The 123117-nt window shown below is 43.8% G+C and overlaps 4 protein-coding genes and 1 long non-coding RNA gene across 6 annotated transcripts in view; all 5 read right to left on the bottom strand.

Moving 5' to 3' along the window:
- Nucleotides 1-2009: 2009 nt before the first annotated feature.
- On the bottom strand, nucleotides 2010-60521 carry LOC311143836 (interphotoreceptor matrix proteoglycan 2-like; the record flags this gene model as incomplete). The annotated part of the gene is made up of 19 exons (XM_084179718.1): nucleotides 2010-2046; nucleotides 2655-2734; nucleotides 4788-4989; nucleotides 5634-5822; nucleotides 8286-8496; nucleotides 9583-9802; nucleotides 9974-10204; nucleotides 10439-11188; nucleotides 11333-11620; nucleotides 11765-12460; nucleotides 13622-13680; nucleotides 16479-16714; nucleotides 35996-36054; nucleotides 39776-39987; nucleotides 41415-41452; nucleotides 46471-46496; nucleotides 46750-46916; nucleotides 58845-59012; nucleotides 60518-60521. 19 exons carry the CDS (start codon nucleotides 60519-60521, stop codon nucleotides 2010-2012), a joined length of 3873 nt encoding a protein of 1290 aa, XP_084035844.1.
- Nucleotides 60522-67442: 6921 nt separating this feature from the next.
- On the bottom strand, nucleotides 67443-82856 carry LOC311143835 (sentrin-specific protease 7-like). Its single transcript, XM_084179717.1, has 23 exons — nucleotides 82574-82856; nucleotides 80858-81019; nucleotides 80664-80735; nucleotides 80311-80426; nucleotides 78032-78277; nucleotides 77724-77809; nucleotides 77264-77412; nucleotides 76725-77115; nucleotides 76060-76190; nucleotides 74323-74451; nucleotides 73914-73947; nucleotides 73510-73734; nucleotides 72265-72680; nucleotides 71980-72110; nucleotides 71233-71349; nucleotides 71013-71132; nucleotides 70357-70449; nucleotides 70062-70279; nucleotides 69482-69540; nucleotides 69276-69368; nucleotides 69152-69228; nucleotides 68834-68984; nucleotides 67443-68574 (listed from the first exon to the last, which is right to left on the bottom strand). Exons 2-23 carry the CDS (start codon nucleotides 80918-80920, stop codon nucleotides 68410-68412), a joined length of 3282 nt encoding a protein of 1093 aa, XP_084035843.1. The 5' UTR covers nucleotides 80921-81019; nucleotides 82574-82856; the 3' UTR covers nucleotides 67443-68409.
- Nucleotides 82857-95187: 12331 nt separating this feature from the next.
- On the bottom strand, nucleotides 95188-103319 carry LOC311143334. Its single transcript, XR_014614407.1, has 3 exons — nucleotides 103157-103319; nucleotides 102821-102910; nucleotides 95188-95995 (listed from the first exon to the last, which is right to left on the bottom strand). It is a non-coding gene; the product is annotated as an uncharacterized lncRNA (long non-coding RNA).
- A 380-nt stretch (nucleotides 103320-103699) lies between these two features.
- On the bottom strand, nucleotides 103700-108385 carry LOC311143704 (renin receptor-like). Its single transcript, XM_084179572.1, has 9 exons — nucleotides 108229-108385; nucleotides 107035-107165; nucleotides 106460-106588; nucleotides 106240-106335; nucleotides 105974-106111; nucleotides 105819-105872; nucleotides 105578-105727; nucleotides 105073-105192; nucleotides 103700-104717 (listed from the first exon to the last, which is right to left on the bottom strand). The coding sequence occupies exons 1-9, from the start codon at nucleotides 108305-108307 to the stop codon at nucleotides 104523-104525; spliced, it is 1092 nt and encodes a 363-aa protein (XP_084035698.1). The 5' UTR covers nucleotides 108308-108385; the 3' UTR covers nucleotides 103700-104522.
- Nucleotides 108386-114734: 6349 nt separating this feature from the next.
- The window catches only part of LOC311143670 (BCL-6 corepressor-like), a 50635-nt gene continuing 42252 nt past the window's right edge, over nucleotides 114735-123117 (bottom strand). For both annotated transcript variants that reach the window (XM_084179541.1, XM_084179542.1), the window contains 3 exons: nucleotides 121729-121806; nucleotides 116166-116316; nucleotides 114735-115951 (listed from right to left, as the gene is read on the bottom strand). In XM_084179541.1, the coding sequence (XP_084035667.1) occupies nucleotides 115534-115951; nucleotides 116166-116316; nucleotides 121729-121806 (647 nt within the window). In that variant the 3' untranslated portion in view covers nucleotides 114735-115533. The remainder of the gene's footprint in view (nucleotides 115952-116165; nucleotides 116317-121728; nucleotides 121807-123117) is intronic.

The raw sequence follows: 123117 nt of genomic DNA, 5'->3' as shown, positions 1-123117 counted from the left end.
CATTGTCCACTTTTCCTGAAAGATAGTGCACTACTTCTCACCAGAGCCATATACAGTGAGGGAAAAAAGTATTTGATCCCCTGCTGATTTTGTACATTTGCCCACTGACAAAGAAATGATCAGTATATAATTTTAATGGTAGGTTTATTTGAACAGTGAGAGACAGAATAACAACAAAAAAATTGAGAAAAATGCATGTCAAAAATGTTATAAATTGATTTGCATTTTAATGAGGGAAATAAGTATTTGACCCCCTCTCAATCAGAAAGATATCTGGCTCCCAGGTGTCTTTTATACAGGTAACGAGCTGAGATTAGGAGCACACTCTTAAAGAGAGTGCTCCTAATCTCAGCTTGTTACCTGTATAAAAGACACCTGTCCACAGAAGCAATCAATCAATCAGATTCCAAACTCTCCACCATGGTCAAGACCAAAGAGCTCTCCAAGGATATCAGGGACAAGATTGTAGACCTACACAAGGCTGGAATGGGCTACAAGACCATCGCCAAGCAGCTTGGTGAGAAGGTGACAACAGTTGGTGCGATTATTTGCAAATGGAAGAAACACAAAATAACTGTCAATCTCCCTCGGCCTGGGGCTCCATGCAAGATCTCACCTCGTGGAGTTGCAATGATCATGAGAACGGTGAGGAATCAGCCCAGAACTACACGGGAGGATCTTGTCAATGATCTCAAGGCAACTGGGACCATAGTCACCAAGAAAACAATTGGTAACACACTACGCCGTGAAGGACTGAAATCCTGCAGCGCCCGCAAGGTCCCCCCTGCTCAAGAAAGCACATATACAGGGCCCAATAACACCATCCCCACCATCAAACATGGAGGTGGAAACATTATGCTTTGGGGGTGTTTTTCTGCTAAGGGGACAGGACAACTTCACCGCATCAAAGGGACAATGGACGGGGCCATGTACCGTCAAATCTTGGGTGAGAACCTCCTTCCCTCAGCCAGGGCATTGAAAATGGATCGTGGATGGGTATTCCAGCATGACAATGACCCAAAACACACGGCCAAGGCAACAAAGGAGTGGCTCAAGAAGAAGCACATTAAGGTCCTGGAGTTGCCTAGCCAGTCTCCAGACCTTAATCCCATAGAAAATCTGTGGAGGGAGCTGAAGGTTCGAGTTGCCAAACGTCAGCCTCGAAACCTTAATGACTTGGAGAAGATCTGCAAAGAGGAGTGGAACAAAATCCCTCCTGAGATGTGTGCAAACCTGGTGGCCAACTACAAGAAACGTCTGACCTCTGTGATTGCCAACAAGCGTTTTGCCACCAAGTACTAAGTCATGTTTTTACTGAGCATGTCTTTGTCAGTGGGCAAACGTACAAAATCAGCAGGGGATCAAATACTTTTTTCCCTCACTGTAGGGCTGAGATGTGAGATTTGCCAAAAGAGCCTGAGTTACCTGAAGGCCTGAGTTACCTGAAGGCCTGAGTTGCCTGAGGGTCTGAGTTACCTGAGGGCCTGAGTTGTGCACCCCTGGTATAAACCATCCCTTTGAGAACTGGCTCTAGTTCATACATAATATGTACTTTAACCATAACAGTCCATACAACATTAGCAGATGCAGTGACAATCACTGCATTACAATGGATCAATATTTACATGTTCAGAGTGTTATGTTCTTCCCTCAACAACCACGGGCTGAGATATGACGTTAAATGCAAAGGTAATACTCTATTATGTCTTATGTGCTACCTAAAGAACAGGTATCCTGGAGAGCATTGCATTTTGTATGTCATCATTTCAGGTAACAAATATGATTCTAAATGGAGGGAGGCGGGTCTTCTCCGAAAGGAAGACATCCAATGAGCAGAGGATCTGCCCACAGCCACCACACTCATTCCAGCAGAGCTCACCCAATCGAGAGAAGGCACTGACAAAGGAGGAAGAGCAGGGCAGGACAAGAGCAAAGACCCTCCGGTGCTTACAAGTTAAGGATAGGGTACCTTGTTTTTCGCAGCATACAGCTGAGAGTCTCATACAGGTCTATGTGGACACGCTCTCTCTGCGTGTATCAAGGGTGCTCTCTCTGCATGTATCAAGGGCGATCTCTCTGCATGTATCAAGGGCGATCTCTCTGCATGTATCAAGGGCGATCTCTCTGCATGTATCAAGGGCGATCTCTCTGCATGTATCAAGGGCGATCTCTCTGCATGTATCATGGGCGATCTCTCTGCATGTATCAAGGGCGCTCTCGCTGCGTGTATCCAGGGCACTGTGGAAGACACACACATTCACATACACACACACACACACACTGATTAGACTGGGCAGTGTGGGTACTGGGCAGCAGACACTCTAACTGTGAGTGCCATGCTTTCCAAGCAACTAAATACAGTACCTCACACACAGACTAGACACACAGTCGCCCATGATCACACTAACACTAATATGACTGCAAAATCACCACGCAATGCCAACTCATGCAAGCCAACACCTCACACACTTATTTTCTCTCACACAGACATACGCTGCCAGTCAAAGTGACACCAAACAGAGTGACTGTCTGTCTCCACTAATGTGGCCTGTCTCTCTGGGACAGACATACTGTAGCTCGTTAGATGTTTCTGGGAGTAAAATATCTCCAAGATCTCAAGTTAAAGCAGACAGAATGAATTGAGCCACACTCACGTTTGATGCTGACGCACAAAGTCTGCAAACTGCCGGTCCTTCGCGTAGAGCTCTATGATGCGTATCCTGTCCTGGATTTCCTGTGGAAGAAGAGTGGGTGGGGTTAACAGGGTGAGAAATGTTACATGACAGACAGACGTTGTGTCCAATCGGTTGGTCTATATCCAGATTGTACAGATTAGATTAAGGAAGGCAATGATATACAGTGGGGGAAAAAAGTATTTAGTCAGCCACCAATTGTGCAAGTTCTCCCACATAAAAAGATGAGAGAGGCCTGTAATTTTCATCATAGGTACACGTCAACTATGACAGACAAAATGAGGAAAAAATATCCAGAAAATCACATTGTAGGATTATTAATGAATTTATTTGCAAATTATGGTGGAAAATAAGTATTTGGTCAATAACAAAAGTTTCTCAATACTTTGTTATATACCCTTTGTTGGCAATGACACAGGTCAAACGTTTTCTGTAAGTCTTCACAAGGTTTTCACACACTGTTGCTGGTATTTTGGCCCATTCCTCCATGCAGATCTCCTCTAGAGCAGTGATGTTTTGGGGCTGTCGCTGGGCAACACAGACTTTCAACTCCCTCCAAAGATTTTCTATGGGGTTGAGATCTGGAGACTGGCTAGGCCACTCCAGGACCTTGAAATGCTTCTTACGAAGCCACTCCTTCTTTGCCCGGGCGGTGTGTTTGGGATCATTGTCATGCTGAAAGACCCAGCCACGTTTCATCTTCAATGCCCTTGCTGATGGAAGGAGGTTTTCACTCAGAATCTCACGATACATAGCCCCATTCATTCTTTCCTTTACACGGATCAGTCGTCCTGGTCCCTTTGCAGAAAAACAGCCCCAAAGCATGATGTTTCCACCCCCATGCTTCACAGTAGGTATGGTGTTCTTTGGATGCAACTCAGCATTCTTTGTCCTCCAAACACGACGAGTTGAGTTTTTACCAAAAATATATATTTTGGTTTCATCTGACCATATGACATTCTCCCAATCCTCTTCTGGATCATCCAAATGCACTCTAGCAAACTTCAGACGGGCCTGGACATGTACTGGCTTAAGCAGGGGGACATGTACTGGCTTAAGCAGGGGGACACTGCAGGATTTGAGTCCCTGGCGGCGTAGTGTGTTACTGATGGTAGGCTTTGTTACTTTGGTCCCAGCTCTCTGCAGGTCATTCACTAGGTCCCCCCGTGTGGTTCTGGGATTTTTGCTCACCGTTCTTGTGATCATTTTGACCCCACGGGGTGAGATCTTGCGTGGAGCCCCAGATCGAGGGAGATTATCAGTGGTCTTGTATGTCTTCCATTTCCTAATAATTGCTCCCACAGTTGATTTCTTCAAACCAAGCTGCTTACCTATTGCAGATTCAGTCTTCCCAGCCTGGTGCAGGTCTACAATTTTGTTTCTGGTGTCCTTTGACAGCTCTTTGGTCTTGGCCATAGTGGAGTTTGGAGTGTGACTGTTTGAGGTTGTGGACAGGTGTCTTTTAGACTGATAACAAGTTCAAACAGGTGCCATTAATACAGGTAACGAGTGGAGGACAGAGGAGCCTCTTAAAGAAGAAGTTACAGGTCTGTGAGAGCCAGAAATCTTGCTTGTTTGTAGGTGACCAAATACTTATTTTCTACCATAATTTGCAAATAAATTCATAAAAAATCCTACAATGTGATTTTCAGATTTTTTTTTCTCAATTTGTCTGTCATAGTTGACGTGTACCTATGATGAAAATTACAGGCCTCTCTCATCTTTTTAAGTGGGAGAACTTGCACAATTGGTGGCTGACTAAATACTTTTTTTCCCCACTGTACATGAGATAAGTATGGGACGGGATCCCAAACTTTGGCTTTCACCTTCCCTCCACCCCACCAGCCTACACACACACAGACACACACAGAAACACAGACACACACACACAGACACACACACACACAGACACACACACAGACACACACACAGACACAGACACACACAGACACACAGACACACAGACACACACAGACACACACAGACACAGACACACACACACACACACACACACACAGACACACAAACAGACACTCACACAGACACACACACAGACACACACACAGACACACACACAGACAGACATAGACACACCTCCTTGGTCAGTTCGCTGTTCTCGTAGATGTGGCGTATCTCCTCGCTGCTGAAGTCTGTGGAGGCCTCTGCACTGGTGCTGCTGTAGACCGGGGCCTCTGGGTAGCGGCGGTAGTAGTGGCTGTAGCCCATCGTAGCCTCACTCTCATACATGGGGTTGTACTTAGTGGCCCTCTCTAGAGACGGGATACTCTCCCCTCGCCTGGGGGGCCAGACAGCCACAGAGAGAGAGACAGAGAGAGAGACAGAGAGAGCGACAGAGAGAGCGACAGAGAGAGAGAGACAGAGAGAGAGCTAAGCTTAGTCTACTAAAAGGAGCAGGAGACAGACAAGTCTTCTGATATAATCATGTCTGACCCAGGCTTGAATATTGGATATCCTCTTACAGTAAATATTCAGACAGGTTCAATCTGTAGTGGTATTTACTACTAACATAACTCCTCTAAAGCCGCTATATTGTACTGTAGTGTAATGTAGAGGCTATGGCTGTTCCTGACAGGATTAGAGACACCTACACTTTGTTCAGCTACTAACACACATTGTTTTTCTTTTTTTGTCATTATCCAGAGTGACTTACAACAGTGACTGCATACAATTTCGTAATTTTTTTGTACTGGTCCCCCATGGGAATCGAACCCACAACCCAGGCATTGGAAGCGCCATGCTTTACCAACTGAGCCACACAGGACCTCCACACACACGTACTCTGTACACACATGTACTGTACACAAACACACCTCTTAGTACTAGTATGACTGGATTGCAGTCCCTATCCAACAGGTGAGAAAATGTACCATCCCATTGCGAGGCTATGTCAAAGCAGGAGTGGTGTGTGTTGACTCTCACCGTATGGGGTCCTCTGTCTCATCCTTATCATACTGATCCCGTAGTGTCCTTGCCAGGAAAAAGATCACACCGGAAGCCACCAATAGGAAACCTGCTACGGAGGCAATCGCTATTCCGACCACCAGCGGTTCTGACACGTACTCCTCACAGTGTTCTCCACGGTACCACCAGTTCTCCCCTACACGACATCTAGAACCACAAAGAAGAACAGTCAGTGCCACTTACACACACACACCTAGAACACTCCCAATACTCAACTAAACACACACACACACACACACACACACACCTAGAACACTCCCAATAATCAACTAAACACACACACACACACACCTAGAACACTCCAATACTCAACTAAACACACACACACACACACCTAGAACACTCCCAATACTCAACTAAACACACACACACAACACTCCCAATACTCAAGTAAACACACACACACACACACACACACACACACACACACACACACCTAGAACACTCCCAATACTCAACTAAACACACACACACACCTAGAACACTCCCAATACTCAACTAAACACACACACACACACCTAGAACACTCCCAATACTCAACTAAACACACAAACACACCTAGAACACTCCCAATACTCAACTAAACACACACACACCTAGAACACTCCCAATACTCAACTAAACACACACACACCTAGAACACTCCCAATACTCAACTAAACACACACACACACACCTAGAACACTCCCAATACTCAACTAAACACACACACACACACACACACACCTAGAACACTCCCAGTACTCAACTAAACACACACACACACACACCTAGAACACTCCCAAAACCCAACTAAATGACAGCTAGAATAGTAAGAATGATCTGTTAGAGCAACACAATAACACATACAGTGAGGGAAAAAAGTATTTGATCCCCTGCTGATTTTGTATGTTTGCCCACTGACAAAGAAATGATCAGTCTATAATTTTAATGGTAGGTTTATTTGAACAGTGAGAGACAGAATAACAACAAAGAAATCCAGAAAAACACGTCTAAAATGTTATAAATTGATTTATATTTTAATGAGGGAAATAAGTATTTGAACCCTCTCAATCAGAAAGATTTCTGGCTCCCAGGTGTCTTTTATACAGGTAACGAGTTGAGATTAGGAGCACACACTTAAAGGGAGTGCTCCTAATCTCAGCTTGTTACCTGTATAAAGACACCTGTCCACAGAAGCAATCAATCAATCAGATTCCAAACTCTCCATCATGGCCAAGACCAAAGAGCTCTCCAAGGATGTCAGGGACAAGATTATAGACCTACACAAGGCTGGAATGGTCTACAAGACCATCGCCAAGCAGCTTGGTGAGAAGGTGACAACAGTTGGTGCGATTATTCGCAAATGGAGGAAACACAAAATAACTGTAAATCTCCCTCGGCCTGGGGCTCCATGCAAGATCTCACCTCGTGGAGTTGCAATGATCATGAGAACGGTGAGGAATCAGCCCAGAACTACACGGGAGGATCTTGTCAATGATCTCAAGGCAGCTGGGACCATAGTCACCAATAAAACAATTGGTAACACAGTACGCCGTGAAGGACTGAAATCCTGCAGCGCCCGCAAGGTCCCCCTGCTCAAGAAAGCACATATACAGGCCCGTCTGAAGTTTGCCAACGAACATCTGAATGATTCAGAGGAGAACTGGGTGAAAGTGTTGTGGTCAGATGAGACCAAAATTGAGCTCTTTGGCATCAACTCAACTCGCCGTGTTTAGAGGAGGAGGAATGCTGCCTATGACCCCAAGAACACCATCCCCACCGTCAAACATGGAGGTGGAAACATTATGCTTTGGGGGTGTTTTTCTGCTAAGGGGACAGGACAACTTCACCGCATCAAAGGGACGATGGACGGGGCCATGTACCGTCAAATCTTGGGTGAGAACCTCCTTCCCACAGCCAGGGCATTGAAAATGGGTCGTGGATGGGTATTCCAGCATGACAATGACCCAAAACACACGGCCAAGGCAACATAGGAGTGGCTCAAGAAGAGGCATATTAAGGTCTTGGAGTGGCCTAGCCAGTATCCAGACCTTAATCCCATCGAAAATATGTGGAGGGAGCTGAAGGTTTGAGTTGCCAAGCGTCAGCCTCGAAACCTTAATGACTTGGAGAAGATCTGCAAAGAGGAGTGGGACAAAATCCCTCCTGAGATGTGTGCAAACCTGGTGACCAACAACAAGAAACGTCTGACCTCTGTGATTGCCAACAAGGGTTTTGCCACCAAGTACTAAGTCATGTTTTGCAGAGGGGTCAAATACTTATTTCCCTCATTAAAATGCAAATTGATTTATAACATTTTTGACATGCGTTTTCCTGGATTTTTGTGTTGTTATTCTGTCTCTCACTGTTAAAATAAACCTACCATTAAAATTATAGACTGATCATGTCTTTGTCAGTGGGCAAACGTACAAAATCAGCAGGGGATCAAATACTTTTTTCCCTCACTGTATATATACACACACACACACACTCACTCTGGAGGCGATCAATACTCCCCCCCCCCCCCCCCCCCCCCCCCCCACACACACACACACACACACACACTCACTCTGGAGGCGATCAATACTCCCCCCCCCCCCCCACACACACACACACACACACACCGACCTGCAGATGGCCCCTTGTCCAGGTATGATGTCACACTTCCCGTCGTTCAAACAGAAGTCTGTCTGCAGGTCACAGATGCTCTGACAGGGCAGTCCGTCCACGCTGAAGTATCCAGCATTACACACACATTCCGCCTCGCCAGACCAGCGGTTCACAGAACACTGGGCAAACTCGTTACATGCCTGGAACTTACACTGGTTCGCCTGGTCACCTGGCAACAACACACAGGAAGTGTTAGGGCAGATACAGTCAACTCCTGATAAGTGCACATTGTCCAGTTCACCAGTTCCAATTCAAATACATTGTTTTGAATTGCTCTGGATATTTATGGTAAGTTTAGTCCTGAGTCATAGCGTACAGTATATCCTGCATAGTTTCTCCTTGCATTAGAAGAGGGGGATATTACAATTAGTAGATGTAAAAGGTTATTAATAAGAATAGAATAGAATCCTAGAAATGTAATGTTGGGATATAATCATAATAAGGCTTAGCTATTTTTGTTGTGATTGGCTCAGACAGATTATGACGGCTCATCTGTCATGATGAGACATGAACAGAGGGGCGAGTGAGTCATCAGTCTGATATTATCTAAGGCCTCATATGATCCCCATACTGTCACACACACAAACAAACACTGTCACATACAGTCACGCTAGTCTCTGAGCCTCTAGGAGAGAGGAAGAGATTACACACATACAAACATATTGCAGGACTGTATATTGATGCATGTGTCATATGTTCAATACCTTAATAAACTTAACTTAATAATGTAATATACTGTGTAACTTAATATAACTTCACTTCATAAAGCCAATAACAAGTATCACCAAAGAAAATACAAATGTCCCATGGGAGGGAAAAGGAAGTGGATGTTTTCTCACGGTTTGCTACTCCAAAGTGTGATATGGATTATCTTGCTGTAGTTACACAATCAGTGTGACCAAGACATTGAGTAATGGAAGGAACGCATGACAACGCCCTGAGACATTTAACACCTTGCCTACACACACACACACACAGACAGACACACACACACACAGATACCCTCAGTCTCTGCCTTTGAAAAGTGACTCTGTCTCTTTGTCTTCTGTCTAGAACAGAACCTCCCTGGAGAGCGCTTTCATGACAAAATGGATCCGTTGTGCCATGCTTTAAACTGACAATTCATGTGGCTATGTACATTTTAATGCATTTGAACTCCCCAAAACCTAAAGGAGGAGTGCCTAGGAATCATTTGGGATAATTAGGAGCCCTCCCTTGTGTCTCCGGTGAAATATGTGGTAGTTGTCAAACTTACCTGACTCTACGTCCAGTGAGTACTTGTCGATGGCCAAGTTCATGGTCTGGTAGGCTGTGTTAGCGAAGTCTTCCAGGATCAGGTAGACTGCAGTGTTGACGCCGCGAGGCACCGGCTTCCCGAACTTCATTCGGCTGTTGACCACGATACTCCCTTTCCGGAAGTTCAGGATCTCCAGGTTCTGGAAGTTACTAAGGTTGGACTGGAGGTAGGGGACCAGCTAGAGGGGGGCAGAGTGTGAGGGAGAGAGAAAGAGAGAGAGAGAGAGAGAGTGATATACAGAGAGTGAGCACCCTCTACATACAGCACAACACTTCAAGTGAAACATGTATTTTCAAATTAAGTCTACAGGGGGAAAGGGGGGAATAAATGCTAAAACGTAACAGCTCACCAGCTCTATGAACCTTTGTTCCAGGGCCTTGTATTCCGGGGAGCTCTTATTGAAGAGGTCATCTGAGAACTTCATGTTGGTGACCCTCAGACTGAAGAACACCATCAGCGCCCGCCCAGGGTTGATTGGCATGGCAACGCTGTGGTCCATACCATGTACCCCTCCAGAGGGGTGCCCGCTGCTCCCCTCCTCTGTTTGGTCATAGTCTGTCACAGGGTCTATCGTCTGCAGCTGGTTTAACAGATATTAAACAATTCATGGTGCAATTGGTCAGTGTGGAACAACATTTGGTAACATTCATGATACAACAAGGAAATATCTGTGCAAACAGATGAATAGACTGAGTAAAGTACTATAACATGGGGAGTTTATCCTAGTCAGGTCACATGGTCACTCAGACAGGAAAAACTCAGGGCCCTGACTAACATACATTACAACCATCATCTCTCCGTCATCTTTTATTACCTCCAGAGTGATGGAAATGTCTGGGCCAGGGTAGTACTTTGCGGGTCTGAGAGCTGGGGTGACCCCCTGGTTCCCTGATTTTGCCTCTGGTTCTGGGGCTGTGTCCAGGGCCGTGGCCTCTGTAGCCTCCTCCACTACTATGGCATCAGAGACTCGGGTGAAGGGCGACTCCTTCTCTGCAGAGAGAGGGGTGGGATGAGCGGCCTCTGGAACAGCCTCGTCAACCAATAACATCTCATCTTCTACCAGATCCTCCTCCGAGATCTCAGTAATGTCCGGAGGTTCCATCACCACTTCTTCTTCTGCCACCTCCAAGGCATCCTCTCCAGTTACTGGCTGCTCGATGATTGGTCCCTCCTCTACGCTCTTAACTTCCTCTCCATATTCTGGTATTTCTGGATAAGCAAACACCTCGTTAGCTTCTTCTTCAGGCTCATCTGGGGGTACAGTCTCGATGGCAGGGGGATTCTCGGGGACATTAAGGTTCTCCACTGGCTCGGGAGCTTCCGTTGTTTCCACAGGGACGAAGGCAGGGGCCTCTTCCTCCAACTCTTCTATGGTCTCTGTCTCTATGATGGAGTACTCAAGGTTTTCTGAGGGTTCAGCTTCTTCTTCTAGAACCTCTGCTGTATCAGGGACCTCCACTGCTTCCTCCTCTACCTCCTCTTCCTCAGGGACCTCCACTGCTTCCTCCTCTACCTTCTCTTTCTCAGGGACCTCCGCTTCTGCTTCCTCCTCTACCTCCTCTTCCTCAGGGACCTCCACTGCTTCCTCTTCCTCAGGGACCTCCGCTGCTTCCTCTTCCTCAGGGACCTCCACTGCTTCCTCCTCTACCTTCTCTTTCTCAGGGACCTCCGCTTCTGCTTCCTCCTCTACCTCCTCTTCCTCAGGGACCTCCACTGCTTCCTCTTCCTCAGGGACCTCCGCTGCTTCCTCTTCCTCAGGGACCTCCACTGCTTCCTCCTCTACCTTCTCTTTCTCAGGGACCTCCGCTTCTGCTTCCTCCTCTACCTCCTCTTCCTCAGGGACCACCACTGCTTCCTCTTCCTCAGGGACCTCCGCTGCTTCCTCTTCCTCAGGGATCTCCTCTACCTCCTCATCCTCAGGGACCTCCACTGCTTCCTCCTCTACCTTCTCTTTCTCAGGGACCTCCGCTTCTGCTTCTTCCTCTACCTCCTCTTCCTCAGGGACCTCCACTGCTTCCTCTTCCTCCGGGACCTCCGCTGCTTCCTCTTCCTCAGGGACCTCCACTGCTTCCTCCTCTACCTTCTCTTTCTCAGGGACCTCCGCTTCTGCTTCCTCCTCTACCTCCTCTTCCTCAGGGACCTCCACTGCTTCCTCTTCCTCCGGGACCTCCGCTGCTTCCTCTTCCTCAGGGACCTCCACTGCTTCCTCCTCTACCTTCTCTTTCTCAGGGACCTCCGCTTCTGCTTCCTCCTCTACCTCCTCTTCCTCAGGGACCACCACTGCTTCCTCTTCCTCAGGGACCTCCGCTGCTTCCTCTTCCTCAGGGATCTCCACTGCTTCCTCTTCCTCAGGGACCTCCACTGCTTCCTCTTCCTCAGGGACCTCCGCTTCTGCTTCCTCTGTTAGGATCTCTTCCTCTATAATCACCTCTTCCAGAATTACCTCTTCATCTACGGTAAGTTCCTCATCTGCAGCTGGAGCTGGCTCTTCTTCTACAGCCTCCTCTTCCTCGGGCTGGAAGGACAGGACCTCGAGTCCGTCAACACCTGACCCAGAGGCCTCTATCTCCAGAGGTGGCTCGGGGAGCGTAGTGCCCTCTGGCTGCTCGGGGGAGGTAGGGTCTGCAGGGAGGTGCTCCAGGGGAGGGCTCTCTGTAGCCACAGTGTTCCCCAACAGCAGACCCTCCTCCTCCATGCCCGTGTCATCGATGGTCACCTCAGGCTCAGGGGGGAGGGTCACACTCTCCTCCAGAATGATAACATCATTCTCTCCCGTCGCCACATCCTCAGCTTTAACCTCAGGGGCATCTAGGGGCATCTCAGCAGCCAATATTTCCTGCTGGACAACAGAAACATTAGAGGAGAAACACATTGGAACCTAAACTGTTACACAATCAGGTTGGGGTTCCATTCCATTTCAGTCATTTCAGGACATGGAATTGACCCCAACCCTGAACTCCATACTATTATAATCAGTAGTCTTCAAAATTGCAAGGCCAGGGAATTATAGGTTTCCATGCCTTAATGACTGACAAAAATGATTTACTGACATACACATGCTCTGCGTATTGTCATTAAGTTTAGTCTACCTACATGGTGTGACAGCTACTCCAAGGCATAATACTGCCTGATAAAACTTTAATGGCTTCTGTCTGGCAGAATCAAGAAAGATCATAGGGTCCTGCATTCACAAACTGTTTGAGTCTCTCTCTCTCTCTCTCTCTCGCTCTCTCTCTCGCTCTCTCTCATCCCAGAATGGTAGTGGATTATTATATCAAGAGCCAAGCTAATCTTCAAAGCCTTCCCCCTCATCCTTTACTTCCACCGAGCAGCAGTCTCAGCGCTGGACAGGAGAGTCCTGGTTAACACCACATTTACATTTAAGTCATTTAGCAGACGCTCTTATCCAGAGCGACTTACAGTTAGTGAATACATTTTTTTTTTTTATATATATACTGGCCCCCCGTGGGAATCGAACCCACAACCCTGGCGTTGCAAACGCCATGCTCTATCAACTGAGCTACATCCCTGCCGGCCATTCCCTCCCCTACCCTGGACGACGCTGGGCCAATTGTGCGCCGCCCATGAGTCTCCCGGTCGCGGCCGGCTGCGACAGAGCCTGGTCCCACCACATAGCAGCAGTCTCAGCACTGAACAGGAGAATCCTGGTTAACACCACATAGCAGCAGTCTCAGCACTGGACAGGAGAGTCCTGGTTAACACCACATAGTAGCAGTCTCAGCACTGAACAGGAGAGTCCTGGTTAACACCACTTAGCAGCAGTCTCAGCAAGACACTACCTCAAACACAACATTCTAATATACTCCATGCTGACAAGCACTCCTATGTGGATTTGTTTTGATATTTCTAAAGCTGAATGCTCAGCATACATCATCACAGCCATATAGGACTGTGCCTCTCACTGTTTCCCAGAAATAACATCTGGACCAACAGGAGAGGTCTAGGGTTGTTGTCATGGAGATGACCTCTGACTTACCACGCTGTCATCCTTGGTAATTCCAGCCGTGGGCTCGAAGGACTCAGGAACAATGGACACTGTGGAACCAAAGAGGACACAGAGTCAATACTGTGAGTCATAGGGAGGCCTAAAACAACAATCAACAACAACATGTTCTTCCCCATAGGGGTGGCAGGTAGCCTAGTGGAGCGTTGGGCCAGTAACCGATGACGTCCACTGATTTAGCGGGGTTGGGTTAAATGCGGAAGACACATTTCAGTTGAATGCATTCAGTTGTGTAACTGAGTACATATCCCCTTTCCTTTCCCACACTTGATTCAATGCACCCAACAAAGTTTGCAGTTGGAAGCCAAACTTAATTGCATAATAAGTCAAACTTTCTCTCATAATGTACAGGAGGAACAACGTTTATTCACTCTCCATCTTTTCTATAGAATCCATTCTCCCTCTCCCCAGTCCTGAGAGCGATGGTGCCGACTGTGTGTTTACATAAGGGGAGCCCTACTAATCACGCTACAGATCTGGACCCTATACCTGCCACTATGGGCCAAGATCATTACTGCATTACCATCAGGCCTGGAGCCTGTGGCTGGAGCCTGGAACCAAGCAGTGCCTGTAAGTCACCACACACCGTGGCAGGCAGGCATCTGACAGTATTTACCCCTCATATCAGATGTCTCGGCACATAATGAATCAGGCCGTCAGATGGCATCCATCTACAGGGAAACACAGTAAACTAATGACACCAACTCTTTTACAACACTGTCAGGGAGAATTCCCATAGACCAGGGAGATGGTATAATCATCATTACCATAGAACGTGTTCCATTCGCTGGAAGAAAAAACCCTGCCAGGAGTTAGAGCTAACCTACTTACTGACTATGTGTGTGTGTGTGTGTGTGTGTGTGTGTGTGTGTGTGTGTGTGTGTGTGTGTGTGTGTGTGTGTGTGTGTGTGTGTGTGTGTGTGTGTGTGTGTGTGTGTGTGTGCAAAGGTCATAGATGAAGTAGAGAGAGAGAGAGAGGTAAGGGCTACACAGTCCCTATAAATGATTAGTCTGTTATTTGTTCATCAAAAATTACCCACAGAAATCTCTTCACCACAAAACACTGCGTAAGACAAAGTGCTGCTGAGTAGAATGAAGGAAATGAGGCCTCAGAGAGCCAGTGTCAGGATAGGTGGAGGTGGGACAACTAGGGTAGGTTAGGGCTGGCTCTGGTGGAACTAGGTGTCTTACAATCAGATACAGTGATCCAATTGGTGTCGTTGGCTTCATTGTATTGTGTTTGGTCCCATGGAATTGTGTTGTATATTTAAGCAATAAGCCAGAGGTGCCTTATTGCTATTATAAACTGGTTACCAACGTAATAACCAGTAAATAGTACGTTTTTTGTCATACCCATGGTATACGGTCTGTTATACAATGGGTGGGTCTAATCCTGGATACCTGATTGGTTAAAACCGCATTTCAGCCGGTGTCTATTCCACAAATTACCACAGGCTAAATCTATGAGGTTAAAATGCCTATTTACTCTGTTCCATCTGACTGCGCAATCCACTGTCTCGTCAGCCCAGTCAGGCAATTTATAAACTAGATCTACACTGTAAAAAGAATCTATACATTATCTTCCATTTCATTTAGACTAGCATTTGGATTTCAACAAAGGAGATTTGTAATAACCTTGCTATCTGTCTCTCCGACATTTGCAACATTGTTTCAAAATTCGATCTCCAGCTGTCCTATGTAATGAACGTGTCAGGAGTCAGGACGAGACAGACAGGCTGGCAGCTTTTCTCAGCCAGTCGAAATCATGAATCAGCATCATTTTTATGGATACATACAAAAATAAATAAATAGAAAAACACGAAATGCAGCTAGTTTGCTGTCATTACAGCTTCAGTTTGAAGTGATTGTGTAGTTCTGTCCTTGAGCTGTTCTTGTCTATTAATGTTCTGTATTATGTCATGTTTCATGTTTTGTGTGGACCCCAGGAAGAGTAGCTGCTGCTTTCGCAAAAGCTAATTATAGTGGTTTTGCTGTGTATGGTAGTGTACATAGACAGTGTATTGTACAGTAGTGTTGGGTAGTGCTGTATGTCTTACCACTCCTAATAAAATACAAAAATACAAAAATGGTGTTAGCTGAACAGTGGCCTGGCGAGAGAGCAAATGTTCTATGCCAGGCGAAATCGCACGTTGTTATGGATGTATCCCAAAAAATCACCAGAAAACAGCTTAAACAACGCAAATGCAGCTACTTTGCTGTTACTCTGGCTGCACTGTTTGACATAACTGTGTTAGCCGAAGTTGGCTAGCTAGCAAGCAAGGGATAAGAATGTTGCCAGCCATCATGGCAACGGAACATTTAGAACGAATGACAGGGTCGCGTCCATAGATTTAAAACAAAAAGACTTAACGACTGTGTCACATCTCTGGCAACCGAACCGATAGAACGAACGACCAGCCGGCTTGGGTAGTAACCCTAGATTTGTGTCGGGACTATATCTCATGGAAGGATGAAATATATGAATAAATTCATAAAAATATTATTTTTTATAAAAATGTTTCAATCATTATTTGAATATGTTGGTAACCCTTTAAAAGTGATAATGCCCTCGACTTTGTCTCAGGCCTAACAACACCCGTGCCAATATATCCTCCAAACACCGGCTTCTCTGGCATTATCACTTAAATATATCAAGGCTTTCAGCGAATCAGCATTCAGGGCTCGAACCACCCGGTTTATAATGTATATTTTACCACTCATAGTTAGTCTGGCTACAGTGCCAGAGTACTGTGTATAGCGGTTTTGCTGTGTATGTTAGTGTATAGACAGTGTATTGTAAGGTAGTGTTGGGTAGTGCTGTATGTCTTACCACTCTCTACTTGGGCCAGGGTTGTGTCACTGATGATGTTGTCATTTTGCAGGGCCTCAGTGATGTAGTTCCTGAAGTCAGTGATAGTGTAGACCACTGTGGGCCTCTCCTCCACCTCTCTGTAGGAGTTCTCCACCAGGTTGGACTGCAGGGTCAGGTAGTCCAATTGCTCACTGCTCACCCACTCCCCTTCCACCTCCACCGTCACTGCATAGACCACCACCACACCATCCAACCTGCACAGGCAATACATGTATAGATAAATCAGTCAGTTAATATTTCAGTTGATCTGGCTATCAATCAATCTATCTATCTATCAATATATCAATCTAGCAATCTATTAAATATAAGTTTGGACACACCTACTCATTCAAGGGTTTTTCTTTATTTTTACTATTTTACATTGCAGAATAATAGTGAAGACATCTAAACTATTAAATAACACATATGGAATCATGTAGTAACCAAAAGAGTGTTAAACAAATTAAAATATATTTTATATTTGACATTCTTCAAATAGCCACCCTTTGCCTTGATGACAGCTTTGCACACGCTTGGCATTCTCTCAACCAGCTTCATGAGGTAGTCACCTGGAATGCATTTCAATTAACAGGTGTGCCTTTTTAAAAGTTAATTTGTGGAATGTATTTCCTTCTTAATGCGTTTGAGCCAATCAGTTGTGTTGTGACAAGGTAGGGGGGGTATCCAGAATATAGCCCTATTTGGTAAAAGACCAATTCCATATTATGGCAAGAACAGCTCAAATAAGCAAAGAGAAACAACAGTCCATCATTACTTTAAGACATGAAGGTCAGTCAATACTGAACATTTTAAAGTTTATTCAAGTGTAGTGGCAAAAACCATCAAGCGCTATGATGAAACTGGCTCTCATGAGGACCGCCACAGGAATGGAAGATGCAGAGTTACAGTTGAAGCCAGAAGTTTACATACACTTAGGTTGGAGTCATTAAAACTCATTTTTTAACCACTCCAAACATTTCTTGTTAACAAACTATAGTTTTGGCACGTCAGTTAGGACATCTACTTTGTGCATGACACAAGTAATTTTTCCAACAATTGCTTACAGACAGATTATTTCACTTATAATTCACTGTATCACAATTCCAGTGGGTCAGAAGTTCACATATACTAAGTTGACTGTGCCTTTAAACACCTTGGAAAATTCCAGGAAATGATGTCATGGCTTTAGAAGCTTCTGATAGGCTAACTGACATCATTTGAGTCAATTGGAGGTGTACCTGTGGATGTATTTTAAGGCCTACCTTCAAACTCAGTGCCTCTTTGCTTGACATCATGGGAAAATCAAAAGAAATCAGAAAAAATAATGGTAGACCTCCACGTCTGGTTCATCCTTGGGAGCAATTTCCAAATGCCTGAAGGTACCGCATTCATCTGTACAAACAATAGTACGCAAGTATAAACACCATGGGACCACGCAGCCATCATACTGCTCAGGAAGGAGACACGTTCTGTCTCCTAGAGATGAACGTATTTGGTGTGAAAAGTGCAAATCAATCCCAGAACAACAGCAAAGGACCCTGTGAAGATGCTGGAGGAAAAAGATACAAAAGTCTCTATATCCACAGTAAAACGAGTCCTATATCAACATAACCTGAAATGCCGCTCAGCAAGGAAGAAGCCACTGCTCCAAAACCGCCATAAAAAAGCCAGACTACGGTTTGCAACTGCACATGGGGACAAAGATCGTACTTTTTGGAGAAATGTCCTCTGGTCTGATGAAACAAAAATATAACTGTTTGGCCATAATGACCATTGTTATGTTTGGAGGAAAAAGGGGATAGCTTGCAAGCCGAAGACAACCATCCCAACCGTGAAGCACGGGGGTGGCAGCATCATGCTGTGGGGGTGCTTTGCTGCAGGAGGGACTGGTGCACTTCACAAAATAGATGGCATCATGAGGAATAAAAATTATGTGGATATATTGAAGCAACATCTCAAGACATCAGTCAGGAAGTTAAAGCTTGGACGCAAATGGATCTTCCAAATGGACAATGACCCCAAGCATACTTCCAAAGTTGTGGCAAAATGGCTTAAGGACAACAAAGTCAAGGTATTGGAGTGGCCATCACAAAGCCATGACCTCAATCCTATAGAACATTTGGGGGCAGAACTGAAAAAGCGTGTGCGAGCAAGGAGGCCTACAAACCTGACTCAGTTACACCAGCTCTGTCAGGAGGAATGGGCCAAAATTCACCCAACTTATTGTGGGAAGCTTGTGGAAGGCTACCCGAAACGTTTGACCCAAGTTAAACAATTTAAAGGCAATGCTACCAAATACTAATTGAGTGTATGTAAACTTCTGACCCACTAGGAATGTGATGAAATAAATAAAAGCTGAAATAAATCTCTCTCTACTATTCTGACATTTCACATTCTTTTTAAATAAAGTGGTGATCCTAACTGACCTAAGATAGTGCATTTTTACTAGGATTAAATGTCAGGAATTGTGAAAAACTGAGTTTAAATGTATTTTGCTAAGGTGTATGTAAACTTCCGACTTCAACTGTACCTCTGCTGCAGAGGATAAAGTCATTAGAGTTACTATCCAAATAAATGCTTCACAGAGTTCAAGTAACAGACACATCTCAACATCAACTGCAGAGGGGACTGTGTGAATCAGGCCTTCATGATCGAATTGCTGCAAAGAAACCACTACTAAAGGACACCAATAACAAAAAGAGAAATGCTTGGGCCAAGAAACACGAGCAATGGATATTAGGCCGGTGGAAATGTGTCCTTTGGTATGGAGTCCAAATTGGAGATTTTGGGTTCAAACCGCCGTGTCTTTGTGAGACGAGGTGTGGGTGAACGGATGATCTCCACATGTGTATTTCCCACCGTAAAGCATGGAGGAGGAGGTATTATGGTTTGGGAGTGCTTTGCTGGTGACACTGTCTGTGATTTATTAAAAATTCAAGGCACACTTAACCAGCATGGCTACCACAGTATTCTGCAGCGATACGCCATCCCATCTGGTTTGGGCTTAGTGGGAGTATCATTTGTTTTTCAACAGGACAATGACCCAACACACCTCCAGGCTGTGTAAGGGCTATTTTACCAAGAAGGAGAGTGATGGAGTGCTGCATCAGATGACCTGGCTTCCACAATTCCCAGACCTCAACCCAATTGAGATGGTTTGGGATGAGTCGATGGCAGAGTGAAGGAAAAGCAGCCAAAAAGTGCTCAGCATATGTGGGAACTCCTTCAAGACTGTTGGAAAAGCATTCCAGGTGAAGCTGGTTGAGAGAAAGAGTGTGCAAAGCTGTCATTAAGGCAAAGGGTGGCTATTTGAAGAATCTCAAATATAAAATATATTTTCATTTGTTTAACACTTTTTTGGTTACTACATGATTCCATATGTGTTATTTCATAGTTTTGATGTCTTCACTATTATTCTACAATGTAAAAAATAGGAAAAATAAAGAAAAACCCTTGAATGAGTAGGTGTGTCCAAACTTTTGACTGGTACTGTATATCCATCCATCCCTCCACCATCAACATCTATCCACCCATACACCCAAGGAAAAATCAGCAAATTTCACTTTCAATTGATAAATCATTTTATTGATCAGTTTATTAATCTACTGTATATAATGTGATTAGCTAGAAACATAGTCTCTAAGAAGAAAGCAGTTTCTCTGGAAAGAGTAGAGTTCCAAACACAGTACTTTGATTTACTATTCTCACATGAGAGATGGTAGTGTGATAGATTTACGCCAGATTTACACCCGCATGGAGCATCGTCTATAACTTCCATGACTTCCATCCAACCAGCCCAGCCACCCAAGTGATCAATATGGTCATAAACATGACAAAACACCCAGAAAAGACTCTTGATGTGGAACCTGACAGTGTGGAAAAAGCCATCTATCAGACTTCATATGGCTCCAGGGAGCCCTTCTATTCTCCCTGTGACCTAGATCTCTCAGCAGGCTTGTCTTGGCCCAGTATGAGGCACGTGCCTGTAATCGCCCCACTGCACCACCACATCCCAGATCCCAGTTGTCCTGCTGTCAGCTCAAACTGGGAAAAGGATATGACAACATTCAGAATCCAAGTGTTTAATGAGTTGATGTTCTTTTATACTCTTCTGCTGCACCTGCAGATACCAGGTGTGCAGATGGCCCTACTTCTCAGCTCGTGTCAGTTCCATACTGTAGCACTGCTGACCTGGGAATCTGGGATCACAACTCAGAAGAGGGCAAGGCTTTTCTTAGTAAAGTCCCACGTAATTGCATGAGCAGAGGACTGCTGCATGACTCGAGCATGTGTGCGTGCATGTGTGTGTGTGTGTGTGTCTGTGTGTGTGTGTGCTAGCATCTCTCCATATCTGTCTCTCCCAATGGTTGACAGTGACAGGCCAGGGAGTTGATTGCAGTGGGCATAAAGCCTCAGAGATAAGCTCCTCTCCTGGGTTGGGTTTAGGTAGCAGGCATAAAGCCCCAAAGATGAGCTCCTCTTCTGGGCTGAGGTTAGGTAGCAGCCATAAAGCCCCAGAGATGAGCTCCTCTGCTGGGTTGGGGTTACGAAGCAGCTGGTTAATTGTCAAGCCCTGCCCTTATCCTTCTTACCAGGTGACCGACCGCCCTAACACCATTAAAGGGATACTTCAGGATTTTGGCAATGAGGCCCTTTATCTACTACTTACCATTTTTATGTCTCTGTGTCCAGTATGAAGGAAGTTAGAGGTAGTTTTGCAAGCCAATGACTGGAAGTCTATGGGTATCACCACAGCTTCACATAACTTCACACGAACCTACCCACACTTACAGATAAAGCCAGCATGGATCCCGCATGACCCTCAGACACACACACACACACAAACACATATACACACACACAAACACACACATTTAAATAGGTGCTCCAGCACAAAATGCGTATCAGCCAATTAAAATCATTGATTTACTTGCACGTGACAAAAGGATAAATTGTAGCTGGTCCCATCAGTTAACATGGCACACGTTAGCCCTATGCTAACCTCACCAAGTAGCACTGATTATATACAGTGAGGGAAAAAAGTATTTGATCCCCTGCTGATTGTGTACGTTTGCCCACTGACAAAGAAATGATCAGTCTATAATTTTAATGGTAGGTTTATTTGAACAGTGAGAGACAGAATAACAACAAAAAAATCCAGAAAAACGCATGTCAAAAATGTTATAAATTGATTTGCATTTTAATGAGGGAAATAGGTATTTGACCCCTCTGCAAAACATGATTTAGTACTTGGTGGCAAAACCCTTCTTGGCAATCACAGAGGTCAGACGTTTCTTGTAGTTGGCCACAAGGTTTGCACACATCTCAGGAGGGATTTTGTCCCACTCCTCTTTGCAGATCTTCTCCAAGTCATTAAGGTTTCGAGGCTGACGTTTGGCAACTCGAACCTTCAGCTCCCTCCACAGATATTCTATGGGATTAAGGTCTGGAGACTGGCTAGGCCACTCCAGGACCTTAATGTGCTTCTTCTTGAGCCACTCCTTTGTTGCCTTGGCCGTGTGTTTTGGGTCATTGTCATGCTGGAATACCCATCCACGATCCATTTTCAATGCCCTGGCTGAGGGAAGGAGGTTCTCACCCAAGACTTGACGGTACATGGCCCTGTCCATCGTCCCTTTGATGCGGTGAAGTTGTCCTGTCCCCTTAGCAGAAAAACACCCCCAAAGCATAATGTTTCCACCTCCATGTTTGACGGTGGGGATGGTGTTATTGGGGTCATAGGCAGCATTCCTCCTCCTCCAAACAGCGCAAGTTGAGTTGATGCCAAAGAGCTCCATTTGGTCTCATCTGACCACAACACTTTCATCCAGTTCTCCTCTGAATCATTGAGACGTTCATTGGCAAACTTCAGAAAGCATGTATATGTGCTTTCTTGAGCAGGGGGACCTTGCGGACGCTGCAGGATTTCAGTCCTTCACGGCGTAGTGTGTTACCAATTGTTTTCTTGGTGACTATGGTCCCAGCTGCCTTGAGATCATTGACAAGATCCTCCCGTGCAGTTCTGGGCTGATTCCTCACCGTTCTCTTGATCATTGCAACTCCACGAGGTGAGATTTTTTATTTATTTATTTTATTTCACCTTTATTTAACCAGGTAAGCCAGTTGAGAACAGGTTCTCATTTACAACTGCGACCTGGCCAAGATAAAGCAAAGTAGTGCAATAAAAAACAACACAGAGTTACATATGGGGTAAAAAAAACATAAAGTCAGAAATACAACAGAAAATATATATACAGTGTGTGCAAATGTAGCAAGTTATGGAGGTAAGGCAATAAATAGGCTATAGTGCAGAATAATTACAATAGTATTAACACTGGAATGCTAGATGTGCAAGAGATGATGTGCAAATAGAGATACTGGGGTGCAAAAGAGCAAAATAAATAACAATATAGGAATGAGGTAGTTGGGTGGGCTAATTTCAGATGGGCTGTGTACAGGTGCAGTGATCGGTAAGGTGCTCTGACAACTGATGCTTAAAGTTATTGAGGGAGATAAGAGTCTCCAGCTTCAGAGATTTTTGCAATTCGTTCCAGTCATTGGCAGCAGAGAACTGGAAGGAATGGCGGCCAAAGGAGGTGTTGGCTTTGAGGAATGACCAGTGAGATATACCTGCTGGAGCGCAGACTACGGGTGGGTGCTGCTATGGTGACCAATGAGCTAAGATAAGGCGGGGATTTGCCTAGCAGTGATTTATAGATGGCCTGGAGCCAGTGGGTTTGACGACGAACATGTAGTGAGGACCAGCCAACAAGAGCGTACAGGTCACAGTGGTGGGTAGTGTATGGGGCTTTGGAGACAAAACGGATGGCACTGTGATAGACTACATCCAATTTGCTGAGTAGAGTGTTGGAGGCTATTTTGTAAATGACATCGCCGAAGTCAAGGATCGGTAGGATAGTCAGTTTTACGAGGGCATGTTTGGCAGCATGAGTGAAGGAGGCTTTGTTGCGAAATAGGAAGCCGATTCTAGATTTAACTTTGGATTAGAGATTCTTTATGTGAGTCTGGAAGTTGAGTTTACAGTCTAACCAGACACCTAGATATTTGTAGTTGTCCACATACTCTAGGTCAGACCCGTCGAGAGTGGTGATTCTAGTCGGGTGGGCGGGTGCTAGCAGCGTTCGATTGAAAAGCATGCATTTAGTTTTACTAGTGTTTAAGAGCAGTTGAAGGCTACTGAAGGATTGTTGTATGGCATTGAAGCTCGTTTGGAGGTTTGTTAACACAGTGTCCAATGAAGGGCCAGATGTATACAAAATGGTGTCGTCTGCGTAGAGGTGGATCTGAGAGTCACCAGCAGCAAGAGCGACATCATTGATATACACGGAGAAAAGTGTCGGCCCAAGAATTGAACCCTGTGGCACCCCCATAGAGACTGCCATAGGTCCAGACAACAGGCCCTCCGATTTGACACACTGAACTCTATCTGAGAAGTAGTTGGTGAACCAGGCGAGGCAGTCATTTGAGAAACTAAGGCTATTTAGTCTGCCAATAAGAATGCGGTGGTTGACAGAGTCGAAAGCCTTGGCCAGGTCGATGAAGACGGCTGCACAGTACTGTCTATTATCAATCGCGGTTATAATATCGTTTAGGACCTTGAGCGTGGCTGAAGTGCACCCGTGACCAGCTCGGAAACCGGATTGCATAGCGGAGAAGGTACGGTGGTATTCGAAATGGTCGATGATCTGTTTGTTAACTTGGCTTTCGAATACTTTCGAAAGGCAGGGCAGGATGGATATAGGTCTGTGGCAGTTTGGATCTAGAGTGTCACCCCCTTTGAAGAGGGGGATGACCGCGGCAGCTTTCCAATCTCTGGGGATCTCAGACGTTATGAAAGAGAGGTTGAACAGACTAGTAATAGGGGTTGCGACAATTTCGGCGGCTAGTTTTAGAAAGAAAGGGTCCAGATTGTCTAGCCCAGCTGATTTGTAGGGGTCCAGATTTTGCAGCGCTTTCAAAACATCAGCTGTCTGAATTTGTGTGAAGGAGAAGCGGGGGGGGCATGGGCAAGTTGCAGCAGAGGGTGCAGAGTTGGTGGCCGGGTTAGTGGTAGCCAGATGGAAAGCATGGCCAGCTGTAGCAAAATGCTTGTTGAAATTCTCGATTATTGTAGATTTATCGGTGGTGATAGTGTTTCCTAGCCTCAGTGCAGTGGGCAGCTGGGAGGAAGTGCTCTTATTCTCCATGGACTTTACAGTGTCCCAAAACTTTTTGGAGTTAGTGCTACAGGATGCAAATTTCTGTTTGAAAAAGTTAGCCTTTGCTTTCCTGACTGCTTGTGTATATTGGTTCCTAACTTCCCTGAAAAGTTGCATATCGCGGGGGCTATTTGATGCTAATGCTGTACGCCACAGGATGTTTTTGTGCTGGTCAAGGGCAGTCAAGTCTGAGGAGAACCAGGGGCTATATCGGTTCTTAGTTCTGTATTTTTTGAATGGGGCATGTTTATTTAAGATTGAGAGGAAATTACTTTTAAGGAACAACCAGGCATCCTCTACTGACGGAATGAGATCTATATCCATCCAGGATACCTGGGCCAGGTCAATTAGGAAGGCCTCCTCGCTAAAGTGTTTTAGGGAGCGTTTGACAGTGATGAGGGGTGGTCGTTTGACCGCAGACCCGTTACGGACGCAGGCAATAAGGCAGTGATCGCTGAGATCCTGGTTGAAGACAGCTGAGGTGTATTTAGAGGGTATGTTAGTCAGGATGATATCTATGAGGGTACCCATGTTTAAGGATTTAGGGTTGTACCTGGTAGGTTCGTTGATAATTTGCGTGAGGTTGAGGGCATCTAGCTTGGATTGTAGGATGGCTGGGGTATTAAGCATATCCCAATTTAGGTCACCAAGCAGTAAAAACTCAGAGGATAAATGGGGGGCAATCAATTCACATATGGTGTCCAGGGCACAGCTGGGGGCTGAGGGGGGTCTGTAGCAAGCGGCAACAGTGAGAGACTTATTTCTGGAAAGGTGGATTTTTAGAAGTAGAAGCTCAAACTGTTTGGGCACAGACCTGGATAGTATGATAGAGCTCTGCAGGCTATCTCTACAGTAGATTGCAACTCCACCCCCTTTGGCAGTTCTATCTAGACGGAAAATGTTATAGTTGGGGATGGAAATTTCAGAATTTTTGGTGGCCTTCCTGTGCCAGGATTCAGACACTGCTAGAACATCAGGGTTGGCAGAGTGTGCTAACGCAGTGAATAACTCAAACTTAGGAAGTAGACTTCTGATATTTATGTGCAAGAAACCAAGACTTTTGCGATTACAGAAGTCATCAAATGATAGCTCCTGGGGAGTAGGAGTGATACTGGGGGCTACAGGGCCTGGGTTAGCCTCTACATCACCAGAGGAACAGAGGAGGACTAGAATAAGGATACGGCTAAAGGCTTTAAGAACTGGTCTTCTAGTGCGTTGGGTACATAGAATAAAGGAGGCAGATTTCCGGGTGTTATAGAAAAGATTCAGGGCATTATGTACAGACAAGGATATGGAAGGATATGAGTAAAGTGGAGGTAAACCTAAGCGTTGGGTAACAATGAAAGAGATAGTATCTCTAGAGGCATCAATTGAGTCGGTCTCTGAGTGTATGGGCGGAGGGACAAAGGAGCTAACTAAGGCAGGTTTAGCTAGGCTGGGGGGTCTACAGTGATATAGTACAATTAGAAATAACCGAAACAACAATAAACTAACCATGTTTGAGCTGAGGCTAAACATAAACAGGATGTAGTACCGTAAAAAGGAACAGTCCAGCAGATATCAGCTGTATAGCTGAGTTATCATAAGGTCCGGTGGTGAAGCGCTAGTGAGTAAGAGGCCACGGCTAGCGTGTGCTACGTCCGTTTTGTTGTAGCCAGCTGGTAGCGATGAATCCGGAGTTAAAGGTCCAGTGATTCAGTGATTCCGGCGGAAAAACTGATATGTTCTGGGTCGATAACGCGCTGTGCAGACTGGCCGAATATCCGGTGATCAATGTCCAGTGATTAAAAATTAATCCCGCTGAAAAAAATCCAATATTCTGGGTGCAACACCGCTAGCTGTGGCTAATAGCAAGTAGCTAGTTCAGTAGCTAGTTCAGTTTAGTGAGTAAGAGGCCACGGATAACGTGTGCTAACGGGCCAGGGCTAGCAGATGGATGGAATCTTCGTGGTTAACGTCGTAACCACATCAGACGATTTCGTCGGCAGACCAGTCGTGTAGGATCGGCGGGGCTCCGTGTCAACACTAGGTGGTCCATCCGGTTGATAGAGAGGTAGATAGCCGGGAGATGGGCCTAGCTCGGGATGATTAGCCAGACCACAGCGTCCGTTTTGTTGTTGTTGTAGCCAGCTGGTAGCGATGAATCCGGAGTTAAAGGTCCAGTGAATCAGTGATTCCGGCAGAAAAACTGATATGTTCTGGGTCGATAACGCGCTCGATCAATGTCCAGTGATTAAAATTAATCCCGCGGAAAAAATCCAATGATCTGGGTGAAACACCGCTAGCTGTGGCTAATAGCAAGTAGCTAGTTAGCTGGCTAGCTAGTTTCAACTGGAGATTCTAGATTCTAGATAAAAGGTAAGTCAATAATAGAATCCGTTCCACATTGAGTGAGGCGGGTTGCAGGAAAGTATATTTTGTAGAAGGATGAAAAGTCTGATAGGGAAATATGTACGAAAAATACAAAAAAACAGGGTATTTACAGGCTATTTACAGACACACGACAGAAACAGGACTGCACTACTTCGCCATCTTGCATGGAGCCCCAGGCTGAGGGAGATTGACAGTTATTTTGTGTTTCTTCCATTTGCGAATAATCGCACCAACTGTTGTCACCTTATCACCAAGCTGCTTGGCGATGGTCTTGTAGCCCATTCCAGCCTTGTGTAGGTCTACAATCTTGTCCATGACATCCTTGGAGAGCTCTTTGGTCTTGGCCATGGTGGAGAGTTTGGAATCTGATTGATTGATTGCTTCTCTGGACAGGTGTCTTTTATACAGGTAACAAACTGAGATTAGGAGCACTCCCTTTAAGAGTGTGCTCCTAATCTCAGCTCGTTACCTTTATAAAAGACACCTGGGAGCCAGAAATCTTTCTGATTGAGAGGGGGTCAAATACTTATTTCCCTCATTAAAATGCAAATCAATTTATAACATTTTTGACATTAGTTTTTCTAGATTGTTTTGTTGTTATTCTGTCTCTCACTGTTCAAATAAACCTACCATTAAAATTATAGACTAATCATTTCTTTGTCAGTGGGCAAACGTACAAAATCAGCAGGGGATCAAATACATTTTTCCCTCACTGTACTCATATAATATATAATCGTTGACGTGGTTGGACATGGAAGTGTCCTTAACATACCTCAGTCAAACAGCACATTCTGATCATCAAAGCAACTATCAGGTGTATTTGACTGACTGAAGTGCCTAGTCCATGTAATTGTCGCAGATTGTGACAAGGGTTCGAATCTCACATTAGTTTCCCCCCCCCTTTGAAATGTAGATTTACATGTATCGTGTTAGTGTGTTGAAAAGGGATGCCTATACAGTCAACAGCTTGAAGATGAAGATAATGAATTGATTTAATAAGGAGCTATCTCTTTCTTCAGCTTTGCACACAACACATTGCTAATGTGTTTCTCGTGGTCAGTGATTTTAATGCAGGTAAACTGACATTTTTTTACCTCGTTTTTACGAGCATGTCACCTGTGCAACTAGAGGTGACAAAACTCTAGATCACCCTTATTCCACACATAGAAAAGCATACAAGGCCCTCCGTCACCCTCCTTTTGGCAAATCAATCCATAACTCTATCTTCCTGCTTCCAAGAAAAAACTCAAACAGCACGTACCAGTGATGTGCTCAATACGGAAGTGGTCCAATGAAGTGGATGCTAAGCGACAGGATTATTTCACTGGCACAGATTGGAATATGTTCCGGGATTCATTCGATAACATTGAGGAGTTTACCACATCAGTCACAGACTTCATTAATAGGTGCATTGATGACGTCGTCCCCACAGTGACCGTACGTACATACCCCATCCAAAAGCCATGGATTACAGGCAACATCTAAAGGCTAGAGCTGCCGCTTTCAAGGAGAGGGACACTAATCCGGATCCTTATAAGAAATCACGGTACGACCTCTGACGAGCCATCAAACAGGCAAAGTGTCAATACAGGACTAAGATCGAATCCTACTACGCCGGTTCTGACACTCGACGGATGTGGCAGGGCTTACAAACTATCACAGATTACAAAGGGAAGCCCAGCCGCAAGCTGCCCAGTGACGCAAGCCTACCAGATGAGCTAAATGCCTTCTATGCTCGCTTCGAGGCAAGCAACACTGAACTATGCATGAGAGCACCAGCTGTTCCGGATGACTGTGTGATATCGCTTTCCGTAACTGATGTGAGTAAGACCTTTCAACAGGTTAACATTTGCAAGGCCACGGGGCCAGACGGAATACCAGGACGCGTACTCAGAGCATGAGCTGACCAGCTGGCAAGTGTCTTCACTTACATTCTCTACCTATCCCTGACCCTGTCTGTAATGTCAACTTTTTTCAAGCAGACCACCACAGTCAGGAAGTGAAAAGATTTGGCATGGGCCCTCAGGTCCTCAAAAAGTTCTACAGCTGCACCATTGAGAGCATCTTGTTGGTTAAGGGCTGTAAGTAAGCATTTCACTGTAATGTCTGCACCTGTTGTATTCGGTGCATGTGGCCAATAAAATGTGATTTGATTTGATTTGACTGGCTGCATCACTGCTTGGTACGGCAACAGCAAGGCACCCGACCGCAAGGCCCTACAGAGGGTGGTGAGTACCTCCCTGCTCCCTGCCAGCCAGGACCTCTATACATGGCGGTGTCAGAGGAAGGCCCAAAAACAATGTAAAAGACTCTAGCCACCCAAGCCATAGACTGTTCCCTCTACTACCGCACGGCAAGCGTTACCAGTGCACCAAGTCTGGAACCAACAGGACCCTGAGCAGCTTCTATCCCCAAGCCATAAGACTGCTAAGCAAGGCTGCTAAATAGCTAATTAAATGGCTACCTGGACTGCCTGCATTTACCTTTGTTTTTTACTAACTCTCTTGCACTGACTCTATGCACACACCCTTTGTTTTGTTTTTACATTTACGTCATTTAGCAGACGCTCTTATCCAGAGCGACTTACAGTTAGTGCATACATTATTTTAATTTTATTTTCATACTGGTCCCCCGTGGGAATCGAACCCACAACCCTGGCAAACAAAGGTAAATGCAGGCAGTCCAGGTTGCAAACGCCATGCTCTACCAACTGAGCTACCTCCCTGCCGGCCATTCCTTCCCCTACCCTGGGCCAATTGTGCGCCGCCACATTGGTCTCCCGGTTGCGGCCGGCTATAGCAGAACCTGGATTCGAACCAGGATCTCTAGTGGCACAGCTAGCACTGCGATGCAGTGCCTTCGACCACTGCGCCACTCGGGAGGTTACACACACTGAACACTACCCACACTCACAAATTGTAATGCTCATCCTCCTCGAGTCAAAAGACGCATATGTGACAAAGCAGATTATAAATGTTTTTCATATAAAACGTTGTAGGCCTACATTTAGGTGTACACTTCCATGTAATATTGCTTATGCTACAGCTCAGTCTATTATCTATCCTGTTTCCTATTCACTTTACCCCTACCTACAGTGGGGAGAGCAAGTATTTGATACACTGCCGATTTTGCAGGTTTTCCTACTTACAAAGCATGTAGAGGTCTGTAATTTCCAGAAAATCACATTGTATGATTTTTAAGTAATTAATTTGCATTTTATTGCATGACATAAGTATTTGATACATCAGAAAAGCAAAACTTTATATTTGGTACAGAAACCTTTGTTTGCAATTACAGAGATCATAAGTTTCCTGTAGGTCTTGACCAGGTTTGCACACACTGCAGCAGGGATTTTGGCCCACTCCTCCATACAGACCTTCTCCAGATCCTTTAGGTTTCAGGGGCTGTCGCTGGGCAATACGGACTTTCAGCTCCCTCCATAGATTTTCTATTGGGTTCAGGTCTGGAGACTGGCTAGGCCACTCCAAGACCTTGAGATGCTTCTTACGGAGCCACTCCTTAGTTGCCCTGGCTGTGTGTTTCAGGTCGTTGTCATGCTGGAAGACCCAGCCACGACCCATCTTCAATGCTCTTACTGAGAGAAGGAGGTTGTTGGCCAAGATCTCGCGATACATGGCCCAATCCATCCTCCCCTCAATACGGTGCAGTCGTCCTGTCCCCTTTGCAGAAAAGCATCCCCAAAGAATAATGTTTCCACCTCCATGCTTCACGGTTGGGATGGTGTTCTTGGGGTTGTACTCATCCTTCTTCTTCCTCCAAACTCCCGAGTGGAGTTTAGACCAAAAAGCTCTATTTTTGTCTCATCAGACCACATGACCTTCTCCCATTCCTCCTCTGGATCATCCAGATGGTCATTGGCACACTTCAGACGGGCCTGGACATGCGCTGGCTTGAGCAGGGGGACCTTGCGTGCGCTGCAGGATTTTAATCCATGACGGCGTAGTGTGTTACTAATGGTTTTCTTTGAGACTGTGGTCCCAGCTCTCTTCAGGTCATTGACCAGGACCTGCCGTGTAGTTCTGGGCTGATCCCTCACCTTCCTCATGATCATTGATGCCCCACGAGGTGAGATCTTGCATGGAGCCCCAGACCGAGGGTGATTGACCGTCATTTTGAACTTCTTCCATTTTCTAATAATTGCGCCAACAGTTGTTGCCTTCTCACCAAGCTGCTTGCCTATTGTCCTGTAGTCCATCCCAGCCTTGTGCAGGTCTACAATTTTATCCCTGATGTCCTTACACAGCTCTCTGGTCTTGGCCATTGTGGAGAGTTTGGATTCTGTTTGATTGAGTGTGTGGACAGGTGTCTTTTATACAGGTAACAAGTTCAAACAGGTGCAGTTAATACAGGTAATGAGTGGAGAACAGGAGGGCTTCTTAAAGAAAAACTAACAGGTCTGTGAGAGCCGGAATTCTTACTGGTTGGTAGGTGATCAAATACTTATGTCATGCAATAAAATGCTAATTAATTACTTAAAAATCATACAATGTGATTTTCTGGATTTTTGTTTTAGATTCCATCTCTCACAGTTGAAGTGTATCTATGATCAAAATTACAGACCTTTACATGCTTTGTAAGTAGGAAAACCTGCAAAATCGGCAGTGTATCAAATACTTGTTCTCCCCACTGTATATGTACATAGCTACCTCAATTAGTACCCCTGCACATTGATTCAGTACTGGTGCTCCCTGTGTATAGCCATGTTATTTTTACTCATAATTGTTGTTCGTTATTTATTGTGTATCTATTCCTTGTGTCACTATTTCTATTTGATCTTTAACTCTGCATTGTTGGAAAACCTGTAAGTAAGCATTTCACTGTTAGTTGTTTACGAAGCATGTGACAAATAACATTTGATAAGCTAATAATATTGCATAAGCAATATTACATGGACGTGTACACCTAAATGTAGGCCTACAACGTTTTATATGAAAAACATTTATAATCTGCTTTGTCACATATGCGTCTTTTGACTCGAGGAGGATGAGCATTACAATGTGTACAGTAAGATTGTAGTTTACACTCTTGTTACCATCCTACAGATGGCAGTATTGTGCCCATAGAAAAGGTTGAAAGAGTTGGGAACCCCTCGCCATAGATGACTGCTATTTGACAAATCCACAAGGCTCTTTGTTTTTTTTATAATGAACGATAAATGTACATGTTGTAAGGACCTCATTTATCTTTTTTTCCATAAAAGCACATGAATGTGTGTGAAACAGATAAACAAAAACGTAGTATTTTGTCATATATGCAAAAATGTGAAAGTGTTGTCTACCGTTAGTAGTAGCTAGTAGCCTAGTCAAGGATGCATCAATGCAATATTGGCACACAACATTTTGTCACAGACCAACGGAACAAAAGTAAACCTTGAATTTGTAGGTTTAAAATATCCCTCTAGTGGCTAGGATTGACCTATTTTAAGAAATGCCATCGGTTGGTGGATACAAAGTCTAAGATCTTTGATATGCTGATGAAGAATTTGTGCCAGGATATAATCAGTGTGTCACGGATCCCCCCAGTACTGCTGCTCATTCCGTTCACCAGCTCCGGAGGTCTACGTCACCGGCCTTCTAGGCGTCACTGACCTGGTTCATTACCACATTGTTTTACATTTTAGTCATTTTAGCAGACACTCTTATTCAGAGCGACTTACAGTTAGTGAGTGCATACATTTTTCATACTGCCCCCCCGTGGGAATCGAACCCACAACCCTGGCGTTGCAAACGCCACGCTCTACCAACTGAGCTACACGGGGCCCACCAACCCCAGACTGTCTTGTCTCATTACACACACCTGGTTCCCATTCCCCCTGATTAGTATGTGTATATATGTGCCCTCTGTTCCCCATTGTCCTCGTCGATTATTGTCCTATGTCCGTTGGTCTCGTGAGTACATTGTATTACAGTTTACATGCCGAGTAATTGGTTTACACCTCGCTCTTTTGTTTGGGTTACAGCCCTGTGATATATATATATATATATATATATATATATATATACACGTTCTGGGCTTCATCCACGTCGTTTTCCATGACATACCTTATGTTGGGTTGAATAATAAAAAAAACTATTACGTATTCCTGCGCCTGTCTTCTATCAGTATACAACGTGACACAGTGACATCTTTAGCATATGGCTGACGTGTGCCATGTTATCTGATGGGACCAGCTACAATTTAGCTTTCTGTTGCCTGCAAGTTAATCAACGATTTGAATTGGCTGATACAGTGAGGGAAAAAAGTATTTGATCCCCTGCTGATTTTGTACGTTTGCCCACTGACAAAGAAATTATCAGTCTATCATTTTAATGGTAGGTTTATTTGAACCGTTCTCATGATCATTGCAACTCCACGAGGTGAGATCTTGCATAGAGCCCCAGGCCGAGGGAGATTGACAGGTCTTTTGTGTTTCTTCCATTTGCGAATAATCTCACCAACTGTTGTCACCTTCTCACCAAGCTGCTTGGCGATGGTCTTGTAGCCCATTCCAGCCTTGTGTAGGTTTACAATCTTGTCCCTGACATCCTTGGAGAGCTCTTTGGTCTTGGCCATGGTGGAGAGTTTGGAATCTGATTGATTGATTGCTTCTGTGGACAGGTGTCTTTTATACAGGTAACAAGCTGAGATTAGGAGCACTCCCTTTAAGAGTGTGCTCCTAATCTCAGCTCGTTACCTGTATAAAAGACACCTGGGAGCCAGAAATCTTTCTGATTGAGAGGGGGTCAAATACTTATTTCCCTCATTAAAATGCAAATCAATTTATAACATTTTTGACATGCATTTTTCTCGATTTTGTTGTTGTTATTCTGTCTCTCACTGTTCAAATAAACCTACCATTAAAATTATAGACTGATCTTGTCTTTGTGAGTGGGCAAACGTACAAAATCAGCAGGGGTTCAAATACTTTTTTACCTCACTGTATGCATTTTGTACCATAGTACTGTCTCTGTTTAAATGTAAATTGTTGCTTATGTACACAAGTACGGACACACACAAACAGACATACACACTCTCAGGACTAGGTTATCCTTAACCACAGACCTAGGGTTAGATTACTAGCCTACTGACTATACACATACAGGACTGCTGTTAAGGGTCTATACTCACCCTTGGGCATCCTTCTGAAGTCTGCATGAAAACAAATAAAAACTAGATCACAGGCCTCCCGAGTGGCACAGCGGTCTAAGGCACTGCATCGCAGTGCTAGAGGTGTCACTACAGACCCGGGTTAAATCCCGGGCTGTATCACAACCGGCCGTGATCGGCAGTCCCATAGGGCGGCGCACAATTGGCCCAGCGTCGTCTGGGTTAGGGGAGGGTTTTGCCGGGGGGGCTTTACTTGGCTCATCGTGCTCTAGCGACTCTTTGTGGCGGGCCAGGCGCCTGCAGGCTGACGTCGGTCGTCAGGTGAACGGTGTTTCCTCCGACACATTGGTGCAGCTGGCTTCCGGGTTAAGAAGCGCGGTTTGGCGGATCATGTTTCGGAGGACGCATGACTCAACCTTTACCTCCTGAGCCCGTTGGGGAGTTGCAGCAATGAGACAAAATCGAAATCGGGGAGAAAAAGGGCGTAAAATACACACAAAAAATACAATAAATAAATAGATCACAGACTCTAAATATGACCTCCCTGTTTGACCTCTAGGTTTTATGGGTATTATGACTCATACTGCGGTACTTTATCAGTGGAGGCTACTGAGGGGAGGACGGCTCATAATAAAGGATGGAACGGAGCTAATGGAATGGGATCAAACACATGGAAACCATGTGTTTGATGTATTTAATACCATTCCACTCTTTAAACTCCAACCATTACTATGAGCCCGTCCTCCCCAATTAAGATGCCACCAACCTCCTGTGTACTCTATAGGCTTGACGTTTATGCATTCCAATGGCCGTCGGGCTTCCTTCCATTACTTATTTTTATTGTAATGCCAGACACTCAAGATTGTAAAACGCTGGCAATTGCGCAAAAATTTGAGTTGAGAAATAAACCATACAGCACTGAAAAGCTGGGATCCTGCTCTTTTTAATAATTGCAATCGAAACTGTTGTATTTTCTCGAGATTATGTTTAGGAATGTTGTGCAGTGACTGGGCTTATTAGAACACATTTCTTTCTGTGCACCAATCAGCTGTGTGCGGAGTTGCGCGCACTTACTACCAGACAGTTGATATTAAGCTGATAAATAAACGACATAGCTCATGAACAGCTTCGGGAATAAATCTGGTTTCTAAACAATTATATAGGCCAAGACTACATAATAGTATTATTAGGCCCTTTGTATTTTACCAACAAATGATTTGTGTAAATAATGTTAATGTCTTGACAAGCAAGCAGCTCAATAGTGTAGGCCTGTGTAAATCTTGAATGTCGAGCCCTGCAGTCTCTTTAGCTAATCCACTCCCTGTAGCCTACTCCACGTCATGTGTCAAAGAAATATCGCCACCTGCTGGAGAAGACAGATGTTGGGCCCAGTTATTACTCTCGCTTTGTAAATGCTGGATCTCTCTGACAAGACGCATGAAAACTGTAGTCAAAATCAGGCCAGTGATGTATGAGATATCGCGTGTGAATAACGAATGGACAGACGGACGGAGACCAATCCACAGTCCCCTCCCCGATTTCATGGAGGGGGACTACTAAACATACTTTATTTAAATAAATTATGTTTGACAAAGATCAGGTGTGAAGGTCAGGTCAATGTATCAAATCAATGGCCTACACCACACAGCTGTGTGTGTTTTAGCCAACTCTTCAGATTATTGCGGTCATGCCATACATATGTACAGTATTGCATTCCAATGATAGTTAATGGAGTTGGCTAAACTAAATCACATCCAAATGTGACCAGGCTAATACACCACTACAGTAGAGACTGACCTGAACTCCAGCACAGCCACACTCTTCAAGCCTGGCAGTCCCTCCAGAGCATCTTCTATCTGCAAACACAAAGAGGTCAACGTGAGTTCAACAGTTAACATCAGCATTCACCTCACTCTGGGCAAGACCACTGGTCACCTCTGTTGGGTGGAGTGTCCAGCAAGGCCCTTAAGAGTGGTCATTGTTGTGACCTTACCCCTAAACCTAACCCTAAATTTAAAAAAACAACCCATCTTTTTACGCTGCTGCTACTCTGTTAATTATTTATGCATTTATTTATTTTTTGCATTGTCACTTTAACTCTACCCACATGTACATATTACTTCAACTACCTCAACTAGCCGGTGCCCCCGCACATTGACTCTGCACCAGTACCCCCCTGTATATATAGCCTCCCTACTGTTATTTTATTTTACTTCTGCTCTTTTTTTGGATATTGCTAGTTTATGTCCGCTTTAATTCCATTTTTTTCCTTTTAGATTCTTGTGTATTGTTGTGTATTGTTGTGTATTGTTGTGTATTGTTGTGTATTGTTGTATATTGTTAGATACTACTGCACTGTTGGAGTTGTTAGTGAGCGTTTTGTGAAGAGAACCATTGTTTTGCTGACTCATTGACCCAGCATTGTGGAATACCTCCTCAGTGAAAAAGTTCAATTACGTTTAATAGTGTCAACAAGCCTGCCATTACACCCTCTTCTACCTTTCCCAATCAATGCGGCAAATACCCTGCTTTCGCAATCACTATTATTCTGACACACTTGGTGACACAGCCTACTTCTTCAGTTGTCAGATTGTGTTTTTCCAAACATGTCCGTCCCTCTTTTATCTCTCTCCTTCTTTCCTTGTCAATCTCTCTCCTTCTTTCTATACACGGAGGGATACAGTTTAAGACAGAGTCATAGAGTCACCCCCTGAAAAATCATAATAATAATAAATAATATTTCAAAAAAGTTATATCTTTTTTTACACAAAACTAGTGCACTGGGCTTTTAATAGTCCGTTATTAAAAGCTCAGTCCATAGCCCCCCCCAATCATTCTCAGCACCCTCATCTGCAAACGACTTCCAGCGGCTATGGACAGAGTAATAATGAGTACATTAATGGCTTCCAGGGGAGAGTCAAAAACATCTTATTTTCCCAGCAGCAGTAAAATGTCTGACCCAATTGTTCTCAGTCAAAAAGCCTCGATGGTGGAGGAAAGTTATCTGTGTGTGTGTGTGTGTGTGTGTGTGTGTGTGTGTGTGTGTCCTGCCTCTCTTGTGGCCTCAAACCACATTATAAACTGTAACTTTCAGCATCTTTTCACACAAAGTATGCCTAGTTTGAAATCCTGCCCAACTGTGTGGGTTCTTTATAGTGCCCTGACTGTGTGTGTTAAAATTAACAATAAATAACTATAGCCTCAAAGCCTACAAACAAAGTGAAGGGTTATGAGAAGCCTGAAGAGGAAAAAGAGGAGGGAGAGAAGGGGTGAGGGAGGATGAGGGGAGATCGGGAATGACAGGAGGAACGAGATGAAAGGATTGTGAGAAAGGAGGAGGATAGAGTGGAGGAAATAAGAGGTGTACTGTAAAGGAGTGAAGTGGAGAAATGCGAGAGGGAACAATGAAAGAGAAAGGAAGAGCCCATTAGCAGCCTTAAAACGTCATTCTGGCACGTTTTTTGCACAAAGAAATGCAGCTAACGTTTTTCTCAATACATTGCTGTTAATGGGAAAAGACGAGTGTCACAGGGTTTACATTTTTCTCAGTACATTGCAGTCAGTGGGAAAGTATGATTTTCACAGGGTTGATGTTTATGTCAATTAATTGCAGTCAATGGGAAAAGACGAGTGTCACAGGTTTGATGCATAGAGAAAGGCTTCACAGACATGACACCCTCCTCTCTCGCTCTCTTCTATCTCTTTCTCCTCTCGCTCTCTCTTTCCCCCCTCCCTCCTTCACCCTCTCTCTCTCGGTCTCCCCTCTATCTCTCTCTCTCCCTCCTCCCCCTCTCCATTTTATCTCCCTCCTTCTTTCCCCCCTCATCTATACTATTTCTCTCCCACCTCTCTCTCCCACCTCTCTCTCCCACCTCTCTCTCCCTCCTCTCTCTCCCTCCTCTCTCTCCCACCTCTCTCTCCCACCTCTCTCTCCCTCCTCTCTCTCCCTCCTCTCTCTCCCACCTCTCTCTCCCACCTCTCTCTCCCACCTCTCTCTCCCTCCTCTCTCTCCCACCTCTCTCTCCGACCTCTCTCTCCCTCCTCTCTCTCCCACCTCTCTCTCCCACCTCTCTCTCCTACCTCCAACTTTCTCTCCACTTTCACACCTTCACAGACAGGATATTGACGCATAGATATGCATCAAGGGTATTGGCGCATAAGTCAATACATTGCATTCAAGGCAAAAAAGTTGGCAATAGAGCTGCAATGGGTAAATTGGTGAAAGACTCAGACAGACAGACATTCAGACAGACAGACAGATTCACAGACAGACAGAGAGAGAGAGAGAGAGAGAGAGAGAGAAAGAGAGAGAGAGAGAGAGAGAGAGAGAGAGAGAGAGAGAGAGAGAGAGAGAGAGAGAGAGAGAGAGAGAGAGGCAGGCAGGCAGGCAGGAAGACAGACAAACTCTAAACCTAACCCTAACCCAGCTGTCCACATCCTGGCTGAACCCCAAACTGAACCCCAGCCATAACCCTAACACGTAGCCCTCCACATCTTGGCTCAGCTTTTGGAGTTAGGGTTGAGCCGGGATGTGGACAAGAAGTTCATGTTAGGGTTATGGCTAGGATTAGGGTTGAGCCAAGATGTGGAGATGAAACAAGGGTTAGGGTCAGGGTTAGAATTAGGGTTGATGATCAATTCATTAATTTGCCCCTTTCCCCACTACATGGCAGAAAGGTAGGCCTCACTTGAAGACTGACCTAGAGTTAATGTGCTTTTGAGTGACATCGGCAGAACAGTTGAGGCTAGAAGCAAAATTCACATATGGTATGTTCAACAGATGCTCCCGATGAACGCAAGCCTACCATGTGAAAACAGTGAAAACTTGGTCCCACCGTGAACAAGGCCTTTCTTCCATAGAAAAGTATTACCTCCAGCCCTCACATAACTATAATACCCCCGTTGACTGCGATTGAGCTAGCTAACCATCCTTGCACACATCCAATCGTGACCTTATAGGGATGCCCAGTGTTGAGGTTCAGCTTCCTGTGGCAACAGGAAGTGTCTTAATTAATCCTCAACATTGTCCTTCATTCTCTCCCTGCAGTTACACAAAAACACTGTCTTCCATCCTCTGTAGAACGGTAAATGCTTAATGTAAAGACTTGAAACGCAGGGCATCGTTAAAAAGTGTCCCATTGAATTTCAGCTTCCTGCGATTACAGGAAATTACTTAATTGTGGATCATAGGGGTGGTTTCGATGGGTTAAAAAGGTTTAATCTTCCCAAATTGTACATACTCATGACCAGTGGACCGTAATGACCCGGCACATGAAATTTGAAGTCACTCGACCCAAAATAAATGTTGACCTTCATTGGACACAATGGTCTTGCAGTTCAAGAAACTAAGAGCCTTGTTATGAATTATTGAATATTGACTTGAAACTGTCTGCCTGTCTTTCTGTCTGCCTGCCTGTCTTTCTGTCTGCCTGCCTGCCTGTCTTTCGGGGAGAGAGATTAGATAAACCAGAAAAATGTCAACCCTGTGACACTCGTCTTTTCCCATTGTATGTATTGGCATAAACATCAAACTGTGACACTAATCTTTTCCCATTGTAGCAATGTATTGAGCCGTACCTTGTCAGTGAACTGCTGGTTGAGTGTCTGGTACTGGAGGCTGGCAGGGTCTCTGAGAGCATCGCTGTACCTCTCTCCCTTCAGCAGGATACTCAGCTCCACCACCTGCTCCAGCTGGGCCCGCGTGGGCAGAGCCAACACCTCTATGTCATTGGTGGGTTCTGTAGGAAGCTCCACCTCTGTCCCTTCTATGGTGAACTCACTGATGACCTCTGGGGGTTAGGGAGTGAAAGGACAAAGGTTGGTGTTTTTACGAAAGCAACACTTTTCTTACAGCACTGGTGTCTGATTCAACTTAATCAAGCTCTTTATAATTAGTTAATTAGCTGACTCAGGTACATTAGTAATGGTCTGGAACAAAAAAACTGCACAAAGTTGTGGGACCCCCGGATTGAAAAAAAACGGATTATCGTCAACTTCAATACTGGTCTGTGCTTTCGTTTTAATGCTAAGAATTCAGACCAGTAGCATGGACCCAGATCAGTATGTTCTTTAGACAAATCCTGGTATGTGTACCTAGGGCTGTTGAGGTGACCATATTACTGCCACACAGGGAGTCATGAGTCATGACCGCAGCAAAATTCCACATGACCATTGAGTCATGGTAATCTCCTCTTATGCACTCTGGACATGTGTTGGTAGTACCCAACTTGCTAACGGCCATCAGGTCCTAATGGCCTGGTACTCAGGGCTCTATTGTCCCTCTAACCACTCTGACATCAATGCAAATGCAATCGAAAATCAAGTAAAACACTTAGCATCAAAACAGTATCATGCTTTTAAAACTCACCTCACTGTGATTGATCAATTTAAAGAAAGATCAACAGGTTGAAACTGAGTGGAAAACATGGTCATTGTGGATGTTGTTTCAAAGCTAAACAACTAAATGGACAGCACTTTCTAAGGTGATGATTCATTCAAAACACCCATATGCATATTAGAACTTATGCATACGCATAGGCCTATACAGTATATGAGTCCAAGCCCCCCCAAAAAACCTCAATAAAAATAAATGATTGTGCCATTATACAATACATAGCCTACCGCTGTTTACACACAGCAGATTTGCATTCATTTTTTTTACTGATTTAAGATGTCTTTGGTACTTAATTGGTCTAGCCTTCGGAAAATATTCAGACACCTTGACTTTTTCCACATTTTGCTATGTTACAACCTTATTCTAAAATTGATTGAAAAAAACAAATCAGCTTATCAATCTACACACAATACCCCATAATGCATATATTAAATTGATTTATTAGACTTTTGTATGCGGCTTGCATGCATGGAGGCCTGGAGATGCTAAACGTGTTTATGTTAATTGAAATGTCATGACCGCCACAGCCCTATGTGTACCGCAAGACGTCGATAGTCAGAGGCATTGCTTGGCTTAAGCCCATATGCAAGACATCAATAGCCAGGGGGGTTGGCTGGTGTGAGTGAACTCTGTGGATGCTCTGCTTACTAATGTGGATTAGACAGCTATAGTGGGCTATTACTGGTCTGTACATGTCACACAGCAGAGAGAGGAGATGGGGGAGAGAGAGAGGAAAAGAGAGAAAGAGGTAACAGAGAGAAAGGATAGAGGGATAAAGAAGGGGTAAAAGAGTGTGTGTGTGTGTGTGTGCATGACACTGACCTCCTAGAGCCTCCTGTTCTGTTGCTGGAGTCGGGGTGCTGTGGAACAACAAGAGTCACTCACAGTTAAGAAGTTTCACTCACAGATCCAATCAAATCAAATTATATATATTTTTTCTTAAAATAGTTTAAGAAGCACATAACAATGTGTGGTGTTCTTCTACATGTATCTGCAGCCATAGAGATAGATACCGTGTATCTGCAGCCATAGAGATCGATATCGTGTATCAAAAGCCATAGAGATAGATACCGTGTATCTGCAGCCATAGAGATGGATATCGTGTATCTGCAGCCATTGAGATAGATACTGTGTATCATCAGCCATAGAGATAGATACCGTGTATCTGCAGCCATAGAGATAGATACCGTGTATCTGCAGCCACAGAGATAGATACCGTGTATCTGCAGCCATAGAGATGTATACTGTGTATCTGCAGCCATAGAGACAGATAATGTGCATCTGCAGCCATAGAGATAGATACCGTGTATCTGCAGCCATAGAGATAGATACAGTGTATCTGCAGCCATAGAGATAGATACCGTGTATCTGCAACCATAGAGATAGATACCGTGTATCTGCAGCCATAGAGATAGATACTGTGTATCTGCAGCCATAGAGACAGACACTGTGTATCTGCAGCCATAGTGATAGATACCATGTATCTGCAGCCATAGAGATAGATACCGTGTATCTGCAGCCATAGAGATAGATACCGTGTATCTGCAGCCATAGAGATAGATACTGTGTGTCTGCAGCCATAGAGTTAGATACCATGTATCTTCAGCCATAGAGACAGATACCGTGTATCTGCAGCCATAGAGATAGATACTGTGTATCTGCAACCATACAGAAAGATACCGTGTATCTGCAGCCATAGAGATAGATACCGTGTATCTGCAGCCATAGAAATAGATACTGTGTATCTGCAGCCATAGAGATAGATACCATGTATCTGCAGCCATAGAGATAGATACCGTGTATCTGCAGCTATAGAGATACAGTGAGGGAAAAGTATTTGATCCCCTGCTGATTTTGTACGTTTGCCCACTGACAAAGACATGATCAGTCTATAATTTTAATGGTAGGTTTATTTGAACAGTGAGAGACAGAATAACAACAACACAATCCAGAAAAACGCATGTCAAAAATGTTATAAATTGATTTGCATTTTAATGAGGGAAATAAGTATTTGACCCCTCTGCAAAACATGAGTTAGTACTTGCTGGCAAAACCCTTGTTGGCAATCACAGAGGTCAAACGTTTCTTGTAGTTGGCCACCAGGATTGCACACATCTCAGAAGGGATTTTGTCCCACTCCTCTTTGCAGATCTTCTCCAAGTCATTAAAGGTTTTGAGCCTGACGTTTGGCAACTCGAACCTTCAGCTCCCTCCACAGATTTTCTATGGGATTAAGGTCTGGAGACTGGCTAGGCCACTCCAGGACCTTAATGTGCTTCTTCTTGAGCCACTCCTTTGTTGCCTTGGCCGTGTGTTTTGGGTCATTGTCATGCTGGAATACCCATCCACAACCCATTTTCAATGCCCTGGCTGAGGGAAGGAGGTTCTCACCCAAGATTTGACGGTACAAGGCCCCGTCCATCGTCCCTTTGATGCGGTGAAGTTGTCCTGTCCCCTTAGCAGAAAAAAAACCCCAAAGCATAATGTTTCCACCTCCATGTTTGACGGTGGGTATGGTGTTCTTGGGGTCATAGGCAGCATTCCTCCTCCTCCAAACACGGCGAGTTGAGTTGATGCGAAAGAGCTCGATTTTGGTCTCATCTGACCACAACACTTTCACCCAGTTCTCCTCTGAATCATTCAGATGTTCATTGGCAAACTTCAGTCGGGTCTGTATATGTGCTTTCTTGAGCAGGGGGACCTTGCGGGCGCTGCAGGATTTCAGTCCCTCACGGCGTAGTGTGTTACCAATTGTTTTCTTGGTGACTATGGTCCCAGTTGCCTTGAGATCATTGACAAGATCCTCCCGTGTAGTTCTGGGCTGATTCCTCACCGTTCTCATGATCATTGCAACTCCACGAGGTGAAATCTTGCATGGAGCCCCAGGCCGAGGGAGATTGACAGTTCTTTTGTGTTTCTTCCATTTGGGAATAATCACACCAACTGTTGTCACCGTCTCACCAAGCTGCTTGGCGATGGTCTTGTAGCCCATTCCAGCCTTGTATAGGTCTACAATCTTGTCCCTGACATCCTTGGAGAGCTCTTTGGTCTTGGCCATGGTGGAGAGTTTCGAATCTGATTGATTGATTGCTTCTGTGGACAGGTGTCTTTTATACAGGTAACAAGCTGAGATTAGGAGCACTCCCTTTAAGAGTGTGCTCCAAATCTCAGCTCGTTACCTGTATAAAAGACACCTGGGAGCCAGAAATCTTTCTGATTGAGAGGGGGTCAAATATTTATTTCCCTCATTAAAATGCAAATCAATTTAAAACATTTTTGGCATGCGTTTTTCTGGATTTTTTGTTGTTGTTATTCTGTCTCTCACTGTTCAAATAAACCTACCATTAAAATTATAGACTGATCATTTCTTTGTCAGTGGGCAAACGTACAAAATCAGCAGGGGATCAAATACTTTTTTCCCTCACTGTAGATACCGTGTATCTGCAGCCATAGAGATACAGTTGAAGTCGGAAGTTTACATACACCTTAGCCAAATACATTTCAACTCTGTTTTTCACAATTCCTGACATTTAATGCTAGTAAAAATTCCCTGTCTTAGGTCAGGTTGGGGATCACCACTTTATTTTAAGAATGTGAAATGTCAGAATAATAGTAGAGAGAATTATTTATTTCAGCTTTTATTTCTTTCATCACATTCCCTGTGGGTCAGAAGTTTACATACACTCAATTAGTATTTGGTAGCATTGCCTTTAAATTGTTTAACTTGGGTCAAATGTTTCGGGTAGCCTTCCACAAGCTTCCCACAATAAGTTGGGTGAATTTTGGCCCATTCCTCCTGACAGAGCTGGTGTAACTGAGTCAGGTTTGTAGGCCTCCTTGCTCGCACAGGCTTTTTCAGTTCTGCCTACAAATGTTCTATAGGATTGAGGTCAGGGCTTTGTGACGGCCACTCCAATACCTTGACTTTGTTGTCCTTAAGCCATTTTGCCACAACTTTGGAAGTATGCTTGGGGTCATTGTCCATTTGAAAACTCATTTGCGACCAAGCTTTAACTTCCTGACTGATGTCTTGAGATGTTGCTTCAATATATCCACATAATTTTCCTTCCTCATGACGCCATCTATTTTGTGAAGTGCACCAGTCCCTACTGCAGCAAAGCACCCCCACAGCATGATGCTGCCACCCCCGTGCTTCACGGTTGGGATGGTGTTCTTCGGCTTGCAAGCATCCTCCTTTTTCCTCCAAACATAACGATGGTCATTATGGCCAAACAGTTATATTTTTGTTTCATCAGACCAGAGGACATTTCTCCAAAAAGTACGATCTTTGTCCCCATGTGCAGTTGCAAACCGTAGTCTGGCTTTTTTATGGCGGTTTTGGAGCAGTGGCTTCTTCCTTGCTGAGCGGCCTTTCAGGTTATGTCGATATAGGACTAGTTTTACTGTGGATATAGATACTTTTGTACCTGTTTCCTACAGCATCTTCACAAGGTCCTTTGCTGTTGTTCTGGGATGGATTTGCACTTTTTGCACCAAAGTACGTTCATCTCTAGGAGACAGAACACGTCTCCTTCTTGTGCCGTATGACGGTTGTGTGGTCCCATGGTGTTTATAGTTGCAAACTATTGTTTGTACAGATGAACGTGGTACCTCAGGCGTTTGGAAATTGCTCCCAAGGATGAACAAGACTTGTGGAGGTCTACAATTTCTTTTCTGAGGTCTTGGCTGATTTCATTTGATTTTCCAATGATGTCAAGCAAAGAGGACATGAGTTTGAAGGTAGGCCTTGAAATACATCCACAGGTACACCTCCAATTGACTCAAATTATGTCAGTTAGCCTATCAGAAGCTTCTAAAGCCATGACATTATTTCCTGGAATTTTCCAAGCTGTTTAAAGGCACAGTCAACAAACTTCTGACCTACTGGAATTGTGATACAGTGAATTATAAGTGAAATAATCTGTCTGTTGTTGAAAAAATTACTTGTGTCATGCACAAAGTAGATGTCCTAACCGTCTTGTCAAAACTATAGTTTGTTAACAAGAAATGTGTGGAGTGGTTGAAAAATGAGTTTTAATGACTCCAACCTAAGTCTATGTAAACTTCCGACTTCAACAGTAGATACTGTGTATCTGCAGCCATAGAGATAGATACCGTGTATCTGCAGCCATAGAGATAGATACCGTGTATCTGCAGCCATAGAGACAGATACCGTGTATCTGCAGCCATAGAGATAGATACCGTGTATCTGCAGCCATAGAGATAGATACCGTGTATCTGCAGCCATAGAGATAGATACTGTGTATCTGCAGCCATTGAGACAGACACCGTGTATCTGCAGCCATAGTGATAGATACCATGTATCTGCAGCCATAGAGATAGATACCGTGTATCTGCAGCCATAGAGATAGATACTGTGTATCTGCAGCCATAGAGATATATACTGTGTGTTTGCAGCCATAGAGATAGATACCATGTATCTTCAGCCATAGAGACAGATACCGTGTATCTGCAGCCATAGAGATAGATACTGTGTATCTGCAACCATACAGATAGATACCGTGTATCTGCAGCCATAGAGATAGATACCGTGTATCTGCAGCCATAGAAATAGATACCGTGTATCTGCAGCCATAGAGATCGATACCATGTGTCTGTTTTAATGGCCAGAGCAATGGGGGAGTGGATGAGGACTAATATGGCCAGGTAAGTTTGAAGAACCTTCAGAACTTTACCTGCACATATGCAGCCATGAGTTGGTGGGCTCACTACGGTTGGTGGAGCAGGAGTAGACAGAGAGAACAGCAATGGGGAAATGAATGAGACACATGTAAGACATGGGTGATACACAGTGAATATGCTCAAAGAGATGTTACAATGGAAATGAAAGTAAATACGATAGGATGAAACACTTTACCTGTTTAACCCTGTCAGCAACATTCTCTGAAATGGGAAAGATGGAAGACAGAAATGACACAACAGCAAGTAACGTTTGAAGTGTATTTTTTATTCTATTTTATTTTGCCTTTATTTAACTAGGCAATTGAAGCGTGAATTTAATAGTCACACACACACAAAATAACAGCTGAAAGCCATCACTTTTTGGATTAATGTTGATGTAGAAGTTGCAGACATACATGATGATGGTAATTTCATGGAGACTGGAGAGACTCATATCTCCTATGCACACACTCACACTCTCAATCAGGGCCAGGTGCTCCTTTGATTGGCTGAAGTTGTTGCCCATCGCCAGAGCGGTGGCTGTGCCATTCAGGCATTGGCTCATCCAGGTCTGGTACTCTTCCTGGTTCGGGAGGCGGTCCCAGAAGATCTTGAAGGCCTCCCACACCGTATCCTGACACACTGAACACACACATCACTGATTGGCGAAAGAACCCATTCACTTGGTAGAAATCTTTCTCTTAGGATTACAAGGGGCAGGGATAGAAACTACTGTACGCTGGCTGTCGCCGCCCAGTTATAGAGCTGTGACCCATGTGGTGGAAATTCTAGTCAAGTGAGAGAGACTTTGCTATTTCTTCAAACAATCATCTTTATTTGTTATCGATTAATTATTGCAATAATGGAGCTGGTCAACGACCACCCGTAGGTGATTCGTTGAGAGCCCAACAAACAGGAAATGTTGACGTCTTATATAGTGGACCTGAAAATGCTTAGTCATGGCTGGTTCCACCCCTCCCCGGCAACTCAGGGCATGATAAGCTACCTTGTTTTCTTCTTGTAGCTATGTGTATCAGGTCATAGCGCACAAACAAGTGATGATGTTAGTTCCGTTACTCCTCTGTTCAAGCCAGCCTTTGTGCACCTCATATCTCCACACAGCTGTGCCCTTGAAAGATATGAGTAGAAACAGGATGGGCTGAGACACTGTGGTCACTCTCAGAGGGTCTTTGTCTTGACCGTGTGACTAAGTTGAACAGAGGCAGAGTGGAAAAATACCAGCTCCTTCTTACAAGACCTTCAAACAGACAGTGGAAATTTACAGGTTTAAGTCTCATACAGCGCATGTGCATAACAAAAGTAGTAATTTTGCCACGACACCCCCTGAGGTAAATCTTAGCTGGCATATTAGCTCATGTGTCGATCACAGTGTGACAATGAGTGTTACAGTCCATACCCCCCGCCAGGTCAGAGTCAACTGATTCCATGTTTAGCCCTGCCATAGCAGGGTTGTGATTATGCAGACATGCTGTGTGCCTATATGTCTGACCTCAGTATCACTCTCCACTGTCATGCCACTGCCAAACCAGTGATGTAACCCTTCTCCATAAGTCAGCTTACAAGTCACCAACCCAATGACCTGCAGCTACCTACCCAACCCTCACTGCTTTCCCCCTACATCTACAATCTAAGGAAAAAGGGTTCCAAAAGGGTTCTTCGACTGTCCCAATAGAAGAACCCTTTTTGGTTGCAGGTAGAACCCTTTTGGATGCCATGTAGAACCCTCTATGGAAAGGGTTCTACATGGAACCCAAAAGGGTTCTACCTGGAAGCAAAAGGGTTCTACCTGGAAACAAAAAATGTGTTATTCAAAGGCTTATCCTATGGGGACAGCCAAAAAAAACTTTTAAGTTCTAGATAGCACCTTTTTTCTAAGATTGTACTGTCTCATCCCTGGACCCAAAGTATCTCCCCAATCCCCATATCATCAACCTTCTCCCTGGGTTAATAAAGGTTAAAGATGAGTTCCTACAGCAAAGTATCTGCCCAAACCATAATGCTGTCACAACTATTCTCTTCCCAATTCAACTCACCTACATAATATTGCACTATATTTCCCCAATCATTGTGCTCACCTCACCTACCTACATCTATACTCTCACAATCACCAACCACGGCCCTGGTCTAAAGAGCTACATGGTGGGATTTGTTCCAGTCCAGCTGGAATAAGGTCTTGATGAGCAGATGTTTAGCTGAATCAGGTGTGTTAGTAAGTGCTGGGCTGAAACTAAAGTATTGGTTGCCAAATTGGACCAATCTCTTGAAAGTCATTACTTTATTTATTCATTTCATTCAAGCATACGTAAATACTGTACAAAGAAAACGTCCTGGAATAGCTTGGTAGCACTTTATAATAACTCCACGTAATAAAGCATTCATAATGGATTAGTAAATAATTTATTAATAATGTATTAATCATTGCTCCATTCATAAGATGTTTATTATAGGTCCTTATAAACCATTTACTAATCATTAGTTAAGTCTTTTGTGGTCTGTTCATAGTTTATAGATGTTTTGAGTGGCCAGTGTAATATTTCACAAAAAGATGGACATGCCATTGGTAGACATTCCAGCAGTACCAGATGCTTCTTAAGGTCTCAAAATATTCTAGAACATATCAATGTTAAAAGAATAAGCACACAACACAGGCTGTTAAAATAAATATATCTAACATTTTATTCACAGAAACTGTTGAGAAATAACTGTTGCAAGGACTTGAGGAAGTGTTGTAATGTGAATGTTTTGCTAATGCGTTCAACCTCGTGACCGCAAACTAATCATGAAACAGGGAGATGTAGCCTACACACAACAGCTGGCTGGACCGGACAGTTTTTCTGTAGTGGGTTTTTATTATTTCATTACTACTGTTTGATGTATGATTTGCAGGTAGAAATGTTATATACAGTGCATTCGGAAAGTATTCAAACTTTTTCCACATTTTGTTACATTACAGCCTTATTCTAAAATGGATTTAATAAATAAAATCCTCATCAATCTATACACAATACCCCATAATGACAAAGCGAAAACAGGTTTTTAGAAAATGTTGCTAATTTATTAAACAGAAAAAACAGAAATACCCGATTTACATAAGGATTCAGACCCTTTGCTATGAGACTCGAAATTGAGCTCAGGTGCATCCTGTTTCCATTGATTATCCTTGAGATGTTTCTACAACTTGATTGGAGTCCACCTGTGGTAAATTCAATTGATTGGACATGATTTGGAAAGGCACACACCTGTCTATATATGGTCCCACAGTTGACAGTGCATGTCAGAGCAAAAACCAAGCCATGAGGTCAAAGGAATTGTCCATAGAGCTCCGAGACAGGATTGTGTAGAGGCACAGATCTGAAGAAGGGTACCAAAAAATGTCTGCAGCATTGAAGGTCCCCAAGAACACAGTGGCCTCCATCATTCTTAAATGGAAGAAGTTTGGAACCACCAAGACTCTTCATAGAGCTGGCTGCCTGGCCAAACTGAGCAATCAGGGAGGTGACCAAGAACCCGATGGTCACTCTGACAGAGCTCCAGAGTTCCTCTGTAGAGACGGAGGAAGGACAACCAGAAGGACAACCATCTCTGTAGCACTCCACCAATCAGGGCTTTATTGTAGAGTGGCCAGACGGAAGCCACTCCTCAGTAAAAGGCACACAACAGCCCGCTTGGAGTTTGCCAAAATACACCTAAAAGGACTCAGAAATAAGATTATCTGGATTGAACTGAATGCCAAGCGTCACGTCTGGAGGAAACCTGGCACCATCCCTACGGTGAAGCATGGTGGTGGCAGCATCATGCTGTGGGGATGTTTTTCAGCGGCAGGGATTGGGAGACTAGTCAGGATCGAGGGAAAGATTAATGAAGCAAAGTACAGAAAGATCCTTGATGAAAACCTGCTCCAAAGCATGCAGGACCTCAGATTGGGGCGAAGGTTCACCTTCCAATAGGACAACGACCATAAGCATACAGCCAAGACAACGCAGGAGTGGCTTCAGGACAAGTCTCTGAATGTCCTTGAGTGGCCCAGCCAGAGCCCGGACTTGAACCCGATCTAACATCTCTGGAGAGACCTGAAAATAGCTGTGCAGCAATGCTCCCCATCCAACCTGACAGAGCTTGAGAGGATCTGCAGAGAAGAATGGGAGAAACTCCCCAAATACAGGTGTGCCAAGCTTGTAGCGTCATATCGAAGAAGGCTCGAGGCTGTAATCGCTGCCAAAGGTGCTTCAACAAAGTACTGAGTAAAGGGTCTGAATACTTATGTAAATGTGATATTTCAGTTTTTTATTTGTAATACATTTGAAGAAGAAATCTCAAAACCTGTTTTTGCTTTGTCATAATGGGTTATTGTGTCTAGATTGATGAGGGAAAAACAACAATTTAATCAATTTTAGAATAAGGCTGTAATGTAACAAAATGTGGAAAAAGTCAAGGTGTCTGAATACTTTTTGAAGGCACTGTATATAACCTTTAAACACTTCCAGTGCTTCAGTCTTTTAACAGCAGACTATTATCACACATGGCTTTATTTGGCGGCACCTTTACTGGGCCTTTAAAGGTAGTAACTATTTAAGCGTAATGGGATAGTTCAGTGAAATAATGTATTCCAATATTTGTGGCTAAATAACAGTGGTTTCCTTAAAAAGGGGAGAATTTTTGCTTTACAAAAATGCCAGTAGTATTACTGTACTCTTAATATTCAACAAATAGCAACAAAAAAGACAACCGCAACTTGCATTTGCGGACCGTGGCAACAGAGATGAATGAATAACAGTGCACATGGGAAAATAGAGCTTCTGATGTGATCAAAGCAAAAATAGCCTACATGAAAGTAAAAGAGAGAGTAAACATTGTTTCAAGTTGAGGTTAGTTACAAGTCAAGTGTCCTGGATTCGCATCAGTTCAAAAGATTGACTAGTGACTGAAGTGACCACCTGGGAGCTGTGAGGGAGAGCCGGGCAGATCAGCTCAATTAGACAACACAACTGAAAAATGTCAATTCTTCCAAATGAGAGGATTGCATGAACTATTCTGCATGCATGCTAAGCATTGGACAAAACTGATGAAAAGGAGCTTCATGTCAAATATAATGTCCATTAGTATCACGTGGAATTCTTGTCTCATCCCATTTTCGTCAACTAAAATGAAAAGTAATTTGTAATAGTTATCCTTTTTTTCCATAGTAGGTTGTTGGCAAGTATTTTTCAACATAGTTATTGTTGACGAGATTAACACTGCCATGTCAGCTAAAGCTTTAGAGATTGGTAAATTAGTCTAGTAAACTATCTAAACTTGTAGTGATCATGGTCGAATTACCGACCAGGCACGCAGGGCACCTGCCCAGGGGCCCTGACTTCCAGGGGGCCCCCATTGATATTGTTAGTCATTCTCACTCAGATTAGCTTAAAAACTGCAAATGTTTCTCTCTGCCCCATGGAAAAATGAGTAGGATTGCATGAAATTAGTTATAGAATTGCTAAATATTTTCTCTGCCCCTTGGTAAAATGTGTAGAATTGCAGGAAATGTACTCTAAAACAAACAAATATTATCTCCGCCATCAAGAGGGGGGCCACTAAAACGTTTTGCCTGTGAGGTTGGGGGGCCCCACAACTAAATGTATCTTTGAGTCCCCAAAAGGCTAGGCCCTAAGACAATGCACCCATCCACTGCTGCCAAGAAACACTTATGTTAGCATTTTTGGACTAAAAACTTTATTTTACTCAGCATAGTGTGTCTGAAGTTACATATCACACTATTACAACAGTGTGACTGTTTTGGAATAAAAGGTTCAATATGTTTTCTTAAACATCTTCTGTATTGTGTGCTTATTGTTTAACCATTTACATTTACATTTTACATTTTAGTCATTTAGCAGACGCTCTTATCCAGAGCGACTTACAGGAGCAATTAGGGTTAAGTGCCTTGCTCAAGGGCACATCGACAGATTTTTCACCTAGTCGGCTCGGGGATTAGAACCAGCGACCTTTCGGTTACTGGCACAACGCTCTTACCCACTAAGCTACCTGCCGCCCTGATGAGTTTATATGTTCTAAGGGCCTTTTTGAGCATTAGGTACTGCTGGAATGTCTACCAATGGCATGTCCATCTTTTTGTGAGAAATTACACTGGTCACTCAAAACATTTATAAATATTTATAAAGTATAAATAGCCCACACTTTAGATGAGGCCACACAAAAAAACGTAACTAATGACTATTAAATAGTTCATAAGGACCTACAGGTAACTGCCAAAATAAAGGAAACGCCAACATAAAGTCTCTTAATAGGGCGTTGGGCCCCCATTATCTAGCACACCTTCAATGCACCATGGTATAGATTCTACAAGTGTCTGGAACTCTATTGAAGGGATGCGACACCATTCTTCCACAAGAAATTCCATCATTTGTGGTTTTGTTGATGGTGGTGAAAAACGCTGTCTCAGGCGTCACTCCAGAATCTCCCATAAGTGTTCAATTGGGTTGAGATCTTGTGACTGAGACAGCCATGGCATATGGTTTACATTGTTTTCATGCTCATCAAACCATTCAGTGACCATTCATGCCCTGTGGATGGGGGCATTGTCATGCTATGGGGCATAGCCATGGTAGCCAAAATAATGGCCTACCCAGCATTTTTATACATGACCCTAAGCATGATGGATGTTAATTGCTTAATTAACTCAGGAACCACACGCGCCTGCTTTCAATATACTTTGTATCCCTCATTTACTCAAGTGTTTCCATTATTTGGGCAGTTACTTGTATATTTAACATCTTGTGAATGATCTTATGAATCGTTATTAAAAACTTTAAAAGTTGTTCATAAATGTATGAATAACTAGGTTACCAACTGTAGGACTTTGCCTGTGCTTAGCTCTATTCCATTTATTTTTATCCTAAAAAATGTCCTAGTCCTTGCCAATGACAAACATACCCATAACATGATAACGCTACCACCATGCTTGAAAATATGAAGAGTGGTACTCAGTGATGTGTTTTGTAGGAGTTGCCCTAAACATAACGCTTTGTATTCAGGACATAAAGTACATTTTTTGCCACATTTTTTGCAGTTTTACTTTAGTGTCTTATTGCAAACAGGATGCATGTTTTGGAATATGTTTATTCTGTACAGGCTTCGTTCTTTTCACTCTGTCATTTAGGTTAATATTGTGGAGTAACTACAATGTTGTTGATCCATCCTCAGTTTTCTCCTATCACAGCCATTAAACTCTGTAACTGTTTTAAAGTCACCATTGGCCTCATGGTAAAATTCCTGAGTGGTTTCCTTCCTCTCCGGCAACTGAGTTAGGAAGGACGCCTGTATCTTTGTAGTGACTGGGTGTATTGATACACCATCCAAAGTGGTGTATTTATTTTTACCAATACATTGAGGGAAAAAAGTATTTGATCCCCTGCTGATTTTGTACATTTGCCCACTGACAAAGAAATGATCAGTCTATATGTCACGCCCTGACTCAGGGGATGCTTAAATGTTGAGTCAGGGTGTGTATATTCTTTGTTGTGCGTTTTCTATGTTTATTATCTAGTATATGTATTTCTATGTTGGCCGGTGTGGTTCCCAATCAGAGGCAGCGGTCGCTCGTTGTCTCTGATTGGGGACCATACTTAGGCAGCCTATTGGCACTGTCTAGTTGTGGGATCTTGTTCCGGGTAAGGTTCGTTGTATGTACAACCTTAGGACTTCACGTTTTCGTTTGTTTGTTGTTTGTTGGTTTGTTTATTCAGTGTAAATAAACATGTACGTATATCACGCTGCGCCTTGGTCTGTCCCGTCATTCAACGAATGTGACAGAAGATCCCACCAAACGAGGACCAAGCAGCGTGCCCAGGCGGAGCGAATAGCCATGACACAGGTGGGCAATTTGTGGTCATGGGAAGAGATATTTGCGGGGAGAGGACCATGGGCTAAGGTAGATGCCCAGGCAGGAGAGGAGCAACGGCAACACGGAGGAGGCCGGTCGAGGAGGAAGCCCGAGAAGCAGCCCCAAGAAAATGTTGGGGGTGGGGGCACACAGGGTGGTTGGCAGAGCCTAGTGTCAGAGCAGAGCCAACTCCCTGTACTCACGCGAAGAGGCGTATGACTGTGCAAGCTCTGTGTTATGTGGAGCTACGTACTGTGTCGCCAGTGCGCCGGCACAGTCCTGTACGTCCTGTGCTTGCACCACGCACATGCCGTGCGAAGATGGGCATCCAGCCAGGACGGGGTGTGCCGGCTCAACGCTCCTGGTCTCCAGTACGCCTCCTCGGTGCCGCATATTCTGCGCCAGTTCTACGAACTGTATCGCCAGTGCGCGTGCACAGCCCAGTGCGTCCTGTGCCAGCGCCCCGCACGTGTAGTGCGAAAGTGGGCAGCCAGCCAGGACGGGTTGTGCCAGCTCTCCGCTCCAGACATCCAGTCCACCTTCACAGTCCGGTCCGGCCCGTTCCTGCTCCTCGCACCAAGTCAGTGGAGCGCGTCGCCAGTCCGGCCCGGCCTGTTCCTGCTCCTCGCACCAAGCCAGTGGTGCGCGTCGCCAGCCCGGCCTGTTCCTGCTCCTCGCACCAAGCCAGTGGTGCGCGTCGCCAGCCCGGCCCGGCCTGTTCCTGCTCCTCGCACCAAGCCAGTGGTGCGCGTCGCCAGCCCGGCCCGGCCTGTTCCTGCTCCTCGCACCAAGCCAGTGGTGTGCGTCGCCAGCCCGGCCCCGCCTGTTCCTGCTCCTCGCACCAACCCAGTGGTGCGCGTCGCCAGTCCGGCCCGGCCCTATCCTGCTCCTCGCACCAAGCCAGTGGTGCGCGTCGCCAGTCCGGCCCGGCCCGTTCCTGCTCCTCGCACCAAGCCAGTGGTGCGCGTCGCCAGTCCGGCCAGGGGACGATTAAATGTTGAGTCAGGGTGTGTATATTCTTTGTTGTGTGTTTTCTATGTTTCGATCTATTATGTGTATTTCTATGTTGGCCGGTGTGGTTCCCAATCAGAGGCAGCTGTAGCTCGTTGTCTCTGATTGGGGATCATACTTAGGCAGCCTATTGGCACTAGTGGGTTGTGGGATCTTGTTCCGGGTAAGGTTCGTTGTATGTACAACCTTAGGACTTCACGTTTCGTTTCGTTTATTGTTTTGTCGTGGTGTTTAATAGTAAATAAACATGTACGTATATCACGCTGCGCCTTGGTCTGACCCGTCATTAAACGAACGTGACACTATAATTTTAGAGAGAGACAGAATCACAACAACAAAATCCAGATAAACGCATGTCAAAAATGTTATAAATTGATTTGCTTTTTAATGAGGGAAATAAGTATTTGACCCCTCTGCAAAACATGACTTAGTACTTGCTGGCAAAACCCTTGTTGGCAATCACAGAGGTCAGATGTTTCTTGTAGTTGGCCACCAGGTTTGCACACATCTCAGGAGGGATTTTGTCCGACAGGAGGAATTTTGTCCGACCTTCAGCTCCCTCCACAGATTTTCTATGGGATTAAGGTCTGGATACTGGCTAGGCCACTCAAGGACCTTAATGTGCTTCTTCTTGAGCCACTCCTTTGTTGCCTTGGCCATGTGTTTTGGGGCATTGTCATGCTGGAATACCCATCCACGGCCCATTTTCAATGCCCTGGATGAGGGAAGGAGGTTCTCACCCAAGATTTGACGGTACATGGCCCCGTCCATCGTCCCTTTGATGCTGTGAAGTTGTCCTGTCCCCTTAGCAGAAAAACACCCCCAAAGCATAATGTTTCCACCTCCATGTTTGACGGTGGGGATGGTGTTCTTGGGGTCATAGGCAGCATTCCTCCTCCTCCAAACACGGCGAGTTGAGTTGATGCCAAAGAGCTCGATTTTGGTCTCATCTGACCACAACACTTTCACCCAGTTCTCCTCTGAATCATTCAGATGTTCATTGGCAAACTTCAGACGGGCCTGAATATGTGCTTTCTTGAGCAGGGGGACCTTGCGGGCGCTGCAGGATTTCAGTCCTTTACGGCGTAGTGTGTTACCAATTGTTTTCTTGGTGACTATGGTCCCAGCTGCCTTGAGATCATTGACAAGATCCTCCCGTGTAGTTCTGGGCTGATTCCTCACCGTTCTCATGATCATTGCAACTCCACGAGGTGAGATCTTGCATGGAGCCCCAGGCCGAGGGAGATGACAGTTCTTTTGTGTTTCTTCCATTTGCGAATAATCGCACCAACTGTTGTCACCTTCTCACCAAGCTGCTTGGCGATGGTCTTGTAGCCCATTCCAGCCTTGTGTAGGTCTACAATCTTGTCCCTGTCATCCTTGGAGAGCTCTTTGGTCTTGGCCATGGTGGAGAGTTTGGAATCTGATTGATTGATTGCTTCTGTGAACAGGTGTCTTTTATACAAGTAACAAGCTGAGATTAGGAGCACTCCCTTTAAGAGTGTTCTCCTAATCTCAGCTCGTTACATGTATAAAAGACACCTGGGAGCCAGAAATCTTTCTGATTGAGAGGGGGTCAAATACTTATTTCCCTCATTAAAATGCAAATCAATAAATAAAAAATGTACATGCGTTTTCTGGATTTTTTTGTTGTTATTCTGTCTCTCACTGTTCAAATAAACCTACCATTAAAATTATAGACTGATCATTTCTTTGTCAGTGGGCAAACGTACAAAATCAGCAGGGGATCAATTACTTTTTTCCCTCACTGTAGGTGCCCTTCTTTGCTAGGCACTAGAAACTCAAAAGGACTCATCCCCCTAGGCTATTTTGTTGCATTACAACCTGTAATTTAAATGGATTTTTATTTGGATTTCATGTAATGGACATACACAAAATAGTCCAAATTGGTGAAGTGAAATTAAAAAAATAACTTGTTTCAAAAATACTAAAATAATTAATAACTGAAAAGTGGTGTGTGCATATGTATTCACCCCCTTTGCTATGAAGCCCCTAAATAAGATCTGGTGCAACCAATTACCTTCAGAAGTCACATAATTAGTTAAATAAAGTTCACCTGTGTGCAATCTAAGTGTCACATGATCTGTCTTATGATCTCAGTATATATACACCTGTTCTGAAAGGCCCCAGAGTCTGCAACACCACTAAGCAAGGGGCACCACCAAGCAAGCGGCACCATGAAGACCAAGGAGCTCTCCAAACATGTTGTGAAGAAGTACAGATCAGGGTTAAAAGAAAATATCCGAAACTTTGAACATCCCACGGAGCACCATTAAATCCATTATTAAAAAATGGAAAGAATATGGCACCACAACAAACCTGCCAAGAGAGGGCCGCCCACCAAAGCTCACGTACCAGTCAAGGAGGGCATTAATCAGAGAGAAAACAAAGAGACCAAAGACAACCCTGAAGGAGCTGAAAAGCTCCACAGCGGAGATTGGAGTATCTGTCCATAGGACCACTTTAAGCCGGACACTCTACAGAGCTCGGCTAATGGAAGAGTGGCCAGAAAAAAGCCGTTGCTTAAAGAAATAAATAAGCAAACACGTTTGGTGTTCACCAAAAAGCATGTGGGAGACTCCCCAAACATATGGAAGAAGGTACTCTGGTCAGATGAGACTAAAATTAAGCTTTTTGGCCATCAAGGAAAACGCTATATCTGGCGCAAACCCAACATCTCTCATCACCCCGAAAACAATGTTTTTCCATCGGCAGGGACTGGGAAACTGGTCAGAATTGAAGGAATGATGGATGGCACTAAATACAGGGAAATTCTTGAGGGAAACCTGTTTCAGTCTTCCAGAGATTTGAGACTGGGACGGAGGTTCACCTTCCAGCAGGACAATGACCCTAAGCATAGTGCTAAAGCAACACTCGAGGGGGGGGGTTGTGAATAGTTATGCACGCTCAAGTTCTGTTTTTATGTCTTATTTCTTGTTTGTTTCACAATTAAAAATATTTTGCATCTTCAAAGTGGTAGGCATGTTGTGTAAATCAAATGATATAAACCCGACAAAAATCTATTTTAATTCCAGGTTGTAAGGCAACAAAATATGAAAAATGCCAAGGGGGGAAAATATTTTCGCAAGCCACTGTACTGCTCGACTGAGGGACCTTACAGATAATTGTATGTGTGGGGTACAGAGATGAGGTAGTCATTAAAACATTATGTTAGACACTATTATTGCACACAGACTGAGTCCATGCAACATATTATGTGACTTGTTAAGCAAATTTTTACTCCTGAACTTATTTAGGCTTGCCATAACAAAGGGGTTGAATACTTATATACTCAAGACATTACAACTTTTAATTTTAAATTAATTTGTTAAAATGTCTAAAAACATAATTCCACTTTGTCATTATGGGTTATTGTGTGTAGGCCAGTGACACAAAATCTCAATTGAATAAATTTTAAATTCAGGCTGTAACACAACGAAATGTGTGAAAAAGTCAAGGGGTGTGAATGCTTTCTGAAAGCACTGTAGGCCTTCTCTATGGTCTGGGTAAGGGTTGACAGAACGTGTCACACGCGCAGACTTGCCACCTCAGATTTGGGGAGTGTAAATTGATTCCAGATATGGGCCACTTCTTCCTCCATCAGTATACATACAGGTGAGTGGTAGTGGTCTTACCTCGCAGGTGAAAGTAGCTGAGGTGATTTGCAATGGATTGTTGCACACTCTCCTCAGCACAGAGTTTGACCCCGCTGGGGAAAAGCACGTTGCGCTTCTTCCGGGGGATAGCGTCATGGTCCTTGTGTGAGATCTTGATGACAGGTGAATTAACTATGCTTTGAGGAGCTGATAGAATAGGTAATATTCTAAATGTTTTGTAATATAGATCATGTCCATCAGCAAGAATAGGTCCTTCCCCAGATGCAGCATCTGTGATAAAACGATAAACACATAGTCTACCATTAGACATCAACTCCATCTTAATTGCAAAAGTGTAGCTTGACTATTTATTAGGCCTACATACATACCTGTTCTTATTCCCAAGAGTTCAAATGCTAAAATGAATGCAACTGTACACAAAAGGCATTTCAATGAAGAGTCCGACATCTTAAATCCGTAGTAGTTTTAACTCCAAAGGGTTGAAAAGGGGTCACGTCGACACGACAGGTACTTCCTTTGGAATCGTACAACAACGATATTAGGCCCTCCTTATGAGTTTGCATAGTTCGGAATCCAGAAAACGTATCTGTTTTTTTAACCAGTAATTATGAAGTGATTCTCTCCTCCTTTCCTCCTTGCTTCCGTCAGCTGAGGAAGGTGAGTCCCGTTGTGCTGCAGAACAGCTCCCGGCCAGGGCTCAGGCTCAGCTAGGCAGATGGCCCATTGAGAGATTTTTTTGGTTCTCTAATCTTGTTTGCTAAGCCCTTTAGAGCAGCTCGTCAAGAAGATACCGGTGTAATACTGGTAAGGGTGCTTAGTGCGAGGGAAACGTGGAAGGAGAGAGAGAGAGGGAAAAGGGGGGAAGAAGAGAAAAGAGGCCCCAAGCAGAGAGAGACGGCTTCAAGTGCAAAGATAGGCTCCTCAATTAATGAAGACGGGTAGCAGACAATCCTGGTCAAAATGAACCTCAACTCAAGGCTGGGGCTGGCTTAGGCCTATTTTTTCAGACTGTCATTAGAACTAATGCATAGCCTACATCACCAGTCATTGAATTGAGAATCATCCTGCAGACTAAATCTGCACTTGGGGGTAATGTTAATTCAGGTGTGTGATCTGAGCACTCTCTCATATAGCCTATAGGGTCAGGAGTTCTTCTTGACCATGTGACCTGGACGAGGAAACTGAGCTCAACCATGGGAGAATCGCAATTGCGTACTCCTCGCGTCCTCTTTCCTTACCTCCTTCTCAAAACTCATTGGAGGAGAAGGTCAGAGGGACGAGAACTCTGGCTTTCTCATCCAATGAGTTTTGAGAAGGAGACGAGGAGAGAGGACGCAAGGTGTATGCAATTGAGATCTTCCCCATAATGCCATAGCCAACTCCTTGATCATTCATTCAGCTCATCATCAGGGGCGAATTAGGTGCCGTCTGAATTTAGGGAGCCTCACCTCAGATAAGGTCAAGCAGGTCAGATCCCAGTATTACCACATATGTTATTAATACACAACCTGGGTACACACACACACAGAATTTAGAAATTAGATTAGCATCGCAATGTGATGTCAACCTTTGACCCATAGATGCCATGGCTTCATGCTATACATACATACATACATACATACATACATACATACATAGGCACGGACGTCACATTACGTAAGCTACACACATTAATGCATATCAGGTCATACCCATGTTTAGCACACGGGGATGTGTGAAACTTACTCCTCAGCCAGAAGTGTGCCCACTTGCTTCAGTGAATAGCTAGCTTTTCGTGTGGTGACGACTGGTAAGACGTTTCAGTAAGGTCACGTGTGCTAGCAAGGCAGAGGTCCTTGGTTTGAGCCGAATCAGGAGGAAGTGGTACTCTCCAAGCAAGCAGCGTGACTCCCTTTACACATGCATGTGTGTGTACAGCCACACATGGGAGTGATTATGGAACAGGTGGTCTAGGAACTAGGAGATGATGGGCTGCAGATGAAATCTGTGTGTGTAAAGCTGGGACCTTAGGTTCACACTACCACTTTCACCCTTCACTCTCCATTGTGGATATGGATCCTGTTAGACACACTCACCTTTGTGTGTGCTTTCATTCAAACTTCTGATTCCGAGCTTTCACAATATGGCGTTTTTATGTGCTCTCACAATAGCTTTAAATAACCAGTGTTGGGGTCCAAGAATTTAATCTGGTCAATTCAGAAGACCTGAAATTCCAAATCAATAAAAAAAGAAGACTGTGACCTACTACTGTACATGGGAGGAATCACCTCATCCACTTCAGAGTTAAAAGGGGCAGTGCAGTTAAAAATTAGATTTTCCTGTTTTTTTGGATGATATTTCCACACTATGAAATTTTGAAGATTATGATAATGCCCTTTTTGTGTAAGAGCTGTTTGAAAAAAATGCCTGGAATTTCTAATCAAATCAAATGTTATTTGCCACGCGGCGAATACAACAGGTGTAGAACTTACAGTGAAATGCTTACTTACAAGCCCTTAACCAACAATGCAGTTTTTAAGAAAAAAAAAAGAAAAAAAGAAAGTAAAGAATAGATAAGTAAAACATTTTAAAAAAGCAAATAACTAAAGAGCAGCAGTAAAATAAAAGAACAGTACGGAGGCTATATACAGGGGGTACTGGTACAGAGTCAATGTGCTGGGGCACCAGTTAGTTAATGTAATTGAGGTAATATGTACATGTGGGTAGAGTTAAAGTGACTATGAATAAATAATCAATAGAGTAGCAGCAGCGTAAAAGAGGGGGTTGGGGTGGGGTGTGGGAGGTAATGCAAATAGTCCGGGTAGCCATGATTAGGAGTCTTATGGCTTGGGGGTAGAAGCTGTTAAGAAGCCTTTTGGACCTAGACTTGGCGCTCCGGTACCGCTTGCCGTGCGGTAGCAGAGAGAACAGTCTACGACTAGGGTGGCTGGAGTCTTTGACAATTTATAGGGCCTTCCTCTGACACCGCCTGGTATAGAGGTCCTGGATGGCAGGAAGCTTGGCCCCAGTGATGTACCCTCTGTAGTGCCTTGCGGTCGGAGGCCGAGCAGTTGCCATGCCAGGTGGTGATGCAACCAGTCAGGATGCTCTCGATGGTGCAGCTGTATAACTTTTTGAAGATCTGAGGACCCATGCCAAATCTTTTCAGTCTCCTGAGGGGGAATAGGTTTTGTCGTGCACTCTTCAACGGTCTTTTGGCCAAGATCATGACGTCAGAATCTGATCTGATTAGAATAGACCAATTACCGTTTATCTGGGTAAGGGGGTGGGCTCTAGACCATCAGCCAATCATGTTTGTGTATATAAATATCTTCAAATTTGTTTCCTAAAGCCCATAGGATCAGACTGAGCATTTTGGCCAAAAGTTTAAAAGACTACAGGGGGGCTTTAATAGTTACACAATGGAAAATGTAGGTTAACCTCTTAAGGATCGGACCCTTTTTTTCAATTTTCGTCTAAAATGACATACCCAAATCTAACTGTCTGTAGCTCAGGACCTGAAGCAAGGATATGCATATTCTTGATACCATTTGAAAGGAAACACTTAAGTTTGTAGAAATGTGAAATTAATGTTGGAGAATATAACGCATTAGATCTGGGTAAAGATAATACAAACCAAAAAACATGTATTCTTTATTTATTTTTGTATCATCTTTGAAATGCAAGAGAAAGGCCACAATATAATATTGCAGTTTAGGCGCAATTTAGATTTTGGCCACTAGATGGAAGCAGTGTGTGAGCAAAGTTTCAGATTGATCCAGTGAAGCATTGCAATACTGGACTATTTTGTATCAAGTCTGCCCAAATGTGCAGAATTGGTCAATTGATACATTTTCAATTACATAACTATAGAGAACATACAAAAATAATATGGTAATACAAAATGTAAGTTTACACACTGCCAGAAATGTCATACATGATGGATCATTAGCTTATACACTAACTTTCACACATCTAGATGGCCCGGGCGGGGTGAGTGTGGAGCCAGAGACAGCAAGGGTTCAAACTGTAGAAACCAGTTTCTACATTTGAATATAAAAATTGATTTTATCAAACAAAACTATGCTACATTTTATCTCTGGGACCCTCAGGATGACAAATCAGAGCAAGATTACTGAATGTAAGTAAATTTTTTACCTTCAGAGGTGAATGTATCAAACCAGTTGCCGTGATAAGTTTTTTGTGGTTGTGCACTCTCCTCAAACAATAGCATGGTATTTTTTTACTGTAATACCTACTGTAAATTGGACAGTGCAGTTAGATTAACAAGAATTTAAGCTTTCTGCTCATATAAGACATGTACAGTGAGGGAAAAAAGTATTTGATCCCCTGCTGATTTTGTACGTTTGCCCACTGACAAAAACAAGATCAGTCTATAATTTTAATGGTAAGTTTATTTGAACAGTGAGAGACAGAATAACATCAAAGAAATCCAGAAAAACGCATGTCAAAAATGTTAGAAATTGATTTGCATTTTAATGAGGGAAATAAGTATTTGACCCCTCTGCAAAACATGACTTAGCACTTGGTGGCAAAACCCTTGTTGGCAATCACAGAGGTCAAACGTTTCTTGTAGTTGGCCACCAGGTTTGCACACATCTCAGGAGGGATTTTGTCCCACTCCTCTTTGCAGATCTTCTCCCAGTCATTAAGGTTTCGAGGCTGACGTTTGGCAACTCGAACCTTCAGCTCCCTCCACAGATTTTCTATGGGATTAAGGTCTGGAGACTAGCTAGGCCACTCCAGGACCTTAATGTGCTTCTTCTTGAGCCACTCCTTTGTTGCCTTGGCCGTGTGTTCTGGGTCATTGTTATGCTGGAATACCCATCCACGACCCATTTTCAATGCCCTGGCTGAGGGAAGGAGGTTCTCACCCAAGATTTGACGGTACATGGCCCCGTCCATCGTCCCTTTGATGCGGTGAAGTTGTCCTGTCCCCTTAGCAGAAAAACACCCCCAAAGCATAATGTTTCCACCTCCATGTTTGACGGTGGGGATGGTGTTCTTGGGGTCATAGGCAGCATTCCTCCTCCTCCAAACATGGCGAGTTGAGTTGATGCCAAAGAGCTCGATTTTGGTCTCATCTGACCACAACACTTTCACCCAGTTCTCCTCTGAATCATTCAGATGTTCATTGGCAAACTTCAGACGGCCCTGTATATGTGCTTTCTTGAGCAGGGGGACCTTGCGGGCGCTGCAGGATTTCAGTCCTTCACGGCGTAGTGTGTTACCAATTGTTTTCTTAGTGACTATGGTCCCAGCTGCCTTGAGATCATTGACAAGATCCTCCCGTGTAGTTCTGGGCTGATTCCTCACCGTTCTCATGAACATTGCAACTCCACGAGGTGAGATCTTGCATGGAGCCCCAGGCCGAGGGAGATTGACAGTTCTTTTGTGTTTCTTCCATTTGCGAATAATCGCACCAACTGTTGTCACCTTCTCACCAAGCTGCTTGGCGATGGTCTTGTAGCCCATTCCAGCCTTGTGTAGGTCTACAATCTTGTCCCTTACATCCTTGGAGAGCTCTTTGGTCTTGGCCATGGTGGAGAGATTGGAATCTGATTGATTGATTGCTTCTGTGGACAGGTGTCTTTTATACAGGTAACAAGCTGTGATTAGGAGCCCTCCCTTTAAGAGTGTGCTCCTAATCTCAGCTCGTTACCTGTATAAAAGACACCTGGGAGCCAGAAATCTTTCTGATTGAGAGGGGGTCAAATACTTATTTCCCTCATTAAAATGCAAATCAATTTATAACATTTTTGACATGCGTTTTTCTGGATTTTTTTGTTGTTATTCTGTCTCTCACTGTTCAAATAAACCTACCATTAAAATTATAGCATGATCATGTCTTTGTCAGTGGGCAAATGTACAAAATCAGCAGGGGATCAAATACTTTTTTCCCTCACTGTATATGTCCTGGAAAGTTTGCTGTTACTTACAACAGTCATGCTAATCACATTAGCGCGCCTTAGCTCAACTGTCCTGTATACGGAACACCGATCCCGTAGAGGTTAATGACCTTTAATTCAGCTGTCCTCTGTAGCTCAGCTGGTAGAGCACGGCGCTTGTAACGCCAAGGTAGTGGGTTCGATCCCCGGGACCACCCATACACAAAAATGTATGCACGCATGACTGTAAGTCGCTTTGGATAAAAGCGTCTGCTAAATGGCATATTATTATTATATTATTTAATAATGGGAAAGGGATACCTAGTCAGTTGCACAACTGAATGCATTCAACCAAAATGTGTCTTCCGCATTTAACCCAACCCCTCTGAATCAGAGCGGTGCAGGGGGCTGCCTTAATCAACGTCATCAGCAAACGGGAGCAGTTGTTGTTGGGGGTTAACTGCCTTGCTCATTTTTCCACCTTGGGGATTCAAACTAGCAACCTTTCGGTTACTGGCCCAACGCTCTTAACCGCTAGGCTACAGCGGGTGGACAGACAATGAACTTCAACTAATCAACTTAATGTAGCACTTACTGTTGCACGCAACCACTCTGTTGTCCAATAGTAGCCTACTAGGCCATCACCTGTGTGTAAGGTACATAGAAACCTTTGATTTTGGGGAGGATTTGTTCACCATAGTTAAGGTTCTTAGTTGCAATGCAATTGTTTTGGAACCTCCATTGCCAACTTAGCAGGAATTCCACCTAGCCAATCAGAGAGCAAAGTGGAGCTATTCTATATTGCTACCCATCTGATCTCATCAGGTCACCTCAGGGGCCAGCGTCTTTGAACTATTAGTGGCAAGTGGCTAAATAGTCTCCAATTGTGTACCAGGCGTTGGGCCAAACAATTAGCTGGAGAGTCAGGACTATTGTGCTGCGACATGGTGACTCACTCTGTAATGTCCTGCATAGCCCCACTCGCTCTGTAATGCCCTGCATAGCCCCACTCGCTCTGTAATGTCCTGCATAGCCCCACTAGCTCTGTAATGCCCTGCATAGCCCCACTCGCTCTGTAATGCCCTGCATAGCCCCACTCGCTCTGTAATGCCCTGCATAGCCCCACTCGCTCTGTAATGTCCTGAATAGCCCCACTCGCTCTGTAATGTCCTGCATAGCCCCACTCGCTCTGTAATGTCCTGCATAGCCCCACTCGCTCTGTAATGTCCTGCATAGCCCCACTCGCTCTGTAATGCCCTGAGCTCTTTACCCTGTAACCTGAGATCATGGCAGGACAACTAGCTGGGCAGACATTGAGAAGCACAGCATCTTGCACTGATAGCTGGCTTGTGGACAATGTTTTGGTACAAAATGACTGCCATGGATCACTGAGTAAAGAGCTACACATCTGTGGTGTATGAGGCGGGTTACCCCATACAATGACCTAGCCACTATCGCTAAACTGACTAAAACTAGAAAATGAGTAACAAAAGAGTCATTGAATCGAATTAGTGTTGAATGTTAACTCTTTCTGACAGTTTAATGTTTGTTGTTCTTTATCATTCTAACATAGGTTTGGAACATTGTGGTCCTTATCCGGTTCCATTTCACCCACTCTAGAGCTGCCTGGGACCATCAACAGGAGCTTTTCCCCACGCTGGTCTAAACTGGGATGGGGGTACAGTGGTATTACAGGGCGTCAGATGGGGGTGAGGGAGGGTCCGTCTGAGACAGAGAACATAAAAATAATTAATCTGGGTTTATGTTGGAGATTCAGGTAATTAACAGGTTAAATAGAGCCTTTCCCCTTCTCAGAGAGGGACAGTGAGACCTTGACTGGTGTCTGGACAGCCTCATGTCAACAACAATCTGGGATGGTACCAACAAAGACAGTGATGTCATAATTCCTAAGAATCTTGAGGAAGTATATCTGCATAATGACTAGAGGGACCTCCCAGTGAATGGGAGTGATTGGGACAGTTGGAACCCATGTAGAAGTTAGAACTCAATGTTTCTTATGAGACATAATCCATCTAATCATCCTTCCAATCAGGTATGTTTTCCTCTTACTGACACAAACACTTACAGTAGCACTAAACAAACTAAGGTTGCTAACCTTTGACCTGGAATCGCCATTCACCTCCCGGCAACCAATAATACTATTCCTGGAGGATTATATCCGCCCACCACAACCTTAGTCCATCCAGTTCGGGCTGAAGTGTTGTTTAAATGTGAGCGCAATCTCACACTAACCAGGAGGTTGTGTAACCCTCTTACAAGACAGCAGTGGGTCCTACAAAATGTTGAAGTATCATACCCCATACACCTGAACACACACCACATAAATCAGACCAGCACAAGTGCTTATGGCTAGGGGTTCTTTCTGGACAAGCCAGAGTCTCTTTCCTAAATCCTACAAAATCCCTGTCAGCATTACACAGAAATCTTAGGTCTCTTGGCATCCATGTGTGTATGTGCGTGTATGTATGTATGTATGTATGTATGTATGTATGTATGTATGTATGTATGTATGTATGTATGTATGTATGTATGTATGTATGTATGTATGTATGTATGTATGTATGTATGTATGTATGTATGTATGTATGTATGTGGGGTGTTCTACACTGAGGGTACTTCAGCCAAGCGCAGTAGGATCCCCTGCTGGGTGTGGACGAACAGTGGTGACTCAACATGTCGGAAAATTCCAGAGAATCGGCAATGAATTGCTGTAAATCAGACTACAAATGTATTTATTACATTTTATATTCAAAACAGTCATGAAAATTTACATTTTAGAAACAAAATCCATATGTAAAAATCTAACTGACATAAAAGTTACAATAAAATCACCTAGGGAAAAATAAATAGTAAAACACAGGTAAAATAATAAAATGCGAGACCCTGTTCAGTCTGATCTTGTGTTAAACGAGGCTATAGTGGTGGGATGTAGGGCCTATCTATAAGGTGCAGAGGGGACAGACTCTGTAAAGGGACGTTCCACTGAAACAGTGAAGAAGAACCTGTTAAACTTCAGTGGAAGGCCCCTTTAATGCCCCTGCTTAAAACAAGCACCTAAGCAGACACTCAACAGCTACTGCAGCAAGTCCTTCATATTCATCCCCGGAGGGATTAACTTCATTAATGCAACATCCTTTGACGTTAGTGACTAATTTCAGATTGACATGATGAGACATCTGCATGTAATTTGAAAGGCCCTGCTGGCCTGTGATACAACTATAAAAGCTTAATTAATATTTTAATATAACGGGCTGAAATGTCAATTTCCTGGTTGCTCAGCATGAGCAGAATCTCAAGGTGCGTACCGTGCCTGACTACATTTCCCATGTTTCCTATACTACCCACTTGTGCCCGACTACATTTCCCATGTTTCCTATACTACCTAGGGCCAGGACAATACCAGTATCGCGATACTCGTTAGTATCGTGTCAAGGAAACAAAACATGAAGCAGATTTGACTTCTTTAGGAAAACAGCCCTAATGTTGGAAACAAACATCATTATGTTGTCATCCAGAGTCACATTTATTTATTTTCCAAGCTACAGCACACAATATTTTACATACGGTTGGTTTTTAAAGGACCAAAGAGTTGTCTGCTTTGTGTTTTCATTTTTGCCATGGAAAAAATATTGGGATACTGGTATCATCCCGGCCATAATACTACCCACCATGCCCTAACTGACTACATTTCCCATGTTTCCTATACTCCCCACCGTGCCCCTCTGGTGTCTGTAAAGGTGCAGCACCAGGTCCCTGATCTCGTCTCGTTTCCTCCTCACCTGTTGCCGTGAGAACCAGCGTTCTAGGCACAGGGGGAGGTCAAAGTGCACCACAGGGTCCTAAAGGGAGAAAGGTCAGGAGAGAGAGAGAGAAAAGTTGTATTTAGGTGTATGTCAGCATATTGGTTTGGTGAGTATGTTCTCATAAGAGAAACACGTGAGCAACCTCGCCTTAGACCTGAAGACACGAGCTTTAGCTCCGTTGGCTAACGTGGTTTTGAGTTGATAAGACACGACAAGAGTTCAATCCCCGGCTGGTTACAGGTGGGAGCATGTCAACTCCTATGCATGCGTGTTCTTATTCCATTCGTATTGTTACCTGCAGGAAGCTCTCGACATACTGCAGCAGGTAGAGGCCGCAGTCGCTGCTGTTGTCCTGGAGGGGGACCTTACAGTGGGAGCCTCTCATCTGCTCAGAACTGAACTCGCGCACAGAGCCCCGACGCACCTCCCACTCCGACTGCAGGTACCTGACACACACACACAGACAGACAGAGAAGAGAGTTGGTACATTATGGCTACAACACACCCATAAGGCACGTATTCACACACCCACAGGCAAACACACAACATTCCATTCAATTTGTAGATATGTAACACACACACACACACACACAGATAAAGTGAACAGACTCACTCCCGTAAGAGTTTGAAGACGCGCTCATGGAGGGAGAACTTGAGGGAGTCCATGAGGAGAATACAGGGTCTGAGGAGAGAAGAGATGTGCATATAAACATCTAGTTAAGAGCTCTAGAACACACCTTCTTTGTGTGTGTGTGTGTGTGTGTGAGTGTGTTGTCATCCACTCCCCTTTTACAGATGGTCTCTCTGTGACAGGTCTTCTCAGTGCAGTCCTAGTGAGAAGAACGACAGAATGTAAGACAACGACAGAGTGAGAGAGAAGGAAAACAACTGAATGTGAGAAATAGAGAACCAACAGAGATCCCTAAAGAGAGTTGTGTCTTACCAGGGGACCAGGAGGTGGCTGGAGTACTGATTCACCCTGTACCACGCTATTTGACACAACTAGAGAGAGAAAACATCAGCAGCATCATCAGAATTATGCTCCTCATGCTAAATCCCAGGACTTCAGCACTAGTATTTCTGCTGCTGCGGTTATTTCCTAACAGCAACCCTGTTCATATTGTAGTTGTTGCTATTGTCATTGTGGAAGTTATTGCAGCACAGTGATATAAAGAATGGAATGCATCATAAAAAAGTCTAATAGAAAACCCAGTAGATGAAAGCCTCTTAAGGTCCAGCCTCATTCTGTGTTTCTGTCTGTGACTGGTGTTGTGATTGTTTTTTTGATGACAAAAAGCCAGAGCAGCTTGTAAATAACTCTCCCCCTCACTGTTCTGGCTCCATCCTACCCACAGGCCACAGCCCTAGTTTTTCCACTCTGCCTATTTATCTAAAACATAGATTATAGTCATACTCCTAAACCTATGCACATTTTCACTAATGTTTGACTATTAAGGAAGTTTGACATAAAGATATGTAATGTCCTGTGAGAGACAGGATGACAGGACTTAAGTCATACATACCTGTAACTGTCAGTTTGTCCTGGTTGTCAGTGCTAGTCGATTCAGGGGTGACTTCACTGATGCCATTTAGCTTTTTGGACCCAGAGGCCTCATCTTCAGCCTGGGCCTCGCCTGGCTTCTCTCCCCCTGTTCCCCTCAGCGAGGCTGGGCTGCTCCCCTCCTCACACTGGGGCTCCTCCAGGCCAGGGAAGCAGATCACCACAAGGTACCAGTGGGCTCTGTCATACGAGGAAGAAAGAACTATGAGCCACACGGTTTATTTATTGATGTGTGTGTGTGTGTGTGTGTCACTCACTCCTGATTGACAGGCACAAACAGGAAGTCTTTCTTGAAGATGTCCACATGTCGTGTCCACGTCTTCACCCGCTGATGCCGCCTCTGCTGCGCTCTGGGGAGAGACAACACACGTCAAGACACACACACACACAAAGAAACAAAAAAACACACAACACAAAGATACAAATGCATAATTGATCAACTGAAATAGACACTGATATTACATCTTTTATACAGGATTAGTTCATGTTTGATATTGTGAGCTGCATAGGATTTGGAGGATGAGGACATTCCATGTATTTATTTCTGTCACTGGTGGGTGCCAGAAGGTATGCGTGCCAAGATAGCTGGGTGCCACTGGTGCATGATGGAATGTCCTGACTAGGGTGCAAGACAATACCATATAGGGTGATGCTATTGTGGTGAGGAGTGACACTCAATAATGATTGGCAACTGTTGGATAAAATTAGCTTGCAAACAAGCATATAAGCTAAGAGATTTCCTTTGTTCAGGAGTTCAGATAGCAAATGGGCCACACACGTGCCGTTTGCTATGTGAATTCGGTACCGCAATATTAAATACTTTGCATCAACTCTCCATGTAAGTGTTTAAGTCTCTTCTTGCATTCTGAATTACTTGATGCCAGATAAACTCATAACAGACAAACACACTTACGAGACGCTGGCAATGTCCTCACTGGCGTTGTCTCGGCGTGTGAGCTGCTTGTAGAAGAAGCTACTGAAGACGTGAGATCGTTCAGCCACATCCTGTGGAACCCTCTCCAGAAGCAGATACCTGTTGGGACAGAGACGGAGACATGCACGGGTTGAAACTGTCCCCCATGTTGGCACCAAACTGAGGATGTCACCCTTATGCGATCAACGATGTCACTTACTTGAGGTAGAAGTCGATGATGACATCATTCAGGAACTGGCCGTTGTCAAGGCACTCCAGATCTTCTGTTGTCACGGCGATCCCTCCTTTGGAAGGCGGTGGAGGAAACTGGATCAACCTGAGAAGGATCAGAAAGAAAAAAACTAAGCGTGAAAGCACATCCCTACACTAAGTATTCTCTACAGCTGGGGTTCCCAAACTTTTTCAATCAGGCCCCCCTTCCAGCATTGGGGAACATAAGGGCTCCTCCCTGCGAAACGTCTATTTCTATGGGCACAATCACTGTTCATGACACAAACTGTTCACACCCCTCTTGTTGGCGGAGAGAACATTTTGCAGTTTTAAAGCTAATTTTCTTGCAATTCTATACATTTTGCTATGTCTAATGTGCATTCATGTGATAAAAAACGTTAGCTGACACGGGCTAGTTGATCTGGACATTTCTGACAAGTTATAAATAGCTCTCTAAGGTACAAGACGAACTGATGATGCACTACCCAATTCCGTAATTGCACCTTGTGCATTCTTCTCTTACAACTTTCAAGAGTACGTTTTTAAAGCCGGACTGAGTTCCTTATTTTTATATGCACCTACCCTGCCAACCCCACAGTTTGGGAACCACTTCTCTACAGCAAGGGTCTCCATCTCAGGTCCTGGAGACCAATAGGGTGTGCAGGCTTTTGTTCAAGCCCAGCACTAACACACCTGTTTCAAAGATTCCACAAATCATGGGAGTTGTGTAGCTTGCCTGTGTGTGGGGCCCTGGTGCTTGTATCGGGTCCAGTTGGAGCCTGGCTTCGGGCCCAGGGACACGGAGTAGGAGCCTCTGGTTCTGCTGTGACACACTGTGTACACGGGTCTGGGCTGGACTGGACTCTCCTGGAGGGGTGACACATGACAGAGGAAGTGTAATAGGGTACACGTTAATAATTTGATCATTCATGTTAGAGCTTTTGTTATGGTTCAGCTTGATGACATCAGTCACACACACACAAGTCTCCACACCCAAACACACACACAAAATACTACCAACCTCAGTGAGGGGCACGCTCTCTGCCTCCCTCTGCTCCTCCTCCTCCTCTGTCTGTACCTCCGTCTCTGTCTCCAGTGGTGTCTGTGACTCTCCCTCCACAGTGTCCAGATTCGGCCCAGGTGTGTCTCTGTCCTGGTAGGGTTCTACGACAGGCTCGGCACTCTTCTGTCCCAGTAGGGAGAGCAGCTGGTGGTCCAGTCCAGTTCTACCGATCAGCGCCAGACTGTCGTCCAATGACAGGAGGGGACTGTGGAGGTCCACCGCCCAGTTGATGGGAGCGTTGCCACGGAGACCTGCGGCATCGAAGTGCGGGGCATTGTTGAGACAGATGATGTCGAGGATGGAGCGAAGTAAAGCACCCTCCACCCCCTCCAGAGGGGCACGCAGAGTCAGCAGGAGGAAGGGACTGGCCTGGCCTGTGAGCACACACACACACACACACATATTCAAAACACATTTGCATAGCACATGGGCATACACATGCTTGAGCAAACACCCACCTACCCACACACTAGTGTTGTCACAAGACCAGAATTTTGACATTGATACCAGGTTTAGTATCACGATACTTGATACCAAAACAACACAAAAAAAGGCGTAATAGAATGGCACTTGATCCAGACAGATCTGTAGAGTTCAATATCACTACACAGTGAGAGAGACAGGAGAGATGTGAATGAATAACGTTTTTGACATTGACTATGGTTTTTGGTGACAATCAGCTTTGAAATCAGCATATTTTGCATTATGGTACTAGGGTAGTGAATTGACGTTAGCTTCAGCTGTTAGCTAGCAAGAAAAGTTAGCCTACAAAGCTGTAAGCTACCGGTATCTCCTTGCATTGTAAAGTGTTCTAGCCTGTAATGGACATTGTTTTGCGAACAGATTCTACATGCTGTGTTGCATTATTCAAGTGTGTTAACTTGTGTGCAGCCTGAGTGGGGAGCTAGCATGATGCAGCCCAGACTCCCAGTGAGTGCAGTGGTTCCTCAGGACATGCTAGAGCTAGCAGTGAGTAAGTGGAGCAGGCAGGGAGCAGACACTGTGCGCTAGCGCTATTAGGGGACATCGGCTACGCTGATAGACAGACCTGATCCTTTCTCAATCAGTAGACGACGTGAGACAAATTGAGACGATTCCAGCACTGAACCGTTTTTCACGTTCTACTATCGAAAAAGTACAGAAGTTTCAGTATACCGTGCAACACTAACACACACACTTTGGTTCCAAAAGGCAGGCTCTCACCAGTGGGTGGTTCTAAGGCCTGTTTGATTGACAGCTCACTCAGGTCTTCTTGGACAGCGACTGCCTGGGCGTCTGACACGTAGAGGAGGAGGAGGGCAGGGGGAGGCTGCCCCATCTCTTCCTTGACCTCCCACCCCAGCCCTCTCTCCTGTAGCTCCTCCCTGTCCCAGACGCTGTACCGCCACAGCTGACAGCGCTCCACAGTCACCATCACCTCTACCTGGCCTACAGAGAGGGGGCAACAGTCTGGGTCACAGAGGGGCTAGCGACCACACACGGTCATGTTCAGGTTGGACCAAGTAATAATGGAAAACGATTAACGATTCAAGTATAAATAGAGGACCAGGACTGCATGGTCAACGGTGTGGCGAGAACACAAGCAAAGTCCAGGGGTGCTGGGTTACCTTTGATTGGTATGATGATTCTTTGGTTTGTGATCTGCAGAGGAAAGAAAGGGCCCCATGTCACATGACCACTGTATTGCATACCTATTCTAGTATGTACGGCATCTATTCTCCACAGTTCGAGCACGGTGTGCAGAACCTTACCATGAGGTTTCCGCTGGCCTCCCCTCGGACCCCCCCACAGTGCAGAACCTTACTATGAGGTTTCCGCTGGCCTCCCCTCGGACCCCCCCACAGTGCAGAACCTTACCATGAGGTTTCCGCTGGCCTCCCCTCAGACCCCCCCACAGTGCAGAACCTTACCATGAGGTTTCCGCTGGCCTCCCCTCGGACCCCCCCACAGTGCAGAACCTTACCATGAGGTTTCCGCTGGCCTCCCCTCGGACCCCCCCACAGTGCAGAACCTTACCATGAGGTTTCCGCTGGCCTCCCCTCGGATCCCCCCACAGTGCAGGGCAGAGAACGGTAGGCCCATACCCTCGGAGTCCTCAGTGCTGGGGAAATCGGCCCCAAACCCTGTCACCACCACAGGCACCACCTACAACACACACAGATGAGTAACACACACACATTGATGAGTAACACACACACATTGATGAGTAACACACACACACATTGATGAGTAACACACACACACACATTGATGAGTAACACACACAAATACATGTATGCAAGCACATAACAACCATGCTTTCTGATCACGAGGACACAAGAGAGTCCGGATAAGCAATGAGGCATAGAAGGGGTTCGTGTGAGAGACTTAGTTAATCAACGGATAGGTTTAAATGATGTGTGTTCACCTGTATGTGTTGCAGCAGAGGGCATTTGGCTTGTCCTCCTATGTTTTGGCTGACTGCAGTATGTGGGAGCTATAGTATCCCCACTCTGGCCTATAAACCTTGACAGGTAGCACGTGGTGGTTCTGCCCCCTGGGGCCAGTCTAATCATGAAACACCTTCCTCTACCCTGATCCCTCTGTTAGCAGCCCTTTGTGATATCACCCTAATCTATTTGCTTTCTTATATGACATCTTTTAACCAACTCAGCCCTTTGTGATATCACATCCATCTGTGCTTTTCTTTGTGATATCATCGAAGCCAGGTTAAGCCCTTTGTGATGTCACAGAATCTGCCCAGTTCCCAACCCTTTGTGATGTCATCCATTGTGAGCTCCCCCTGTTCTGCCCTTTGTGATGTCATCCATACATGCGGTAAAGAGGTCAATGGAACGCAGACGGTGGGGGAAAGAACATCGTTGGTGCACATTCAAAAAATCTGACCTTACAAAGTGGATATTTGTCAAATCTGTCATGATTTCTGTGTTCTAACATGTCCACAATGTGATGACTAAAATCTGATTTAGATATATTTGGCTGTTTTCACTGCATAATATTTAGAAATAGTCCTTTTCGGGTTAGAAAAAATGTCTGATAAATGCCAACTCCAGTTCATATAAGCTGGTAGCCATACAGAAATCAGTGGTGGTACTTGAAGACGTTTTTAATTGTAATGTAGTTGACTGGTGACGATAACATGAACATGTATTGGGGTTGACATCCATACAAGCATTATACTCTGATTTTGTGAATTGCACATATAAGCAATAGCCTAAATGTAGCCTAGGCTAATTTTGATGGGGGCAATGAGGGGGGGGGGGGGGGGGGGGGACAACGCCTGAGTGGCATTGCCATGGAATTTCCATTGTTTTGGTAGAATTCGATTTCTCTCTTTGCCGCTTCTACTGTGAGACCCCTATTCTGTCCTTTGATGTGTCATCCATCATGAGATCCCCCAATTCTGTCCTTTATGGTGTCATCCATCGTGAGATCCCCCTATTCTGTCCTTTGTGGTGTCATCCATCATGAGATCCCCTATTCTGTCCTTTGTGGTGTCATCCATCGTGAGATCCCACTATTCTGTCCTTTGTGGTGTCATCCATCGTGAGATCCCACTATTCTGTCCTTTGTGGTGTTATCCATCGTGAGACCCCCCTATTCTGTCCTTTGTGGTGTCATCCATTATGAGACTCTCGTCCTTTGTGATGTCATCCATTATGAGACTCCCGTCCTTTGTGATGTCATCCATTATGAGATCCCCTATTCTGTCTTTTGTGATGTCATAATATGTAAGAAGTTGTTTTTGCCCACCTGAAAGTCCATCTCTGCCACCACGTTGTCTCCCTGAGCATGGTTTCTCTGGGACTCACACTCACTAGTCTGTGGCCAAAGGACTGAACTGTGGGACGGGGTGACTACCTCCTCATCACTGGAGAGAAGGACTAAAACACACACATTAAACATACTGCAGTGAAATACTGGATATCAGCCTAATTATACTCTCTCTCACACATACGATGACTGTGGTGTAATGAACTTTGAAGGAAAGACGGGGACAGCAGTAATGCTGCTATGTTGGGGCTGCAGTAACTATACCAATGCCATAGTGTTGTAAGGCACAGCTAGTGCAATCACACAGATACAGATAAGACACTACATAAAATATTAAATACTTGCAGAGTCAGATACATGCACAGAAACACACTCAACACACACTTGGCATACTGACAAAGACAGTCACAAGCACTCACCCAGTGGTCAGTGTTACAGACAGACACGTAGTGTGTTTGTGTGTGACCGGGCTTAGGGTCGGTGCCCGAGGCAGAGAAATAGACTACATTATGATGTAACCATTCCAGGAGGGGGGGTTATTTCAATGAGAGTCAGGAGAAAACACACACACAGATAGACACACCAGGAGTGAGTGCAGATATGCATTGTACAGTATGATAGCTTATACGTAGCTCTATACTCACTTGGTTCAACAGGGCTGGGTTTGGGCGTCCTATCCTGGCTGGAGGACAGGCTCAGCCTCAGGGTTCCTCTCCTCTCCTTAACCCCTCCACAGCTGGGGTTAGAGGGGCTAGCAACTTCCCCGTCTTCCCCCACAGTGACTACCATCATGGTCCCGTCAAAGTCTGAGGGGTCCACCTCTACTTCTATGGATGCTACATTGGTGTCTCTGCCCCCCGTCCCCTCCAGACACAGCTGTTTGGGGGTCAGTCCTCCCTCGTCTCTGGGCTCCCTGGAGAGGCGCAGCACGCTCCCCCTGGAGCTCCTGGAGGCGTCTGTGGTCAAGCCCTCTGCCACTCCATCCTTCACCTGTCCATTACAGTAGAGCCCAGACCCCCTCCTCTGACTCTCCCTCTGGAAACAAGGAGAGATAAGGTGTTACTTTAGCCCCATGGCAGGTTGTCTAATGGTTTGGTTAGCAGCTTGCAGGTTTTTGGCGTCAGCCTTAAAGTCAGTCAATTTTAATGTCAGTATTTAAGTAACTACTTCCCGAAGAGTCTACCTCAGCATGTGCGGATTCGCTTGAACCTGAATCTGCCTTCCTAGTCCTGGTGGATTGTGGGTAAGACTTTTCCTGGTGCCTGTCCCCCTCAGTAAAGGTCACCTCCTCCAGGGGTTCCCGTGAACTGCGCCTCCCTGACACACCACTGTCTGCAGAGGAGAGAGACAGTGATAAAGATATCAAGCCAGATACAATAAATGTGTTGCTACTCTCCAGAAAGTAGGGCAGCAGATATGGAAAAACAAATGAACATTATTAAATGAACTTTGCCTGTGTGTGTGTGTGCATGTGTAAGAAATGCACATTCAGCAGGTCTTTGTTTTACAGCTCTACAAAAGTAAAAGGGTTTGTTTATGTACAACAGGAATACTGCAGAGCCTTTCCAATAAGGATAACCCTCAGAGAGGGGGGGATAGGGAACGCGGTAGCAGGGGGAGTGTGTGTGTGTTGGGGGACTCACTGCATCTCTGGTCCTTGCTGTTTTCCTCTCCTATTATAAGTTCCTTCACCTCCTCGTCTTCCTCTGACCCCCCTCTGTGGTGTGACCTAAACAAGAGCGAAAGAGAAAGTCACCAGAAAGCAATTATTCCACTGCATGGTTACCCTGTGCAGTGTTTTCACTCTTAAATCACTCACTAGCATCCTAAAGGGAAGATATGTTCCCTACACTTAACAGACTCCACATTAATCATCTACAGACATAATCGGCATGCAGTGTCCACTCTCCAACAGCCAATCGGAATTCAGCAACATTTAACCGAGGATTACCTCCTCTCCTTGCGGGTCGAGGTGGGTGTGGGGTGGTCGTGGGGTCTCTTTCGGTGTACTGTGAAATCTCTACAATCCTCCCTCCCCTTTCTCCTGCTCTGAGACACTCTCCTTTGCCCACTCCCCATCCATGACTCTCTCTTCCTCTCTCCAATTCCTGTCATCTTGCCAAGGCGCTTCCTGTCCAGGTAGTCCTGCCCCTGTTCCGTCTTCAGAACGTCCGTGAGGACCAACTGGAGCTGCGTGCTGAAGGAAGGAACAGAACCAGTCAGAACCTTTAGAGCCCTACGACCCGTATGTGACATTGTGACCCCATCTGACAAGCATCTATTAAATGACTTAAATGTAATATCTTGACCATTCTGGGTCATCTCTTTAAAAGTGAACCAATTGGGAAACTGCCCGTGAGACTATAGGGGGGAGGGGCAGACAGATGGAATGGGGTTGATCTGACCAGGCAGTGTGTCTGCGTGATAAAGATAAACGCTGCAGCTGCAGCTACAGCTATAGGGGGAAGGGTACCAAAGAATGTCTGCAGCATTGAAGGTCCCGAAGAACACAGTGGCCTCCATCATTCTTAAATGGAAGAAGTTTGGAACCACCAAGACTCTTCCTAGAGCTGGCCGCCCGGCCAAACTGAGCAATCGGGAGAGAAGAGCCTTGGTCAGGGAGGTGACCAAGAACCCGATGGTCACTCTGACAGAGCTCCAGAGTTCCTCTGTGGAGATGGGAGAACCTTCCAGAAGGACAACCCTCTCTGCAGCACTCCACCAATCAGGCTTTATGGTAGAGTGGCCAGACGGTAGCCACTCCTCAGTAAACGGCACATGACAGCCCACTTGGAGTTTACCAAAAGGCACCTAAAGACTCTCAGACCATGAGAAACAAGATTATCTGGTCTGATGAAGCCAAGATTGAACTCTTTGGCCTGAATGCCAAGCGTCACGTCTGGAGGAAACCTGGCACCATCCCTACGGTGAAGCATGGTGGTGGCAGCATCATGCTGTGGGGATGTTTTTCAGCGACAGGGACTGGGAGACTAGTCAGGATCGAGGGAAAGATGAATGGAGCAACGCACAGAGAGGTCCTTGATGAAAACCTGCTCCAGAGCGCTCAGACTGGGGCGAAGGTTCACCTTCCAACAGGACAATGACCCTAAGCACACAGCAAAGACAACACAGGAGTAGCTTTGGGACAAGTCTCAATGTCCTTGAGTGTCCCAGCCAGAGCCCGGACTTGAACCCGATCGAACATCGCTGGAGAGACCTGAAAAAAGCTGTGCAGCGACACTCCCCATCCAACCTGATAGAGCTTGAGAGGATCTGCAGAGAAGAATGGGAGAAACTCCCCAAATACAGGTGTGCCAAGCTTGTAGTGTCATACCCAATAAGACTCGAGGCTGTAATCGCTGCCAAAGGTCCTTCAACAAAGTACTGAGTAAAGGGTCTGAATACTTATGTAAATGTAATATTTCCAGGGTTTTTTTTATAATACATTTTCAAACGTTTCTAAAAACCAGTTTTCACTATGTCATTATGGGGTATTGTGTATAGATTGAGGTGGGAAAAAACAATTTAATACATTGTAGAATAAGGCTGTAACGTAACATAATGTGGAAAAAGTCAAGGGGTCTGAAAACTTTCCGAATGCACTGTACCTCTGAGGAAAGTACTTAGGGGAAGAGCCCCATCTGGTGAATGTTCGGAAAACTGCACTCAATGAAATACAGTGGCTTAATTCGTCCTTACCGTGCAAAGGGACGGAATTAGTTCACAGATAAAGACAAAGGCTGTCTCAAAAATGCACTATGCAGAAATCGCTCCGCTATATACTGGTTGCTAAAATTCTAATAGTACGCCTAATTTCAGTTTATGTGACAAAACAAGCAAGTATAGTGTAGAAAATCATTGTACCATCTAAACCGCTGTGAAATATATTTTCCATAACCAAAAATATTGTATTTTCAGCTGTTTGGAGCTGGTGTACAAAACTGAAAGTAAGACTTAACTAAACTTAAGAACGGGAAACATAGAAATAGCACACATAGAACAAATCTACTGCTTCTTAGACTTTGTTTCAATGAGAATTACATATCTATAACATATTTCTATGTGAATTTGGTCAGGCCGCCCAAAAAGTAACTTATTGCAGCTTTAATAACTGACCGTGTTATAGAGCAAGATCATCTATGAACAGTCAACAAGTCTAACCTAACCAGACTAATTATGTTTGCTTCCTAACATAACTCCATCTGTGGCTCCATAAATACTGCTCCTCACCAGTCCATTGCCGCTTGGGCTAAAGCCGCCTGGCCGTGATCAAAAGAGATGGATCCATTCTGCTGACAAGAATTTTGGAGTTTGATTCTGTTTCCAGCAATCTGGGTCCAGTGAATCTGTTGGGAGAAATGGAGGGAGAGTTACTGACCCACTGCGCGGATCACAATAACAAAACCTCATGGAACAAAGTTGAAGGCGCAGTCTGTCGTTTCATTACTTTTCTATCATTTTAATATTTGGGTGTATGAATGTGGTGTACACTTTGTGGAGAGGCCACAGGGGGGCAAAAAAAGTTACCCGTTGCACTTTCAAGAGGAGAAAGAGAAAGGTGACCCGTAGAGAATAACATCTACCTGTGACTCTTCATTCCCACATCTCAACTCTGAAGAAAGAAGGGTCTTGGGAATTTTTAGTGGACTTCCCTTCTAAAAAGCAGAAAGGGGCACTGTTAAAATGCTCACAGTTGTTGATTATAGTAATTGCATAATGGCTGAGAAAAAGACTAGGAATCCCAATGGACGAATATAGCCAGGCAGGCCAGACATACTTGAGAGTTATCCACCTTGTCAACAGCCAGTGAAATGGTTAGTGCTCTCTTATGGTCCATCATGACCAGGCTCTGGTGCTTTAGGGGTTGACCTCAGGCCACTCCTTCTCCAGGGCTTCCTGTCACCAACCCAGGCAGGGATGGTGATGCAGCAAACAAGCTCTGCAGCAGACACACATGATATGTACAGTATACATTCACCTTCATACCTGTTAGTTCACAAGTGCACAATCACACATACACTACATGACCAAAAGTATGTGGACACCTGCTTGTCGAACATCTCATTCCAAAATCATTAGCATTAATATGGAGTTGATCCCCCCTTTGGTGCTATAACAGCCTCCACTCTTCTGGGAAGGCTTTCCACTAGATGTTGGAACATTGCTGTGGGGACTTCCTTCCATTCAGCCACAAGAGCATTGGTGAGATCGTGCACTGATGTTGGGCGATTAGGCCTGGCTCGGAGTCGGCGTTCCAATTCATCCCAAAGGTGTTCGATGGGGTTGAGGTCAGGGCTCTGTACAGGCCAGTCAAGTTCTTCCACACCAATCTCGACAAACCATTTCTGTACGGACATCGCTTTGTGCACAGGGGCATTGTCATGCTGAAACAGTAAAGGGCCTTCCCCAAACTGTTGCCACAAAGTTGGAAGCACAGAATCGTCTAGAATGTCATTGTATGCTGTAGCGTTAAGATTTCCCTTCACTGGAACTAAGGGGCCTAGCCTGAACCATGAAAAACAGCCACAGACCATTATTCCCAAATGGTGAAGCGTGATTCATCCCTCAAGAGAGCGTGTTTCCACTGCTACAGAGTCCAATGGCGGCGAGCTTTACACCACTTCAGCTGACGCTTGGCATTGCGTATAGTGATCTTAGGCTTATGTGCAACCTAGGACAGACGGTTTTGAAGTGCTACGCGCTTCAGCGGTCCCGTTCATTGAGCTTGTGTGGACTACTACTTTGCGGCAGAGCCGTTGTTGCTCCTAGATGTTTCCACTTCCCAATAACAGCACTTACAGTTGACCGAGGCAGCTCTAGCAGGGCAGAAATTTGACAAACTGACTTGTTGGAAAGGTGGCATCCTATGATGGTGCCACGTTGAAAGTCACTAAGCTCTTCAGTAATGCCATTCTATTGCAAATGTTTGTCTATGGAGATTGCATGGCTGCGTGCTCGATTTTATACACCTGTCAGCAACGGGTGTGGCTGAAATAGCCGAATTCACTCATTTGAAGGGGTGTCCACATACTTTCATATATATAGTGTACATTGGTGATGTAGCATCACCAGGTACGTGCAAGAGCTATTATTTTTAGTCTGTACTTTGAACTTAATACTTTTGCCAGGAAAAATAAAACCATTGTTTCTATGTTTGTAATAGCAGCACAAGAATAGCAGCATCTTGACACGTGTGGTGCTGGTGCACATTTTTTCCCCCTGCATTTGCATGCTATGTTACTAGCAATTTGTAGCTAGTCCTCAGGTCGCTAATCATTTGCATTTCACTAAAGTTAAATACTGCTCGTGCAATGGTTCTCTTCGTGTGTGCCCTTTGACATTCTACAATATCATTCAGCAATGCACAGACACGCTAGCTAATAAAACCTGGCAAAAAGCTTCCTGTAACTTCACTGAAATTTAGCCAGCAAGCTAGCTAACTTAGCTAGCTAACTAGCAGATATCAACTTTTGTTCCCGATTCTCATACTTACTCAATAATACAGCGAGTTAGTACAACATACACAAACGTGACCAAAGAGCGAGGATAAGGGAAATGTAAACAGCTACTGTACACTCCAAATCATCTCGCTGATTAACTGTAACGCCCATAAATAGCTACACCTTGCGTTGTTTGCACAGGTTGCCGATGTTTTCACGCTTTCCTGGTGTTTCCGGAAGTGGACAATCTAGCCGCTTTAGCGCCTATAGAGAGAAATTAATAATGGTATCTTTTGGCTGGCATTTAAACCAAAGATGTTTTATAACTAACCCAAGCTAGACCACAGCCTGTCTTTTCCAATGGGAGCAAATTAATCATAGTGGGCAGAACAAGCATATATTTGCATATTTCCATTAGGGAACGCCTACTCTGTGAAGTACGCATGTGCAATAACTCAATTCATCCTTGCACTCCTTCTAAACAACGCAATCTTTAAAGACTTTGGCAAATGGTAAAGTCTACAAAACTTAGTCCACTCTGTCCGTAACAGATTCAAGTTTTGAAAATAGAAAACTGTATCGAGATCAAATGATTCATCAATGAGAAAATTAGCAGAATGTTGGCCAAAATCCATCTTGCTCAATCTTCTCCCACTGCCGGCCACTGGGCTTCCTCTCACCACCATATTTGGTAGTATGTGGAAACGCCAACCAAATATCTGTCTCATTGTTCTATCTGTGCTTAAACTCCGCCATGGGTCGTTGGACAAGGCCTATTGGGAAATTAATCAAGTATGGGTAGCTGAGAATGAAGAATCTTTCCCCAGTTGCCTCAGCTATAAAAAAAAAAAAAAAAGTTCAACTCATGGTTAGGCAGAGATGTGTCCATTCAAGGAAGAGTTTTTCTGACTAAGGCTTGTCTAGAGCCTCTTATTTGTTCTCTTGTCTTGACAGTCCCATGGGTCATTCTACAGATTCGGTGACATTTCAGTATTGTCAGTGTCCCAAGATGTACTAGTGTTATAACTTGTCAGAACATTTATCAAACTACACTTAAATTACAACATTTCAAAGTTTTACATGTTTTTAATATGGAGTAGAGAATATGATTTTAAACAGAGATGAATTTCAATACTTATATGTTTGCTTTTCTTAGGAATATTAAGAATTTCGCCTGTCCCTATTGACCATCATGCAAATGGCGTGACTCATTTTGAGTACACAGTGTTAAATAATAATGCTTTTTTTTTGTTAAATTAATTGTATATGCCCCCTTATTATGCATAATCCATTTTCTCAGCATAAGACATTTTATTTTCTGAGAAATTCAGGCTTTTACCCCTGTCCTTGTATTTCTTTCAACCCCGTAACGCAACAATACCCCCACTCACAATTAAATAATGGTTTGATCCTGTGGACATCATTTATGAGGAAGTGACATCATACAAGTCTTCAGAGAAGCCTGGTGTGACAAGTGGTAAGCTGCGCTCTCACTTTTTATAAGTATTTCATGTTTTTTAAGCACATATGGGCTTTGTCAATCTCAGGTATTCAACTCTGTTGGGGGGGATTCATAGTTAAGATTTTACCAAGAATTGTTTTTATAGCTATGAAGTATAACAATGTCTTTTGTTGAATAAGGCCATGTGGCACACTGCTAGCTGCTAGCATCCCGAATTAGCAACAGATTAGCACAAAATCTTCAACCCTGTCACATTCAACCCCATCACATTTTTCAATGTTACGGGGTTGAATGGCTGTTACAGGGTTGAATAGCTGTTAAATCTTAGCAATGTTTAATGTATATTGCTTAATACCAATCATATTTTCTTGTTGAATGTTTGTTGTTTACGGTTTTACAGTATCAACTAAAAGTACGAGGAATTTTTGAAAATAATAACTTTAAAAAAGTGACAATTAATTTGTTCTCTCTCCTATATACATTGACATATTTAGGAGTATTATCTGCAAGTTCATGTTCATTTTACTACATAGTGATTAAAAGGATACAATATTTAGTCTTGAAGAGTAAGCAGGTCATTGACTTGACCTTGACCTACAATTTCAGATTCAACAATGGAAAAAACAGCAGCAGAAAGGAAACACACATAGAGAGGAAGGTGAGGGACATCCGCGCGCCGGTGGTCAGGTAATTCTCCTGGACATGGGAAGGGAGCACCAGATGGTGTTGGTGCAACCCTAAAAAGAACCGCAGACAGGCTGATAAGTCAAGGATGTGACATCCCAAATGCTCATACTCTGTACAGGGTCTTAGAGGAGAACAACACTGCCATCAAGCTTTACTTCATTGAAGACGAGGCCATCGAGAAAGCCGTCCAAGGTATGCCAGCCAATTTGCCAGTAGTTCCATCCACAATGCGGATCCACCAAGTTGTTTGTGTGGCTGCAAGGCAAATTGCCTACCGTGATGTAAGCTGTATGTGCACAGTCCACAACAAGAAACTGGAATGCCAGTGTTTCAATACACAACATTTCACATTTACCCCTAAAGTTACATCAGTCGTGTCACAGAGGGAGGTTGATTGGGCAAATCCAGACATATGCGGGAAATGGTGCGTGGCCAAATATGATGACGATTTCTATCCCGGAATAATTCTAGCCACAGATGAATCCCATGTGCAGGTCAAATGCATGTGCTGTGCTGGACCAAATAGGTACTTCTGGCCACTTCTTGATGATATCCTGTGGTATCCATTTGAGGACATCTTGGAACACATTGATCCCCCTAAACCGGTGACTTTTAGGCACATGGAAATACAGAAGGAAGTGTGGGCTAGGCTCTCTCAGTAAAAATGGTGAACAAACTGTAGGCTTACCTATAGGTTATTAATGTTAAGATGTTTGCTTAATGTTCAAACATTCAAACAACACAGACATTCCTGCCATTACTCTGGATATTTCTATGAAATCAATGAAAATGTTGTAACTGTTGTTAGTTTATTAATGTGTTTTAATCTGTCTAGATTTAATCTTGATTGTTTAAAATTTAAAAGCTATGTTGACAGTAGTTTAAAATGTTAAAAAATGGCAACATGTGACCTATATAGGTTATCAATGTTAAGATGTTTGCTCAATGTTCAAACAGACTCCTGCCATTATCAGATGGATATTTTTATGAAATCAATGAAATGTTGTTACTGTTATTAGTTCATTAATGTGTTTTACTCTGTCTAGCTTTCATCTAGATTCTTTAGATTTTAAAAGCTATGTTGACAGTAGGTTAAAAAATGTTTAAAATGTTTAAAAAATGGCAACATGTTAGTGATCTCAAAAGATAAAACATATGACACGTGATGCTTTTCACTCAACCCTGTTACATGATTTTCAACCCTGTTGCGGTGCATTCATCCCTGTTACGAGATTATTTTTTTACATTTTTGTATTAAATACACAAAATATAACATCAATAGTGTTTTTATTGTGTGTATTAAATCAGGGTAAATAAGGCTATTTCAATTTTGTCAGGAATTACGCAGCATTCTTGCACATTTCTTGCGAAAATGTGGAGTTAGATTAGAAATTTCTTCATCGTAAACTGGAAAGGATGGTGCTGGTCAGTTTTTCTTGATTTTCTCTTTAATTACAATTTGCCATTATTTACAAGGGACATCTAAACTGTGAGATTATGCCAGAAGCTGATCTCATGCTTATTGGAAAAATGAATAGTTGAATAACAAAATGACTGTGACGGGGTTGAATTAAATTGGGACTTGTTTGAGAAAATAATACAGAATAATAACTTAATACTCTACATTGAGATGGGAAAAGGTATTTTCTATCAAGTACACACATTACTTTGTCACATCAAATAAAAAAAAGCTTAAGATTTTAATGTTCATTGTTTCATCCTCCTCAATCACAAAAGGCACCGAATCTGTAGAATGACCCCCATATCTATTCGCTCCCAATTAGATAAGACACTGTTTAACTTTATATGGAAAAATAAAGCTCACAAAGTGAAAAAATATGTTCTTACAAACAGTGTGGGCGGTCCTAATATGTTGTACTTCACCACTTTTAACCAAGTCTTAAAGATTTATTGGATAAAGAGTTACTTTAAGGACCCAAACAGCTTTTGGTTTACAAAACCAAATCTTATTTTCAATTAATTTGGTGGCTTAAGTTTCCTTTTGCAGTGTCCTTAAGCAGGTTAAACACTTCCTGTTAAACTGGCTGATTTCCACAAACAAATGCTTAATTGTTGGTCCCTTCTATACAAACATAATTTCCCCCCTCATATGTATGTTATATGGAATAATCTTATCATAAAATATAAAAACAAGTCACTGTTTTTAGAACATTGGTTTAGGAAGGACATTTTACTTGTGGGCCAGCTGCTCAACTCAGACATCATACAATTAGTTTTTAAGAATGTATGAGCTCCCTGTCTCACCAAAGGAATATGAAATGGTGTGTAAAGCAATACCAGATGGTGTTCTAACCCTTTTCAAACAAACTGTGTTCAATACAGATCCATCACTTTGAACTATAGTAGTTAACAGTGTCTCAATTACTGATAAACAAAAAAATCTATAATTCATTCATTAGAGAAGCTTTTTATGACAGTGATGTTCCAATAGCTAAATGTAGGTGGAACATCGGCCAAAGGAATGGACTTTATCATACAAATATGTGCTCACAAACAAAGTGAGGGAAACACTCTTTAAATAACTCACAGATAATACCCATCTAACTCACAGATAATACCCATCTAACTCACAGATAATACCCATCTAACTCACAGATAATACCCATCTAACTCACAGATAATACCCATCTAACTCACAGATAATACCCATCTAACTCACAGATAATACCCATCTAACGAAAGTATCCCTTGGGCATTTGTTTTTCCAATGTGTCTATGTGACTATGTTCTGGGTGGATCTTCGACTGGATTTGGGTAAAAGATTTAGTAGGGACATCCATCTGCAAGCTTGTGATCTTCTTTTTGTTTTTGATAGTCCAAGATTCTCCACTAACGAAAAGTATGTGATAAATTTGATTATAATTCTTCCTAAATACCACATCCATAAAAACATAAAATAAAATAACATCTTATTCAATCTTTTTTAAGGTAGACTTAAATAATTACTTTGCCACATTGAATACTATGCTCTGTAAGAATAAGAAGGTATTGAAATCAATGGATACTCCTAAGCTTTTCAATTTCTTTGAATGTAAAAACCCTGTATGTGTTTCTGTTTTTGTGTTGACCTGTTTGTGATGTTTTGTGATACAAAAATCTATACATCCTTCTTAAAAAATGTAACACATTTGAATTTTTATCCTTCAAAATGTATGGAATTTCAAATAAAAATAAATTAAATTAAATTAAAGTATGGGTAGCTGGAACCCAATATGGCGACCGGAGTATGAGCGAGTGGGTGTGTCGAAAGGAGTGGGCATATGGACAGCGAATCAGCTAATTGGGCAGATTTGTTGCCAGTAAAGACCGTTTTGCGTGGCAGATTGGGCTGCACTACGAGTCGATAGTAAACCGGCAGCGACCAGTGCTCCGGTGTTGTGCCTGCCGATTTAAAGTGCTTCCTATTGGGTATCATGGCCGTGGACGGGCAAAGGTGTGCGTTTGTAACTACGAACAGCTGACACAAGCTTAGTCAAGTGTCAGTTTTTCTATTAACATATAATTTCGAGTCGGTGTTTGGTTTTCGTATTGACGAAACGTGAAGAAATCCGGTGGAGGTATTTGAGCAACATTGGGCTATGACTGAAGCAGAGATGGGTGGAAAGGTAGGTGGGTTAGGAGTTGAGGAGGACGGGATGGAGTGTAGTGGTGGAATATGGAAAGGTGGAGGTAGAGTAAAGGTTAAGAAGAAGAGGAATCCTGAGGAGCCTTTGCAGGTCTTGTCAGAGGAGAGTAGTGACGTCTCCCGAGTGGCGCAGTGGTCTAAGCTGCGCCACTAGAGATCCTGGTTAGAATCCAGGCTCTGTCGTAGCCGGCCGTGACCGGGAGACCCATAGGGCGGCGCACAATTGGCCCAGCGTCGTCCAGGGTAGGGGAGGGAATGGCCGGCAGGGATGTTGGTAGAGCATGGCGTTTGCTTCAACCACTGCCGTCCAGTTTGATCCGGCATGCTACTATCATCCATACGTTTACATACCTGCTTGAGTGAGCGCCTTCTCATACTGTTTAGCATACTGTTGCAAACGCCAGGGTTGTGGGTTCGATTCCCGCGGGGGGCCAGTATGAAAAATAAATAAAAATATGTATGCACTCACTAACTGTAAGTCGCTCTGGATAAGAGCGTCTGCTAAATGACTAAAATGTAAATGTGATGAGGGAGGTTCGGTTCGCAGTGTTGTACTGAGAGAAGTGGAGTTCAAGGTGTTGGTGAAATGTAAGGACCAATGTGGAGTCACAGCGGTGAGTCTGATCGCGTTGACTAGAGATTTGGAGAGTAGGAGAGGTTGTGTATGCTAAAGTTCTTCGTGATGGAAGTTTGGTGGTGGTGTGTTTCAATGCTAAACAGTATGAGAAGGCGCTCATACTCAAGCAGTTATGTAAACGTGTGGATGATAGTAGCAAGCCGGATCAAACTGGACGGCAGTGGTTGAAGGGAGTTATTACAGGAGTTCCAGAAGTTGTTAACATGAAATCAATTAAGGACCACTTGAAGGAAGGCTCCAGATAACACGAGATGGGAAGAAGGTGGATAGCTTGACAGTGCTCTTAAATTTTGAGGATCTGGTACTGCCAGAAAATAATTATGATTGGGTATATGAGTTACTATGTGCGAGCATATGTTCTGAAACCATTGCGTTGCTATAACAGAGCAAGGTTTGGGCATGTGGCGGCGGTGTACAAAGGCAAAATGAGATGTGTGGGGTAGAACATGCATATCCGGAGTGTGGAGACGGGGTCCAGTTAAAGTGCTGTAACAGTGGGGGTTGTTCAGTGATGAAAGACAGGCGGAAGTGAGGAGTGAGCGAAAAATCTTGTATGTAGAAGCAGTGAAGGTAGTTCACGGAGAAACAATCAGGGCACCTAGAAGAGCAGGTATTCCAGGGCAGATTGAGATGCAGGTTGGGCGTGATGTAGGGAGCAGAATGGGGGAGAACACAAGAATGCTAGTAGACGTGAGGAAGGTTGTTACATTTGTGACAGCAGCAATCAATTGCACAGAAAAATTACAATCGAAGACTAAGAAGATACAGATCATAGTGGAGCAGGCAGTGAGGTATTTTGGGATCACAGGATTGACATGGGAAAATGTACAGGATGATCTCAACTACCTCAACTAGCCGGTGCTCCTGCACCGGTACCCCCCTGTATATATAGCCTCCCTACTGTTATTTTATTTTACTTCTGCTCTTTTTTTCTCAACACTTTTTTGTTGTTTTATTTTACTTTTTTATTAAAAATAAATGCACTGTTGGTTAAGGGCTGTAAGTAAGCATTTCACTATAATGTCTGCACCTGTTGTATTCGGCGCATGTGGCCAATACAATTTGATTTGATTTGATTTGATCAATAAGATTGAGAATCAGTCCTGCCAGCAATCATGTATTGGTTAATTTTCATAATGGTGTTAATACTTCAATGGAATGTCAGAAGTTTGATGGCTGATGGGCAAGAGTTCAAAAAGTTTATTGAGGAGTTACCAGCCAAACCTGATGTGATATGTCTCCAGGAGACATGGCTTAAACCTACTCTAGATGTTATATAACAAGGTTATGTTGCAGTCCGTAGAGATAGTAGTAGTCATCTGAACTAAGATCATTGTGGCTGACAATATTGTATACCTATTGCTGGACAAGTTACATACTGATAATTTCTGTGAACATTACCATGCGTTCACTGTGTTTGATGGTGTTTATGACAAAGTTGTTGTCAAAGTTGATGATCTGACTGTTTTCACTGTGATGCCTCTGTGATGCACCTTTTTCATTTTAATGTGCCTGTGAGGCACTTTTCACTTTGGCCTAAATAAATGAAACAAAGCAGAGTCACTACTCTTGTAAGGAATCCTTTATTGCTCCTTTTTAAGTCACCTACAACTTGCAGGCTTGATTTGAGTGGGAGAGAACCAGACAAAACATTGTTATTTCCTAGGGTGAATATTTAGCACTTCCTGGTGTCAATTCAGCTACAGGATGCATTCTCTAGAGTTGATCCTCAACACTGAAAGGTGTTGCTCCTTAATACTGAGGGTTTTGAAAATACACTCCCATGGGTCATTTGAACAACTTCTTAAGTGTTATATCTTAACACTCAGTGTTTCAATATTAACACTACAAAAAGTGTTACATTAACACTGGGCGAGTGTTTTAAAATTAACATTTACGTCATTTAGCAGACGCTCTTATCCAGAGCGACTTACAAATTAACACATTCAAATGTGTTTTGAACCGTGGGCGATAACCGCTGAAAACGCTACGCACTGAGAAGGGTTTTCGAGCGCTACATAGATATGAGATTATTTTTATCCAAGTCTATGTTTAATGGCTTTATTTTGGTTATAAATTTACATGTACAGTGGGGGGGGGGAAGTATTTAGTCAGCCACCAATTGTGCAAGTTCTCCCACTTAAAAAGATGAGAGGCCTGTAATTTTCATCATAGGTACACGTCAACTATGACAGACAAATTGAGAAAAAATAGTTCCAGAAAATCACATTGTAGGATTTTTAATGAATTTATTTGCAAATTATGGTGGAAAATAAGTATTTGGTCACCTACAAACAAGCAAGATTTCTGGCTCTCACAGACCTGTAACTTCTTCTTTAAGAGGCTCCTCTGTCCTCCACTCTTACCTGTATTAATGGCACCAGTTTGAACTTGTTATCAGTATAAAAGACACCTGTCCACAACCTCAAACAGTCACACTCCAAACTCCACTATGGCCAAGACCAAAGAGCTGTCAAATGACACCAGAAACAAAATTGTAGACCTGCACCAGGCTGGGAAGACTGAATCTGCAATAGGTAAGCAGCTTGGTTTGAAGAAATCAACTGTGGGAGCAATTATTAGGAAATGGAAGACATACAAGACCACTGATAATCTCCCTCGATCTGGGGCTCCACGCAAGATCTCACCCTGTGGGGTCAAAATGATCACAAGAACAGTGAGCAAAAATCCCAGAACCACACGGGGGGACCTAGTGAATGACCTGCAGAGAGCTGGGACCAAAGTAACAAAGCCTACCATCAGTAACACACTACGCCGCCAGGGACTCAAATCATGCAGTGCCAGACGTGTCCCCCTGCTTAAGCCAGTACATGTCTAGGCCCGTCTGAAGTTTGCTAGAGTGCATTTGGATGATCCAGAAGAGGATTAGAATGTCATATGGTCAGATGAAACCAAAATAGAACTTTTTGGTAAAAACTCAACTCGTCGTGTTTGGAGGACAAAGAATGCTGAGTTGCATCCAAAGAACACCATACCTACTGTGAAGCATGGGGGTGGAAACATCATGCTTTGGGGCTGTTTTCTGCAAAGGGACCAGGACGACTGATCTGTGTAAAGGAAAGAATGAATGGGGCCGTGTATCGTGAGATTTTGAGTGAAAACCTCCTTCCATCAGCAAGGGCATTGAAGATGAAATGTGGCTGGGTCTTTCAGCATGACAATGATCCCAAACACACCGCCCGGGCAACGAAGGAGTGGCTTCGTAAGAAGCATTTCAAGGTCCTGGAGTGGCCTAGCCAGTCTCCAGATCTCAACCCCATAGAAAATCTTTGGAGGGAGTTGAAAGTCTGTGTTGCCCAGCGACAGCCCCAAAACATCACTGCTCTAGAGGAGATCTGCATGGAGGAATGGGCCAAAATACCAACAACAGTGTGTGAGAACCTTGTGAAGACTTACAGAAAACGTTTGACCTGTGTCATTGCCAACAAAGGGTATATAACAAAGTATTGAGAAACTTTTGTTATTGACCAAATACTTATTTTCCACCATAATTTGCTAATAAATTCATTAAAAATCCTACAATGTGATTTTCTGGATTTTTTTCATTTTGTCTGTCATAGTTGACGTGTACCTATGATGAAAATTACAGGCCTCTCTCATCTTTTTAAGTGGGAGAACTTGCACAATTGGTGGCTGACTAAATACTTTTTTCCCCCACTGTATATGATATTAAATAATAAATACTTTGAATTTGATAAAATTACACTAATATTTTAAGTACATTCTTCCAATATACAATATTCATAGTATCAAATGACTTGATATGTAGGCTAGTCATGGTCTACCTAACATGTATAATTTCCAACTTTGACTCGGGTAGATGTGACATAGTACATGTAAATCTGTCTCCCTCTGTTTAGTATGATATGTTACGTTTCATATGAGATATATTAATTTGTGGATTTCCATCTATTTCGTATATGTTACGAATTTGCAATGCGCATTAGTTGAATTTAAAACATACAATCCACCTGCAGTGAAGCAGCTCAACTATCCAAGACCCCCTCAGAGTCCCCTCCCCAAAAACCTCCTCCATCCCCCACCCCCATCTCCAGCCCCTCCGAGGCACCATCCCCGCCCAACCCAACCTAACAACTACCCATCCGATGTGCCAACAACCAATCAAAAAGAACTGAGAAAAAGAGATGAAAATAACAATGTAAAACAAAAGATATCAAAGACAATACAATTTAAACAGCAAGGCCGTTTGTGTGCATGTGTGGCACTATTTGTGCATGCGCATTTGTGAATGTGAGTGCATGTGTGATACGAATTCCAATTTGTTGTGACTAACTTTAGCTAGGTGGCTAATGCTCCTGTTAGCTAGGTGGCTAATGCTATTACTGCTAGGCTAGGGGTTAGAGGTTAAGGTTAGGTGTTAGGTTAAAGGGTTAGGGGAAAGGTTAGCTAACATGGTAAATAGTTGCAAAGTATCAAAAAAAGTCACTCCCCTCTCTTTTGCCCTCAGAACAGCCTGAATTCGTCGGGGCATGGACTCTACAAGGTGTTGAAAGCGTTCCACAGGGATGCTTCCCACAGTTGTGTCAAGTTGGCTGGATGTCCTTTGGGTGGACTGTTATTGATACGCTCAGGAAACTGTTGAGCGTGAAAAACCCAGCAGCATTGCAGTTCTTGACACAAACCAGTATGCCTCGCACCTACTACCATAACCTGTTCAAAGGCACTTAAATATTTTGTCTTGCCCTTTCGCCCTCTGAATGGCACAAATATACACAATCCATGTCTCAATTGTCTCAAGGCTTAAAAATCCTTCTTTAACTGGTCTCTTCCCCTCCATCTACACTGATTGAAGTGGATTTAACAAGTAACATAAGGGATCATAACTTTCACCTGGTCAGTCTGTCATGGAAAAAGCAGGTGTCCTTAATGTTTTGTACACTCAGTGTATAACTGTACCAATTATAACATATCATACTAATTTGAGTGTCCCGAATTTACATTTGCTGTTACATCTAGCTGTACATCTATCTAGCTATCTACATTTGAAACCCCACCTCTTTAAGGAATACCTGGGATAGGATAAAGTAATCCTTCTACCCACCCCCCCACCCCCCCCTAAAAAAAAAAAAAAAAACTAGAAAAAAAAAAAAAAATGTGTAAAGTGGTTATTACATTTACATTTTAGTCATTTAGCAGACGCTCTTAACCAGAGCGACTTACAGGAGCAATTAGGGTTAAGTGCCTTGCTCAAGGGCACATTAACGTCATTTAGCAGACGCTCTTAGCCAGAGCGACTCACAAATTGGTGCGTTCACCCTATAGCCAGTGGGATAACCACTTTACAATTTGGGGGGGGTTAGAAGGAATACTTTATCCTATCCCAGGTATTCCTTAAAGAGGTGGGGTTTCAAATGTCTCCGGAAGGTGGTGAGTGACTCCGCTGTCCTGGCGTCGTGAGGGAGCTTGTTCCACCATTGGGGTGCCAGAGCAGCGAACAGTTTTGACTGGGCTGAGCGGGAGCTGTGCTTCCGCAGAGGAAGGGGAGCCAGCAGGCCAGAGGTGGATGAACGCAATGTCCTCGTTTGGGTGTAGGGACTGATCAGAGCCTGAAGGTACAGAGGTGCCGTTCCCCTCACTGCTCCATAGGCAAGCACCATGGTCTTGTAGCGGATGCGAGCTTCAACTGGAAGCCAGTGGAGTGTGCGGAGGAGGGGGGTGACGTGAGAGAACTTGGGAAGGTTGAACACCAGACGGGCTGCGGCATTCTGGATGAGTTGTAGGGGTTTAATGGCACAGGCAGGGAGCCCAGCCAACAGCGAGTTGCAGTAGTCCAGACGGGAGATGACAAGTGCCTGGACCAGGACCTGCGCCGCTTCCTGTGTAAGGCAGGGTCGCACTCTCCGAATGTTGTAGAGCATGAACCTGCAGGAGCGGGTCACCGCCTTGATGTTGGCGGAGAACGACAGGGTGTTGTCCAGGGTCACGCCTAGGCTCTTCGCACTCTGGGAGGTTATCCAACTGGCTATAGGGTGAATGCACCAATTTGTAAGTCGCTCTGGATAAGAGCGTCTGCTAAATGACGTAAATGTAAATCTAGTCTATGAGACCAGGCTGTAATTACATGCTGCATTTATGTAAGAAATGTTATGATTCATAGCACTTCTTGATAATTTTTAATGTACATTAGTGAGTATAATATCTAATAGCTCATTATGAATATTCAGGTAAGTTATATGCATACAACACAATCAGATAGTTTAGAGGTTTTTATTGACACTTTTTATTGGTGAAGCTGCAGCAGGGGCATCAGGCCAGCTCAGTCCCTGGGTGGAGGGGTTGGTGAGCAGGCCTTCACACGCTGCAGCCACAAGGGTCATCTGGGGTCAGAGGTTAAACAGAGCTCACTGGACCCAATACTGACCTGAGATCAGTGTATATGAAAACTTCATAATTTCACACAATCCTCACACTGACTTAGTGACTGATGTGAGTGAAAGTTGGAGTTACAGCAGGTATCTCAGCTTAGTATTTGGTCTGCTGAGTATGGGCACACTGGACAGAGGCTGGCACGTTTTTAAAAATAACAAGAAATTAAGACTTATCAGAATGAGCAATGTCAGAGTCCAAATTCTAAATAATGTATGTGAATGGTGTTTATAGACAGTCCAGATCAGTGAAGTAGAATTTCTGGTCAATTTTGTTAATGTCCAAAAGTTATTTTCGGATGTAGGTAATAATACTAGAAACGTTCTGCGCGAATAACGTATGAAATAACACAAACAAATCTAAATACTGCAAAGTTGGCTAGGAGCTAGAAACAGGGCGACCGTGTCTATCGACGTACAGTTCTGTGAATGCATCCTTTTTCAAGACATGTTGAATAATAGTTTATTGGTCCCAGCCAGTTATCCAGTGTGACCTTTAACCTCAGGATCCGCACTTCTGCACGGCATTCGCTGAAGACGGCGCCGGGCCGCCGTTAGCGATGACATCATCAGGTTCAGGGGTCATTATGGCCGCCAGTGGATCAGAACCTGACGTCAACTGCTCCTTCTTAAAGCCTGAGGAGACAGGAAATAAAGAGAAGAAGTAGTACACACACACCAGTTCTATGTAAAGGTTATGAAAATGTAAGACAAGGTTTAGCAGACCAGCGCCAAGATTTATTTAGTTACCAAATGACGCAATTAGCCTGCCTAATCATCATGACTGATAATGCTTCATAAATCCTAGTCGTAAATAGCTGGTTATCAAACAAACAAGAGCTCAAGAAGTATCCAAATGTCAAAACGGTTGCCGTCACGACTGACACAGGGTAAAACACTACAGCAGTCTTTTAAAGACATATGAAGTGACCTTAGGGTGTTATTATAGAGGTTGTCACACGGATCTAACAAATGTTATCCAACCACTAGGGATTAGAGATTAACCTCCTAAACCTGTGCTTAAAATGTGGAGATGCAATAAACTGATTGAAATTCGAAGACTTAGCCTTTAAACCATGGGATAATTTAGACTGATAAGGTAATATATTACCAGTGACAGCCTGCCCACTGGGCCCACTGGGCAAAAACAGGTTGAATCAACATTGTTTCCACTTCATTTAAAAAACAAATAATAATATGACGACGTTGAATCAACGTGGAAAACTGATTGGATTTGCAAAAAGTTATCAACGTAAGGGAATTTAGTCTTTTTCACCCAACTTTTAACCTAAATCAAATGCCATGGTGACATTTTTTGTTGATTTCACATTGTAAATAAAAAAATAAATAGACGCTGAACTGTCTGTGCCCAGTAGATGTGCTACATATCAGTGCAATGTATCAATGGCCAATATTGCCCTATGTTATGTATACATGCAGTAGAGGTTAATGAAATGCAGGGCTCTATTCAATCTTTATTGATGAAGAACTACAAATTGCGAGATAGAAATGTAAAGGTCATTTCCGATTGAGACGACATATGCAGCGTTTACCGTGAATTTAGTCTCCGCTAATGTGGGAACATTGCCTTTAAATTTCAATCACACTAACGCTGAACTTCAGCGATACGAATTGAATAGAGCCTGCAGACTGTGGGGGAAAACCCAAGGACGTGGTTATTGGCGGCCATTCAAAAAATCTGATCTAACAAAGTGGATATTCATCAAATCCGTCATGATTTATGTGTTCTAACAGGCCCACAATGTGGTTACTAAAATCTAATTTGGATATATTTGGCTGTTTTTGCTGCATAATGTTGGGATTGAACTTGAAATATACTTATTCCTGTCACTATATAAGAACTTGATTACGCTACATGTATGATAACTGTTCATGTTCTGTGTCAATGAAGTGTGAATAAGGAATGTGAATGGAAAGTTACTGAGGGAGGAGAAGGGCAACAGTTAGTCTCTGATAAGGCAGGCCAGCTGCGGAACTAGGAGGGCGCCAGGAATTCAGCTCGAGGTAAAGTCAACAGATGAAGTGAGAAGAAACCTCTGGGACAGGGGCCAGAGAGGCCCAGCCCAACGACCCTCCTACTACAGTCCTCTCTCACACACATACACTTCAATACCCACAAATCTTCTAGCATCAGGCAGGGACATTGCTACACCAGTAAGAGGAACCAATTAAGTTCCTGCCTAGCAACAGAGATGTATTGGCTGTCTAGAAACAGTACCAGTCAAAAGTTTGGACATACCTACTCATTTCAGGGTTTTTCTTTATTTTCACTTTTCTACATTGTAGAATAATAGTGAAGACATCAAAACTATGAAATAACACACATAGAATCATGTAGTAACCAAAAAAGTGTTAAATCAAAATATATTTTAGATTTGAGATTCTTCAAAGTAGCCACCCTTTGCCTTGATGACACTTTGCACACGCTTGGCATTCTCTCAACCAGCTTCATGAGGTAGTCACCTGGAATACATTTCAATTAACAGGTGTGCCTTGTTAAAAGTTAATTTGTGGAATTTCTTTCCTTCGTAATGCATTTGAGCCAATCACTTGTGTTGTGACAAGGTAGGGGTGGTATGCAGAAGATATTTGGTAAAAGACCAAGTCCATATTATGGCAAGAACAGCTCAAATAAGAAAACAGAAACGACAGTCCATTATTACTTTAAGACATGAAGGTCAGTCAATACGGGAAATTTCAAGTACTTTGAACGTTTCTTCAAGTGCAGTCACAAAAACCATCAAGCGCTATGATGAAACTGGCTCTCATGAGGACCGCCACAGGAAAGGAAGACCCAGAGTTACCTCTGCTGCAGAGGATAAGTTTATTAGTTAACTGCACCTCAGATTGCAGCCCAAATAAATGCTTAACAGAGTTCAAGTAAGAGACATCTCAACATCAACTGTTCAGAGGAGACTGTGTGAATCAGGCCTTCATGGTCGAATTGCTGCAAAGAAACCACTACTAAAGGACACCAATAAGAAGAAGAGACTTGCTTGGGCCAAGAAACACGAGCAATGGACATTAGACCGGTGGAAATCTGTCCTTTTTGGTTCCAACCGCTGTGTCTTTGTGAGACACTGAGTAGGTGAACGGATGATCTCCACAGGTGTGGTTCCCACCGTTAAGCATGGAGGAGGAGGTGTGATGGTGCTTTGCTGGTGACACTGTCTGTGATTTATTTAGAATTCAAAGCACACTTAACCAGCATGAATACCACAGCATTCTGCAGTGATACACCATCCCATCTGGTTTGTGATTAGTGGGACTATCATTTGTTTTTCAACAGGACAATAACCCAACACACCTCCAGGCTGTGTAAGGGCTATTTGACCAAGAAAGAGAGTGATGGAGTGCTGCATCAGATGACCTGGCTTCCACAATCACCCGACCTCAACCCAATTGAGATGGTGTGGGATGAGTCGGACCCCAGAGTGAAGGAAAAGCAGCCAACAAGTGCTCAGCATATGTGGGAACTCCTTCAAGACTGTTGGAAAAGCATTCCAGGTGAAGATGGTTGAGAGAATGCCAAGAGTGTGCAAAGCTGTCATCAAGGCAAAGGGTGGCTACTTTGAAGAATATAAATGAGTAGGTGTGTGCAAACTTTTGACTGGTACTGTATGTAAGAAGTTAGTAGGAGGTTATAAATACATGTACTTGTGTAATCATAACTAGGGCTGTTACGTTAACCGTATTACCGCCACACCGGCAGTCACAAGGCATGACGGCAGTCAAATTCCACGTGACCGTTTAGTCATGGTAATTAGGCTTCTCCAAGCTCTGATGCTGCTGATGGTCATTAGTAGCCTACCAAACTTGATAACTGCCTGGTACTCAGCACTCTATTGTCCCTCTAATCACTCTGACATCAATGCAAAAGTCCTCAACACTTAATGAGAGCCCATGAGCTCATGTTGCACAAATTTTCTATAGGCTATGCAATTGCGTGAGAAAACAGAGTGATGGCCTCTGTTAAAAAAAATAGGAGGATCCCATCAGCTTTCTATAGGCTAGGCCTACTATATTTACTTCTCAACTTTCCTAATATTAAGCACACTGCTTCTCTTTACAACAGGAGTATAGCCTACCTGGCTGGCATGAAATGAAAATGAACAACGGGAAAAGCGTCCTCCAGTCGCTATTTAAGTGCATAGATAACATGTATTTTTCCCCCTGCCCCTGTTGAGACAGGTGCATGATAATGGTCCATTCTAAATCAAAACAAATTTCACACATATATTATGTAAAGACAAGATTAAATCAAGAATAGTCTGATGGGTGACAATATTAGCCTATCACTTGTGAATGATATATTAGCACTTGTGAATGATGCTCAGCTTAAGGCAAGAAATAGTGCATGCTTTTTTTTCTCGACTTTCTCAAATCATAGTCGCACACTTCATGTAGCCTAGCCCATAGGCCTATATGTTTTGATAAGGTTTGTATCACAACTAAAGTGGCTAAATAACTTCTTAAAATGAAGCACATTAATCCGCTTTACAACAGATGTAGAGCCTAACTGGCATACATATGCAGCGCGTGAGTTTCATGTTAGGGGAACATAATTTTCACCATAAAAATGCACCTTTATAATAAAAGCATTACATGCATAATCACATTTGCGGTCAAATTTGAGAATGGTGTTTTCCTGCTAATGGAACATTACCGCTTATAGCCAAATGCCGTGTGCACATTGCTGCGCTTATAATGTGAAGAAATCTGTTGCGTCAGGCTCATTGCTTAAACATTTTTTTCAATGCTAGTGGTTGTATTAATTTGGGATCTATCGCATCCCACAACTGTCCCAGACTATGTTTGGAATATTTATTTCTCGCACAGAATAGGTCAACTTTTGTACTATGGGGGATAGTAGATTGACATAGGCTAGTGCTTTTGCTGTTTGTTAGGCCTACTCATCTTCTTGGCTGATGAAAAGTAAATGTGGACAGTTCTTCCAATATCTTCAATATGCGCCTCGGAATTGGATAAGGATGCGCGTAGTTGCGTCTCCGATGTGTGAAAGACCTGTGAGAAAGACCTGATCACGTGACAAAGAGCCATGTGAGTGAGAGGTGCTTCGGTATGCAGCCGGGAGAAGGGAATTATAATTATTATATTCAGCCCAAGGGTTCAACAGCCACTGGCCGCAAAAGGCATGGATTTTTTTAGGCAGCATTACGGCCACACAAAGCGGATGTAGCTGGGAAATTGCTTGTCAAATTGTGAATGAGAGACTGATGAAGTGTGTACAGCCTGCACAAAAAACAAAGCAGAGCTCATGACTTTCATGCTACTTTTTTCCAATCATCATTAGTCACATCATGCAGCCTTAGAATGTATTAAAAATCAAAACATATAGCCCAACATTTGTATCACAACTTAAGTTACATAAATAACTCTAAATTAAGCCTATAGGAGTACCTATTTCTTTCTTAACCGCTCAACACAGAATAGCCTCAAATCGTTTGGAGAAAATATTATTTCTATTTAGCTATGTTCAATTGTATTCTTCATACTATAAAATAACGCCATAGAATTCTAAGCAAATCTTGTCTGCTAAATGAACTAGTGTAGCCCACAGCCATATGGCATAGCCAGATCAGTCGCTAACATAAGGACAACTCAGAGTATGCTATTCTGTTGTTCTGAAATAGACTACATTTTCTTCATATCATGTTTTTAGACCTGTCTAAAATAAATAATGGATGTATTGTGATGGTGTAGGCTATATTACATGGATTTATTAGACTTACCATGAGACCGGCAGTAATTTGCTTGACAATCCCCAGATGACAAAATTTCATGACCGCCACAGCCCTAATCATAACTTGTCTTTGCAGCTGTATGACCCAATGGGATGTATAAACTTGGCTTGCTCTTTTCGCTAGTTGAGTCATTACTCTTTGTTAAGAACCTAACAATAATATTTAGAAGTTGTCCTTTTCAGGATTTGAAATGTACGCTAAATGCTAACTCCTGTTCATAAAAGCTGGTAGCATAGCTAGCCATATATAAAATTGGGGGTGGTAGTTAAAGACGTTTTTAAGTGTAATGCAGTTGATTGGTGATGACATGAACATGTATTGGGGTTGACATCCATTCAAGCATATAATCTGATTTTTACCCCAACATTGTGTGAAATAAACATATAAATGTAGGCTAATTTTAATTGGAGACAATGAGAAGATTCTGAATCTTTCCCCCACGCATGTGTGGTGTTTCCATTGTTTTGGTCAAATTCCATTGATCTCTTTACCGCATCTATCAAGGACACCACCTGTATGGCATTGTAAGGTAGTGCCAGTGTTCTTACATATTCAATTGTTAGGTGGTGCCAGAGTGTTCTATGCCGTTGTAAGCATAGACATAAAAATGAATAGAACGGACTTGGAAGCACTAACCCTGGCAATTGACTGGTAAACTCATGGGTACACTCGAAATGGCTGCCTAGTATTGTGATGCAATAATTTCCATGGTATTTTGGAATGTTTTATCAACTGATGCTGGATTGCCATGGTAATGTAGAATGTTCATTCAAATGATGCTAACTGATATGGCTCATGCAATTGAATGTATTTTTTGTAATGTCAGTTGAGTTGACTCAACAAATCACAGCACAGATTGAAGGGTAAACTTCCTGATTTTACTTCCTGGCATGGGTACACTCAAAATGGCTGCCAGTCCACCCATTATGCCATCAATGACTTGAATGGAGACACCCTTCCTATTAATTCTTATATCTATGGCATTGTTCGGTAATGCCAGTATTTTTAACGATGGTATTGTTCTATGCAATTCTATGCCATTGTTAGGTAGTTAGCTCTGTGGCATTGTTTGGTAATTCCAGTGTTCTTAAAGCTGCAATATGCAACTTTTTGGGTGACCAAATTCACTTAAAAATGTGAGTTATAGATCTGTCATTCTCATTTAGTACGTTTACATACACAGTAATAATTCAATATTAAACTGATTATGGCAGTAGGCAGATTACGCAATAGTCATGTAAACACCTTACTCTGTTTATCTTAAAAATCGGCATGAAGTCTAAATCTAAATAATTAATCTGACTTTCCACAATAATTGCATTATTGTGTGCATGTAACCGTACTCATTGAACGCAAGTCTAAGAAGCGGCAGATCTCTTCTATGTGCGTTATTTGTGTACTTCCCGTTCTTAAGTTTTGTTTTTAAGTCGTACTTTCGGTTTTATACACCAGCTTCAAACCAGCTGAAAATACATATTTTTGGTTATGGAAATATATTTCTCAGTGGTTTAGAATGGTACAATGATTCTCTAAAAACTATACTTTTTGTTTTGTCACAAACTGAAATTAGGCGAACTATTACAATTTTAGCAACCAGGAAAATAGATAAATAGGTTGGTAACAATCAGCATTGTTGCATATCTATGGCATTACTGGTCATAGTCAGCATTATTACCAATAACACCACATGGTGTGACGATGGCCTTCTCCTCTTGCTCTCTCTCAGCAATGTGGGCCCGGATCTTCCTCACCGTCCAGATGCTGGCTGAAAGATGGGAGAGAATGAGACAGATAAGCACTGCAATGCTTCCCACCCCACCCCACAAAGTCACCCAGAAGCATCTCAAACAGCAGTTTAAAAAGTGTAATATATCCCTGCAGGTTATTAGCAAAACATTATTGAAATGACTCATCACAAGATTATATCATTGGCATGGATGTATAGCCTATGTAACATGACTTCACATCTGTTACTTTGTAACAACTAGAATGAAGATATCGGCACGCTTACCTTTGATCAGCAGTCAGACCATGGCGCGAGAGTCTGTTCTTCTTTCTCCTCAGAAAAGGGATGTTTTTGTCGCCAGATAGAGGAATGTCTTGATGCTTGAACGATGCCTTTTCGTAGTACAGTGGTTCTGCTGTTACCAAACAAGTTACAAAAAGCACCCCCTGTTACGTATTGCGGATAATCTTAGAGGTGGAGTTTCGGGAACTCGTCTCTCTATTGGAGCAGACAGCTACGCGGCTTCACTGATTGGCTACTTCTATATATCTCAATAGTTACATTTGACCCCGTCTCGTGATCTGCTTATGTACTGGATAATTGAATTAAGGAGTATTTTTAGTGATGGTAAACATGTCATATCACTCTGAATTAGAAAACGTGTTTATTATAAACTCGGTGTCAGACTGTGTGACACATTTAATAAAACTAACTGTGGGACAATTTGTCCAAGGTCATTTGTGCCAATATATCACTGGTTTCTGTAGACTATGGTGGTTTAATAAACGTGTTAAATTCAATTTGCTGATTGAAGAAAGTACACAAACATAAGATTGGAATTCATTTATTGCCCATATTTTACATAATATTTTCCTGTTTCATGTCAATGTCACACAACTGAAAAACTCATGCAACACGCCTTTGCAACATGCCAGTGAATATGACAGACCATCTCACAATACCAATACAGCAGTTTATTCAAGATATTTGCATTTCTAACTTCAATATATACACATTTCACTTTAACTTAAATTTAATATCGCAAAAATACAATAATTTACATCACACACCATTTAATTCTGTCTTTCAGAGCATTACAATAATATTTTATTTTTACAATAAAAATAAAAGGACATTTGTAATCACCATGGTAGTAGGACAACTACTGTGGAGACACTCATAAGGAATGTGAAGCGTGGGGTAGAAGGTACAGGACTAGGCCTCAGAAACAGCTCTACAGCGTTACAATTCAGCATTCAACTACAAAGCTACTGCATAGTCAACCTTTGCGCACTTTCTCAAAAGGAGCTAACCAGTGCCATTACAGTGAACTGCAACTCACCTACATGTCATACATATTGGATAATACTTTTACCTCCACCTGAACAACTGCTTTGGATAGGTATACGCTTTTTGGTTTATAATTAGTTCGACCATGGCTTATATACCAAGCTGGGTGGAATTATTTTCACCATATTGCTTATACCTATCCAACTCTCTCAGATCTAAACAAGTACCTAGAGAGTAGGGGCTAAGACTCCATTCAGCTCCACATCTTTATTTTTCACACAAAACAAGAAAAATCCACAAAAACAATAAACTTCCACTAGGAGAGGGCTAATTGGAGGGCTGGAGTGTTGCTGGGCGGACCTCAGTCCAACCTGATCTTCTGATTGGTCATCCTGTAGATGATGCTGTCATATCCTGGGTCCATGTTCCACAGATTGTATGAGATGACGATGACAGCCAGGGCAAGGATGATCATCAGCCACAGCACGATGTTGAAGATCACTGCATAATTAAAGTTATACTTATAGGCCAGGTTATAGGGACTGCCAGGGTTACTCTGTGGGATGAGAAGGGAAAGGAGGAAATAGAGTGAGAGGATTTCAGTAGTTGCAAATGAAGTATAGAATTCCAGTCACATCTAAAAATGCTCACAGTTTGATACATAAATATATATAGCAGAGGAGGCTGGTGGGAGGAGCTATAGGAGGACAGGCTCATTGCAATGGCTGGAATGGAACGTTATCAAACATATAGGAACCACGTTTGACTCAGTTCCATTTATTGCATTCCAGTCATTAAAATGAGCCTGTCCTCATATAGCTCCTCCCACCAGCCTTCACTGATATATAGATATGTACATAAACATAAAAACAGAAGATCTGGGAAGATAAAACTAATATAAACAAACTTACAATCTGTTTGGACTCCAGGATGGAGCGGGACTTCCTGGTCAATGGTGCCTCAAAGCTCTTCACCGTAACAACCTCGACCACCGCACTGTCACCATAGAGACCAAACATGTCCTCACCAAACTACAGCACAGGAGAGAGCGCAAGAGAGAGCGAGCGAGAGAGATAGAGAAAGATGGAGAGAGAGAGCGAGCGAGAGAGATAGAGAAAGATGGAGAGAGAGAGCGAGCGAGAGAGATAGAGAAAGATGGAGAGAGAGCGAGCGAGAGAGATAGAGAAAGATGGAGAGAGAGAGCGAGCGAGAGAGATAGAGAAAGATGGAGAGAGAGAGCGAGCGAGAGAGATAGAGAAAGATGGAGAGAGAGAGCGAGATGACAAAAACAACAGGTGGTCACGGATATCAATTAAAAACCCACAAAAAATAAAAATAAAGTATAATATAGATGCCCCAGGAAGACCCGCCTCCGCTAACTCTGCTGAAAAAAATCCTAGGGGAGACACTGCTTACCTTCTGTAGGACGTTGGCCAGGATGGCGGTGGCGTCTTGATACTGAGGGGAGTCCTGTCCGTAGCGACGGCCCAACTCCTCCAGGCCAGACAGCTCCAGCGAGTACAGGTCAGGGGAGTGGTCCTTGGCCAGGTGCCGGTGTCTCTGCAGCTACATGAGGGTGAGGGGGTTAGCCACAACAGACAACCAGCGTTAATGATCCAATTCCCCTGTGCCCAACAAACAACATATTCAGTCTTACCAGGGCAGTGATGTCATGCAGAACCTGGACCTCAGACAGGAAGAGCAGATCAGCCTATAAGGAGAGAGGATGAAGGTCAGAGTTCAACCAACCCTAACCCATATTCACTTTAACTGAGGAACGCAGACAGAACCAGCACTAGTTATGCATGTTACCTCAGCGTTGCGGTTGAGGGAGTTGAGTGGCAGGGAGGCCAGCACGGAGCCATCCTGGGAGAGACGAGAACGGATCTGCTGCAGGGTCACAGGCAGGTCCTCAAACACCGCGTTGGCCTTCCCCAGCATGTACAGCCTCTGTAGACACAAACAGAGACAGGATAACATTACCATCCCCCTGCACATACAAAACCGCCGTATAAAGAAACACCTTTACACACACATACGTAGGCGCTGGTCCAATAATGTGCTGGTCCATACAGTACCTCCTCACTAGGGGCCAGCTGCAGCACCACAGGAGTGTCCTCAGCAAAGAGAGAATGAACTGTCTCAGCCACACTGTCCAGGGTGAAGGGTACCGGCTGGAGGAGAGAGGGAACAAGGGAGGAGTTATTAATAACAGAGCCTTGGTGAAAAATCTCATTAAAATTAAAACGTTGCTGCTCCTCAACCATCACCCCTGATGGGGACCCTGGCCTCACTCACGTTCTCCAAGGGGTAGGAGGCCACATTCTGGGGAAGGGCCAGGCTGTCCACCCCCCTCACCACCACCAGCACATTGGCCCTTGGACGCTGGAACAACTGACCTGCCCGGAGGCCTGGCCAGGAGAGATCCTACAAACACAGATGTTAGAGTATCATGTACAACACCAGAGGCTTGTGCACCTGTTCAAACATAGGATACGCGCATGTGTGGGTTTTCACGGGTCCAGTCTACCAGCTACAACTGATAGACCTGAGTGGACCTGACCCCAGCTCTGCATAGCCTATAGCATATTTATTTTACACTAATAAGGTACATTTATTGATTTATAGAAGGCCTAGCCAATATAATAAAAATACCTATTTGTTAACCAGAAGAGCAACTTGGCTGATAAACATAATTCTTGGTCCAATTGTGTCTGGTCGATACCGTTAGGATATGGGTCAGGTCTAGGTCGAGTTGTCCTCCGGTCCATTCGGGTCAGGTCTGATTGTCCTCGGGTCCAGGTCCACATTTTTGGACCCGTGATTACCTCTAAAGTGTGTGTGTGTGTGTGTGTGTGTGTGTGTGTGTCTACCTCCTGGATAGAGAAGCCCATAGTCAGAGCCACCATATCTGGAATCTTCTCCCCAGAGATCGGCCAGTCTCCCTTCTGGAAGGACACGTACCCAGGGGCCTGCAATATGGTGAGGCTGTCCCCCTTAACGCCTGAGGGAAAACAGAAGGAATTGGTTTAGTTCAATTAATATAATCTATAAACAACTTCTACTTATCAAAACTAACTACTGTTTGGAGTTCCATGCAGTGTGAGTGGAGGGGATACCCGTGCCACATACCTAGGTTTACATCATATGACTATGAAGGTTAATCTAGGTGGGTTCGGACAGTATAGTGTTGCCATTTGCTCCCACTTAACTGTTAATTACAAACAGCGAAAGACACTTATTCCATGAATGGGAAAGCCAGGCTACAGTAGCTAGTTAGTTAACCGGAGTCTCGTAACTGAGAAAGCTGAAGGATTTTTGAGGAAGTCAAGCGAATATGCGGTGTATTCATTTGTCGGATTTAGTTGCAAAACGTTTTGCAAAGGAAACAGTTTACAGTTTACTCTAGGAACCAAACGGAAGCAAACAGAATGAAACGTGACGGGACCTACCTGAATTTGTCCAATATAAACTCTCGTTTTCGTTGCAAAACGTTTTCCGTTTGGAATAAACTATTTGCATTACACCAAACGTTTTGCAACGGAATCCGACTACTGAATGCTGTATGTCACATGATACAGCTGGCTAGCTGAGTCGCTTCCCTGCGAGTCTGGTTAACAAGACAGTTTACAATTAACCATATTGCTAGATATTGTTGTTCATAATGACAAAAGGCGTAAAACTGCGGGAAATGGCTCTGTTGTTCCAGTTCGGTGGTGGTTGCTGCCTGGCGGTCAGGCTGTCAAGTTAGCTTGCTAGCAAGCTAGGGGAATTAGCCCCAACTAACAAGCAGTATTTAATCGTTATATCAACATGTTTATAAGGGAAAGACATGGCCTGCCACAAATGATTGGCAACTATCTTTCTAGCAACACGATTGGAAGTGTTCTTTAAATTCGGATTCGGATTTCTTTAGCTACTTTAGCTAAAACTGTTAGTGCCTCTTAGCTAACAGTAACGTTAGCTTGACCATTTTCATTGATACAGAGGACTCGTTAACGTTACCTGCATGAGATTATTTAGCTACTGATTTAGAAATTATCAGATAGAAGACTTCAATTTCTTACCTGCCGTAAAAGCCGAGCAGAACATAAACGCTACGGTGAATAAAGTCTCCATCCTTCGGCGATTTTCCAGCGACATCATTCCCCTTGCTCTAGCGTAAATCAGCTGACTCGCTTGTCACGAAGATCTTCTTCGTCTGGCTTTCCGGCAGACTAGACGCTGTGTTGCGTATTGCTGCCTTTGGCTGAGTGCGGATTGCACATTTTGGTCACAAAATGGGAATGGGAAAGTCTTAAATTGCACCACCATCTAACCCTGCACCTATACACTATCCCACTACTTTGGCCCTAAATGATGGTGGTGCAATTTAAGTCGTTCCCCCATTCCCATTTTGTGACCAAAATGTGCAATCTGCACTCAGCGAGGATGGAACCCCTTCTCTCAAAACTTCCGGTAGCTCTTCAGCACTAAAATCTATCACCCCAAAATATTTCTCTGCTGCTGCAACTACCACATCTATCTTCTGTGATTTCCTCTCCAACAGCACAGTGCAGTTGATCACCATGGTTATAAATGCAAGAAATCCAACCTTACTAAAACTCATGTTAAATAGCCATCACTAGCACATTAGAGACTGCTGCTGCCTATAGAAATCACTGGCCTCTTTAAAAAATGGAACACTAGTTACTTTAATAATGTTTACATATCTTGCATTACTCATCTCATATGTATATACTGTATTCTATAATATTCTACTGTATCTTAGTCCATGCCGCTCCGTCATTGCTCGTCCATATATGTATATATTCTTAATTCCATTCCTTACTTAGATTTGTGTGTATTGGGTATATGTTGTGAAATTGTTAGAAATTACTTGTTAGATATTATTGCACTGTCGGAGCTAGAAGCAAAGCATTTCGCTACACCCGCAATAACATCTGCTAAACACGTGTATGTGACAAATAACATGTTTATTTTATTTTATTTGATCCTCTCTGGACCTCTCTTTTCAGGCCTACTCACTGGGGGGCTCCCAGTCGAATCACTCACCCTTGGGCTATCCTCTACTCTCTCCACTGCCTCAGCATAGGAACACTTCTGCCCCACTCAAACTCTGGCAATCTCAACCTGTCTCTCTCTCACAGCTGCATGGGCGCCCCCACAGTTGACACACAGTGCTTTCTCTATTCCAACTGTACACTCCCTCTGACTATGCCCTCCTGCACATTTCTCACATCTTGGGATCTCCCTTCTACACACTGCTGCAACATGTCTGAATCCTTGGCACCTAAAGCACTGTAGCGGGTTCGGAACATAGGCCCTAACAGAATAGCAAATATAACCTAACCTGTCCTTATCATCTGTGTCAAAGCTCAACAATACAGACAGGGTATTCTCAGTCTTGCCATTGCCACTGGGTCTACCTCTCACCAAACGGCGGGTGTCAGGAACACCAGGAATATACATTTTTTCATTTGATCCACCTCTACACTGAACACTACCCCACTGATCACCCATTTGAGCGGCACCCTGTTTAGGAGAACAAAGCACACAGGTTGAGCCCCGAGCCGCTTGAAGCGCTGCTTCTTCTGGATGAGGATACACAAAAAATCAAAACAATTATATTTCTCGAAACTTTCACAGATGTAACCATTCCTAGTTTGTCCTTTACCCAGCTAGACACAACCTATGGGTCGTCAAAAAAGCAGGAATCCACTCTTTCCAAAAATCTTCTTCGGTAGCGTTCACAGGGAAAACATTGGAATTCTCTATCACACCTGTTAGACCCACTTCATCCTGGTCTGGCTCAACCTCAGCGCGCTCACCACTGCTGACCGACGCCATTTCGAGATTCTCAAGAGAGCAAGAAGACCTAAAGGTAAGATTACTTGGTTTGTATTCAAGAGACGAAGGTATGTACTCAGGAGTTGAAGGTCTGAACTTCGCGCCATTCTTACGCTTATGCGTCATCGTACCTACTGTCACGAAGATGGTGGCAATGCATGATGGGCATGAATTGGTCATCTGCAGAAAGACAGAAACGTCATTGATTGATTTCAGCATTTTTTTTTGTATGTATAGCTATTGAAATATGTAGTTAATTGTTTCCATTCTTTGACATGTTCAGTTAAGGGAAATCAATACCAGAAGCATGGACTTTTCGATCAAATGTAGTACAAAACATATTTGTTATTTTCCTCTTCACATGTAATATCAAGTACATCCACTCGGTGGGGGTATAAGATCATAAATTAACCAACCAGGGACCATTAAGGCTTACTCAGGAAGCAATTTCAAGGATTTGTGAATGTTAGGGCAAAATTGTGGTTGTCAATAATGTTTATTTAATTTTATGGTCAGCTTCAGGGACGGATTGGTCCTCTGGCAAATGCCAGATGGGCTGGACCATTTTTTAGTTGGGTGGGCTGGTCAAAATTGACACACACAAAGTATATATTTGTAATAAAAAATTAATTAATGAAAAAGGTGACCAATGGGCCTGTAAATATCTGTAAATATCTGTAAATATTTATTTTCTAAGATTTTTGCGCAATTTCTCTATTATACTAATCTTAAATGAGCAGTTTAGTGGGCAATGGCCGGCCCCCCTACCAAGATTCACCGGCCGGGTTTTCTGATAGGCTCAAACTCACATTCAATGTCAAAAGCGGCATCAGCAAAGAGACCTGCTCCGACTCTGTCATCAGTTAAACAGCCAAGATCATGGATCGTAAAAAAAAGAAAGTGTGCCTATAAACGTAGAAAGAGCACATTCTACATTGTCACCTCACTCAAAACATCCTATTTTTTGGGCGGCTAAAACCATGATTTGGTCAAAAAGTGCATAATCCTTATGATTCCTGTAATGAAAGTATCTGCCCCTGCCCCTGCCCCTGGGCCTATGCCCTCGCTGGGGCCTGCTTCTGTAATTAGCAAGCCACTGTCCTCTCCCTTCATGCGCTCGAGAGAAAAATGTGTTCTGATCGAATAACATTTCAAAATGCAATTCTGGGAAAAACACAGTTTTGGAAGCTTCGTCCCCTTGTCCCTGTTGAAGAGAAGAGGGCCTCAGCTTTCTGAAGGTATAATTTGAAATTCTCAAATTCAGCTCAATAGCAACAATTTTACAACCAAGATATTTGATATTGCTTTGAGATATGGAGCGGCATGCGTGAAATGTGCAATGGCTATTGCGAGGGCATAAGGTCTCATGGGCAGTAGCCTACAACTGCAAAGTTTTTTAAGGACATTACATTTACTGTTGGATGAATACATGGCTACTTGCAGTGGGTATTATATTTAAAGTTAGCGATCTTGTTAATGTGTTTTGACATGGACCACCAACACCACAACTCATGTCAAGAGGGCGCAACAGCGCCTTTACTTCCATAAGGCGGCTGAAGAAATTTGGTATGCCACCCCAGGTCCTCTCCTAATACTACCGCTGCACCATCGAGACTGTCTTGACCGGTTGCATCACGGCCTGGTACGCGAATTGCTCCGTCCACGACCGAAGGTGGGTGGTGAAGACTGCCCAGTACATCACTGGGACCGTGTTCCACCCATCCAGTACATCACTGGGGCCGTGTTCCACCCATCCAGTACATCACTGGGGTCGTGTTCCACCCATCCAGTACATCACTGGGGTCGTGTTCCACCCATCCAGTACATCACTGGGGTCGTGTTCCACCCATCCAGGACATCACTGGGGCCGTGGTCCACCCATCCAGTACATCACTGGGACCGTGTTCCCACCCATCCAGTACATCACTGGGACCGTGTTCCACCCATCCAGTACATCACTGGGGCCGTGGTCCACCCATCCAGTACATCACTGGGGCCGTGGTCCACCCATCCAGGACATCACTGGGACCGTGTTCCCACCCATCCAGTACATCACTGGGACCGTGTTCCACGCATCCAGTACATCACTGGGACCGTGTTCCCACCCATCCAGTACATCACTGGGACCGTGTTCCACCCATCCAGTACATCACTGGGGCCGTGGTCCACCCATCCAGTACATCACTGGGGCCGTGGTCCACCCATCCAGGACATCACTGGGACCGTGTTCCCACCCATCCAGTACATCACTGGGACCGTGTTCCACCCATCCAGGACATCACTGGGACCGTGTTCCACCCATCCAGTACATCACTGGGGCCGTGCTCCCACCCATCCAGGACATCACTGGGACCGTGCTCCCACCCATCCAGTACATCACTGGGACCGTGTTCCACCCATCCAGTACATCACTGGGACCGTGTTCCACCCATCCAGTACATCTACTTGAAACGGTGCCTGAGGAAGTCACACAGCATCCTCAAGGACCCCACACACCCCAGCCATGAGCTGTTCTCTCCCTTACCGTCGGGCAGACAATATCAGAGCATGAGGTCTGATACTAACAGGCTCAGAGACAGTTTATATATACAAGCCATCAGACTACTGAACACTTGAACTGGACTGACCACCTGCACTGACCTTAGCACATATGCACTCACTCACACACCCACACACATCACAACTGCTGATATCAGAATCTTATTTACTATTGCTAATACTGCACAATTTAAACACTTGCCCCCCAATCCTCCCCTTCCCTGATACATGTGTAAATATTGGACCATAAATTGTGCCTTCCTGTATTATAGTTATGCTAAAATGTTTATTCTGAGCCATTTACTTTATGTTCGTATTCTTATCTTTTCTTATTTCTTATTGTTGTTTCATTGTTGAGAAGGAAGCTGCAAATAAGCATTTTGTTGACAGTAAAATAGCAACTATAAGCTAATTGTCAACCCAAACTTCATGACAATCACTGGATTAGGTTGCCCATCAAAATATCTTGAATCGTGCATTTCTGTTTGGACGTGTTAGATGAAACAACTTATTATTTAAATACCTCAGTAGTCTATTTAGGATACTTCTTAATAAAGCACTATGAATTACTTTATAAGATGATTACTCACTGACCAAATCAAGGGCTGGTGCCACCCACTGTAAAAGTTAGTGACACCAGTGACACCAGGGGAAAAGTTAGTGGCACCAGTGACACCAGGGGAAAAGTTAGTGGCACCAGTGACACCAGGGGCACCAGTGACACCAGGGGCACCAGGGGAAAAGCCCAGTAATAGTAATTCATATTTAGGGTAGGTGTTGATTCAGGGGAACACATGACAGGCACACATTAGCAATATAGCCTAAATTGTTAGCTTGGTTTTTATAGCATAAGGCTTAACACAGACAGACTGGGTGAGTTAGCTTGGTTTTTATAGCATAAGGCTTAACACAGACAGACTGGGTGAGTGGCTTGGTTTTTATAGCATAAGGCTTAACACAGACAGACTGGGTGAGTGGCTTGGTTTTTATAGCATAAGGCTTAACACAGACAGACTGGGTGAGTGGCTTGGTTTTTATAGCATAAGGCTTAACACAGACAGACTGGGTGAGTGGCTTGGTTTTTATAGCATAAGGCTTAACACAGACAGACTGGGTGAGTGGCTTGGTTTTTATAGCATAAGGCTTAACACAGACAGACTGGGTGAGTGGCTTGGTTTTTATAGCATAAGGCTTAACACAGACAGACTGGGTGAGTGGCTTGGTTTTTATAGCATAAGGCTTAACACAGACAGACTGGGTGAGTGGCTTGGTTTTTATAGCATAAGGCTTAACACAGACAGACTGGGTGAGTGGCTTGGTTTTTATAGCATAAGGCTTAACACAGACAGACTGGGTGAGTGGCTTGGTTTTTATAGCATAAGGCTTAACACAGACAGACTGGGTGAGTGGCTTGGTTTTTATAGCTTAAGGCTTAACACAGACAGACTGGGTGAGTGGCTTGGTTTTTATAGCATAAGGCTTAACAAAGACAGACTGGGTGAGTGGGTTGGCGGCGCCTGCAGTGAAGTGGGCTGGTGTGGATAAAATTACAGGGCCGAATTCTTGTCCCAGTCTGCATCTGGTCAGCTTTATCACATTTGATGTCAAATTATTTACTTTCTTTGCATATTTGACACACCCACAAATGCAGTATCTGTTAAAGCGGTGTTGTTTGCACTTTTAACAATAAACAAGCTTTTTAAATATACTTCCATTGTCCTCCAAGAGTTGCTGAATATCCTCTCTACTTCAGTTTGCTCCTCAATTCAAGCACCTTGGTTGGAGAGCGAGGTAGCAGCAGTCCTCCCCCCAAAGCTGTATGATTATCCATAGCAAACAGTATGCTGTGTGTTTTCTTGACTTTGTTGGCCTCATTTGGCTTGAGGGAGTTCTTTACTTGAGTAGTCTACTGCTTCTCCCCTCCACCCCGTTATTGTTGAGCATTCAGGATGTGGCTCAGATCAGCCTAGCTACGCTAAACAAGTAGCTATGTAGGTAAAAGTGAACAGATGAAATATTGAAGTAGCCCAACTTTGGATTTGCACTAACTGTCCTGAGGTCTTTGTAGGTCCAGGCTAGACAGATTTGTTCTAGAAAAGCCAGAATGTGCCTCATGTCCAAAGCTTAGCTGGGTCCATGTAAACCCTTCAAAAGTAATAACAAAATGTGAAGCAAAACATTCAGATAAACTTTCTTGCAAATGTTAAGATTTATTTTGAATCATTTTGTTGGCAAAATATAAATACAAATGAGATATTTTAATTACAAAAAAACAACACAGTAAAACTGTTACTGTACTACAATAGCCACCCTGTTATGTACAAACTCTGTACCGAAGGGCGAATATCTTCTCATCTTTAAACCTTTAATATTATACAAAAACACATATCTCTCTGCAGTTTTGCAAGTGAAATTAGAGACTAAATGAGAAGCAGATTGAACACAGGTTCAAAACAGCCCCTGAGGGTGTTTTGGTCTGTGAGGAGACCAAAAAAACTATAGAACTGATCCTCATCATGTGCTTCCTATCAACAAAAAATGTGACATTCAAAAGCGCTGCCTCAGTGCTCAGACACACACTATGGCATATAAACTGACACCCATAATGCATTGTTTAACACACATACACACAACCTTCCAATCATGATAACACAACCACACTTTCGCTCACACAATTGCAGGAGAGAAATCAAGAAAACATTTCCAGATATATTTATATATTTATACTTATATTAATACATTTATAAAAAATAAGACAATTGTTCATTTACAGTTGCCTCTTCATCTTCGCTTGATGGACAGACACATTCAGGTCTCTGCTGCTCGGTCTGTCCGTCTGTCTGCCCGTCCGTCCATACAGCCCACCGGTCCAGAGCAGGAGTTAATCTCAGATATCAGGGCAGGGGTCTTACTTATTCACCCATTGTAGACCCTCACTGTAGAGTAGGGTTTCAGAAATCAGAGTCAAAGTTCAGGGTTAGGGGTCACAACCTCCTGTTAGCGTTAGCCTTAGCTTTAAAATTAGCGTTACCATTAGTCTTAGCGTTATTAGTCTTAGCATTAGCATTAGCCATAGCCCTAATGTTCCCATTGACATTAGCCTTAGCATTAATGTTAGCCTCCAGGGGTTCGTCCCAGCGGTCATCCAGGCACTCCAGGGTGGATCCCAGCAGAGAGGCCAGCTCAGCACTCCCCTCCACCAGATCCAGCAGCTCCTTGCTGTCTGGCTGGAAGCCCTCCAGCTCGTCTGGGCAGGAGAAGAGCTGGGAGAGGGAGGCCTGGCGGTAAAACTCTGCCTCGGCCATCGTCACTACCTTCATGTGGGGAAAGGAGGAGCGGAAGGAACGGGCCGATATCCGCAGCTTCCGGAGAACATCTGAAAGGAGCAACCAGTTCCTGGACCTGAGGGGGGGTGGTGTGGGTTAGATACGGGACCACAAGTGTTCACACACACAAGAGTTGAATAAATGGTCTTGGTTTCTTATCTGTCACTTTCATCTCACTCTCTCTTATTCTGTACTCCTCCTTCCCTCTTTCACTCCTTCTATCCAATCAGAATGATTTGTGTGTGTGTGTGTGTGTGTGTGTGTGTGTGTGGGTGTCTGTGTGTACTCACCCCTGTGACAGGGACACCTGGATGTTGTAGCAGGGGAGGAGGGGTCGGTCGGAGAACTCAAACTCAAAGAGCTCCCTCCTGTCCTCGTCATCTTCCTCTGGCCCTGGGGGGTCTGCCAACACGTCACAAACACTGCCCTCCTCTAACGACTCTGAGATATGGATACACAGTTAGAATAACACACGTACACTGCCCTCCTCTAACGACTGAGGCATGGAGACAGGGATACACAGTTAGAATAACACACGTACACTGCCCTCCTCTAACGACTGAGGCATGGAGACAGGGATACACAGTTAGAATAACACACGTACACTGCCCTCCTCTAACGACTGAGGCATGGAGACAGGGATACACAGTTAGAATAACACACGTACACTGCCCTCCTCTAACGACTGAGGCATGGAGACAGGGATACACAGTTAGAATAACACACGTACACTGCCCTCCTCTAATGACTGAGGCATGGAGACAGGGATACACAGTTAGAATAACACACGTACACTGCCCTCCTCTAATGACTGAGGCATGGAGACAGGGATACACAGTTAGAATAACACACGTACACTGCCCTCCTCTAACGACTGAGGCATGGAGACAGGGATACACAGTTAGAATAACACACGTACACTGCCCTCCTCTAACGACTCAAAGTATTCACACCCCTTGACTTTTCCAAATTTGTTGTGTTACAGCATGAGATTTTGTGTCAGTGGCCTACACACAATACCCCATCATGCCAGAGTGGAATTTTGAATTTTTACAAATTCATTTTAAAAATGAAAAGCTGAAATGCCTTGGGTCAATAAGTATTCAACCCCTTTGTTATGGCATGCCTAAATAAGTTCAGGAGTAAAAATTTGCTTAACAAGACACATAAGTTGCATGGACTCACTCTGTGTGCAATAATAGTGTTTAACATGATTTTTGAATGACTACCCCATCTCTGTACCACACACACAATTATCTGTAAAGTCCCTCAGTCGAGCTGTGAATTTCAAACACAGATTCAACCACAAAGACCAGGGAGGTTTCCAATGCTTCTCAAACAAGGGCACCTATTGATAGATGGGTGCCCTTCTGCAAAAAAAATTGAAAAAAATATATTTCTATGTCCTGAATACAAAGTATTATGTTTGGGGCAAATCCAATAAAACGTCACTGAGTACCACACTTAATATTTTCAAGCATGGTGGTGGCTGCATCATGTTATGGGTATGCTTGTCATCGGCAAGGACTAGGGAGAAATTGAATTAGCATAATAATAAAGGAATTCCCTCTGTTTAAGCTAGAGATGTTTTTTTTTTATGGGCTGCGTCTCAATCCAACGCATCTGCCGATGTCGGCCCTCCGCATCTGCAGTGAAAGGTGGTAGAGCTACAGTGGTGTTTGTCAGACCATGAGACATCTCGAAAATCGGTCTTCTCATGAAAACGTCTGTAGCGTCCAAACAGTTTGGGCTACACACTAATATGCTCTAGGACACCGACAAGTCTCGTCTGAAGGTAGCCCAGTACCAGTTAAAAAAAAGTAATGGACGTATATGTGGAAGTAGTTTAGTGCCTAAAAAAAGGTGTTAAATATGTGTCAAAAAATATATAAATAATTTCCTGATCTGTCTTATCACTCAGATATAGGACAGACACTTCAAAACAAACCTCTTTTAGATTTATTTTGGGGACTCTGATTTTCCATGTATGAATCTGTTATTCAATGCGTTTCTATGGGCTAATAGCAGTAAGGACAAATGCAATATTTCAAATAATTTTTGTATATATTTTTGTTTATACCCAAAGGGGTCCTAAAATTCTAAATCAAATAGCTAAATGATCCTTGGTATGACCATCTTAAAACAATTCCATACGTTAGCTTAGTATAACCCCCTGAGGCTTAGATTCTAGGGGTTTAAAAGAATAATGTGCAAATATTGTACAATCCAGGTGTGCAAAGCTCTTAGAGACTTACCCAAAAAGACTCACAGCTGTAATCACTGCCAAAGGTGATTCTAACATGTACTGACTCAGGGGTGTAAATACTTATGTAAATAGTTTTTTTCTGTATTTCATTTTCAAAACATTTTCAAAAATGTGTAAAAACATGTTTTCACTTCATCATTATGGGGTATTGTGTGTAGCTGGGTTCAATCCATTTTGAATTCAGGCTGTTACAACAAAATGTGGAATAAGTCAAGGCATATGAATACTTTCTGAAGGCACTGTATATATACACAGAGTTATATTACAATGAAAACACACACACTACCGTTCCAAAGTTTGGGGTCACTTAGAAATGTCCTTGTTTTCCATGAAAACATACATGAAATGAGTTTGAATAGGAAATATAGCAAAATGCATAGGAAATGTAGTCATTGACAAGGTTAGAAATAATGATTTTTAATAGAAATAATAATTGTGTCCTTCAAACTTTGCTTTCGTCAAAGAATCCTCCATTTGCAGCAATTACAGCCTTGCAAACCTTTGGCATTCTAGTTGTCAATTTGTTGAGGTAATCTGAAGAGATTTCACCCCATGCATCCTGAAGCACCTCCCACAAGTTGGATTGGCTTGATGGGCACTTCTTACGTACCATACGGTCAAGCTACTCCCACAACAGCTCAATAGGGTTGAGATCTGGTGACTGTGCTGGCCACTCCATTATATACAGAATACCAGCTGACTGCTTCTTCCCTAAATAGTTATTGCATAGTTTGGAGCTGTGCTTTGGGTCATTGTGCTGTTGTAGGAGGAAATTGGCTCCAATCAAGCGCCATCCACAGGGTATGGCATGGCGTTGCAAAATGGAGTGATAGCCTTCCTTCTTCAAGATCCCTTTTACACTGTACAAATCTCCCACTTTACCACCACCAAAGCACCGCCAGACCATCACACTGCCTCCACCATGCTTGACAGATGGCATCAAGCACTCCTCCAGCATCTTTTCATTTGGTCTGCGTCTCACAAATGTTATTCTTTGTGATCCGAAAACCTCAAATTTGATTCGTCTGTCCATAACACTTTTTTCCAATCTTCCTCTGTCCAGTATCTGTGTTCTTTTGCCCATCTTAATCTTTTATTTTTATTGGCCAGTCTGTGATATGGCTTTTTCTTTGCAACTCTGTCTAGGTCAGCATTCCGGAGTTGCCTCTTCACTGTTGACGTTGAGACTGGTGTTTTGCGGGTACTATTTAATGAAGCTGCCAGTTGAGGACCTGCGAGGCGTCTGTTTCTCAAACTAGACACTAATGTATTTGTCCTCTTGCTCAGTTGTGCACCTGGGCCTCCCACTCCTCTTTCTATTCTGGTTAGAGCCAGTTTGCGCTGTTCTGTGAAGTGAGTAGTACACAGCGTTGTACGAGATCTTCAGTTTCTTGGCAATTTCTCGCATGGAATAGCCTTCATTTCTCAGGACAAGAATAGACTGGCGAGTTTCAGAAGAAAGTTATTTGTTTCTGGCTATTTTGATCCTGTAATCGAACCCACAATTGCTGATGCTCCAGATACTCAACTAGTCTCAAGAAGGCCCGTTTTATTGCTTCTTTAAATCAGCACAACAGTTTTCAGCTGTGCTAACATAATTGCAAAATGGTTTTCTAATGATCAGTTAGCCTTTTTAAATTATAAACTTGGATTAGCAAACACAGCGTGCCATTGGAACACAGGACTGATGGTTGCTGATAATGGGCCTCTGTATGCCTACGTAGATATTCCATTAAAAAAAAAAATGCCGTTTCCAGCTACAATAGCATTTACAACATTAACAATGTCTACACTGTATTTCTGATCAATTTGATGTTATTTTAATGGACAAAATAAATGCATTTCTTTCGAAAACAAGGACATTTCTAAGCGACCCCAAACTTTTGAACGGTAGTGTACATACAGTGAGGGAAAAAAGTATTTCATCCCCTGCTGATTTTGTACGTTTGCCCACTGACAAAGACATGATCAGTCTATAATTTTAATGGTATGTTTATTTGAACAGTGAGAGAGAATAACAACAACAAAAAACAGAAAAACGCATGTCAAAAATGTTATAAATTGATTTGCATTTTAATTAGGGAAATAAGTATTTGACCCCTCTGCAAAACATGACTTAGTACTTGGTGGCAAAACCCTTGTTGGCAATCACAGCGGTCAGACATTTCTTGTAGTTGGCCACCAGGTTTGCACACATCTCAGGAGAGATTTTGTCCCACTCCTCTTTGCAGATCTTCTCCAAGTCATTAAGGTTTCAAACCTGACGTTTGGCAACTCGAACCTTCAGCTCCCTCCACAGATTTTCTATGGGATTAAGGTCTAGAGACTGGCTAGGCCACTCCAGGACCTTAATGTGCTTCTTCTTGAGCCACTCCTTTGTTGCCTTGGCAGTGTGTTTTGGGTCATTGTCATGCTGGAATACCCATCCACGACCCATTTTCAATGCCCTGGCTGAGGGAAGGAGGTTCTCACCCAAGATTTGACGGTACATGGCCCCGTCCATCGTCCCTTTGATGCGGTGAAGTTGTCCTGTCCCCTTAGCAGAAAAACACCCCCAAAGCATAATGTTTCCACCTCCATGTTTGACGGTGGGGATGGTGTTCTTGGGGTCATAGGCAGCATTCCTCCTCCTCCAAACACGGCGAGTTGAGTTGATGCCAAAGAGCTCGATTTTGGTCTCATCTGACCACAACACTTTCACCCAGTTCTCCTCTGAATCATTCAGATGTTCATTGGCAAACTTCAGACGGGCCTGTATATGTGCTTTCTTGAGCAGGGGGACCTTGCGGGCGCTGCAGGATTTCAGTCCTTCACGGCATAGTGTGTTAACAATTGTTTTCTTGGTGACTATGGTCCCAGCTGCGTTGAGATCATTGACAAGATCCTCCCGTGTAGTTCTGGGCTGAATCCTCACCGTTCTCATGATCATTGCAACTCCACGAGGTGAGATCTTGCATGGAGCCCCAGGCCGAGGGAGATTGACAGTTATTTTGTGTTTCTTCCATTTGCGAATAATCGCACCAACTGTTGTCACCTTCTCACCAAGCTGCTTGGCGATGGTCTTGTAGCCCATTCCAGCCTTGTGTAGGTCTACAATCTTGTCCCTGACATCCTTGGAGAGCTCTTTGGTCTTGGCCATGGTGGAGAGTTTGGAATCTGATTGATTGATTGCTTCTGTGGACAGGTGTCTTTTATACAGGTAACAAACTGAGATTAGGAGCACTCCCTTTAAGAGTGTGCTCCTAATCTCAGCTCGTTACCTGTATAAAAGACACCTGGGAACCAGAAATCTTTCTGATTGAGAGGGGGTCAAATACTTATTTCCCTCATTAAAATGCAAATCAATTTATAACATTTTTGACATGCGTTTTTCTGGATTTCTTTGTTGTTATTCTGTCTCTCACTGTTCAAATAAACCTACCATTAAAATTATAGACTGATCATGTCTTTGTCAGTGGGCGAACGTACAAAATCAGCAGGGGATCAAATACTTTTTCCCCCTCACTGTAGCTGAGCCCTTTGCACACAATGGGACTCTCTCTCTCACACACACACACACACACAAATAGACACAGAGCTAAACTCACCACACACAGCACTGCCATAGAATTCCCAGTAGATCTCTGGGTCGTCATCAGAGTGGCCCTGCAGGTCAGCAAAATAATCTACAGGGAGAAGAGAGGGACAAACAGCATGTTAGGAGAGAGAGAAAGAGCAAGAGAGAGAGAAAGAGCAAGAGAGCAAGAAAGAGAGAGAGAACGTGAGAGAGAGAAAGCAAGAGAGCGTGCGCGAGAGAGCGCTCGAGAGATAGAGAGGAAAGCGAGAGAGAGAAATTGAGAGCGAGAGAGAGAGAGAGAGGGAGAGAGAGACAAGCAAGGTTAGATGATTGGCCTGCTGCTGCTTTGGTAGAGAGGAGAGAGGGGGGCTGTCTATACTGCATCATAGCTGGCTGGGTACTGGAAGTGGCGGGAGAAGAGGGGAGCGAGAGGGGCTGTCTATACTGCATCATAGCTGGCTTGGTTCATGCTGAGGCTAGAGGAATATGCTAAAAATGAAATTGGAACCACACTATCTCTCCCTCTTTCCCTCTCTCTATGACACACACACGCTATCACACGCACACACTATCATACACAGATATAGACACACAGAGAGATCGGCACACACACATCGGAGTACATGTGTGTGCGTGCACACACAGAGGGAGACAATTAGACGCACAGTGAGTACTGGGAGGACACAAACCAAGCACACACACACATAAACACAGAGCGCCAGTAAGAGCTGGGCTGAGTGCCAGTAATGAGGCGTTGGGCGTCTGGCGTGTGTTTGGAGGGATGAGTGGGACCAGGTGGAGGGAGGAGTACACACACAATCTCTGTCGCTCGCTCTCTCTGTCTCTCACACTCTTTGTCTCTCGCTCTATCTTTCCATCTAAACCTCTCTCCATTGTCTCCATCTGTCTATCCATCTCCACCTGTATAGCACACTCATTCTGCATCACTACGAGGTTTTCTTTTACCCCCATTCTCCAGCTCTCCATCCCTCTCTTCCTCTTCTTCTTTCTCAAGGCCTGCTGTCTATCTCTGAGGTAATTGGGTTTTCCTTGTTAGGATAGAAAGGGATGAACGCCACCGGCTATGTGAGGGGTGTGTGTGTGTTTCCTTTTCTTTCTCCATGTGTATGTAGCACAGAGATCCCATCTCTCTCTCACACACACACAGTTTCTAGTCTCTAGAGTGAGTGTGTTCTCTGAGAAGCCAATGCCTCACTAAGAAGGGCATTATTGGTAGATCGGTAAAAAAAATAAATAGAAAGCTGACACTGAATATCCCTTTGAGCAGGGTGAAGTTATTAATTGCACTTTGGATGGTGTATCAATACACCCAGTCACTACAAAGATACAGGTGCCCTTCCTAACTCAGTTTCCGTAGAGGAAGGACACCGCTCAGGGATTTCACCATGAGGCCAATGGT

Source organism: Coregonus lavaretus (assembly GCF_964263955.1).
Source record: "Coregonus lavaretus genome assembly, chromosome: 16".
Classification (NCBI taxonomy): domain Eukaryota; kingdom Metazoa; phylum Chordata; class Actinopteri; order Salmoniformes; family Salmonidae; genus Coregonus; species Coregonus lavaretus.
The sequence above is the reverse complement of the archived record's forward strand: the minus strand, read 5'-3'. Positions and strand labels throughout refer to the sequence as shown.

What these genes read in the sequence shown, in the direction of transcription:
- LOC311143835 (XM_084179717.1), bottom strand. Translation starts at nt 80,920, where the DNA reads ATGATGGACCATAAGAGAGCACTAACCATTTCACTGGCTGTTGACAAG. An exon ending in GTGGGAATGAAGAGTCACAG is followed by an intron (nt 80,427 to 80,663) that starts GTAGATGTTATT and finishes TTCTCCCAACAG; the next exon opens with ATTCACTGGACCCAGATTGC. An exon ending in ACCCAGCCCTGTTGAACCAA is followed by an intron (nt 76,191 to 76,724) that starts GTGAGTATAGAG and finishes TGTGTGTTTTAG; the next exon opens with TCCTTCTCTCCAGTGATGAG.
- LOC311143704 (XM_084179572.1), bottom strand. Translation starts at nt 108,307, where the DNA reads ATGATGTCGCTGGAAAATCGCCGAAGGATGGAGACTTTATTCACCGTA. An exon ending in AGCTGGCCCCTAGTGAGGAG is followed by an intron (nt 106,112 to 106,239) that starts GTACTGTATGGA and finishes TTGTGTCTACAG; the next exon opens with AGGCTGTACATGCTGGGGAA. An exon ending in TCCTGGAGTCCAAACAGATT is followed by an intron (nt 104,718 to 105,072) that starts GTAAGTTTGTTT and finishes CTCATCCCACAG; the next exon opens with AGTAACCCTGGCAGTCCCTA.